The sequence below is a fragment of the Pomacea canaliculata genome, linkage group LG10 (genome assembly GCF_003073045.1).
Source record: "Pomacea canaliculata isolate SZHN2017 linkage group LG10, ASM307304v1, whole genome shotgun sequence".
Taxonomy (NCBI): domain Eukaryota; kingdom Metazoa; phylum Mollusca; class Gastropoda; order Architaenioglossa; family Ampullariidae; genus Pomacea; species Pomacea canaliculata.
In genome coordinates, this window is record NC_037599.1 from 4464490 (window position 1) to 4597746 (window position 133257).

The 133257-nt window shown below is 41.9% G+C and overlaps 4 protein-coding genes and 1 long non-coding RNA gene across 5 annotated transcripts; 1 reads left to right on the plus strand and 4 right to left on the minus strand.

Annotated features, from left to right (window-relative positions):
* Window positions 1–2937: 2937 nt before the first annotated feature.
* On the minus strand, window positions 2938–27996 carry LOC112574346 (somatostatin receptor type 2-like). Its single transcript, XM_025255362.1, has 7 exons — window positions 27149–27996; window positions 26349–26743; window positions 15995–16116; window positions 7497–7620; window positions 6866–7056; window positions 6327–6477; window positions 2938–5399 (listed from the first exon to the last, which is right to left on the minus strand). Exons 2-7 carry the CDS (start codon window positions 26673–26675, stop codon window positions 4914–4916), a joined length of 1401 nt encoding a protein of 466 aa, XP_025111147.1. The 5' UTR covers window positions 26676–26743; window positions 27149–27996; the 3' UTR covers window positions 2938–4913.
* Window positions 27997–33446: 5450 nt separating this feature from the next.
* On the minus strand, window positions 33447–40211 carry LOC112574281 (histamine H3 receptor-like). The gene is made up of 6 exons (XM_025255259.1): window positions 40109–40211; window positions 39006–39226; window positions 38053–38143; window positions 37137–37411; window positions 35065–35228; window positions 33447–34699 (listed from the first exon to the last, which is right to left on the minus strand). The coding sequence occupies exons 3-6, from the start codon at window positions 38093–38095 to the stop codon at window positions 33733–33735; spliced, it is 1449 nt and encodes a 482-aa protein (XP_025111044.1). The 5' UTR covers window positions 38096–38143; window positions 39006–39226; window positions 40109–40211; the 3' UTR covers window positions 33447–33732.
* A 1180-nt stretch (window positions 40212–41391) lies between these two features.
* On the minus strand, window positions 41392–54614 carry LOC112574282 (histamine H3 receptor-like). Its single transcript, XM_025255260.1, is given in 8 exon segments — window positions 41392–44995; window positions 44998–45235; window positions 45600–45763; window positions 46370–46647; window positions 48188–48325; window positions 50392–50649; window positions 51528–51568; window positions 52023–54614. Coding segments are annotated over 5 exon segments (1446 nt in total). The 5' UTR covers window positions 48273–48325; window positions 50392–50649; window positions 51528–51568; window positions 52023–54614; the 3' UTR covers window positions 41392–44314.
* A 648-nt stretch (window positions 54615–55262) lies between these two features.
* On the minus strand, window positions 55263–58095 carry LOC112573643 (histamine H3 receptor-like). The gene is made up of 3 exons (XM_025254204.1): window positions 57859–58095; window positions 56923–57119; window positions 55263–56682 (listed from the first exon to the last, which is right to left on the minus strand). The coding sequence occupies exons 1-3, from the start codon at window positions 58093–58095 to the stop codon at window positions 56094–56096; spliced, it is 1023 nt and encodes a 340-aa protein (XP_025109989.1). The 3' UTR covers window positions 55263–56093.
* A 32580-nt stretch (window positions 58096–90675) lies between these two features.
* Window positions 90676–130734, plus strand: LOC112574388. Its single transcript, XR_003101433.1, has 2 exons — window positions 90676–91710; window positions 130212–130734. It is a non-coding gene; the product is annotated as an uncharacterized LOC112574388 (long non-coding RNA).
* Window positions 130735–133257: the final 2523 nt, after the last annotated feature.

Consider the following 133257-nt stretch of genomic DNA (forward strand, 5'->3'; position numbering starts at 1 on the left):
AAAAGAAAGAAAACAGTAACAAAAATAACATTATAGAAAAGATAATTAATAATGTTAAATAAAAATAAAGGAATTGGGGGGAAAAAGAAAATAGAGCACTTTAATGTCACCTGTAGATGGATATTAAAAGGAAAACAAATCAGAAACCCGGATGTTCATCGAGGCTCTGTTTTTCAAGAGCATGCTATCAACATTTTGCTTAATCCAACCACTTTAAAGTTTGAAATATTATTTTAAAACAAGTTTTAAATTAATGTGTTCCTTCTTTTACACAAAATGTGAAGTGCTGACAGTGAAAACAAAGTTAGTCAAACTGGCAATGAAAAGAATATAAAGTACAATTGTTGCTTAAAAGATATACATTACTCCATAGGAAAAAAAAGAAGTATTTTTTTTACAGAAGAAACAAGTTTATTTTAACAAAACTCACTGCACAAGCGAATATAACATTTTTAAAAGAATCATGCAAATAATTTGTAGATATCTAAAACTCGAAAATTCATTAAAATACAGTTTGAAATTGTATGTATTCATACATATATGTATCTTGAGAAAACAAAAGTAGGCAGCTATGATAAAAACGACACAGACTGTATTATACTCATGCAAAAGTATATCGTAATGGCTGTACAACTGTCATGCATTGGTGCTTAAGTAAACAATTTATTCGGTACACTAACATCATTTAGAAACCTTTCCGCAATAAATCACAGAGCATGAGACTGCAACATCTTGTCCAAGGAGACTTCCAAGCAGTTTATTTGCCAAACATGTTGTCTGTAGAACACCTGCTTGACTTCAGTATCCCATCATCCAGAAAATGATTTACACTCGAGGTATATGTGATTTCTGCTCATTAAATGCAGCTATAAATATCATGTCAATAATATGTAGACGTTTTAATTAAATGTTGGAAACCTGAAAACAAATAAACAAGCTAAAACCAAACAAATCAACTTCTCAGAAAAATCTGAGACAAAACAAATAAAATCATGATGTTTATGCATTTTTACATTTTACGAAATTATCAGTGTCATTCATAGATAGGAATATTCGTGAATATATTACGAATAGATGTGGTTCAAATTGTTTTCATTTTTTTTATCGTACAATCGGCTTCAAGGATATTGAGAAGAAAAAGGACGTGCAGTCAATGTCAGGAGAGAAAATAATATCTTACATTTCAAGCCATCCATTGTTTTCATTTGAAGAGATTTATAAGGAATTGTTGTCAGAGCGAAAAGAAAAAAAGGTGACTGACAGATTTAAATCAGACGAACCTAACTATATAAGGTTTATTTCATCTTTTGCTCACTTTTCATCACTCCGTGCAACTTTACTGGTTATATAGCCTGTGTTACAAAAAGATTTATTTTATTTTTTAAATATTTTTATGTACATAATTATGCATTTTATATATATATATACAATTTTATAGGGTAATCATTCAAGTTTGTTCTAGAGTGACTAAACTTGACTATACCAGGAAAGATGCCAGTCGACGTCGCCATCTTTGTCAGAACTGTCCCTCAAACAGGAAATACCTGCCTGTCATGGCAATAAAGATACTTTGGACACACACACAGATGTCAGATAATCTGTCTAAGGAAATGTTTTCCTCTAAACATTTAAAGTTATCACTTTCCGGGTGTTAAATAACCGTCTTTATGACAACCGTTGAGAGGCACACCGTGCTAGTTCTCTAATGATCACGTGATTCCTGTGACACAGATATACAGCGTTTACAAAATCTATGTCGACACCAGACACAACTTTGCTGTAAACAGTCCTGATGACGTCAGAAGAACCTACAGGGTATCGGTTTGATATAAAGGTTTTATTTGGGTTTTTTTTAAAAGATAAATGGAAACCTCGTGGTGCCGCGCTACACTGACGAAAGAGACTTTTAATCAGTAACGGTCACCGAAAGAAGAGTAGATTAAGTTCTCAGGTTTTCTTCTCTAATTGGAATAAAGCTCTTATCAGAGGCCATGATGGCTGGAGCAATTAAAAAGGTGGCAAACTTGCTAGTACCAGCAACGCGTGTTTTTTAAAATAACATTTAGTTTATTTATTTTGCAGCTGAAAGAACGCGAAGCGGAAGGTAAATAGTGGACACACTATGACCCGGGGTCAGAGGCCATTTGTCATGTTTCACGTAGGAAGATTCGCACCTGGCGCCGACGACACGTGGCGGTGACGGCTTGGAGTTAGTCCTCCCAGGTCTGACAAGCACCTCTCACCATCCTATCCACAACACCTGCACGCACGTGCTGGCACGCGCACATCGTGTACGCCGGGAGCCAGGACGTTGAGAGAAATGGCGGCTGACGGAACTGAACTGGCGTGCGGCCTTGACCTCGTGTCGGGCCTTCCTGTCACGTGGATGTTTCTTCGGCGATGAAGAATGGTAATGACAAAACGTGGCTGACCGTTAAACAAGGTGCAGTTGAGGATTGATTAAGTTTATGCTTCTAGAGCAGACCTGGGCAAACGCCCGCCTCCTGTCTCTGACCGGCCCGCCCGCGCTCGCCGCCAGTATATACACTATATATACAGTATTGGGTAAAACCTGAGTTAACTATAATAAGGGGCCGGATGAGAAACTGGAATGGTTCTAGAGGGCCGGATGAGAAACTGGGATGGTTCTAGAGGCGGACTAATATAGTTAACTCAGTTTTACCCAATATGTATATATAGTATATTTACTGGTGGGCAGCGTCGGGCCGGTCAGAGACAGGAGGCGGCCGGATCCGGCCCGCGGGCCGGCGTTTGCCCAGGTCTGCTCTAGAACCATCCCAGTTTCTCATGCGGCCCCTTGGGAAAATTAATTGCCCACCCCTGCTCTAGAGCGAGACAATCTGTAGTTTGTTTCCAAACGACATGCATTATAGCGGTTTGCATTATTGTCTAATAGTTTCACTAATCTGATCACTATGCCACTATCGCCATCCTGCCTTAAGAAACAACTGTCAAGCTCACCAGGTTCTCAGACAAACTACTTCCTAGATTATAAAAAAAAGAAGAAAAAAACAACTTCCTCAAATGATACATTAACGCAGTTTAGTGTTCACAACAAACTTTAAACATACATACAGAATAATCAAATAATGGAAGCGGTGTATCTACCGAGGAGATCTTTGTATGTTGTATCTGAACATAGAAAGGCAAGAGATAGGCATTCATAATCAAATCGCAATAACAAACTATAACAAAACGCATCAAACGTATTGAAGAAACCAGAAATATTCCTTACATACTTATTATACAGAGATTATAACAGGTGACACACATTATGTTTAAAAGCCTCTTCTGTACAAAACACAGGCTATAGGAGAAGGATTGGTCCAAGTTAATGGTATGTTCAGAAACTGTAAATATACACTTGGCTCCCGATTTGCACGACATGTCTATCAGTTCTACAAAACATAAACAAGTGTATGGTTTGTGTATGTATGTGTCATGTATAATTCATACTATAATTCATCTCTTTGACATTTTTCGATTATTTTTGTTTGGACGATGAAATAAACAAAGGCGTTCTCAATCCTATGCTAGGAATCTTTCCTTTTGAACTGCTTCTGTGGAGGAAGGCAACCTCATAGGACATATTAAGTAAGCTAGTTGGCACAAATGTAGATAAATTCATTTAAATTTTGTCATTCAAGGACTATGTGGATAGGAGTACATGCATAGTGGCTTTAAGAGTCGAACCAGGCAGCGGTCTTTGTACTGTCCCATCGCAAACAAATTGCAAATGGATTGTCTCACAAGTAATGGCGGATTTATATTTCATACAACCCGTATTCAATTAGACAGACTCCTCATAAGAATTTAATAACCTGGTCCAGCACCACACGGAGACAGACACATAAATGCACATGTAGGTGTATGTAATATGACCATGATATTAGAACACTATGTGATAAGATAACAAAATACTAACTAAACTTACCCAAAGTAAGACAAGGGTTAACTTGTTGTGTATAAAACAATCACGGTGTAACAATATCATCCTGTTATATCACAGATATGTACAACCACATTTATTGGTGGATATTCTTGTTCCTGCAGCTCGTTTCTACCTCCACAGTCAGAGAGTTTTAACATCAATCACCCTGCTCTTTGATCGTTTTTAATTAAAGTGAGATAATCCCCGTAATGAGTTGTGAATGCTCGTTATGACGATAATTCTGTCTTAGAGGCAGATAGCGACGGCCATGTGTTGATTAGACAGACGCGTGGCGCCACCTAACGAGTGAGCTCAGTTCAACGGCTCTCGCTACATTACCTGAGCGATTTTGATGGTGCAACATTCAAGACCCGGATGACAGGTATTCAACATAGTCTCGAGAATAATTTACTTACTTTTTTAAAAAATTGTTATTAAACTTTGTGTCTACTTTATCCAACTGCGATGTTATTTTTTCAGTAATTTTGTCGACTATTAAGTAGTACTCATAAGTGGTTTGTTATGAAAATTAGTTTTTATGTTATTTGTTTCATCTACGGACGTGAAAAGATGTGTTTATGATGGACAGATATTCAGAAAGCTGAGGCTTTTACCTGTCTGTGGAAACATGCATTTTTTAAACTACATTTCCAGTTGATGAAAGAGCTTCTTATTGAAGCTCTACATGATATAACAGATAACTGCTGTTTCGTCTCGGATCTGCTCTCCTCCTGAAGAAACAGGCAATAAAACACACTCCATCGTAGTTGCCAGTCACAGGTCAAAAGATGAATGGCAGTCTATCACCTTTTAATCACAGTTTTCCCCTCGTTCTTTCTCCCCTCGCCCATCATAAAACTGTCCAGAACTCACACGTTTTACTTTTATGTAGGAAAAAAAAAACCCCATGAGAATCTTTCCCTGCATCAAACATAAGACAGTGCCAGTCCTTGTCACGTGTTCATGATTCAGAACACACAGCCTGAGTTGTTGACTGCAGCCTCACAAGTATCTTAGACTGAAATTTGCGCAGCTCCAGCTGCTCGGAGTCGTATCCCATCGCGGGGCAGGACACTTCATTGCCGCTGCTGCCTCCATCTTTCTCCACCAGCGTCATCAGCGCGCGACCGTTGGTGTGGACCGCGGAGGTGCGCGTGCTGGCGGCGGAGATGCTGAACCGGTACGCCCGCACGAACGCCCTTCCTTTCACGCATGCGCAGATGGCCATCTTGAAGCTCTGGCGGAAGTTGCGAGAGAGGAAGGCGTAGACGATAGGGTTGACGCAGGAATTGAAGTACGACATGATGTGGAAGGCCTGGCGCATGGGCTTGAGGAAGTCGTAGTGGAGGTAGTGGAGGTACCCGAGGGCTGTCAGGATGTTGTTGACGAGGATCGGAGCCCAGCATATCACGAACAACAACACCACCAACACCAGCATCAGCACCACCTGTTAACACGACTCGCCGTCAGAAGAATTCAGTTTGAAGATCGACTAATAAATAAATAGTTCAACAGATTTTAGTCACAGAGACAGCAAACATTGCTTCAACTTTTTCTCTGGGTTGCACGCACGCATACATTACAAAATTCTATTATTCCCCAGGTACTTAGCTCTTGATTACATAAACAATAAACAACTGTGTGTTAGACGAGTTAGCTACATGTGATCTCGACTAATAAAATACTACTCAAAATGAAAGATATCTAAGCCTCTTCTACATTGATTTGTCGAATTACTTTCAAGAGAAATTCGAGGACAGATAACGCGCAGCGGGACCGCAAGTGCAGCCCGTGTTATCTAATCGGTTTAATTCGCGTCTGTCAACGACATTTTTTCATCAGGATGACGAAAGATAATCTTGATCGAGCAGCAGCTTCACGGGAGGAGCTGGAGGAGAGGTCACACGGCTTCGCGCTGCAAAGGTTTACAGCAGCGTGTCCTGGGGTCACGTGCACGACACCTCGCTAAACGCTAACCGGATGGTTAAGCCCCCAGCAGACAGCTCCAGTCCTGACATTTTTATGATCAGTTTATCAGGCTGCTCCATTTTAGCTGCAGCCTAGCGAAGTGCTGCGCTTCTGACAGTCATGTCTTCAATCAGCTAGCGTCCTGAGGCAGACGGTTTCGTCAAGTGCATACCGGTATGTTCCTGAACAAGCTGCCGACATCTCCTGACAACCCCTGATGCATTACCCTATAGGTGGAGGAGGTAAAATAGTTCATTCTCTCATTGTTAGAGCTTTCATTTAACCCGCTCCCAGGGGGGAGACAATCGAGAAAGACACTAAGCTCCAGCGGAGGTAAGAATCAGCGTGTCGGCCGTTCTTCGAGCTAGTTGTCTCCCCCTAGAGAGTCATTACAGACCCAATGTACCTGTTTTCTCGTCTCCTTTTCTTCAGTAACAGCTTGCCCCTTTGATCCCCGGAGGCTCTTCTGTTTCCCGTTGCCTAAATATATCTGTTCACTCTCCTCTACCTTCGGTGCCACCTTTTGCTTCGACTCAGAAGTAGTGGTCGTGAGAATCCTGCAAAGAAACCGAAATAAGAAAATATATACATGTTGTTGTTGTTTTTGAAAGAAATGCATAGCTCAAAGCACCCTTACTACAATAAACGTTAGTTTTAAAACAAGAAAACTAAACAATAGTGTTTAAAGAAACGTGCATCACCACTTGGTACCCTTCATGCAACAAAAAGCAGTTTAAGTATAAGGACGAAAGGGTACACTATTGAAAGTTTTAGCCATTCAGAATGTTTCTAGAAAAGGTAAGCCTTTTGTTCCCTTTGTCTTATCCCCCCTTATCCCACGGGGTTAACTCTCGGTTAGTAACAAAGGTTAGAAAGAATTTACTGCGTGACAGCCAGAGGAGGCAAGGAAGCAATCCATGTATTATCTCAAGGATATGAACTCACCCTCCAGTGCGCATGTCGCTCACTCTCCACACCTTGAGGGCAATGACACTGTAGGCGAAGACCATGATGACAACAGGAGCAAAGAACATGAGGACAAACATGTACAGCTCATACACGACGATGTAGACTGGATGCTCGTAGTTCTTGATACAATAGTGATACTCGTCGTTCCTTCCCACTGGCATGTAGTGCTGTCGAGTGTAATTAGCATGAAGTAATTAAGATAGAATTAACTGAATTAAGTAAGGTATTCAGATTTGATTTTGCATGAAATCATACATTGTACACGAGTAAGGTCTGGATATCAAAATAAACATCGAGCTTGCCATTACCGTATTTTTATGCGATGTTGCTGTTTGCATTAATCCTACAATTGTAGTGTTTATTTGTTTCTTTTATCACTGAATTGTTCAGTCATATACCACACATGTAAGAACTATTTACATCCATCAGAAACAATACAAAATAATAAAAATGGTTATAAAAAATTAAATGGAATACATTGTTGTACAAAGGCCTAATCAGGATACAACTTTTGTTTAAATGACCAAGTTAAGTTCGTTACAAAATACTATTTCTCTAATCTAAGTGAATAAGACTAGTTACTGGTGACGACATGTTTTATTATTACCATGATGAATATAGTTGGGAGAGCCAGGAGTCCTGAGACGACCCACACGAGGACGACGACAAGGCGAGCGTGTGACATGGTGCACAAATACTTGGCCCGCAGCGGGAACAGCACAGCCACCAGCCTGCAACACCATGTCAACATGTCATGTTTAACTCATCCATTAGTCGAGAAGACTGACCTCTTGGCGCTTTGAAAGCTGAAATTAATGAGTTTTAATTAAAGTTCCAAAACGACCAAAACATGAAGGAGACTGTATGACAATTAGAGAACTCAATCAAATAGAACGAACACATTATCTGTGATATTCATCACAACGAGAATGACATAAGGTATTTCAATTATTTACTTTATTCTGATTCTTATTATTAATATTTTATGGGAAACGTGTCAACAATATAGCTTACATGTCGACAACAGTCTTTGACCACTGTAAACGGAATACAATGGTCAGAATTATACGGGGATTTGCAAGGTTCACTGCTTTACAGATCTTGGTGAGGTTGATAAGTTCCGGAAGTAACGAAAACAGCTTTAATCTATTAATGAAATATTTTATATTATCGATAATCAGACATATTTTGTTGGGTCAATATATTTTTGTCTGTCTAGCTTACACTTCTTCTCCGCTCCCTGTTAACATCAAGAACAAAAATCGCTTTGAAAACTTTCGGAGGCGCATTACCCGTTGTTCCCAAAATATCGCAGCTCACCTGATGTTATAATAAACATGTTGTTAATCATGGCTCGTTAACAGCGAAAAAAGTGTTTACATGCTCGCGCCTGCACAGAGAAGGTCTGTAGCTAGTGGGATGGAGAGGGGGAGTACAGCATCGCAAAAAATTACAAAAATATGAGGTTTACCTAACTGTCATCGTCTGTGAACCGCACATAGCTAAACATAGCCTCAGACAGAGCCCTGTAGTGTTCCTCTGTCATCTCCCCTCATTAATTTTCATATTTAGCATTATTTGAAGCAACTTCTCTACCCTTCTCTTTCCTGTCTGTCTACATCTTTCTTTCGCTTCCTTTGCTATTCCTCCGTCTATCTCTCAAGTATAAAGACTCAAAGCACACACACACACACACATGAACGCACACGCAAGCATATTAGGGAAGCATAAATTTAAAAAACTCATAGTTGTGCTTGTGTGTTTGCAATAGATTAAAGATATCGCTGTTTCAGAAATGCCGCCGCAGGAAGCAAAAGTTAAGAAAACAACTAGCAACTTCCTCTGAAATGATTTTCTGACTTTCTGTGACCCGTGGAAGACGAGAAGAAGAGGAGAGATACAGAGCCATGTCTACTAAAGGTGGGCGAAACAGTACACCAGGCGCAGAACAACGATCTCACCAGACATCGCAGATGCAGCTGCTGCTGCTGTTAACTTGTAATACTCTTTTCATCGAGAGAGTAAACCAGGGGAGATGAGCACGACGACAACCGGTGTCAAGATTATCTTTTCTTGAACCTGCCTTGTTATTTAGAGACAAGGCGCCATTGTCCCTGGGCGTGCATCCTGCGCTGTGAGTAAGCTGCCTTGAATTTTTTTATTATTATCTGAATCCGTTCGCACCAAACTGAGACATTTTATTGAATTATCCTCAAGTAACTATCCTATTCATTTGCATCTGCACCCGTTCTCATTTGCATAATTTCTTCAAAGCTTTTCATTAGCTCAGCGATTATTTACATTGGTCTCTACCGGAAGTGAACATTCGCACGGATTTCTGTAGTGATGAAAGGTGGATAACTACTGTCTGTTGGTTTTTCTGGCCATAAGATCTCTCTCTTTTTTGGCTGCAGTATTTTTGTTTGTTAATTATTATTTTTTGTAGATTTGTGCTTGTTTTCATAGAAAGGCACCAAAGAAGATTTTTTTTTTTATATAATTACGCATCCGTATCTTAGTTCTAATGAGACATTACCACAATGTCATCCTTGTCATCAAAGTGGAATGGGACTGCTTTTCCTATATCAAACATAAAAGAGATGGAGAGATGGGGAATACGACGGGAAATGACAGAAAGTGGGGTGGGGAAGTAGAGCGGGTGGGGGACACAGAATCACAGAAAGTAGTAAAAGAAATCTCAAAAATGAATTAACAACTTCTGTAACTCTCTTTTTTTAAGGGTAGAAAAACCCTGCTCTGTCTCCTGTTTTTATCTGCCTAAGACAGCGCGCTGGTATCTGAAGGAGCCCTTGTTCCCTGTAAAAAGCTCATTCTCAACACCCAGCGTCAAAGGAAACCTTCATTCGACTCTGCGGCGAGACGCAGCCAATCCCCGCTCTCCTTTTGAAGTCACGTGAGGTGGAAGGGAGAGTGGGGAGTGCGGCAGTGAATGAAGTGTGCATGATGAATGAGGGCGCCGTACTACCGTTTTCTTCCTGATAACACTTTTTTTTTTCACAAACAGCCATCCCATCCCTCTCCCTTCTCTCACTCGCAGGTCAGTGTACTTCACCCTGCCCACGCATCCCCATCCTCACCTCGCGCACTGTTATCGATGTCACGGTAAAACCTGCCAACAAACTAAAAAAAAAAAAAACAAAAAAACTGATTTTTTAACCTACCCATAATTTCTCTCAGTAAAAGAAGAAGAGAGCGGTTGTGGTGGTGTTGACATGAAAATGTGCTTCTGGACACGGACAAAGTAGGAGTCAGCTGTCAAGAAATTCACATTTCTGGTTTTATTGGAAGGAATTAATTCAACGATAACGAAGTCCGTTAGAACTGTTAAAAAGTTGTCATTTGAAGCACATTCTGTTGAGCGGGGAAAACCCAGCAGGAACACATGCAATGGGGCGAGGGGCCTGATAGGAATCATCTCTCTCGAAGAGTGCCAGCTGCACAGAATTTTTTGAAGGCAAGTCAAAGGGGTTCACTGTTGCAAGCTGGGGTGGGGGCTGCGTTGGCGGGTAGGAGTGAAGTGGATTGATTTTTTTTTTCCTCCATGACTGCTTTGAATGAGTGCAACTTGTCGCTCTATCTTGTGAGACATATTTAATAATTTTAAAGTCATTAATCAGAGCCATCTATCTATTATTCTTTATTCCTTTTGTTTGCTACCTTCTTAATTTCAATCTGATTTTTTAAATTCGTTCTTATTTCTCTGTATCCTTTCTGAGTTCTTTATTCCTTTTTTATATTTCTTTCTTAAGTGTTTTTTGTGTTTTTACTGTTTCCAAACGTTTTCCTTCAGTCAATGACGCAGGTTCGTCAAAAGCTCAAGTGCGATTTGAAGTGTTATTTTGTGTTGAGTTCGAACAGAGTGAGTGTTGACGACGATGTGGATGACAATCATTTGATTTTTGTTTTGAGCTTTCAATTAGATAGATATGAAATCAGCAATTAAATAACAGTCTAACACACACACGCGCGCGCGCTCTTATTTTGCACCTGATTACCCAGAACTCTCATCCCTGCGATTTCTGTAAACATCATCACACTCAGTCGTACCCCAGCCAGCACACTCAGAGAGAAGCCCAGTCACACAGGAACCGGGGTAGGAAGAAGCAAAGGCTGAAAAGTGCATTTTTTTCTCCGAGAAGTTTAAGAACATGATGAGAAAACGACCCTCCTTATGTATCACAAATAAGATTCACACACACACACTCTCTCTCTTCACACTTACACACACCCTCCATCTCTCTCTTTTCACACTTACACACACCTCTCTCCTCTGTATAAGATTCTTCTAATGGTTACCACTAGCAACAGCGAGCTATGACGAGAGAGTGGAAATAGCTTCGTACATCTCACAGGGTTAAAAGTTCAACAGCCCGATGCCAGAGCAAAGAAACCGTTACCTGTTACTGCAGCCTTTACATTATTTTTTAATGGGACGGGCTCTCAAAGCTATTTTTGTCGCAGTCCCAGTCAAGAATGGAGGAAGGAAGGAAGAAAATCAATAAAAACAAAATGTAAGCAAAGCAGGAGAGCGCAGGTCAGGGGAGAGCAAAATGTCTGCGAGATGTCTTCACTGAATTAGTCATCAGGGAGACGACTCTTCCATTTCTCTCGTACCCACGAGGGAGAGTGCAAGTAAGACTGGTCCAGACAGACAACCACACTGTAGGAAAGTTACTCTCGACAGCATGAAAATTGCCCTCGTCATCTCCTCTGAGGATTTTTTTTTAAAGTTCTGGTGGTCCTCTTGTGAAATGAGATGTCTGCGTTGAGTGTGTGTGTGTGTTAGTGCATGAGAATCTGTATATGTGTGTTTGTTACTGTGTGTGTGTGCTTTTTTGTTAATGTATGTTTATGTAAGTGTGTTTGCTAGTGAGTGTGTGTTTCGCGCACGCCTTCATAAATTGGCTTCAGAGCAGGGGGCGACAATGCATCCAATTTAATCTTTTTCGCATTCTGCCGTTGATTGCTGAATTATTTCCTGTAGCAATGTGAGTTGTTTACCAAAAGCAGCTAAAAGGGTGGACAACACTGGCGAGTTCAACAGTGAGGACATAAATAATTTTGAGATTTCAACACATTTTGTATTAACACATTTACAAGCAGTGTCAAGCAGAGACACATTCAATGTTCAAAACACTTTCGAAACTTGGACTCGATTACCTGGCTTTTGCTTCCATGTTTCTAGAAAGATAGCGCCGACACCACCAGAACATTAACATAATACTGCATTAGGACTCAAGAACGCACACACCTCGAATAAACGTGTCAATTAATTATTTTAAAATAATTAAATTTCAATTTTAAAATTTTAAAAATAATCTTCACGGTGGGTAAAAGGTATTTCTTATTCTGCTACAATGATATGAATGTCATTTTCATTTTTAATGATTACTGTAAGATTTGAAAAAAATATCCAACCTTAAGTTTTGCTTGATGTGTGAAACATGATGAAAAATCACATAATTTATTACTTACTCAGATTAGTAATTGTTATCTGGGAAAATAAGTCTGTACTTAGTCTAACACAGCTGAACTCCTTTTTTGGTACAGCTATTTCCTTTAGTAATAAAAAAATAAAGCTTCTCATCGCATCTGCACAGTCATGAACAGGTCATGTTTATTTTATCATTGTCTGTTACTTAATCTCAACATTGTAGCTCACGTGCTTTTTGTGTTATTATTGCTCTACAAATATCCAAACTGTTTCCATGCTGCAACCGCCGCCATTACCTGTTACGCAGTTACAGATAAACGATTTCAACATTATTTATTGCCCGCATCTAGACATACTGGAATTACAATAGCAAATACATCTGTCAGTAAATGGATGTCAGTAACTGGCAAATGTTTATAATAGAGGCTATATCTATATATACGTATGTGTGAGTGTGTGCGCGTGCTTGAGAACGCGCTCGCTAACCGAGGTTTTGCGAGTGTTAAACACGATTACGTTGCCATAGCAAAAATCTCGATGCCGCTTTCAATTAATTTGTGATGCTGCAGATAAAGTTAGCATTTCCTTCATTCTTAACACAGTCCTTAACAAGCCATCTACTTTTCTCGACCCTTTCAAGAAATATCTCGAAATAATTGCTTCATGCAGGCAGATATAATGAGGTTTATGTTGGAGACTGCAGGCCTCCACGATAAGCATCGAGAGAAGCTCTGCTGCGCGCTCCTTCCAAAATTATTTTTTCCTGCGAACAAAAATTGGCACACTAAGCTTCCGCTCATGTGATGTCATACTATGTAAAATGAAGAAATAATGTTTTTAAACGAATCTAATCACAACGGAAGCTGCAGACTGTTGTGGTCTGTTCGATGTTGTGGCAGAAAAGGTTAGGTTGTGGAGTCGACTGAATGTTATTTAACTAGACGAGAGAGAGAGAGAGTTTTGAAAAGGAATGAATGTATGTTGACGCCTCACAAGTTGGTTTCTTCACCAGAACTAATCAAGATGACATGAGAGTCGAGAGGGTTTGTACCCGACCAGGTAATCAAGTGTGTAGGTCACAATAATTTTACAAACACACAGAGAAGATAGAAAGTAGCATGCTACAAAGTAAGATGATTTAACAAAGACAGGAGCAATGTGAAGGAAAAAAAAAAGAAGAGAGAAAAAAATCAGGATTGAAGAAACCGAAATAAAGAAAAGCTTCTATAGCCACGTTGACCCTGTTCCCTATAGTATAAGGTGTTCATCTTTTAGGGAATCCACCCATGTCCTAAAAATCGCAGCACACAGCTGTCTCTACTAGAAAAACTTTCTCATTAAACATTTTCTTTATTTATTTCTATTTATTTAATTTGCTCAGCAAAATGCGTTGATTTCAAAGCTGCAGCATGGTAAATAAACATTTAAAAAGCAGGTAGGTCCAGAAATTCAAAGAAAAACTGTATCCCGCTGAGCCTGCACTTCAACTCACATTACAATCTCTCTGTCGCACAGTTGTCCGTTAGGAGTCATTTTTTAAACATAAACTCTCCACCTTATGTTTTATTTGGATATCAGCGCGATGACAACATTCAAACAAAATGCACTTAAGGCGGCACCTCGTGTCTAGAAGTTTCCTCGGACACAATGTGTTGGGTGAGGAGCATCGTCATCCTTATCTGCCTTTAAGATGAGAAAAGATCTCTTTGTGCTCGGCTGGCCTGTCTGGCAAACCCACGTTTGAAAAACATGAGAAAGGACGATAACCTAGCGAAAGCCGCTCCTGCCAATGAGAAGACAACTAGTAAAAAATTCGTAGTTAAAGAAACGGAAATATCTTTTTTCTCTTATTCTCCCAATTCGACCATCCCAGAGTGTTGACACATAGAGAGAACCCACACAAACACACAATTTGCTTGCTCCATCTAAGTTTTGCCTTATCAGATGTTTAGTACTTGCCCTTAGCCACAGACTAGAGCAGGGTGGGAAAACCCGAATGGCTGTATTTCTCCACGTGTATGATACCCAAGCCCTTTTCTCTGCACAGTAAATATTTCTGTGCCGATTCCCCAGACATGGCTAAAGCATCCATGTCGATTATAACTTGCTTCAGTTGCTTATCTGATGATGTCGGCGGTGGCCGAGAGGAAGAGCTCGGCAGAGCTTGAAGACACAGACCGACCAGTCAGGACTCTCAATACTACCTTGTGAGTTCAGAGGAAGCGTCTGTTACTCCCAGCCTTCAAAGGTCGAGAACTATTTAGAAATAACTCTTGACAGGCACTGGAGAAAACTTATCTCCGCGAACCACGGCTGCGTCCTCGCCATCAGATAAATCAACACAGCAACACTCTGTCCAAGGGACGCTAGTTGGGTGCATAAAAGGGAGATCAAAACCTTCAGTATACCGAACCACCCAAAAACTACGGGTGGAAAATCCCACTAAAGAAAATATTCTCAGTCCAGAGACCGACGTTAGCGCAGACCTCGAAGACCTGGGCGACAGCGAGCTTCTGTCAAGAAAACAAGTAAATAGACAACAAGTGTGTGGTGTCTGCGAGCAACAGTTTATTGTCGAATTATCGCATGTCTCCAGCGGGTGTAAGCAGAGACAAGGGTTAAGTACTTCCGGTCACAGTGCCAGAAACACACCATGGTATGAGATGTTGTATTATATAATATTTAAAGTCCTAAAGGGGTGAAATTTTTCTGATAATTAAGATGCGGGAGGTATTTCCCAAAATCTGGGTGAATATCCTATTTCCGTTCTCTAAATGCAAACACACAAGAATCTCCATTCACAGAAGGGGTGAACAATCAAGACATCAGGGTTTGTGTGAAGGTGACAGCCGATGGGAGAGATGGGGCCATATGTTAATTAGGTGTGTATCTGTAGACAAACATGATAATTTGTTTCTCTTTCATGGTTGTAGACAGGTAAATTTATAACAGGAAGGTGCTATTTGCTCATATTAGGGGCAATAGTATTTTTTTCACCTTGCTTGACACAGTCATGACACTTTGCACCCAAGTAGGTCTTTAACTGAACACGTATCGTGAAATATGTGGTTAGGGCTGGCAACATTTCACGTGGGGCGTAGAGAACCGCCAATTTGACCTCTTTGTATATATTTTTTAATATTTTTCTAAGTGTACCCGACTTAAAGTAAAGCAGTGAGTCGTAGGAGTTGTGCCAAATCTGGCTCCCAAAGACTAGGGGACACTTTTTAAGTGGAGGAGCAATCATCCCAGTAACTTTTTATTCATTAAATGTGCAACTTAATTTAACAGCTAAGAAGAACTTGGAGCCTAACTTAACTGTCTGAAACCAACTGTTTGTGAAGAAGTGCTGACTAACAATCGGTTCATGCCTCCCCTGGTCAAATAAGAATCACTAAGTATCACCAGAAACATAAAAGGGTCCAGCACCACTGAGAGAAGGGACATTACTCTCCACCAAATGGAGGGATATAAAGAGGGAAGAACTGGTTAATGAAAAAAGAGTAACTGATCACCCAGCAGTGCAGTCTCTAAACGTTGCAGTGAAGCCAGGAATTTTCCGGAAAACACACACACACACAAACAAACAAACAAACAAACAAACAAACAAACAAACAAACAAACAAACAAACAAACAAACTGTCGCGTACCTCTCTAGTGAAATGACAGTGAGGGTGAGAACCGAGCAGATCATGGAGTAGTTCTGGACATAGTTGACAAGCCTGCACATCGCCTCACCAAAGTCCCAGGTGAAGGAGAAGAAGGCCACACCCTGCAACACACAAACGACATCAGTTGTGAGCATAAAGTACGAGGCTTGTCATTCACTCATTCATTTGTTCTTTCCAAGGCCCAATTTTTCAACCAAGAAATTATTAATCAATTCCCCAAGAATGCTCTCGGCCCACTATACAGAGCTGTAATATAATTTTCTGTTTATTCGCGACAGCAAACTCTTGAATCCATTCGTAAATCAAAGCAAACATCTCGAAAGGAGCAAGGACAATAACATCTCTAAGTTTGTCAACACCCAGATATTTGGGTTTGGAACAAAGAACTGGATGGGGAGCGGACGGCAAACATGTCAATGGTATGGAGAGGTCGTCACGATGAACGATAATGAGGCAGATTATACCCGGGAAGATCACCGACAAGTTCAAAGAGTGTCTACAACGGCCAAGCATCGATTAATCAATGTCGCCCTCGAAGAACACTAGTGTCCATGTCACAGGTCGACGTTTGTAGCTTGTGGGCAATGGTTCGTGTCCAGCCTTAGCTCGCAGTTTTCCACACATGGCATTAATGACAGGACTCAGACTTAGAGAAACACGGGAAAGACGCTGATACGGTTGACTGATTCCAGTCGATACTCTTTGATGTGCTGCCGGCATCATCTAACGGCTTACATCATCTTTCCTTAGCCTGCTACAGAACTAAAAGCACTAATTGCCATAAACATGAACTGCGACTATCTACACCGACACAACAATAACCTCAACCTTAGCAAAATAATTGTGAAAGGACCAAACTTTAGGAAGAAAGTAAAGTATGCAAAATTAAAAAAGTTAATAGTCTATTTTGACCCCGTGAGAAATAATCATACTTTTGAAGTTTAGATGGTCTGTGGTGAAATTACCCAGCAGACGGACTGAATAAGACTAATTTTTGACAGTTACATATGGCTTCAAATAATCAGTTCAAAGAACAAACACTTGGCCATACTTTCATTACCATAGCCTCATTCCTCCCCCTTTTTTTAGACCATCTAGTGAAAGAATAATGTCTTTCTGTGAAGATTTCATTTCAGTTTGTACTTTGAACCCATATTTTTGGCCTCGACTTCGGGTAATTATTTTTTTGTGGAAGGGAAATTAGGAAAGCCTACAAACCGACATATTGAATTTTTTCTGGCAATTAAATTATTTTCCTCCTTATTCAAACTACTCATTATTAAACCAGTTAATAGAGATGATGTGGATATTCAGGACCTTAAATAAAATCCTGTAGCCCAAGAACGACTCTAGAGCGAGACAACAATATTATCTTATTAAGCAAACAATATCATTAAATATAAATAGCACTCGAAGTGGTGCGATGATTACACCTTTAATATTAATACGTGTTTGACGACAACTCTACAGACCAAGAACCTGAGTTTTCCTATCTGAGATGGTGTCTGACCCACCATCTGCTGTCGAGCTCAGATTGTAAGCGACTCGTGCTGTCGTCAATGTCAATGTCTCAGTTTTTTCTAGCACCTCCATGGTAAGCTTGCACAAACTCCATGAGTGGATACATTTTCACAGGTCATCCTGCTCCTGTCCAAACCAATTTGTGTTGCTAGTTTTATGTTTCCACCGAGACCGGGCTACTTGTAAATAAATCACTAGGAAAACTTAATTAGAGAAGAGAAAAATGAGAAGATAATCCAAGGGTGTGTGTCCACTCAGCTACATTGGAGGTAAGATCATGTGTAAAACGCTTGACACCAATTTTTCTTGAGGTCGTAGAAAGATAATCATGTTTTCCTTCTGTTTGTAGACTGGAACAAAGTCAACAAAGCCAAGAAGTACCACTTGCAGTAGATATTCCCTTTTAGCAGTTTCCGCTTTTCTTGTTACTTTGTAGTCCATGTCCTAAGTTCCTCCAACATTTGTTCCAGTTGATCAGAAGACTTTTCTTTACGAAAAAAAGAACTGTTTCATCATCAAAAACGATTCAAAATACAGTTATGTTGATGTCAATAGTTGTTATTTTCATCTGCTTGGTTGTCTTTATCTGCATATTTATGACACTTTCCATCCTGTTTCTTCCTTGATTCCTCCTTGCATCTTTGATGTTTGTCTTACTTGTCTGCTCGGTTTTTTTCTTCTGTCCTTCATATGCTGTCGATGTCACCTAAGCATTAAGCACTGAGGGCATGGTCCTTCGTGAGCGTGAATATAAATCACACGTGTATTATTATTATTATTATTATTATTATTATTATTATTATTATTGACTACTCAACTTTATTTGTAACAAAACTTGCAGCGTTACAGACCCATTTGCCTTTGACTTATTTATTATCGACTTCTTATTTACTCCTCTCCCCTCCTTCCTCGCCCACCCACACACACACACCCACACTGACCTGTCCGGTCAACAGCAGCCACGTTCACAGTCTCATCAGAAAATACAGTCTCATCAGCAAAGTCATCAAATACAATCTAAACAGCACAGTCGCCAGTTGATGTGTGATCAACAAAGTCATCTAGCACAGTCTGATGAGCAAAGTATCAAACACAATGTGATCGGTTAGGTCATCGGTAAAGTCATCAAACACACAGCAATCGTTACGGTCAGCAATATGGCCAATACTTCATGAGTTTCCAGTTCCATCTGTATGCAAATTACACCACCACCACACCACCACCACCTCCACCACACCACCACCACACCACACCACCACCACCGAGGCCAAGTCTGTATGGCGAGAGTTGCACCGATCGTTTAGGTGTCGTCCTGTCAGCTGCAATGGAAGCTCCTCCATCGAGAAACTTCTATCGAGACAGCTCCCGCAGATGCCGGTTATTGAAAGCAAGGGGCTTATTATGAGTCATTGAGTCCTCTCAAACATAAAACATGTTATTTCTGCGGGAACGAGCACGATAAACATGTTTCCTCTTCATGCATGCGCGCGTCTTCCGGAAGTGTACGGATGTGTGTGAACGGGCAGAGCCAAAAATAACCTGGACCTTATCTTGTAGACCAACTGACACGTATACAAAACCCGTGCGTGCAGATTAGGGGGCACTTAGGTACGGCAGCCAACAGCCACTCAAAAAAACCCCCAACTGATTGGACAATTTAGAAGATGCAGTAAATTGTTATAAATATTTTTTAAATATTGAAATATTCCAAATATTTTATTTCCTGTTTTTCGTAGATTTTTTTGTCATTTCCCTATTTGTCTTCTCTGAGCGATTACATTTCTGTTGAATATTTTTAGTCGAAAACTCACATTTAGGTGAGCAAGAAACTGAACTGTCAACAGTTAACCACATCTTAGCCACGATTCTGACAGCCCAACAGAAGCCTGCAGTGTATGTAAATAATAATAATGTTGTGAAAGAGGTTGATTAAGCGAATAACAATCGTCAATATCCGAGCCACAAGTGACATTTTTCATTTCACGAATAACACTGAAGGTTACATCCATCAATAATGTGAATATCTGGGACTTCTTACTGAATGCAAACACATGGTGTCAGGTCACGTGACAGCTGACATCACTGTAGCTAGCTTCCCTCTACACGACTATCAACTAAAGTAGACAGTCTGGCTTTGGTAATTCATTAATTTAGTTAAGGGAAAGATAATAACGCATATATTTCTAAAGTAAGAAAGTACATTCTACTAACCGTCCACCACCCGAATAGGTTTCCACAGAATAATTATATATCTGACCAGACTTCAATGTAATCTCCGTTACACCAGCCACACAGGGCAGTAGGAGGATTTGGTAATCAAGAACCATTCACAACATATGGATTTCTTTCACTTTTTAAAAATAGTTTTCTCAGAATTTCTTTCCGGGATTCGATCCAGCTTTCACTAATATTATTTCGAAGTTTATGCTGTAAAAATTCGTCTCCATCTCTATATTTATAGTCGCAGAGTGTGAAGTGGGCCTTAAGCTGGTGATAATGGAGTCGCACTCATTCTCCATTCTTATTTATTGATTCCTGAAAGAGAAGACGACTTGATTGTGTAATTCAGATGCAAGGAAAGAAGTCTTTTTGACTCACATCAGTGCCAAACATAGTGTGGAAATGAAACTACCATGAATGGAATGTATAGAAAGAATTCACTTAGAAATCTGACTAATGAATCAGTTCATAGAACATGTTCAACTCATCACACACAGTTCAACAACAGAACGGTAGCCAGAGAACACAAATCATCAAATAAAAACATAAAAGTGAAGTGAGCGAGTGAGTGAATAGAGTGGAGGAAACTGAATGAAATAAGTAAAAGTTTGGGTAGTTGAGGTGAAGAGTGACAAAGTTGCAGGCACTCTGTAGAAAATTCTCGCAATTAAGAATTAAAAAGATAGCATATATTTTTTAAAATGTGATATATAAAGACACTTTTACAAAAAATGGCCACTTCACCTACATTACTTTGGGGTGTTTCTGTGGGGTCGTGTGACTAACTGGGAGGACATGGCGGTCGCAGGAGGTAACCAGACAAGAGACAAAGTCTTCTCATGAATGTTTAATCTCTGAACAGCATGAGGTTTATCTATCGAGAGCCTCATTAAATGAACAAGAGGCTAACACCGAGCGAGACTAGCCTCTGGCAAAATGGATTAAAAAAGGGAAAAAACCTACACACACAGAAAGAGAGAATTTTAGAGACAGAGATGTGGACAGACTCCTGGTGTCCATCCACAGCCACCAACGAAACCCGAAACTTTTGCAGACGTGGCCCACCCGTGTATGATGATGCCAGCATAAAAGGTTTGGCACAAGCTGGCCTCTGAAGCATTACTGCAGCCTTGTGTTCACAGGCTGTCCAGCCCCGAGAGACAGCTTCCGACAGGCGAGTGCTAACTTGAATTATTTCTTAGCGACATTCAGGACGAGAGTGTAACATCTGCCTGGGGAGTCGCTCTGTCCTGTATTGAGCTCCTAGCTTGTGTCTGTACATTGGCTTTGCTATAGTCTTCAATGAAGTTTCACTACTTTCCATCCATTCACCGACAGAAAAAAGTTTAAACACTTTAAAAAGATAGAAAGAATAAAAAAAAAAGAAAAAAAGAAAAATGGAAAAAAAATACCGGAAAAAGGAATAAAAGAAAATGAAAGAAAAAATAGAATGAAAGGAAGTAATAAAGAATAAAGTAAAGTAAAGTAAAAATAAGGTAAAATAAAAGAAGAATAAAAGATGAAAGAGGGCAATCGTGTTTTACGCCGAGATGGCAACTAAGTGTATATCAGGGCAAAGCAGTCCAGCCCTTTAAACACTTGCCACTTGCAGAGAAAGAACAGCCTGGCTGAGACGAGAACCGAACCCAAGGCAATCAATTCTCAATTGGTGGCAGACAAGCATATTTCCCTTCTGGTTATCTGCTGTGAGAATAACTGAGCACAGTAATACAGAGAAAGAGAGCCAGGAATTGACAGACACGGACAGGAAGCAAAAAGAAACAAAGGGAGAAAATACAGGAAAGCAGGCGTGATAACTCCAAACTCACGTAACACCCTGAGGTCATTGTCCTGACAAAATAAAAAAGAATTGTATTCTCTCTCTTTTTCCCTTTCTTGCTCTTTTTCGCTCTTTTTCTCTTTTTGAAAAATATCGGCAATACTGATGAGATTATAGTCTATCAGCCAGAACATCTTTCTTGTCAAGTTAATTTGAAAGAAAAAAATTAAAAAAAAAACCAACAAAAAATATGGGTTCATTATACAATTTGTGTGTATATATGTAGAGAGAGACGAAACGAACACAAAAATGAATAGAAAAAGGTCGAAGCTTAATTCTCTTTCTCTCTCTCTCTTGCTCTCACCATTCTGTGTGTGTGTGAGAACACGTTTTTATGTGTAGGTGTGCTGTACATCTGCACTTGTTATCTCCCTTCCGCTCTGAATTCTCTTTAAAGGAAAAAGACAGCATCATGCGAATAAAAAAGAAAGCTGACTCGGCATTCACCACCTACATGGGATACATAGAGCAGACAGGTCGGCCTCAGACTGTTTTCATCACAGTGCCAGTCCCCGAGTAAACTTACACATACATTCCGGCATGCCGTGCCTCTCACTTGTGTGGCGGCGGAGAAACTACCCAGACCAAATACCAGGGGTAGCACCCGGATCTCTATAGCACTTGGTGCGAACCGTAAAGGTGGGCCAGCGCCACACGGTGGTGTCACGTGACCACGAGGTGAGAGTGGCCGTTAGACAGGCGGGGGGCAGCTCACACGCTGGAATGTCACGTGACCATGAGGTGAGAGTGGTCCGTTAGACAGGCGGGGGAGGGGGAGCTCACATGCTGGAATGTCACGTGACCACGAGGTTAGAGTGGTCGTTAGACAGGCGGGGGGCAGCTCACACGCTGGAATGTCACGGCCATTAGACTTAATGAGAGTTAAATGGCGGACCACACGGCGACAAGATGGCTGCCTGGGGTCCGACTCCTCACTGGTACAGGCTATGGCTTCCCGCGTCTAGAGGGTGATTGAAACCCTTTCACAACAAAGTTCGAAATCGAACAGAAAGGTATAAAGCCTCCTTCTTAATTCTTTCTTCTAATCTCTCTCTCTCTACCTGCCTTCCCTTGACATTTAGGTCTCTTGGATCTCTAATCTCTCACTCTTTCTCTCGTACATGTATCGCTCGCTCGAAAATACCACCAGTGATACACTGTATTTTTCAGTGCTGAAAAGTAAAAAACAAACTAAAATCCCCGGTGTGATCACACACACACACACATACACAAACAAACACAACACACACAAACACACACACACCCAGACACAGAGACAGAACCACAACAGGTAGGAGTGGGATAATGACTCAGCCGCAAAGCATGCTGGATGCAAGTCAAGCTTACATTTGACACGTGTGCGCACTTGCAGCAAATCAAGGCCCCAACATTACAGTATCAGAGCAGAAACGACCAAAGACCTTTTTCTTCTTAGTCACGTGATCAGTGAGGCTGCTGGGCTTTGTACTAACCAAACACAATTCGTGCAAAGGATTTCTTCCGATTCCAGCACTCTCAATGTTTGCCATTTTGGTATTTTTTTAAATAAGAGGGATAGTCTTACTTTCATCCCACATTCTTTTGACACCAGCACGTGTGGAAGGAAAGATGTCTTTAAGAAAAGAGAAAAGAAAACAAAATTTGAAAGACTGGGGAATGTTAAGTGCGACATCTGTCATAAATTTCCTCGGCAATCTTTGTTTATAAAATGTAACAGAAGTCAAATAATCGCAGATAATATCAAGTGAAGGAAAAACAGTAAAATACACAAACAAACGATATTTAACAGGCAGACAAGGGGTAATACAGTAAAGAATGAAGATGCAGCTGATGGACTACGGTGGTGGTTGTTGTACACAGATTTTACGATGTAAGTGAATATCACAACCGTCTTCATCACAGCGCTGCTGCTGCAGCTGGCTTGACCGGCATTTGGACTGAAGAAGTTTTTGAAAATAAAATCTTCTGCACAGTTTTGAGAATTGCTTCAGCCAAGAAGGAGTTTTAATCACATGAGAGAGAGAGAGAGAAGTAGTGTTTAGCCGAGTTGGACCCACACAACCTGTTTGGACAAAGTGCAAGATGAGTACAGGTGGCTGCTGAGTTTGATCGTTTGATATATATATATTTCTAACAAACAACAGCAAACAGAACAAAAAAGATCTGTGAATAAGTTCTCGGATTAACAATTTGAATTCAATTTTAACTTTTTTTTGTGGCGCAAACCTTTTAGTGGGGAAAAAGTGCAGTGATCTCTAGTGTCAGGTAGCGAACCCTACAGGAAACAATTACAAACATTCGACCACACAGCCATTAGTTCGCCAGGTTACGAGGTCGGACTCCGAGATTCCTGCTACAAAAGACGAGGTCAGAAGTCAATGTGGGTATTAGTGTCCAGGAGAGTGAGATTTATGTGAATACAAGTAAACCTGAGCAGGAGTGCGACTGTGAAGGAAAGTACACGAGATATTTTGTTCTGTGTGTCTGATCGTGCAATGGCAGCGAGACCAAAAAAACAAGACATCTCACTATACACCTACGTTTTGGCCAACCCTGTATATGGGGAATGAATGAGAGAAGAGATGGAGAGAGAGAACGTGATATATATCTACAGAAACTCGAGATTAGTCAGACAAAAACAAACACAAAAACCAAACAACAACAAAAAAGAGATGAGACAGAAAGATTTGGCAAGAAGGCGCAGCAAGAAACGGTCTGTTGTCAAAAGACAAGCGAGAGATTACAGCAAAAGACAGCGCAGCACGCAACATGCTGCACGTGGGAGTCGGCCAGCATCGCGCGGCGTCCGGCGGGAGTAAGTAGAGTCATTGCACGAGCCACGCTGTACACAAGAGGCCATTCCAGGAGTCGCGTGCCTCTCCCTCTGCACGCGATACCCAAGATTGTTTTTTGGGGATGTTTGTTGTTCTAGATTTCTTTCCAGACAAAGCTATTCTAGTGGAAGACATCTTAAAGCGCCTATCCAACATTAACCATTCAGAATTTTTTCCCGAGGTTAGTCAATTAGAAAAAAAATATTTTATCACAAATGCAACTGTGTGTAATATTAACTTCAATATTAGGAAGTCTGTATACAGAGAACTAGTCTTTTTATAAATTCGTAATTAATTATCGTCTTTCCTAGCATTGAACCATACGTGGGCAGCTGTTTCTCGAGTTATTTTTTGTTTTAGTAGCCGTTACTTTTGGCGCGAATAAGATGTAGTTGTCTAAAAACTTGGTAACTGTAGTCTATGCGGTGAAAACTATTTCTCCACTTTCAATTATTTCTTTAAAGTTTTATTCTCTTTACTTATAATTCCATCCGGGTGCTCACGAGACAGGTCATAGGTTACAGAGGCAAGTGAGATCAACCCAGCAGCACCCTGCGATAGAGAGGGTTGGTAACTCCCGTATGACTTCCTACCCTCCTTTTCCTCCTAAACATCGACATGATGATAGTAGTGAGTGAGTAGTGATTGCGTCATCATCGACAGTAGTGAGTGAGTAGTGAATGCGTCATCATTGCTACGTCAATCAACGTTTGTTTCCTTCGGGGGCAAAGGGCAGGTCTTGCCAAAACATCTCTCCCCTGGTAGCCAACAATATCTCTCTGTGTGCGAGACTTCAGCGGGTTTACCCAGCCACCCCGGGTTCACAGGTCACAGTTGTCTGCTGTTACGAGCAAAATGCCGCTCACACAGCAGGAGCCGTGTTTACGAAGAACCATTCATCAATGGAAGTCCACCTACACACCGGTTATGATTCATTGGCTGATGGGAGTTTGAAAGTGTCGTGGGATAAGTCAAAAGCAAAGCAGGAATGAAAGACAAGAAGACAGGATGGAAGGATGAAAGAAGGAAGAACAATTGAAAAAGGAGGACGATATAGAAAATGAAATCAACGGCGTGTTATGCTTGGAGCTATCTTTTGTAAACAAACACATTTTAAATTGTTAATATGCAACAGGTAATGTTTATGTGACTATTTCTCCCTTGACATCATACATAATGATCATGTTTCTATTTTTACGGACACGTAAGCTCAAGATTCAATAATGTTCCTGTGTTTCATCTTCTTGTTCAAGGCGCTATAACTGGCAGACTGTTGAAAATGGACTCAAATCCATGAATCCCAATTTCCTGTCACGGAACAAGGAGGAAGTGTAATCTTTCTACCCGGAACCCTCCCCACAAAAAGAAAGTGCATCTACTTTGACAGCTTTTTCTCGAACATCTTTTGAATGGCGCACCAACAAAAAGGGGAGGTCACTCTGTGTCATTTGGCAACCGTTGAGCACATAGAGCTCGTGTGGGTTTTCAAAATCAGTTGTAAAAGTGGGCAAAACATGCATGCAATGCTAAGACGGTCTATCACGTGACAATAAAAATATAGTCATTTGGAAAAGTTCCCGCCTGACTTTTCTCGCCCCTGGTGACCCTGTCCCGGACTCATGGTCGACATCCTTCATTATCTTTGTTAACGTGACTCCTGGAACTTCTGTATGTCGGATTAGCGCAGAGAGAACTTCAACAAGTGATAATGATCGCAGATAAAATATACCGGTTGATCTTTTGAACAGTAGTGAACATAGCCCAAACTTCTTTCTCTCATATTCCTCCCCTCTCCCCCACACACATCTCTTTCATCTAAACAGCTAACGAAATAGTTTAGTCATAGAACTATCCCCTTCCTCGCTTATTTAATTACATAATACATAATAATAATACATAATCATAACACAGGTCGTACCTTGACAGGCACACAGAAGAGTACCAGCAAAAGATCCGCCGTAGCCAGGGACAGCAAGAACACGTTGGTGACGGTTCGCATCCGCCCGTAGTACGAGATGGAGAAGATGACCAGTCCGTTGCCCACCAGCCCCAGAAGCAGGGTGACGGAGTAAATAAACGAGACTGGGATGACCTCTTCTAGCGGCATCGACGGCATGGTGTCGTTGTATATGTAGTCGCAGTATTCGTACTCACTTCCGTTCGAGAGGTTGCAGGGTGGCGTCACAATCGCAATGCTGGCGTCCGTGACGTCATAGAGCGTGGGGTCTGACACAGCGGGGGTCATGATGACGGCGTAGAGAATGAAAGCGAGGAAAGAAGTGGCGATTGATGAAACTTGATGATTGTGTCGAGCTGTAAATGAGAAGAAGAGTCGTCAGCAGCGTGCCGCTCGTGCACGTGAACTGAACACATGCACAGAGTGACACCGAGTGAAAGATAGAAATTATTTAGGACACACACACGCACCAACACACACACATTGAAGAGAAAAGATAGACTAAAATCGTCTTTTTTAGAATCTCAAATCAGGATTATTCATTCATGAACCACTGACTCGTTTCGCAAGATTGTATCTCACGAACGAACTGACGAACATGACAAACTTTCAACCTTACACCCAGGATAGCTAAACCCAAGTTTAACTGTACATCATCTATTAACATACACCGCAGCTGAAAGGAACAACATCACCAAACTTATCATCTTATCATCAGAAGATACTTGAAGACCAGTATCATGGCCAGGGTGATGACTTACAAGCTGTTGTCGCAGAGGTGTAAGCAGCCGCTGAATCGAAGTACAAAAAAGACAAACAAACGAACGAACGGCGACTGAATGAAGTCCCTCGCCGCTAGGTGGCGACCCAGCCAATCCTCCAATGAAAATTGCCGCAGTGTTGCCGCAGGAGTCGATAAGCGTTTTCTCGCGAGGTGCCTGTAAATGACATCTCAAGCAAAGGGCACCCGGCATCTTTATAGCACGACACCCGGGCTGATTGAAAGCTCACGCGCACGCACGGCGCCCTCTCGCTGCCTCCGTCTTGCCTTCCACGGAGACGCGGTCCCTCCAATCGTGTTTGGGATGGTTGAGATTGGGAGGTGGGTGGGTGGGTGGGTGTGGGGTAGTCTTGGGTGGGTGGGGTGGAGGATGCGAAGTCGGCGCGCGAGTTTGTTGCACCCAGTAGCAGGCACGAGTCTGTAGGATGGATAACACGTGGGTTGCATCCACATACGACAGATTGCCACTTGTTCGCCGGCGCATGCACGTTTGGGGGTGGTGGGGAGGAGCAGGAAGGAATGGTGGTGGTGGTGGTGGCGGTGACTGTGTCTGGCTGCTGTAGCCACTGTAAGATATCTAGAGGAGCAGATCTCTGATGTGAAACCGTTTTGTTTCGCCCATGTTCTAGTAGCTGCTTCGACTGTAAAAATAATCCCCTCCCCACTAAACTTTTTTTGTCAAAGTGTGCTCACACCGCCAGATTTCTTAACACATTTTTTTCAGTTTCGTAGATTGGTGTACAGATAATTTTTCAGACAACAGACCCATTCCACACAATCAGATTTCTGAGATCACCCTTGAAGGAATGTGCCGTTACCCGACTGCTCTTCCACTCCCACACACAAACACACAAACACACTCCCTAAACATTATTTGGAAGCATAGCTAGGTGTTTGATTGTTTAAGCTTTATTACATTTATTTTTATCAAACGTATATCATATGTCTTTTGCTAAGAAGATAAAGCACGAAATTTACTACCTACTCGTCATGTGACCCAAGGAATATTTTCAATCTTAGACTGACTGCAGAAAATGGCGTCTGTATGGGGATTTTATTTTTTACTGAAAGAAAACTGAACGGAACTTCACTTATACCAGTGGCTTGCTGCAAGTTGTGATTTCTCATATCCTACTGATGGCTAACTAGTCCCTCGGTCATGCTTTGCAAAAGTTTCAGTTTTCCCTTGCAGAAATAGGCATCAACAGTCCATGGCTATACCCTGGTAACAGGCTATACCTGACTTAACTAGTAGTCATAGCTAACACAAGGCTGACAACACATTAATAATACCTGGACAGTATATGGCTCTACCCTAACAACATACACGGTCCTACCCTGGTGGCATACATCATTCATAGAACATGGAGATGTACCATCAGCAGTTGAATATGTCACCGCCAGGCAGCACCAAGATTCTCTCTGGAGAAGTGGTTTTAACAGAAATGTCATTTGTGTGTTTGAAATGCACTTTGCTCAGTTGATGAAGGTCAGTGGTAATGCATTAAAGGGGGAAAGGGTGAGGGTGCCCAGGGATTTTGCTTTACAAGTCACAGATTATTGAAAAAATATAGATGAATATTGCGAGAACGATTTAAAATGAAACCTAATAAAAATGCTTTGCAGCCTAATGTTTAGTGCTATTGATTGCGGAGAAAGGTCGCCGGTTCAAGACCTGCATGGGTCTGTAGCTGGAACTTTCTGTCCACAGAACACCTTTCTTGAGGAAGCTGATTTTTGTGATGTATCGGTGGAGGTAATGACAACGAGAGATATTGAGCTGTGTTTTGCCTTAGACACGCTGGACCACTTATGTTCACTGCCTCTACACACTCGTGGTTATGAAATTCTGTATCTTATAAAAATCTTATTACCCTTGTTGGTCAAATAGTGTAGCCCACAAAACAAACATTTTAACATTATTTTCAAAAGTAAGTTCCACTATTAATTGCTAAATCATCTTATTTGTTTCTTTTGTGGGTCAATGAACTTTTCTTAACAATATTAAAATATCAATGCATAATTTACATAAAGAAATGTATAAAGATGACTATATGACAGAACTCAAGGTAATAAACTTCAAATAAAATTCCAATGATCAGAATTAAAGACCACCATGTATAAGAATGAAAAAGGAGTCCATTATTTATTTTAAGCTTCAAAAACAACAATGAAAGGGAAACAGAGAGAAAGGAAAGTGACTGAAGAACGCCAGAAAAAGAATATTGATGAATATTCATCAGCGAATATTTGATCCCTCCTGAAGTGATTAGCACCCTCCCCAGGATAAGATTTGATGACCGGCCGGCTGTGTGGCAGTGATATAACTTAGCTGCTGTCGGCGTAAAACACCGATTCCTCCCTCACCAATCTCACCCTCACTCACTCCCCTTCTTCCGAATGAGATGTCCATTTGTCTTTGCCGCACGTTCTCCGCACGACCCCGTCATGCACCGCGCTAGTCGTTAGGCACCATTCCGTGTGCCCCAGTAGCCAGGCCTTGGGAGCTGGTTTTATGTGAGGTCTTGAAAATAAATCGCCTGTCCCCAGGGCAATTCGACTGCTTAGTGCAGTCTGAACGGTCGACTTGCCACTGGAACCCGACGACTAAAAGACTCATTTCTGATACCTCGCTATCATACAAGCCAACAGGTAGTTTAAAATATGTTTTGAAGAAGAAAATATTTGGGCTTAATGTCAAATCCTACTTCAGACCTCACATGATACGACCCCATGGGTCAGATATATAGCATGTCACTGAGTGTTAATTGGATGACAAACACCTGGCAGTTAGCGCCTAGTGACCTCTTGTGCACCTGGCCGCTGATTCACTGACAATGCTTCCATGGCAGTAACTGCCTTCAGATGTCTGCGTGTGGAAGGTCTTATCACTCTTTGCTCTCTTGTCGAAGGACGTCCAGCCTGAATTTTGCTGAGAGAAGATTTAATAGCAAACAGCGAGGAAACACCCTGACATTATTCCAGTTTATTTAACATTGTTTTCCCGTAGACTTATGTCAGGAATTTTATCCAGAACCTTTTACATCCATGTTCTCGTGCTCAGAGGGACGGATGGATGGTCGGAGAAGAACGGAGATTTGGAAGGAGGAATGGATCGGCAGTCAGAAGCGTGAGGATGGGAAGGAGGGGGCAGAGATGGATAAACAGGAAATAGGCACAGGAAATAAGAAAGAAACAATAGAAAGAAGTGAAGAAGGTAAAAACTGAAAGGGGGAAAAAGGAAAAGAGAGTAGATGCGAGAAGAGACCTCATAAGAGACCAAGTCACAACAAAAAATAAATGGTTCCAACTAACACCAGGTCAGTCATATAAGCCCACTACTGTTGCACGTGCAGCGGAAGTTACACGAGCGCCTGTTCTTGGTGCTCATTCACATGCGAAGCACGTGGGTCTTCGGCATCCTCAGTCTCACCAAGGAGGTGTATAGGTGGACTGCTGTCCGTCTGCCGAGACCAACTCTTAGCCTCTTGCGAAGCTCTCTGCTGTTAGTCTCGGCGAGCCTAAACAAAGAACGTGACTAAACCGGAAGCTGTGTAGTCTCATGCCTCGTTTTAGTAGTTAATCTGAAATGTGAATAAGCCGGAAGCTTTGTACACAGCTACCTCGTTTTAGTAGAAAAAGTGGAAAATTCGTCTGCCAGCAGTCCAGAAATACAAGTTCGTGATCTCACTACCGTGTCCGTCTGACGGTCATCCCAGCTTTACCGCTAGAGGTAGGTAGATGGGGTGTTGGTGATGTCGTGGTGATTGGGGTGGTGGTGGTGGTGGGTGGTGTTGGCGCGATGACGGTGGTAAGAGAGAGCAACCTAAGTGCATGTTCCTGCCGCAGACACCAGAAACACGTGGACCCCTGCAGGCCTTTCAGGTACAACAGGATGGGCGTGTGCCAAGGGCGACTATCTCACGCCAAACGTGTTACCCTTTTCACACTCTTTTATCTTCAGTGCCTTCCCTTTCTTTTATGCTCCGCTTTAAAGGGACTAAATCCTTTAGCACCCGAGCTTGGACCACAGACAATTATCTCCATGGATACGAGCGAAGTAAGAGTTCGAGAACCTCCGGGAGTGAAAAACAAAATGGAGTTGGGATATAAAAGAGATCCGTGCTCCTTCCTCTTCGCTATTTTTAGAATTATCTATGTCTGTACGCAATAAATATTTTAACAGCCAGTAACGTCTGGGAAAAGCTGTCTTCCTCAACCATTGAGAACTTTGACATTACCAAAAGCTCAAGAATATAATTATTAATATTAATTAATATTATATTGATAGTAATATAGTACTATAAATAAGAAATATACAGATCCTATGGACTACCTATGTCCTAAACAGTTGAAAGTACTAGAAGAAATCATCAAAGTGGTGATTACAATGACAGCTGTGCAGCCAGAAGGATGAGATTCTGAAGCAGAATAAGCAAATACTTTCAATTGTTGGCGGATGTTAAAGTATTATGCAAATATCTTGTTAGTCATTTTGGACCATGCCAATTACTGAATAAATACTTTAAATTTTCTCGTGCTCTTCAGAGAATGATTTAATTATTATCAGTCCCCCACCCAGCTATTTCCCATTTAAAATGAAAATAATACTTCACGAAGAAAGATAGAGTACCTAGTAGAAAGAACACGATTCTGTCATTTAGCTCCTGAGAATAACATTTATTTATATATTAGCTTGTATTTTAATTGATAACTTTAGATGTTCCCCTTTTCATGGAGTCAAGCTTACGCAATTCTTTTCATAACAATTGATATGCGCGAGGTCAGAGAAACAGCGAAACGTTTAACCTCCTGTAACTGTTTTGTCTATTCCATAAATGGTGAGATTGGCGATTTAGTTTAAATTTTTTGTGATGAATCATTCATCGAGCCTCCTTCTTTCTCTCCCTCTCATTCTCTCAATTTTTGATTTCTGCCTTGCTTTACCTTCTCTTTTTTTCTCCCCTTCTCTTCTTTCTCAAATTATAAACTAATTAGGGCTTATGGACTGGACTAAATCTTTTGGTAACACCCAGACCGTTCAACCCCACAATTTGTCACTCGGCGACTTCCTGGTTGTTAAGATAGCTCTATCTTGATAAAGCGCCATACGGGTACCGAGATAAGAACTGGCATGGACAAGGGATACCCGACTCTAATTAGCGTCTCTACCTCGGTAACAGATTCATCCAACACGCGTTAGTATCAATCGCCTGGAAATCGGCTTTCGACGCAGTTGAGTTGCCTCCGGAAACTTCTTGGTTTATGGCTCCAGTGGGTTTTTTTTTTGTTTTTTTTAATACCCAAAGCTCTTCTGCTGGCCAACCTCTCTGTCTAGAATCTGCGATACGATTTCTATCTTGCAGTCGGAGCAGGGTGAGTACTGTGTTCGCACAAATATAGTCTTACAAGTCAATCGATGTCTGCAGACTGTCACAGTATTCCGGGTATCACACATGTCAACACGGGGTGTGTAGTGCGCAGATCACAATGGTTTCTGTTATATGGCGAGCTGGTCACAGCGCACCATTCCAGGTATTATGCATGAGGTAGAGCAAAATGTTTTAAGGATGGAATGTTAGATGGCAGAATTACCATATAACCCCCCCGCACACACACACACACACAATAAAGAAAGAAAGAAACAAAATAAAAGAGAAAGATATAAAGAATACCGGGAAGAAGAAACCTAGCCCTAGCCAAGGAAGAGAAAAATAAAATAATGAGAGGATTAGAAAGATTTTATAGTACTGCAGTTGCTAATGACAGTGATTTCGATGACGGTGACGATGAAGATGACAACAACTGAAAGACAATGTTTTGAATGACAGTCAAGTACTGAGCCGCTAAGCCACATACCACATTTAAGGTGGTTTTCTTTTAGGCGTTAAATAATCTTTAAGAATCCATGAAACCAGTCCATGGGAGGTAATTCATATGAACCAACGTGCGAGATAAAGAGTTATTTCTCTTAGAAAGATCTTGCTGACAATGTCTCAGCCTCGTGCACATTGCGGTCTCTGTGTGTGTGTGATTCTTGAATAAAGTGTATTGGAAGTAGCAAATGTCAGAAAGACAGAGATTGGATTATCGGCAATAACAAGCAAGATTTTGTAAAGTGTAATGGTGCTTATTCTGATTACACATTCAGTGTAATTGGTTCTTGTAGTCAACTGAAACTTGGGCAGTAGACAACGTGTGTTGATCAATCAATGATCAGCTTTCGCTCGGCCAATGAATAACGTGTGTTGATCAATCGGTGACAGAAAAACACCACAGACAAACAGAATGTGATTTATTAAATACACAGACTGTAATATTTTCAAGTCGAAATCCCTTTACACCATAGGAGCACAGAAAATACTTACAATGCCCAGTAGCAGGATAGTGCATTAAAGTCGATTCCCAATGTTTTATATGTCTAAAGTCCAATGTTAGGAACATCTTTTCTCTCCAAGTCAGTGCCGTACTGAGTACTGCTTTAAATGTCTAACCTCTTAAAACACAAAAATGTATTTTTCGTCCCACTATACTAGTACAAAGGTTTTCTTAATTTAGTAATAATTATTTGGCCCATTCTGGAAATATTTTACTTTCTAAGATGACTTTTTGTGAGAATCTCTCATTTTCTACTGGTCTAAGACCGACAACTCCCACATATCCCGCTATGACGCAGGCCGCCGCCTCCCTAAAGCGCCTGTGCAGGATCGGGTACAGCACGGGATTGATGGTGGAGTTGAACCACAGAAGCCAGATGGTGAACTCATAGAGATCCTTATTTACACAGTAGTGGCAGCCTGACGACATGAGATCGACAATTTCGTAGGGTATCCAACATACGGCGAAGACCATCACCAACACGAAAAAAGACCACGCCACCTTGATGTCCTTTCGTGCGCGGTGCCTGAACGAGGTCAAGTCGACCGAGGACCTTGTGGACAATCTTGGGACTCGCTGTGGCTTCCCTGAGTTCAGCTTGATCGTCGTCTCTGCAGCATCGCAGTATTTGTCCACGGAAGGCTTAGTGTGACCGTCGACCTGTAACCTACGGTCGATGACATTGCTTCTCGTTGAAGCGTCTTTGGAAATGTTCGAGAGTGCTTCTGACCAATGAAACAGCTGGATGGTTGTCTTCGTGGTTACCATTGCCCCCTGGAATGCATGCTGCTCGGAACGGTCCTGATCTCGCACCGCCACCAAGGATGTGGTAGTGGTGAACGGAGCAAAGTGGTTAGACACCTTGCGCATACGTGTTCGGATACTCAGAATGATCATCACGCTTGTGATGGCCACGAGGGTATAAGGGAGAGCGAACTCCACGATGAATGTAAAAAGAAGAAATGGAAAGTCATTGGTAAACGGCACGTGACAGGTTCCTGGCCGAATCTTGGGGCCGAACGACAGCTCCCACAAGAGGATAGACGGAACGTAAAGAAGAAGAACCACTCCCCAAGGAATTGCAAGCATTATGACCTGCAAGCTCGTGCTCTGGATTCGCCGATACAGAAGAGGATGAACGACTAAGAGATATCTGCCGAAAGGATTGAAAACGGAAACGAGCATTTCACAGGAGTCTCATTGAATGCATGAGTACGCAGTTGTACAGGCACACACTCATTTGTATATGCACATGTCTATGTATATGTATGTATAAAACGCTTTCTTGCAAACGTTCAACGTACTTTACTTCTGCCATAAAAGTCTTTTCCATAACATGACAGTAAAAACTCAGGATCGATGTTAACACTACCGCTAGTAATCTGACTTACAGTCTGGTTTAAACTCATCATACATTAAGTACTACTGCTGATTAAGAATGCTTGAATTTTTTTTTTTTTAAGCGTCAAAAGGTTTGAGATCTTTATGAGCTGCTCATTGTCGTGAAGAGATAGATACCTGTCGATGCTGATAACACAGATGCACAAAGATGATGCAGAAGTTGCGACGAAGTCCCAAATAAGCCAAACCAAACAGAAGGCATGGCCGCCCTGCCAGGTGCCAGTCAGCAGGTGGGGGATGTGCGGAGGGATTGACATCACGCCAATAGCCAGGTCGGCAATCTACACAGGAAGCAGACGTTTGATTCTCATCTCGTTTTCGTCAGGAGTAAGGACTCAGAAGATACAGTTTCTTTTCCAGAATCTGAGAAGAGGTGAGCTACAGAAATCCATCGTATCGGTTTTTGAGATAAGTTCGGTCTTTCTGTCGGTCGGTCGGTCGGTCGGTCTGTCTGTCTGTCTGTCTTCGAGGTATTTACTTTCGGCAGAGGCTGAAAACTGCACTACAAGATCGATCACTGATCGTGTTTACTTCTTAGAAGCCTCTTCCTCTTCTTCGTTATCTGTCTCGTCCTCTTTGCCTTCTTTTCCTTAAAAATGTTATACGATGTTTTTATACCATGTGAACTCACAGATACTGGAAGTAATTATGATATCTGATCACAAAAGTACATGAACAAATATCAAATATTTTTGTAAAATCTTCGCATTCTTCTTTCTTTTACATTGAAGTTTGAAACTTTTATTTACAAATTACTGGATATCGTTAGAATCATATAAAACTCAGTTATTCAGACACAAATGTTCCAAGAATTTGTTTTCGTGGATGACATCTAGGACAGGATTACCGAATATAATAAGAGAAGTATAAATAGAAACAACTCCGCCTGGAACACCAACCCCTCCGGGTAACCTGCCTGTCCCAAGACCGGGTGAACGAGGAGGTTGGCGTGGGGCTAGCAACCAAACCCTGTTTAACAACCCCTGCTACAGAAAGTGCAAATCCAACACGAAAACAACGAGAGCCAGAAAGGGAAGATCCCTCTTCGGAAGGGCCTATGACGTGTGCTGGCGAAAGCCCTCGCGGTCAGCTCGCCGACCCATCTTCTCACAGCCAAGACAAAAACCAGGACAGGGACCTGGAACATCAGAACCCTATACGGGAAAGGAAAATCAGCTCAGGTAGCACAGGCAATGAAAAACTATGACATCAAGCTCCTCGGCCTGTGCAGGACAAGGGGGAATGGCAACGGTCAGACCAGACTTTAGGGGAAACTTTCATCTACTCTGGACATGAAGACCCTGACCATGACCACACACAAGGAGTAGTAGTACTGATGACACCAGAGGCTGCAAGAGCACTAATAGCATGGGAACCAGTTTCCCACGACTCATGTCAGCCAGCTTCAACTCAAAGGAAGAAAGATCACCATCATCCAGTGCTATGCACCTAACCCAACGCAGCTAAAGAAAAGGAAAAAGTAGAATTTTACAACTCCCTACTACAAGCACTGGTTGATCGTACTCCAAAACGAGACCTGAAGATCATAACTGGCGACATGAATGACAAAGTTGGAAATGGCAACACAGACACAGAATACATAATGTGAAGCACAGTGTGGGGAATTGCAATAGTGAGCTGCTCACAGACCTGCTTCTTCAATGACTTTGTCGTGGGAGGCACAGTCTTTCAACACTCATCAGACAGACCGCACCACAAATTCAACGTGCAGTTTGTTCGAGACCGCAGACAGCAAGAAGAGTTTAACTGCAAAGTTAAAAGGAGGTCTGCGGCACTGGAGGGACTCATGGAAGAAACAATGGCCAACCACTGAATAGGATTACAGGAGACGTGGATGCTGACTGCTCACGTGTTCTAGAAAAGAAAGAGAAACAGCACAAGGAAAGGCTGACTTTAGAGACCTGGAAACATATAGAGAAATAAAATAGAAAGAGCTGAAGCAGTAGATCAACCAGTTTCAAGACCAACAGGTAAAAGAAGAGCTCAGAGCAAAGTCATGGGAGATAAACTGAGAAGAGAAGAAGAGTGCAAGAGACGACAAGAGCCTGTTTGCACACAGAATGGCAGAAGAGGCAGAAGAAGCAGCTAAACAAAATAACACAAAGAGTCTATACGAAATTACAGGAATTCTGAAGCATTTGTTACTTAAAAAAGATAAATTCATTCACCGCTAGATTGATGATGAAGAAGTCGCCGAATTTTCTAAGCGACTTGCTGAGGCCAAAGACGACGAGTGTAAAGCTGTTACCAATGATGGTGAGCAAAGCCATCAAGGACGACCACAACCCCACGACGACGGCGGCGGTCGGCGAGGAAAGAGCCGCACGTCTGTCAGCAGGTGTCCCTGTAGACGAGTTATCGCTCGACGAAACCTCATCACCAGGGTACTGCGTATGTCTGTCGTAATAGTCTGGTGTGAATGCAGGCGGGGTGCTTGCTATTGCTGAAAAATTTGTATTAAAACACCAGATAAGTTTTCAATTAAAATATAAAAAAATACACTTTTCTCTTGTAAATTCTCAGCAAATTAGCGACACCTATGTACATTGTGGACAAAGACCTGATACAGATGAATAATATTTATTCGTATTTGTGTTAAGACGGATATTGCTATGCAATATTATAAACTGCCTTCCTACAATGTTTAGAGATTTCCATTATTATTAAACCATTTTACAAGGTTACAAGACTGCTGTTAGATATGTTAGTAGACTGATGACTGTCACCGTTGCTGAAATTATTTAAAATAATTTTAGTTGACTGCTAGGTTACTAAACTGTGACATTAGATAATTTTAAAATAAGAAATTTGACATGTCACGTGTTTGTAATATAGGTAGTGTTAGTATACTGCTTCCTGGCAATGCTGTTAGACTTACATTATGTCATTTGTAGCAGACTTCTGTTTGACAATGAACCTAACTGCCATTGCATGTAGTGAGGAATGGCGTGTTGTGCAATGGAAACACATTTCTTTCTGTTCTTCACCTTGGTGGTTTGGTAACGCGTGAGTTATGGTAAAAGGCAAATTATTTATAACTAATCACATGAACACACACAGAGGCATTTACTCCACTCCACTCACCGAAGAGCTGTAACAGTAAGCATGTGGTACCAGGAATGGACATGTGGAGACATCTGTGTGTATTGCCTTTCTGGGAGGTAGAGGTGATACCCTGGGAAATATCATGTTGGCATTGATAAAAGATGTCTCTCTTTGTCTCTCCGACATGGCAATATTTATAGAAAAGAGATTAGACAAGTCGAGTTAGAAACATCGTTCGTGTTCTCTTCTTCCAGCAACTCAGAAGACTGACTAACCTTTTGTAGACCCCAGGGTTAGTATCATCAGGCTTATTTCTAGAATTACCTTTAACAGGATATCGTAAAAATACATGGTAAACTAAAATATATGAAACCAGATCGGCTATTAGATCAACATACGTAAAGTGTGTATCTACAGCTATCCTTATCTGTGTATCTGCAACTATCCTTATGTCTAAATTGATTAATCAGATCCGTTAGTTTGCTATGTTGCATTACTAGTGCCGTTATATCTAACGTGTGCACTTATTCATTGATGATATACCTTTCTTGGTGGGGGTGGACAGAGGGCTGAGGAAACCTCTGGTTTGTATATGTAGATGAAAATGAACGAGTACAGGGGTGGGCAATGTAATTTATTATTTTGATCATTATTGTAACTTAAACGGCTGTAAAAAGATCATATATATATATCATTTATTGTGTGTGATTTATTTCATATAAAATTAATTTTAGCTTATTGATATTCTTGCAATTTCAATAGTTTGCTTGCATTTACACTTTTATTTTATAACTGCACTTAGATGTTCAAACAGCGGTCACAATTGACAGCAGATAATATATTTTCTTATTCAAATGTAATACGAAATCATAAATTTTATAGAGTGAAATCTTATTTGATGCGAAATTATAATACCTAAACATTTTAGTTATATGAAATCTTCATTCTCTTTCATTTATAATTGTTAGCTGCATGGGAAATTTAGTGTTTACCTTTCTGTTCACTTGACTGTAAGCTGCTCTCACGGTTGTCACATTTAGTTCTTTGTTTTCAGAACGAACATCAATGGTGTCCTCACACTGTCAGTTGTTTGAACTTTGTGCTGGATAAGGACACGACTGATAATGTTGTTGTGTTTGTGACTGCGTCACTGCGTTACTAGGAGACCAGATAGTGTCGATGATACACAGCTGCTGCTTGATCCTTGTTTCACCTGTTTACCAACAATCGTAGTAGACAGCTCGTGCTTTTCTAGCGACTAAGTTCGCACATCTTTAATGAAAGTTAATCCACTGGCGTGTGTACCAGTGTCTTTAGGAAATAAGTACAAACACCATCTGATTATATAAGCGAACACTCATTGTGTCCCTGTCTTTTTTTTTAACCTATTGCTTTGCTGTAGTCTTTGAAGTCAGACTACGTTATATTTAGATATACCGCCCTTTCGTCAGTTCCTGCTTTTTTGACAAATCCAGGTGTGATTAAGTGAAAAAAAACACATTAATATTTCTTGCTCATTGTCATAAAATACCATAGGAATATATTTTAGGGATACTTTGTGCTCTATTTCCAGCGATTTTTGCTGTACACCTTTAAAACACTGTACTCTCGCACACACACACACACAGCGCATAAACATTAGACAGTAAATTTAAAGGCCTAGGAGCACTCACCTTCTGTATGCACATTTCCGAAAAGCTACAAAAAATCATAAAGGCAGTACCATAACGGGGATGTCTTTACAGTGCTTGGCGACTGGAACTCAGAGGTTAACGCGCACCAGCAGTGGGCAAGAACGTGGGCAAATTCAGTCGAGAGGAAGGAAATAGCCTAATTCTCAATGGATTTGCACGATGCCAGACGTACACCCTATCCAATACCCTCTGTCCCCTTAAAGAATTAAAGGCGAAAAATTGCTAACAAGATAGTTTGGTTTATAACCAGAATAGATTACAACCTGCTGCGAAGAAGCTTCAAACAAGGCATCACCAAAGCTACAAACAAAGCATGCACAGTAGCGAACACGGGTATCAACCACCTCCTTAACGAAAGCAAGGTTGAACTACCGATTGAGTGAACTACTTCTACAACTCACCACTGAAGACAGATACCATTACTATTCAAGGCAACAAGAATACAACTAGCAACCCTGTAGATCTTCCAGCCAGGTTTACCACCAAGTATAGTCCTATGTCCTGCCTAGTCGCAATCCTGATATACGGCTGTCGGAGGGGAATCCTACTGTATCGTGTGTGTGTTGGATAGATGATAATACTCCGTGAAAGCAGTCCATGGGAGGTAAGTCATAGCACTCCAAGTGTCGAGATAAAGAGTTATTTCTCTTACAACAATCTTTCTATCATTCTTTAGTACCCGCCACTATTTGCTGACATTGAGCCCCTCTTTTACATGAATGTTCATGACTATCAAGTCTTCGTTCGCTAAAATGTTTGTAATTATGATTATTTTGTATACTGTTATATAAATTTTATACTTAGTGGTTATCAGAGTCTCAAGTAATATGAAGTATAAATAGTAACAAGAACGCTCACTGTCTCTAGCTTCCACGGTGGATAAAATGTTTTCATGATATAACATATGACTTTTTCGATTCTGAAAAGATGTACCACATTATCGAGATTGTCGAAAGTGGCAAGAAACCAGCAGTGACTGTGCCTGATGAGTGGCTGGCGTTAGGCAGCGCAAATAATTATTTTGTCCCGGATCTGGTGGGAATTCAACTTGGATGAAAATCGTAGGAAGCCTGGCTCTAATTGGAATATTTATTCATACGAAAGGATTATCAAAAGCACAGGGTAGATATTGTTAGGTCTATGTATGTTCTAATATGATTTCTATCTCTTCATAAGTTTATAATTTCATCTCATGCATTAGGCCATACCAGGGATGCCCAACCTACGGCCCGCGGGCCATATCCGGCCCGCGACACGGTGCCATCCGGCCCGCGAAACTTCTGCCCACAGTGCAGGAAATCGGCATGTTAGTAATAATAATGAAAAAAAGAAAAACTAAAAAAAACGAAAAAAATGAAAGAAGAAGTATTTATCCCTACGTAGGGGCGTCTCAATCTTTTTTTCGATGGACGAACATTTCGATTGAGTGCTCAGACTTGGTGTCTCTACGATGCAGCCGGACATTCAGAAGTTGGCTTCGGGTAAACAACTTCAAATATCCAACTAATTACTGCATAATTAATGGTAAGAACAACTTGTTTCTAATAAAAATGGTATCTGCTCTATTTTTTTCTCTTTTTGTATTTTTGCGGTGAAGCGGCCCCTGACACGCATGTCGGAAATGTGTATTGCCCGCAGGCCGAAAAAGGTTGGGCATCACTGGGCCATACAAACTACCTAAATTTCGGCCTTTGTCATTGTGATTCTGTCACCGACTTTAAGACATGTTTTTTTCCAAAACAGTGCCCACTCCTATAAGACGTATCCAAACCAAGGGTGTGCATAAAGCATTTCTGTGTCTGTATCTCCATGTGTTTGTTAATTAGTGTGAATGTGTTGGTATGAGACTATGGTTTTTATGAATCAGTTTAATGAGGATTGGCCTGTTTGTTGTTCTATAAAGCACTCTGAGCAAATTATTGAAAAAGCACTGTATAAATGTCCATTATCATTATTATTATTACATATTGAATACAGTAAATTAACTTAGTTTATGCTCAATACAATGCAATGACAGACTTTGTTTTATGTTATTTTGGCAGCATCATACCAGAGAAGTGTCTTCCCCCTCCAAAAGGCAGAAGATACACCACATTGAATTTGAGAAGCAGCTGCCTATCAGATGCTTCTGACAGTCCCTTTAGAAAATGAAAACAAGTCCCAAGAAAATGAAAACCAGTCCCAAGAAGGATATGGTTATCAGTGCTTCTGTTCTTTTGCCATTTGCTTCACCTTTTTCGAATAAACAACTCAAAAGAAATTATGATCAGGATATGTTTTTGTGATTTAATGCCAATTTGATTGTTTACGAGCCCTGGCTATGAGTAAAACATCACATCACCGGTTCAGACCTGACCCTAACCCAAACCCTTCTGAAGCCAACAACCTAACAATTGTAAAGTAAGCTTTTAGCTTATTATTTCAGAGGTCTAGGTGGGCTAGAGTGCTGTCAAGATTCGAGTGTCTGATAATTCTGATCATATCTGGTGTAGTACTCCTAAATGTCCTCTTCAATTTGTTGTTAAGCTGAGAAAGGAGCTAAGGAAAAGTATGTGAGAGTTGTACATGTGAACTGAACAATACAAAATAAAATTGCTGTATTTTATATCACCCATCAATCTACAGATAAAACGCTTATAATAATAAGAGGTTACAAAATATGAGAACTTGTTAATTCCTTTTTCTGTAAACACTAGACAAATCAATTGACAGCTGTGTTTGTTTTCCAGTTTTAACAGATTCGAGAAAATGAAAATGGCTGTGTTCCCCACAAGGCTTACCTGCAGCTCCCCCTACACCACTGAGACCCATGGGATCCCACAAACAGGATCCTTTGACAGGCATGTTTTGTGTGATTTCCCATTCAGGGAACTAGGATCATCTGTTGCTACCACTGTAACGTTCTACTTGTGCTTCTAGTTAATAAATATTGAAGGGAATTAGAAGTACCACTTTAAAGCTTGGTTTATGCGCCTTGTATCTAACGTTATCTTAAATATATCAACAGTTAGTTTTTGTGTTGTTATTTGCTTTAAAGGTGCCACAATCAGACTTCATTGACATTTGTTACTACACCACTTGCTTTTACTGACTGCAAGATTTTACATAAACTTCTAGATAATATATTCAGAGACTTTTCAGTGCCATTTTTTTTTTGCTTTATGCATAAGTCCCTTTGTACCTAAACTTAATAAATGAGCATTAGGAGATTTTTGTTTGCTTTTCAGGGTCCACCATTGGACATACATCTACTCAGCCACCAGTGTCAGGGGTATCTTCAGGCTCTTCTATTGACTGTAAGATTCCATATAAACTGTTTGTATACCGAGAGAATTAAAAGTATCATTTTTTTTGTTCAGCTTGTTTGTATAAAGAGATTTATTTATATTAATTATATTTAATTACTTTGTATCTACACTTATCTTAAACATATATCAGTATTATGATAATCTTTATTGTTTTTTTAGGGCTTTCCATTGCACTAATCATGCAAATGCTGGCTACATTTTTTTTTAAAAAGATCTTCAAGAAAATAGAGGAAACTTTAGCTGCAGCTGAGATTCTGCAGCTAGATGTATTGACAGGTTTACATTTAATATGTTTGTGCACTTGTGTATATATGAAAGGCTGAGCCGACCTTTAGTGTTTCATTCGAAAATAAAATGGTTCATATTTATTAATGTATTGTTCTGGTTAAAACATCCGAATGCAATAATAGTGTGGTTGCTGGTGTGAAAAAAAATGTTCTGATATGTTTTATGTACATGAAGAGTAACTGACAAGTCAACAGTTAGTGTTATTCTAGTTCCAACCTGTCAACTAAAGTACAGCTATTGGCAGAGGATATTACATGCTTGATAGGCTACAGGAAGTAAGTAGTTGGGAAGAGGGTTGATAGGCATCTAATACCAAGAAAATCATAATTGGGCCAACATTGGTCCAAGCCAGGGGTACCCTTGGAATCTGACAATACCAGGATTGTCACTTTTCACTCCCAATCTTGGGCCAGTATTGTAACAAAGGACATACCAATATTAGAGCCAATGAAGCTCCCATTAAACGTCGACACTAAACCAATCTTGGTGTGTTTGCTGGGACTATGTTCAAATCCAGTGTCAAAACATTTCTTTTAGAAATTGTCCCTTAAAAATAGTTCAAGTCGCTTTGTCACAAGTCAGTCTGCCCCGTCATCAGTTTTTATTTTGCTGTCATTAGGAAATAAAAACTTCTGCAATGTGTGCTTCAATTCTTTCATCACACTGTGGAGGTGCTTAGTGTCTAACATTAATTGAACACACAGACCTTAAATATCAAGTCGAAACCCTTCACATCACAGAAGCACAGACAATGCTTAAATGCTCGTAGTAGTATAGAGCATGAAAGTCGATTACCAGTGAATTATATTTTCAGCAGTCTAAAGTCGAACGTTAGGAACATCTTTCCCCTCAAGGTCAGTCCCGTCCTGAGTACTACTTCACATCTCTTATTTCTTAACACACAAATATATCGTCCCATCCTTACATAAGTCTTTTTAATTCTCTAATATAGATATATTCCTTTGAATCTAGAAGTATCTTACGGGGTCTCCCAAAACATGTTCTACGTGTCTAAGAATGACAACTCTCACACTCCCAGCATCCCGCTATGACGATGGCCGCCGCCTCCCTGAAGCGCGTGTGCAGGATCAGGTACAGCACGGGGTTGATGGTAGAGTTGAACCACAGAAGCCAGGATGAAAACGCGTAGAGATCCTTGTTCACACAGTCGTGGCAGCCGACCATCACGAGTGCGATAATTTCGTAGGGTATCCAACATATGGTGAAGACCAACACCAGCACGAACAACGACAGCGCCACCCTGATGTCCTTGCGCGCGCGGCACCTTGGCAAGAGCATGGGCAGGCCTGAGGACTTTACAGACCTCCTGTCGGCCGAGCTCGCCATCGAGCCAGGCTGTGCTCTGCTTGAGTTCAGCTTGGTCGTCGCATCTTCAGCATCGCCAGTGTCGTCCACGAAAGACTGTGTGTGACCTTTAACCTCTGACGTAAGGTCTACGACGTCGTTTGTCGTTATATCCTCTTGGGAACCGCTTGAGATCTTGCTTCCCCGCGCTGACAGCTGTCTGGGGGACTGAATGGTGAGTATTTTCACTCTGCGTGCACGCTTCTCCGAGAGGCCTTGATCTCGCATCTCACCGGAGTATCTGAAGTTTCGGGATGAAATGAAGAGGTCAGACACTTTGCGCAAATGTCTTCGGAGACTCCAAAAAATCAACACGCTTGTGATGGTCATGAGGGTATAAGGGAGAGCGAACTCCACGATGAATGTAAAAAGAAGAAATGGAAAGTTATCAGAAAACGGTGCGTGACAGGTTCCTGGCCGAATCTTGGGCCCGAACGACAGCTCCCACAAAGGATAGACGGAACGTAAAGAAGAAGAACCACTCCCCAAGGAATTGCAAGCATTATGACCTGCAAGCTCTTGCTCTGGATTCGCCGGTACAGAAGAGGATGAACGACTAAGAGATATCTGCCAATAGGATTGGAAACGGAAATGAGCATTTTACAGAAGTCTCATTTAATGCATGAGTACGCAGTTGTACAGGCATGCACTCTCTTGTTTATGTACATGCCTATGTATATGTATAAAACACTTTCTTGCAAACGTCCACCACACAGATTCCCTGTGTCATAAAAGTTTTTTTGCAAAACATGACAGTAAATACTCAGGATCGATGTTAACACTACCGCTAGTAATCTGAATCACAGTCTGGTGTAGTGAAACTCATCATACATTAAGTACTACTGCTGATTAAAAATTCGTTAAGTTTTTTTCTAGCGTCAAAACGTTTGAGATTTACATGAGTTGCTAATTGTCATGAAGAGATAGATACCTGTCGATGCTGATAACACAGATGCACAAAGATGATGCAGCAGTTGTGACGTAGTCCCAAATGAGCCAAAACTTACAGAAGGCATGGCCGCCCTGCCAGGTGCCAGTCAGCAGGTAGTGGATGCCCGGAGGCATTGCCAATACGCCAATAGCCAGGTCGGCAATCTACAAAGGAAGCAGAAGTTTAATTTTCTTCTCGTTTTCGTCAGTAGTAAGGACTCAGAAGATACAATGCAGCATGAGAAAAAGTGATTTACAGATAGCCACCGTCTCGTTTTTTGTTACGTTGAGTCTGTCTGTCTGTCTTTCTGTTTGTCTGTCCTTTGAGATTTTTCTGTTTATAGCAGATGACAAATGCAGTGCAAGATCGATCACTGATCGTGTTTACTTCTTAGAAGCCTCTGTCTCTTGTTCAGTGATCTGTCTCGTCTTTTTTGCCTCCTCTTCCTTCTCGACTTTTACACAATGTGTTTATACCAAGTGCACTCACAGATACTGAAAGTAGTACTTATTATGTATGATCACACCTGTACGTAAACAACTATCAAATATATTTATAATTGATTGCATATCTGTTTTACAAGGAAGTTTAAAAACGTTTATTTACAATTTGGTGAATTGCGTTAGAGAAAATTCGAGATTTCCAGGGTAGTATTAATAAGAATAAATATTAAATAATACAAGAATGAAAACAATTTATTTCTCAACTTTTTTATTTAAGGAAGCTTTTTTTAATTTTTTTTTTAATTTTAATTTTTTTAATTCAATCACCGCTAGATTGATGACGAAGAAGTGGCCGAATTTTCTAAGTGACCTGCTGAGGGCAAAGACGACGAGTGTGAAACCGTTACCAACGATGGTGAGCAAAGCCATCAAGGACGTCAACAACCCCACGACGACGGTGGCGGTCGGCGAGAAAGGAGCCGCATTGCTGTCAACAGGTGTCCCTGTAGACGAGTTATCGTTTGACGAAACCATATCACCTGACATAAAGCCAGCAGACTGCGCATGTGTGTTGTAATAGTCTGGTGAAAATGCTGGCGTGGAGCCTGAAAAATTTGCATTGAAATAGCAGATACATTTTAAAATAAAAATACGAAAAATTTACAGTTTTCTCTGGTAGATTTTCAGCAACGAAAGTCAGAGACATTTTGTGGACAAAGAACTGATATAGACCAATAATATTTATTTTTTGTGTGTCCAAGACTGATATTGTTTGGCAATATTTAAACTGCTCTCCTACAGTGTTTAGAGATTGCTGTTATTATACAACAGTTTCCAATTTTACCAGACTGCTATTAAATATTTTAGGTGACCTATTCCTGACAATGTTACTAAAATGTCTTTATTAATTTTAGTTTGAATGCTAGGTTACCAAACTGTGACATTAGATAATGTTATTATACTGCTTCCTGATAATGCTATCAGACTAGCATTTGGTCAGAGGACTGTTTTAACAATTAAACTTCATTGCCATTGCATGTAGTTATGAATTGTGTGTATTGTGCCGTGGAGACACATTTATTTCGTTTATTCATCGTGGTGATTGGGTAATGTGTGAGTTATGGCAAAATGTGTATCACTTTTATATAATCACACGAACACACACAGAGGCACTTACTGTACTCCACTCACTAAAGAGCTGTAGTAGTAAGAATGTGGAACTAGGGATGGACATATGCAGACATCTGTGTGTATTGCCTGCCTGGGAGGTAATGTACCCTGTGAAGTGTTATCTCATTGTTTCTTATCCTCTATTTGTCTATCCGACATGACAATATGGAAAAAAGATTAAATATTTACAGACTTCAGGAGAACATGTGCTTATCATTATGCCTTCTTGAGAAACTAAACAATGAATCTTGAGTTAAAGTAGAAATCCATGATGAATATGCAAAACTTTCTGGTTTGTTCTGGTCTCAGATGTATTTCTAAATTGTTGATGCCATATTTTATCATTGCATATAAATGTATATCTCGAACAAAAAAAAGTAATAAAATAAAAGAGAAGACGTGCTAACATTGCAAGAGGGGAACTGGAATACTTTTGTTAAAAGCAAACTGAGCAGATGTCAGTGTTAATAACAATAAGGCACACATCAGCTAATGATACTTCATTACCTTTGTATCAGGAAGCTTGTTTATCTTTTTTAGCTTCCATGTTATTGTCTCCCAGGTTCTAACTTCCGGTTGACGTCATTCTCTTTAATGACGTCAGATTCTATGACCTCAGCTTAACTCTGACCTACTACTGCTGCAGGACACATATAAGTACACCATGAATCTTTTTAATTTTCTTGAAAGTTTGCTATTTTTAAACATGATATCGTAAAAATACATGTACATCTAAAAGTACAGCCAGCCACACACACACGGGGTGCATGCTGCTCGGAGCGGTCCTGATCTCGCACCACCGCCGTGGATCCACGAATGGAGGATGGAGTCAAGTGGTTAGGCACCTTGTACATGCGTGTTCAAATACTCAGAAATATCATCACGCTTGTGATGACCACGACAGTAAAAGGGAGGACGAACTCCAAGACGAATGCAAAAAATATAAATGAAGGTTTATCGAAAAATGGCACATACCTGGTGCGATTGTGGGGCCAAAAGTGAGCTCCCACAAGAGGATGGGCAGACCGTAGAGAACCTCTCCCCAAGGAATCATAAGCATGATGACCAGCAAGCGCGTGCTCTGGATTCGCCAGTACAGAAGAGGATGAAGGGCTAAAAAATATCCGCCGATAGGATTGGAAACGGAAATGATCATTTCACAGGAAGTCTTATTTAATGCTTGCGCACACGCAGTCACATGTATTTAGACACACTGATTTTCTTTCTGTTAAACGTACTACCCACAGATTACCTGTGTCATAAATTATTTTCCATAATATTTCCGTAATACTCAGGATCGATGCTAGAACTCACACTAGGAATTCGACCACTACAGTCTAGTATAGTCAAAACTTTTCCTGCATTAAGTACTACCGCTGGTTTAAAATTTTTAAAGCTTTTTACTAACGATAGAAAGGTTGAGGTTTTCTACGAGCTGCTCATTCTCAAGGAGAGATACCTGTCGATGATGATAAAGATGATGCACAAAGATGATGCAGGAGTTGTGACTTAGTCCCACAAAGGCCAGAACTTACAGAAGGCAAAGCTGCCCTGCCAGATGCAGATTTTTTTATTACTTTTGGCAGCAGCTGACATCTGAAGTGCAAGATCGATCACTGATCATCATTACTTCTTAGAAGTCTCTGTCTCTTCGTAGGTGTTTCTATCTCGAACTCTTTGCCCTCTCTTTCTTATCGAGTTTATGCGATGTTTTTAGACCAGATGCACTCATAGATGCTGGTAGTTCTTATTACATGTGTTCACAACAGTACATGAACAACTATCAAATATCTTTATAAATCATGGAACATAGGGACACAGCTACACAACGCATTCGGACCCGGTTCTGGGCGTCCCTTTCCAGCTGGGACCATGTGATCCCAGTTGTCTCCGCCTCGTCGTGGACCGATCTCCTCCATGTCTCTCTGGGTCTTTCAGCCCTGCGCCTCCCCTGTGGGTTCTAGTCCAGAGCTTGTCTTGTTAAATTGTCTGCAGGCTTCCGCAGGGTGTGACCGATCCAGCCCCACTTCCACTTCTTGATGTCTTGGCTAGCAGGTTTTTGGTTGGTTCTCTCTCACAGGTCAGTATTGTAGATCTTTTCGGGCCATCTAATGCTGAGGATGTGGCGTAGACATCTGTTGACGAATGTCTGAATCTTATTGGTGATGGTGCTTGTCACATGCCAAGTCTCAGATGCATATGAAAGGAGTGTTTGTGTTGAAGATGCGTGTCTTGGTGTGTAGAGATAAAGCCTTGGAGTTCCAGATGGGCCGCAGGATGTGCAATGCAAGCCTTGCTTTATTTATTCGGCTTCTTATATCTTTTTCTGCACCTCCATCTTTGCTGACTATGCTGCCAAGGTAGGTGAAACGGTCAGACTCTGTAATACATTTACTATGTTAGTTGTAGTGGGGCTTCCTGCTTATTGTTGACCCGCATTACCTCTGTCTTCTTAATGTTGATGGTCAGGCGAGTCATCGCTCGCTGCTTCTTCTGAGAGCCGAGTGAGCTTTGTCTGTGCATGCTGCCGCTTGTGGGAAAACAAGCTGATGTCATTCTCAAAGTCGAGATCCTCAAGGCGCATGGTTAAGGTCCACAGACATTAGAAACGTTTATTTACAATTTAGTGGATTGCGTTAGAGACATTTTACATTCAGTTATTCCGGCATGAATGTCACAAGAATCTGTTTTCGTGGATAACATCTAGGACGGGATTACCAAACATAGAAAAAGTGAAGTATAAAAAGAAACAGAAGACAGAGAAGAAAAATGTTAATCTAAACAAAAAAGAAAAAACAAACACAAAGAGAATGCTAAATATCAATAGACAGAAAGCTCACATACAAAAAAGCTTAAATAAAAACAGAAAATGTGCATTGAGAAACCTAAATCAAGAATAATCAAGCTCACAATACTGTTAACAAACAGTGAAGGTAAATATAAACAGAAACACACAACAATAACTTACAAACTGGAAAACGGATACACGTGAGTGTAAGATGTAATATGAAAAAAAAAGCTGAAGAAAAAATGTCGACTTTCGCGTAAAGAATAAAATTGAAAATTTTCAAAGTAGTATTGTAAAGAAATGTTAAATAATGCGTAAATTAAAATAATATATTTCTACTTTTTAAATTTTGAATATTATTTTTTTTAATTTAAAAGATAAAGTAAATCACCGCTTGATTGATGATGAAGAAGTCGCTGAATTTTCTGAGCGACCTGCTGATGCAAAGACGATGAGTGTGAAGCTGTCACCAACGATGGTGAGCAAAGCCACCAAGGTAGCAAAAACCACACGACGACGGTGGCGGTGGACGAGAAAGAAGCATCACTGCAGGTGTCTCTGTAGACGAGTTATCGCTCGACGAAACCATATCACCTGCCATGGAGCCAAATAGTCTGGTGAAAATGCAAGGCGGGGGTGCCTGCATCTGCTGAAAAGTTTTCATTAAAACATTACATAAATTTTTAATTAAAACATGAAAAGGTACAGTTTTTCTCTTGTAGATTCTCAGCAAAGAAAGTGACACCTATGTACATTGTGGACAAAGAACTGATATAAAGACTGCTATTGTTTGGCAATATTATAGAGTTTTCTTCTACAATGTTTAGAAATTGCTTTTTGACTTTATTGTACAACAATGTTACAAGACTGATATTTATTATTTTAGTAGATTAATGCTTGACACCGTTACTAAATTGTCTTTATATAATTTTAGTAAACTGCTTTGTTGCTAAACTGTGACATTTGATAATTTTAGAAAAAAATTACAATGTCACTTGCTTGTAATTTAGATAATGTTGGTATACTGCATCCTGACAATGGTGTTAGATTTACATTATGTTATTTATAGCAGACTTTTGTTAGGCAATAAAACTTAACTGCCATTGCATGCAGTGAGGGTTGCGTGTTTTGTGGAGTGGAGACACAAGTTTCTTCTCTTATTCATTAGGATGATTTGGTAATGTGTGAGTTATGGTAAAAGGTGCATCTTTTATATATAATCACACAAACACACACAGAGGCATTTACTCCACTCCACTCACTGAAAAGCTGTAGCAGTAAGAATGTGGTACTAGGGATTGCCATGTGCAAACATCTGTGTGTATTGCCTTTCTGGGAGGTAGAGTAATGTACCCTGTGAGGAATCATATGTTGGCAATAATGAAAGATCTCTCTAACATAACAATGCGTGCACTGTGCATCTACAGTTATCCTTATGTCTAAATTAAGTAATTAAACTTGTTAGTTTACTATGCTGTTAGATTACTACTGCCATTCTATCTAATGTGTGCACTTTTTCTCTTTTACCTCTTTTGGAGAAGGGGTTGTGATGAAGCCTGAAGTTGTATCTGTGGAGGAAAATATAAGTGTACAGAGGTGGATAATCTAATTTATGATTATAATTTATAACTCTAACAGCTTTAAAAAATCACTCTGATCATAGTTGAAATATATATATATATTCTGTGTAGTTAATTTCAATTTAAAAATTGGAGCTTATAAATTATTATTATTAATTTTTACAAATTTAATACTGTGATTGCATGTACAACTTCATTTAGTGTTTCATTATACAGATGAATGAAGTTAGCATTGAAAAAATTCTCTTACTGAACTAAGCTGTTCAAACAACAGTCAGAACTGACAGCAGGTAATAATATTTTCTCATTAAAATGTAATTCAAAAGTATACGTTTTATACATTAAAATCTTATTTACTATGAAATTATAATATTTTAGCTATACAAAAATCTATTTATCTTTCATTGATAATTGTTAGCTGCATGGAACATTTACTGTTTACCTTACTGTTAACTTGACTGTAAGCTCCTATCACGGTTGTGACATTTAAGTTCCTTTTAAACTGTTTTCAGCACGCACACCAATGGTGTCCTCACACTGTCAGTTGTTTGAACTTTGTGCTGGATAAGGATACACTGATAATGTTGTTGTGTTTGTGACTGCGTCATGGCGTTACTAGGAGACCAGATAGTATCGATGATACACAGCTGCTGCTTGATCCTTGTTTCACCTGTTTACCAACAGTCATAGTTGGTTTAGACAGCTCGTGCTGTTGTAGGGATGAAGTTCGCACGGCATCTTCAATGAAAGTTAATCCACTGGCGACAAGGCAACAAGAATACGACCAGCAGCGCTGTAGATCTCCCAGCCTTACGGGGTAGAAGTCGAGACGGTCGTGTGCAGTGTAAATGGAAGGAAATCGCCTTCAGTCGATTAAGATGCTCAAGAGTGGGGAGGAATAAACTGTACTGGCCATTACCGCTCTTTGTCGAAAGGTTGGGAGAGCAAAGAGCAAGAACCAGCTGCAAACTCAGCTCTCAAGCAGACGACACCTGACGTAGCATGGCATGACGTCAGGCGTTGCTACGGTCATCGAAAAATAGACCTCGACCTTTACCTAGTGAACCGGATAAAAATAGCCTGGAAAATGACGTCAAGCGTCGTCTGCTGTAAGCGCTTGAGAGATACACAGGCACAGAAACATGTCTGACACGCCACACAGACAACAGTAGGTGTTCGTCAGGGGTGGCCGGCATGTCGCATGCATTATTCGACATCTTCCTGTAGAACATTATGCAAGAGACTCTTCTTAATCACAACTCCTACATTTCCGTCAGTGGCAGCCCCTCTGCAACTACTGACATCGCAAACGACATTAAAATGGTGGAAAGCAAGAGTGAGTTGCAGGACCTCACCACTGACAAGAGCAAAGTCATGGTCAGCACTAATGGTCATGAAAAGCTATTGAGTTGTACGTGAACAGTTTCAAGTACCTGGGTGTTATACTCTTCAAATATGGCAGCTGCACGGGAGATAACCATGCACATCAGGATCACAACAACAGCATCAATGACCAAGCTGGAGAGCATCTGTCATTAGGTCCACCACGAAATATAGTCCGTACAAGTCTTTTGTAGTCCCCCATCCTGATATACGGTGTTGAGACGGTTGTGTGAGTGTGTGGAGACAGACATGTTAAGACTTCGTGACAGCAGTCCATGGGAGGTAAGTCACAAGACTCGACGTAACCAGAAGGAGTTATTTCTCTTCCAGCGATCTTCATGACAATTTCTCGTAGCTTTACCAGAAAGTTTGCAGATGTATGTGTGTTGGAGAAATTGTGTATGCTTCATAGCCTGTCTCTTTTCAAATGTGAGAAAGACGTTGGAATCAAGGAGTTAATTATCTTACAAATAAGTTTTCTGTCAATCAAGTTGACCATCCAATATTTGTCTTTCTCTTTGTCTGTGTGTCGGTGTTTGTGTTCTGATTAGTTTGTTAGCTATAAGTATAATTCACTTTCCATATCATGTCTTGTTTTGAATTTTAAGGCGATTTAACGAGATTGTTCTGTCACTTTCGTGAGCTCTCCCTTTTTCGTGAGTACATTTCTTGTATGTATATAGTACGTATGTGTGTATACAAATAAAAGACACTCATCTTATATCACAAAAATTTCAACTCCATTGTTATCTGCTGTATTGGGAGCATTAATCGATGGAATTAATCTTAGAAACTGGCATGGAATATATGTCAATATATATAATTGTTGGAGAGATTGTCTATGGAAGGTAGCGAATGTCAGAGAGACAGAGTGGAGATAGGATTATCAGTAATAATAAGCACTCATTTAGTGCACTAGAAAGTTTATTTTCTAATACAGGTACCATATTCATATATACCTTTATCGAGATCTAAATAAAGCTGTTCTCACGGGCATCTACTTCACATGTACTTTAGAGTGGTTAACAACGCCAAATGTGAACAAACCCTGTTCTTACAGAACATGTAAAAGCCTGTGAAGGCATAAATATCGAGATCACATTCAACGGCTGGAAGTGAAGAGTTCTATTCCATCTTCGTTAACTGAAGAAAGCAGTAAGTGAAAAGACATTGATACTGTTTTATCAACATCGACTTATCAGAACTTGTAAGGACTTTTAAAAAATGCTTTATTTAACCCAATGATTTCAGACTCTATTATTAGTGTTTGCACAATACCAATAAGTAACTTGCCAGCATCTCGAAACCAGGTCCAGTCACAAGAAGGTAAAATACTATAAAAAAAATCCTATTTCAATTTGATATTAAGCTTTGACTTTGCTAAATATTATAAGCAACTCATTTAACATTATTTACTGAGGAATGTGCTGTGATTTTATGGGTTCGGAATTGTAAACAAATAAAGAAAAACTATTATAAAATACCCCAACTGGAAGCTACAAGAGTTATAATCACTTTTTGTTGAACGATACAAACATAACCCAGTAGAGTTGTGAACAATTATCTATTGTTATTACTGCTATCTCTCCCACAACCATCCCAGTTTATTATTGCTATCACACGTTACAAGTGTGTCAGTTGATTGGGCTCATGAGTTTAAAGGAAGTGAAATAAATGTCCGAGTGGCAAGATTTTTTTTAAAAGTGTAATGGTGCTAACTCTGAGTAGAAAGAGTTCACTCCGAATTGTACGCAGTTAACATAGTTCAGAATTAAGAAACTCTCAAGAAGATTCAATATATTCACTCACATTGCACATGTTGTCAAGTCTTAAAAAAAACTGTCATTTTAAAGAGGTCGTTGGTATGGCAAGGGATGTATTGCTATGTTTAAATGCGACCTCAAAACACATTTCTTTGACAATGTCTTGCATGCTCAAGTCAGGCGCACTGTCTGTAGCTGTTCTTGCAGTGAGTCTGCCCCGACATCAGTCTTTATCTTCTTGTCAGAAATAAAAGCTGCTGCAGTGTGTACGTCAGTTCTTCCAAGGCAGATGTGCAGAAGAATATCGGTTCTACTCATTACAGGGGTTGCTATGAAATTTTGTCCATGCTTTTTTTTATCAACTTGAAACTGGGGCAGTAGGCACCGTCTGTTGACCAGTCCATGAGTCAGCTTTCACGGCCAATAAACAAGGTTTGTTGATCAATCGATGAGAGAACAACAGCACAGACAAACTGAATGTGGTTTTGAGTGAGCTAATATACCTGCAACCACGTGGTACAGCCAGCCACCCAGCCAGCCAGCCACAGCCACACACACACAAATGCACTCACTTCCAGACACACTCCATCCCATTTACGTTCGCGAGAAAATAAAGTGCGTGAGCTGACATCAGCATCAACAGTGTGTCAAGGTTCATACAGTCCTACAACATGTAACCTGGGGTTCATCATACTGTGGAGGCGTGTAGTGTCTAGCATTAATTAATCACACAGACCGTAAATATCAACTCTAAACACTTTACACCACAGGAGCACAGACAATGCTTAAGTGCCTCGTACTAGTGTAGAACATAAAGTCGCCATGTTTTTAGCAGTCTGAAGTCTAATGTTTTAGCAACATCTTTCCTCTACAAGTCAGTGCCGTCCTGAGTACTACTTCACATCTTCTTTCTCAACACACAAATATATCGTCCCACTTTACAAGGCTTATTAATTCGCTAAAAAATATTATTTCTTCGACTCTAGAAATATCTTCAACTTAAGCTTAATTATGTACTTATATTTGTAGAAAACATGTTCTACGTGTCTAAGACCGACAACTCCCACACTTGCGGCACCCCGCTATGACGCTGGCCGCCGCCTCCCTGAAGCGCCTGTGCAGGATCGGGTACAGCACGGGGTTGAGGGTGGAGTTGATCCACAGAAGCCAGAAGGAAAACTCGAAGAGGTCCTCGTCCACACAGTCGTCGCAGTGTGCCGACACGAGAGCGAGGATTTCGTAGGGCATCCAACAAACGGCGAAGACCATCACCAGCACGAACAACGACCTCGCCACCCTCACGTCCTTCCGCGCGCGGCGCCTGGTCGACGTCGAGGACTTGACAGCCGTGGACGTAGTGGTCTCTCTCAGTCCTCGCTGTGGCTTCTTGAGCTCTGCTTGGTCGTCGCCTCCCCAACGTCACCTGTGTCGTCCATGGAGGTGTTTGTATGATCTTCGACCTCTAACCCAAGGTTGACAACGTTGTTTGTCGTTGAACCCTCTTGGGAGACTTTATCTGTGCTTGCTTTCCACGGTGACAGGTGGCTGGCAGTCTGAGTAGTAAACACTGCCACTCGCGTTGCTTTCTGCTCGGAGCGGTCCTGATCTCGAACCTCCGCCGTGGATTTGTGGGTTGGCGATGGGGTAAAATGGTCAGACACCTTGGTGCGCATGCGTGTTCGGATTCTAAGAAAGAGCATTACGTTGGTCATGGCTACGACAGTGAAAGGGATGATGAACTCCACAAAAGACGTGAAAAGCAGAAATGGAAGGTAATCGGAAAACGGCACGTGACAGACACCTGGTGCGATCTTGGGGCCAAAGGTCAGCTCCCATAAGAGGATGGACGGACCGAAGATAAGAAACACCCCTCCCCAGGGAATCGCAAGCATGATGACCAGCAAGCGCGTGCTCTGGATCCGTCGATACAGAAGAGGATGGACGACTAAGAGGTATCTGCCGAAAGAATTGGGAACAAAAATCAGTATTTCACTGGAGTCTCATTAATGCATGAGCATGCAAGCATACACGAATACACCTATACGCACGCTCACGCACACACAGTCATATATATCTAAATATCACTTTCTTTGAAATGTTCAACACTACTGATGCTCAAGAATTCTTTAAGGTTTTTTTTTTCTTAGCTTGAGAAAGATTTTTTTTCACCAGTTGCTCATTGTCATGTAGAGATACCTGTCGATGCTGATAACACAGATGCAGAAAGTCGAGGCAGCAGGTGTGACGTAGTCCCAAAGGAGCCAGAACTTACAGTAGGAGAAGCCGGCCTGCCAGGTGCCAGTCAGCAGGTAGGGATGTAAGGAGGGATTGACATCACGCCGATAGCCAGGTCGGCAATCTACACAGGGAGCAGACGTTCGATTCTCTTCTCGCTTTTCCCCCGGAGTAAAAATTCAGAAGCTATCATTTGTTTTCACGCAGCTACAGACATACCTCGTGTCGGATTTTGTTAAGTGGAATATGTCTGTCTGTCTGTCCGTCCGTCCGTCTGTCCGTCTGTCTGTCTTTGTAATATTTACTTTCAGCAGCAGCTGACAACTACAGTGCAAGATCGATCTCTGTCTGTCGTGACCTCTTCGTCTTCCTTGTCGATTATATTTTTTGCAAGATGCACTCACAGATGCTGTAAGTAGTGCTTGTACATCTGATCAGTCACTCAGCCATTCATGTCAAGATTTTTCTCATGGATGACGTCAAGGAAGGCATTACCAATATAGAAAACGTTGAATATAAATAGAAACAGAAGACACATACAGAAAGCATAGATGCAGAGAAGGTTATATATAAAAGAAACAAAGTTCACATAGAAGATAAATTGAAATACAAAGCTTGCAGAAAGAAGACTAAAATGAAGCTAAGTATAAAAAATAGCTCACATAAATATGGTTAACAAGGAGGGAAGGTAAATATAACTAGAAACATACACAGATTATGGCAACCAAGTGAGTGAAACATTACAAAGTGAAAAAAGAAACTGAAGAAATCAGTTTGCACTTCTCATAAAAAATGAATTTATCTCCTGAAAATTTAGAGTAATGTTGTCAAGAAACTTTAAACAAATTAAAACATTATTTCTCTAATTTCTTTTTTTCAAGACTTCATTTTGTTTACAAGGATAAAGTCAATCACCGCTAGATTGATGATGAAGAAGTCGCCGAATTTTCTGAGCGACTTGCGGAGGGCGAAGACGATGAGCGTGAAGCTGTTACCGACGGTGATGAGCAAGGACAGCACGGACGCCATCAACCCAACGACGACGGTGGCGGAATACGACAAAGGAGCCTCATTGCTGTCAACAGGTGTCTCTGTAGACGAGTTATCGCTCGACGAAGCCATATCACCTGACATGGAGCCAACGGACTGCGCATGCGTGTCGTAATAGTCTGGTGAAGATGCAGGCGATATGCTGTAAGTTTGCAATAAAACATCTCATAAATTTAAAACTAAAAATACTAATAAAGATACACTTTTTTTCACGTATATTCTCAGCATGACTTCTATTAGATATTTTAGTAAACTAGATACTTGACATTATAACAAGACTCGTTCAATAAATTTAATTGGCTGAAACATTATTACACTGCCATTTGATATATTTAGGACTGATATTTGACTGTACTAACTTTAACTTTAGTAGAGGCAGTTTTACTATAATATACTTGCCATTGGACATTTGAGTAGACTGATGTTTGACACAGATACTAAACTGTCTTTAAATTACTTCAGTAGACTGCTATGTTACTAAACTGTCAGAAATATAATATAGTATACTGCCTCCTGACAATACTATTAGACTGACATTATGCCATGTATAGCAGATTGTTAAGGAATTCAGCCATACAGCTTTGAACGATATACAAACTTTATGACCTGGCTTAAGCTTCGAATGAAGAAGTAAACAAGATTTATATCGACTTCAGTTAACCGACTGGGAATAAAGTCTCGAGGTCTGTCGTAGTCACCTGGTCCATAACCCCGTTGCTCTCCAACTCCCCCTGTTGTAGACCCCAGGTTAGCATCATCATGCTCTGAGTCACTGACATCTAGACTGGAAAAAAGGTCAAATACCTGACCCACAAACACTGCATGATACGAATATATATATACACAGCAGCAAACACCCTGGAGAGTTTATGTAATATGTAATACAGCAGGAAACAGAATAGAGACTCATTATAATATTGACAAAGTGCAGTAATGGTGTTTTACATCCATATTTGGAATCTGTCAATGTGATCCGTCTGATATTAAAGTGTCAATCGATATCAGTAGCAAGAGTTCAAAGACATGCCATTAGGTTACAGATGTGCCTTACTCCACGAACTCGTGTTAACATCCGTGCTTACTCTGAGAGGATATTCAAGACGGGGGTAACCTCACTCATATGTTCATGATTTTTCATAATACGATGATGTAAATATTTATGTGTCTTTTTCCACCAAAATAACATTACTAGCAATTTGGATGGAAACGTATGTTATGAGCCATTGTTCCGCTACTAAACGCAACTGTTACATTTCACAGAGAGTTGCTGGTAATTATCTTTCTATGTGGTCAAATTCGAATAGCTTCAAGAACTCTATACATCTATATATATATAGAGAGAGATCCAGTCAACTATACAGGAATCTTATTTCATTTTTTAAAGTAAGACTTGAGGAGCAACAGAGAGCGAAAACGAATATATTTTGTCGTCAAGAAACGCATTTATTATTTCCTAGTCCCAGGACGAACATCTTCTACTGCTGAGAAGAAAATCTCTCATTTCAGGAGGTGATACTGGCGAGAAAATCTTCTGTACAAAACCATCCTCTTTCGCCGAAACCAACATCTATTGTGACTGCCAAAGTCAATGACCAGGACAAACAGTTGTCTTGCCGAGACAGTTTACTGTCCTGCCTAACTGTACACCGACTTCCGAACGCACACACACACAGCACGCACGCACGCAAGCACCCACGCAATACGATTTTAAAATATACTAGTAGGAAAATCACAAAAAACTGTCTAACCAAAACAAAAACTATAGTCTCGGACGAGTCCTGCCAGGAGGTGCGCCGCTGTCGTCTAGAGGACAGAAACTCTTGCTCAACTCTGACACGCTGATGGAGCATGTGAGCGGTCGTCTTAATGGCCGACTTAATAACCGCTCTCAAGAGGCTCCTTGACCTCCTACTTCTGTCAGCCAGCAAGAGAGAAAAGAAAAAGATGTTCAACATGAACGTGCCATATGAATGGACAAGCGCGAGAAAGGAGACAGCCAACAAAAAGCATCAGAGGAGGCTGGGAAGGAAGGATGAGGGGGAGATGAGGAAGAAATGGAGGAGTCAGCGATCTACAAAAAGTCACGAATGTCTTCAAAACTGGGAAGGTGCACGAAGAAACGACATCGAAGGTGATGACGACGATGATGTTTCTTTGTAAGGGTACGGGTAGAATCCGCCCTTCACAGTATGAGGAATGATTTTAGGTAAGCTGTGTACTTGTCTATGAGGGTTATGTTTTGCTTTGGTTTTTTTCTTTTTGTGTTTTTTTTTTGTTTTTTGTTTTTGCTTTGTTTTGTTGTTGTTGTTGTTGTTTATTTTTGTTTTGCTTTTTTGTTTGTTGTTGTTTTTGCAGAGGGCAGTCTCGAGTAAAGCTGCGGTTATAAAACTTTTTTATATCGCTCGAAAGCGTTCATGTCCTCAAAAAAGGAGATATTACAGTTGTTTACAAAACAAAATCTCCAAACAGGCATTTATTACAGATAATTCAGATAATATTATGAGTCAGCGCGTGGTCATGCGTTCATCACGTGTCAACAACTGTTTATCAGTTTGCTAAAAAAAGGAGAGAAAATGAGAAGCTCGTTAGTCTTCTTGCTGTTTGTGAGATGTTGGCGATACGACAACACCAGAGGCTGAGCTGAAATAGGAAGTCGTCAGGATGTTATTCACGATGTCGCATCTCGGATCACTTGCCCCCAGTCGATAGATGTCAGCGAGAGATGTTTGACGAGACAAAAAAGAGATGAGAGATTGTGCAGAGAAAGGAAAGGAAGAGAGAGAGAGAAGGCAGATAGAACGAGTGTGTGCTGAGAGACGGAGTCAGAATAAAGTTTTTCATCGTAAATATCGTCGGAAGGATAATGTTCATGTATTCGCCAACAATCCACAAAGAACAGCAACCGTGAAAATGATGTTAAGGGGAAACAAGTCGAACATTGACGACGGGCTTACGAGAATAGATGTTCGATGACAGCATCTGGAAATAAATACCACATCATTTCCTTGAGAATTGGTGTACATGTGAGGCTTCTGTGTGTGTGTGAGAAATGTATTAATTCCTGAACTCAATATACTTTCCACGAAAATGTCTATGGATCTCTATGCCCTTTTCTCGGTGTAGATGACCCCCAGGTAAAAACCTCTGACTTTGTTCGAATCATTAAGAATTTAACGGGAATTCCTTGAGACAGAGAGAGAGGAAGAGAGAGAGAGAGAGGGGTAAGAGCTGGGGAACAAGAAAAAAACTGGAGAAAAACCGCTGACATTTTCTCCTCTCCGTGCATCCGCCTCCAACTTTCTACATGAAAACCTTTATTCTTCACAAACATTAACCGCTTTTATTGTCTCCTGTTTCTCGGCACTTTGAGACAACAACGAGACCAGTGCACTCAAAGAAGCCGGTCACAAGGATCGATGTCGCTTATTTGAACACGACAACCTCTTTGATTGATCCTTTGTCTACACTGATGCAATCTTATACAACAGGAGTACGATGGACTGTCATTAAAACTTCGTCTAATAGTCAGGAATGTATTACACTTCACAGTCATAGCCGGCAATATCTTACATTTCACTATCATCAGAAGGTAAGTCTTTCTCTCCATCAGCAAGACACAGACAAGATCCAGTAAGATTCACCTTCCTTTAAAAAGACTGTCATTGCGAAATGTCATTGTGATTGTTTACCGGGACCCAATATTGCAATCAGTCGGAGTGGAAGATAGTTTTGTTTAATGAAATCAGTTAATTCAGTCTGATCGAAAGCTAAGTTCGCTGCGCAAAAGGTGTTTACATTGGCGAGCCGAGACTTATTGACTAGCCACACGCAGGGAGGGTCGTTTCCCCCTCTGACACCTTTTGTTTCTCTTTTTTTTTTTCCAGCCCACGGCTTCACTCAAGCGCATCATTGACTCCAGCCTTAGGTTTCAATCCAGTTTAGTAACACCTTGCGGGGAGAGTCAGGTTCCTGAGCTGCTCTCACAAACATGTCACCCTCCTTCTCTCCCTCAGGTAACATGGACACGGACAACATTCCCCCACCGACTTACCTACCCCCCTGCTTTCACCCAAAGTCTTCTTGTAATACTATCTTGATGTCCTGTCATTCAATCATGTCTCAACACGTGCATCTCCCATCGGCGATATCCTCCGGTAAGATTGTATACAAAAGAAATGTAATGAAGATGTGTTTGATTATACAGCAGGAACCTACAAAGTCGACGAGCAAACAGACGGACAGGTCACAGATGGTCGGCTACATTCATCGCCGTCTTTAAATCTTCATTTGCAAGATGAGGCGACGGGGGGACAGCAACTGCCTGCAAATGGCAGGTAGAGGCTCCAGTCTTGATGAAGCCATCAGCAAATCTGTTTTCATCGATTGTCCGAAGATGCAAATGGATCGTATTTTCATCGTCCGCGCGTCCTCGCTGAGGCGCCATTGAAATGAAGCGAATATATTTAACAGTCGAGATGTAGATAGAGGCAGCAGCTTAGCCCTATCATCTGCCTGAAGCTTTTGTGACAACATGGTACACACCACCTTCATTTTGCCAGGAGTAGATAGAACAAATAAGTTGTTGACACCTCAGTTAATTCATATCCTCACAAAAACATTCTGATAAAATTACAACCATTGGTTTTTAGCTATTGTAAATACACTTTCAAAAATTAAAATAATAATCGAAATTATTTTTCTTCTATGTTTTTCAGGAGGGGCGCATGGGGAATGGGTCCTTGTAAGTGTTCTTGCTATAAACGTTCATAGTCTCGTGAGACTTCACGTTGCTGTCTCCAGTCCTGTAGACAAACACCTGAGGCTGTAAACATCAACAAATTACCAAAAAACATTCACAAACATATTGCGCAACCACAAACATATTTTTGTTGTTGGATGTGGTCACCAGTTGATGAGTCAACAGAAGGACTTTCACATGTAAAGTGCTTGTACATGAATTCTCGTATACATGACAGGACATAGTTTATTGGTTTACCGCATGCAATTACTGATTGCCACGAAAATGATTGAAGGACTGATTGTGAAGACCAGTCTGGCATTCCAAGCGTCTTTTCTGTGTGATTGCATAAAGATTAGGCATTGCTTTGTTGGTCTAATGGACTTGCAAAATGACCAAAGGGATTGATCTTCATCAGGTAATGGCCACGGCAGGTAGAGCAGGACAACAGCCTTGCTTACCGTGGTAAGTACCACTGCACCACACGCTACCTGCTCTGGAGAGGGTGACCATGATAATATTGAATTAGGTTTGTCTTTTCCTCATGACCACTGAACCTGCTAACATCCACATGGTGCTGTACTGTACAGTACAATCCCTGCCCTTTCAGAAAGTCATCAAAGAACTAGGAAAATGTAGTCTAGAAAAAAGGTGTGGACATTGCACTCAAACGTGCCAGCGACTAAAGCTGTATCACGGTGAGAGAGATAATGTTTCATGCTTGGAAGCCTTCGAAAAGTCCATGACTGAAAGCTGTGGATCAGATTAAAAGTCTTTACATCTCATAATAAAGCCGAAGGAAATGTGTTGGTATAATAGACCGCAACCCATCAGGAACACAGGATCCCATCCTCGTCCTGCACGGCAGATGCCGGAGGCCTAAAGAAGACCATCGGGAAAAGAGAAAAAGGGTATGAATCAAAAACTAGGACAAAAGAAAGACCAGAATAGACAGAAAAAAGATAAAACAGCTCTGGAGAGTGGGAGAATTTGTTGGAAATGATTGTAGATGAAAAAACCGATGAGAGAAAAATGAAAGTAAGAAAGGTGTAGGCTAGTTCAGTCACCCAACCATAGAGATACTAGATGTTCACGAGAATCCTGGCCCACGGGGGCTGCACATATAACAAAGTCACACAAAATATAACATGTATACATGAACAAAAAAAAAGGGATGTTGTAAGCAAATGACACTCCACACACACACACACATGTACATGTGCACAGGTTCATTTACTTATGAATACACACTTGCTGCGCACACTCTCATCTCAACAAACGCGCCCACACACACACTTTCACATAGTCTCAAAGAATTCAATGAAATATTTACCTGACTAATATATTGTTGGCCATGAACTGAGCGACAAGCTGACTTCGGTAGAATAATGTGACGTGCCTGTGGAGTAACGTTCAGCAGCTGGGAGACGTACATGCACGTCACCGCACAAAATGGCGCCAACGAGGTCTTCATTGATGTCCTGAATTGTCAGGTAAGGTTTCCTCTTACCAATAACAGTTTTTTTTTCGTTTTGCCAAGTTTAGATCAGCAAATAGCAAGTCAAAATGTTCACAATACATCTTGACAGATGGCAGGATTGATTGGACAGATTATGTAGGGCTACAGAACCACAATACTCCTCTGCATCAGCGATGTTCTCTTGTTACTGGGGCCATACATCGAGAGAGAGAGAGAAAAGAGCGAACAAGAGAGAGAATGTGTGAGGTGTGAGAGAGAGAGAGAGAGTGTGTGAGAGAGAGAGATCAGATAATAGGCGATCGTGCTGACACCTTCAGCTTTTTTTCGTCTTTATCTTCTGTCAATGGAGGACAAGCATTCAAGAAGTTATGTTTCCCAGCATGCCTTGCTGCCTTTCTCAACTGCAACCGTTTCATACTTAAAGGGCAAACGTAAAGGATTCGATGGGCGTTCCATAAAGCTGAAATCTTTACTGCAGGCGACGAAAACAAATGGAAATGCTTTCTCTATAACTCCACCCTAATCAAGGACACATAATCACAATGCTTTGTAGGCAATCTTGGAAAATATAGACTATAAGTCTCTGGTAGGCCGGTCTCCAGCCACATCTCCACCAGACCTCACGAAGACTACGACTTGGAAAAAATCTCTCCTCAAGGCAGCAAGATTACAAACCAGCAACCCAGTAGATCATACGGGTAGATGAGATAGGTGTATGCAGTGTGAAGGGAGGGAGATCACCTAGAGTCGACTGAGCTGCTCAAGAATGGCGGGAAGAAACAGTAGAGACTCTATGTGTCGAAGGGTTTGGGAGGACAAACAGCTTGACTAATTAATGAACAGTAGCTCGTCATTCCCCTTCCTAAAGAAAGGAGACAGTAAACAGTTCTAAAGCTACAGAACCAGTAGCCTCATCAGCCATCCACACAAGGCCATCCAAACAGGCTGTCTGACAGAGCGAGTGCTGCAGAGGTAGAGAAAGAAAACTTGGATGACAAGATTGAAGGAGTGGATTTGCTTCTCCATGCAAGACCGCCCCAAGTCAGCGGAGGGAATATTGATGGGATAATTATTTCCCCAAATATGAGCGATTGAAGCCCCTCTCTTATCAACTCTACAAACATCAACACACACACAAAACTACATCTAACCTCTGACCTCGCAAATTTCCTAATTACCTTATGGTCCAACCTCTCTCATTGGCTGCACCGCTAAGACTGTATACATAAATATAACCATTGCACATTTCTTTTGGTCATTTTTGTGCACGGAGAACAGATGAGTAGCATTCCCTCAGAATGCTTTGTACAACGGTTTAATTAAAAGAAACTGCAGCATACGAAGCATCGAAGACAAAGTTTTTGATATATCCCGACATAACCACCATCTTGAAAGTCACTCAGACTCTACAAAGCAGTTTATTTATTGATTTACCGTTGCCTATGGTTTGTTTGTCAATTTACCAGTAATTTGCAATCAGCTGACGACAGACAATTACCCACGGGTGGAGGGAGGAGCGGAAATGAAATGGAGACGAGAGAGGCGAGGTGGGTGGTGGGTCCCCTACAGACGATCATCGGCGTACAATGGGGGCGCCACTGGATCATGAAGCAAGTCACAATCAGTAAATGGTGAGCAGCCGAGCGTGGTGCCTGCCATACCTTTCGTCTGATCCATAGTGTGTGTGTGTACGTGTGTGTGTGTGTACGTGTGTGTGTGTGTGTGTGTGGTGTGTGTGTGTACGGGTGTGTGTGTGTGTGTGTGTGTGTGCGCGCACGCGTGTGTTGTTCTTTGAGTAGACAGGAATTTAGAAGGAACAACAACAAAAAAAAAAAAACTCAAAAGAAAACAACGTAATCCGACCCTCTCTTTCTATTTTTTCTATTTCTTTCCTTATTTGTTTATCACTTCTACTCACAAAACATGTCATCACTGTAACGGTATCAACACAATACTGACACTATATACTCCTCAAAGAAAAGACTGAAAGTCCCGGATGAGGACTGTTTTCCTTCTGACTGAACCACTGAAAGTGAAGTAGAATCATTTATGCAGCTGTGATCGTTTCCCTGTCACTCCCAGTTGTCAGCTTCCCATAGAAACCCTCCCATTACCAGGACAGTAAACACAAACAATGAAATCAGGGTGGGAGAGTAAGCTAGTTGTTTATTAAATCATTATTGTAATTCATACATGCAATCAATCATTCCTTTAATTTTACTTCGACATTTGTGATGGAATGTACCTGACTGCTTGATAAACATTACCGCAAACATTCCGACTTCTTTGTTTTCAATAAATATTTTATAGAAGGTTGGGCTATTAACTCGTGTACACATGATCATCATCATCATCATCATTATCATTATTGTTGTTGTTGTTGTTGTTGTTGTTGTTGTTGTTATTATTATTATTATTATTATAATTAAAGTAGTAGTAGTAGTACCACCACTACGACAACACTTACATTTTCTCAGTGGAAACACCAGCCTCACCCACTTCACATCGTTTAAATCCCAACAGACAGAATACATAAATCATGCAGCAAGATGTACTCAGCTGGTCAGATGACTTACACTGCATGACAACATTTTACCATTAACATTAACTGATACTTGCTAAATGACACGTACACACACGCACACGCACTGCCACAAGCAACTGTGACTATCCATATAAACACGAGACACAAACCAACAAATATTTAGCACTTGAGTGTTTTCAAGCATTCTGTATCAGACTCCACATATAACATCTAACCCATACTTTGCTCCTGTCGTCATATAACCGTTAGCTGACTGATCGTTAAGATTGTCTTCTGAATTTTATCCAATAAACACTAAAGTCGATCCGCTGACAACAGGTTCTAATGTGCTTTTAAAAGATGACAACATGGACAATGTAATGTTAGACAGAAAACTCCTTTTATAACCTGCAAGATAATACTTTAAATTGTTATCCATGTAAATTTTTCAATTTTTTTTTTCTTTCTTTCAATCAAACCTCTTGACTGCCTCATCACTAACCCACGCACAACAGTGTAACGTCTGGAGGTATAAAACTTGTCAACTGTTTGAGTTCCTCTGAGACCGAGGCTGATAGACGAGCAACTAATTAAGTAAGTAATATTATGTTACGGAGGATTCCTTACAGAAGTGCGGACTTACCGTCAGAGAGCAGGTGACTCGGCACGCGGCCAGGTGCAAAGTGTGACGCAGAAGCGACTGACGGAATGAAAGAAGCGCGACGAAGCCACGAGCCAGCGACCGGCAGTGAGCCAGGTGAGAGGGGAGGAGGTCAAGCGGTTCGGGTGGATGTGATGCACCCGGCGGCTTGCTGCAAATGTCGCAGGGAGAGGGATGCGCGCAAAGGTCGCTTGTCGTCTTCGCGCGAGGATTTACGAAGTCTGTCTTCTCAGCGTGACGTTCTCTGACGTCTGTCGTCTCCGCGTGACGTTTAATGGGGACTAACCTTTGATCTCGGCGTGACGTTCTATTACGTCTGTCGCTTCAGTGTGACGTTATATAGTCTGTCTTCCTAGCGTGACGCTCTATGAAGTCCGTCTCTCTATCGTTTCCTAGCTATGTTTTATGAAGTGTGACGCCTGTCGCCTCAGAGTGATAAGTAACGACGCTTTTAACTCAGCGTGACGTTTTATAGTGTTGGTCACCTGTCATCTTCACGTGACGTTTTATAGTGTTTGTCACCTGTCATCTTTGCGTGATGTTTTTTTTTTCAGTCAACTCCATACCCCCAGTACACACACCGCCCACATGTTGTCACTTCATCTACCTGACAATATTCAGGTCTTGAGGCAGCCCGGTGAACTCCAGTGACCTCTTGTTTACTCTAACGGACTTTACATTCACTAGCTGTCAGCTCGCACGCACACACACACACACAGGTTGATGATCCTTGTCCCGACAGACGTTCAAAGACTCACTCTGTTTAATTAGAAAGATGGCCGTTAGAGCTCAGGCCTTTGTGTCTGCTGCAGCCTGTGGCCAGACTGGAGTCGGACGAGGACGTGGAGGATGACAAGGAAAAGCAAGCGGATTTGTTTAATCTGCAAGGTAATCACGGCTACACGGGTAGTCGGGTGCTAAGCGCTCAGCAGACGGACAAATCTTGAACATTTCTCGACATGAATGTGTCCTCTATATATATATAAACACGTCCTTACTAAAGCGAGGAAAGCTTGCACTCAAGATGCCAGTTCAACTGCCGTCAACCACCAGAACGAATGAAAAAATAACAGGTAGAGGATGAGCAAAAAGAAAGGGGAGGAAAAAGCCGAACCAGAGACAAACTAAGAAGTAAAGGTGGAGGAATGGAATGTGTACACGTATGCACATACCTGTCTGTGAACCGTTCTAACAGTTAGGGTCACGCCCTCATCCAGTCTGGTTACAGTACTGTTCACAGGGGGACTGTCAGTGGATGTCTGCAACTGTTCTAGTTGTCTTCACCCTCTGCGTGTGTGTGTGTACGTACGTACGAATGTGTGCGCATGTGCGTGTGTGTGTGAGAGAGTGTGTGTAAAGTGCTTCGAGCCTGGTTAAGATTACTTACATGCTCATTCAATCACTTTCTCAGTTAGTTGCTCACTCTCACTCACTCACTGCCAGTCGGTACACGGACGTTTCGCCGCCGGACGTTTGGGCGCGGGGCACTTCATTTCGGCATTTCACGCGGGACCTTTAGCCGAAGTCAAGTGTGTGACGCCCCTTAGCTCACACATTTCTCTCGCCATTGTATCAATGTATCAGTGAACTCTCTCTTTCACTATCCTTCCTCATGTGAACCGTTAGCTCACACATTTCTCTCGCCATTGTATCAATGTATCAGTGAACTCTCTCTCACTATCCCTCCTCATGTGAACCGTTAGCTCACACATTTCTCTCGCCATTGTATCAATGTTTTTTCTCAAAGCTGTTGCGCATAATCTGTGACAATCAAAGTGAACTGTCTGTGTGTAAAATTTGTTTGAAATAAAGAATTATTGTGTAATCTAGTACTTACTTTCATTCTTTGAGAAGTAAGTAAGCTCTCTCTCTCTCTCTGACATAATGCGGCGAAACGTCCGGCTCCGAAACGTCCGTCGGTGAAACGTCCGCACACGGTTGGGTCATCTACCCGTATGAGGACATCACCTGCCTGTTATTGCTCGATCTGCTGCAGGTTAAGAATAAAAATTAAATAAAACTCGCCTTGTGTCAAGACTTTTCTTCTCCGACATGGACGACTGACGCACGCGCAAACATCTGAACGCGGTTACCAGCCTAACAAACCTTCATCTACATCAATTCTTTAAAACAAACAAACAAACGATAATCAGCAACGTTCGCACTAAAAACCAATACTGGCTTTACCACCTGCGATGTAACAGATTCGACAAAAGCAATCAACACTTAATTTTTATTTGAAGGACCGCATTGCCGTCGAACACCATAAAAATGTGAAATTAAAATTTGTTGAGCACATGCGTCGCAGACATCAGAGCAAGAAAAGGTCAAGTCGTGACAAATCCTCGTCTTAAGAGACAAACCAGTCGAAGATTAAACTTCCTTTTGTTGCAGTCCTCGAGAGGGGCAACAGCCAAATGGCCCTAAAAGCATTTAATTAAAAGTAAACATACAGATTTGTGTTGGCATAATGAAACGACGAGCAAACGAATGTCGAGAGTGACGAGAGGAAAAAAAAATTTGAAGGATGTAATATTAAGAAATGAGATTATTTGGACAAGGGTTGAATTAATGATTTTCAAGGTAAGGTAGGGAAGTGGTCATTCTCAGTGATCCGGAAATCACTAAGATTTTTTTTCAAATCCTAAAATAACAGTAACAGTAACAACAATAACTGGTTGTTGTGGGGAAGGGAGTGTCCTCATTGACACTCATTGACCTTAGATGATGCTGCACCCTTGCAGACACACTAGTCGATGGCGAGAAAATATCTAAAGTCATTGCAGCAGTGAATGAATACCATATGATAAAAATACGCCGCACTTTGTACTGACGAACTACCTGCTTTATCACCTGTCGGGTTATGACCTTCTAGGCAGACTTCTCTCTCTCTCTGTGCATGCCACACCTGTATTTACCTGTAATAAATGTTCCCCTTTAGCAGCCTCCGTTGATGCTCTCTTTACGAGCTGTAATGACTTTTTTTGTGATGACATTTCGCGACTAGTCTCTGCACGTGCCCAAGCTGCGTGAATGCAGTCCTGCGATGGGGGTTCTATTCCAAGAGAGATAAGTCTTGTCTGACTGGAACCCATCCTGCAAGGCAAAGTTGCGTCCCTTGATCTCTGTAAAAAAATTATTTCACCGACGTTTGCGTGTCTCTTCTTCCTTTTTTTCTGCTTTCTCTCTTTGTATATGAAGTGCCATCTAAAACTGGTCTTGTTAAAAGCAAAACTTTTCTTTATTGCAAAAAGCAAGTACAGAAAAAATGGGGTCATATGCGTGCCTGTGTCTGTGTTTGTGCGCTGGAGTGCAAAATGTGGTACGTGGTAAAAAGATGTGTGTGTGTGTGTGAGTGAAAAATTTAAAGACAATATAGAGGTAAGAAAGGCGGGGAGTGTGCAATTGGATGCATTTTTGCAGTCAACCTACTTCACCTACACTACTCATCAGCACTAGAGTTCTGCGAGTTTACCATTCTCAAATGTTTTATTTTATCTTTCGCATATCAAGTTTTTCTCTATTCCACTCACGACTAGGAAGTTGGATTTGAAAATTTTTTCCCCTTAAATCTACGCACACCTGGAAATTATATCAAAAATATATAAAAAGTTATGAAAAAGCGCGGAGCTTTGACATGGGGACGAAGGTTGTGGTGTCTGAAACAGCGTTGTGGTGGCGGTTGCAGAGTTAAAAACTGGATGAACAATAAGCTTGCAATGGTTCAGAGGTGAAGAAAGACAATAAAAACGATAAACATCGACATAATCAGCGCTTCAGCAGCAGCGAGCCCGGGTTTTCTGAGGTGACTGTTGCTCTGGATGTTGTGTCATCAGCAAGAAAACCTTGACAACGGACGACGATGACAGGTTGACCTATGAGCCAGTGAACGGCTGTGAACGCTAGAAGAACATCGCAGTCAGTCAGCTGCTGCAACGGCAAAAAAAAAAAAAAAAAAAAAAAAGCCACTTGCGAGTGCTTGGAGAGGTGAGGTAGGTGGTGTGATGGCCGCCAGTGCCACAGGTGCTCCTGTGGTGTTCTTCGCTTGCAGAGCTGCCTGAGGAGGAAATTAAACTCAGTCCTCATCACCTGGTGAACAGGCGGATATTTGCTTTCTGGCTGCACCGATGTAATAATAAAAAAAAAACTTTCAAATGTCAAAAGGAGATTAATCGCTGAAACAAAGTTTACAAAGGCTGTTTTCACACGGACAGGTCTACACAGTCCATCTTCATCGTATGTATAGATATATATATATATATTTTCCTAATAATAAGCAGAAGAACAAAAGTACATTTAGACAGTACCTTTCTCCAGCAACACCAGCACTCAAAGTACTTTAAAGTAATAAGAGTGCACTTGCACAGAGTGGTTCGCTTTCAAAAACATCAAAAACAACAACAACACAAACTTAGTTCAATGCGCAGGAAGAGCAAATAAGAGTACAACGAAACAACAAAACATGATGATGAAGCGGTGATGAGACAACAGCAAACAGTGTGGTGAGAGTCAGTTTCTCTTAGCAACATCTTATTAAGACTCGAAAATCATCCACCAAAACGAGGTTGTAGTGTTGGCCGTTATTGGGAAGGTCTTAATCAAAGGTTTTACAATATAACTGTAGCTGTAAAATTAGATATTCTTTGAAATAAAGGAACACGAGAATGCAACATTTAAACAAAAGCCTGCGTGTTTGGTTGTCTGCGCATAGCCTCGTGCCAGGATACTTATGACTGTCAGTGTGTCTGTCTGTGTGTGTGTGGCCACTTCTCTGTTCTCTAAGCCTCTCCTCCTACCCACTCCACCCCCACCTTCACCTGTCAACCTGCCTTGCCCCTCCCTTCATTCTAACCCCACTATCCTCTTCCATCTCTCTCTCTTCTATTTCAGGTGAATTCATATTTTATTGTTCATCTTGCTCAGTCGCCAGCGATCGGAACTTGCATCGACAGCTTTATCTGAACTAAATTGCAGTGTTAATTTTTTCTCTCTCCTCTTTCGTGTTACACCGGACACCACCCACTGCACATTCCCTAATAACAAACAGTATCCTTCTGGCGGAAATCGAGAAGCAAACAAGCGATAGCTTAAAAACTCTCCGTGATTCGGCGGAAATTGCCGACCGTCAGCGGAAACTGTGTCTAAACCGAATAATATATTTTCGCCTTTTTTATGCACTGCCGGAGAAAGGCACAGGAAGGGAGGCATGCGGAAGAATGGAGCGGCAATGGAAGCTCTCTTCCTGTATTAATCTCTGGATAGTTGCAGCACATCGCCGAGAGAAGGAAATCTAGGTGAAGGGCAAACGATTCGGAAATTCAGTCCCCATAGAACCTCTTGGAGGTGCCTTGGATCGTTTATACTGAAATAGAGAGAAGGATTAAATGAGCTTGTCAAAACAAAAAACAAAAAAAAAAAAAACTCTTAAAATTCTGTTTTCCTCTTTTAACTCTTCTCTCTCTCTCACCACAAAACACACACAAAACACTCATTCACTCTCGTCTCTTCTCTCTTATCAACCACTTGTGCACCCAGATCGATTTTCTTATCTTTTTCCTCCTATAGTCGTCGTCGTCGTCGTCGTCGTTGTCGTTATAAGCAAGCAAACGAAGAATTAATGTATAGTTAGTCTAATATTTGTCAAAAGAAAGAAAGAGAAAAGTTGACTACTAGGCTAGACTGCCCTGTGTGAGGGTCAGCCGACACAGCGCCACAAGAGGCGGAGGTCATCGACCTTTCCACACCCGCCATCACCCGGGGTACTGTACGTGTGGCGGTAAGCTGAGATGCCAGTAAATTCCCATTATTCAGCAGAGATGCTCCAGAAACCAGATTGTGGGCACCAGGACTAAAAGCTGCTTTGTCTGACACCTCTCGCGGATGTGTTTGTCACATTTTTGGATCATCGCAGATTAAGTTGACGCCGACCTCGCTGTGGACTTGGCAAGTCTGGGCATGCGTGCTGGTGTCTTCCGGCAGTGAGTGGTCTGACCCACATAATGAATAGCAGGCTGGCTGAGCTTCCAGCACCGATTGAACATTTCTAGTGGACTGCCGACTTCTGTCACATGATCCAGTAAGTCCCCAAAGAGTCGCGAGAGACCAACCACGTCGGCTTTGGTATCAACCTGTCCTGTGATTGGTCAGCGTCCTTGATTCGTCCAAGTCTGGCAGCAAATACACACAATTTCTTTCAACTTTTTCGACACACACTTGTTGAAAATGAAATAGTGGGATTTCTAGTCTAGGAATCGTGAATCATAAAAGCGAAAAAGTCAGACTTGCTTGGTATTAATCCATTCAGCAGAATATGTTTTGCAGTCAGACACTGCTTTCTTCTGCCATTTCCTTCATCCTTTTAACTTTTGTGACCTATTCTTAGTTTATTTATTCTTTCTTTCTTCATTTGCGTTTATCATCCATTCATCGATCATTTCTAGGTTCTTTCTCGTGTTAGATTCGCTCCTCTTTCTCCTCCTTACTGTTCAGAGAACAAAGGCAGCGCCGTGGTGGGACACGCACCTGTCAGTTCCGGTCTTCCTGCCATCTTGCAGCTTACTTTCTCGACTATCTGTGAAAGCTCTGGCGAGAGATTCACACCAACACTTCCTACAAATGAAAGCATCTCGCGCCACACTGCATACGAGACGTATTGGCCTGCAAGATGGCCCCTTGCATAATAATCGCTTCAATGCTACCTAAGGGGGAGATAAATCGCCACATCCGGTATTCATGACTAAATGCAGTTTTCAAGAAGTGCAGCGTCTGAAGGCAGCTTGACCAGGGACACCTCCTGTGGAGAGCAAGCAGACACTCTGTCCGGGTCCTGTCATTCCATCAGAAAGGATTTCTCTGGCTCTAATCTGGCGCCACACGACTCGACCCTCGATTCTGGCTCAGGGGAGTCTCCCAGCCTCCATTTCGGACTGGAGAATGAGCCAAGCTGCGCGCGCACCTCGGCGTGTTTGCAGGGTACACAATGGCGGACTGCAGCGGCCGCATAATTACACTGTCGTCGCACATTTGCATGTTGTGTTTGTTTGGCACTAGTCCGCTAGCCTAAACAGTTCTTTCTCCACAAATCTTACAGAAGCGAAACTCTTCCCTACTCCCTACTCCCTACTCCTCTTTTTATCTCTTCTTTAACGATGTCTGGTCTATGGCGGCGCGGTCAGTGACCGAGTGTCCACCCGGTAATTGGCAAGCAAACATGCGACTTCACGATTCCCGTGTTTCACGACAGTGATTACACTTGTGAAGTCGTGCATAGTGTACTGTTACTGCAAAAGTTGTAAACGGGATTGATGGGTAGGTGGTAGAGGAGGTTGTGGTGGGGGTGGTTTTGTGACAGCCTGCCTGTAGTCCAGACCACACACACACAGACAAGCACACACACACACAGACTAACACACCAGCGCGTGCACACACACACGCAGGATTTCACAACTCCACAAACCTCTCTCCCCCAGTATCGGGAGGCGGCGATGGTAATGGCTACAGCCCCTCATTGGAGACAAGGTTCACTTCCTGTGGGACCCCGTCACCAGGGTGGTGCCAGCAGACAGGCAGGCAGTGGCTTCATGGATGTCCCGATGTGCCGTGCAAATACCAGTTGTTCAGACGACTACAGTAGGGAGGGGATGGTGTGGGAGGACAGGGGAGAGGAGGGAGAGGAGGGAGAGGAGAGAAGGGAGGTCGAGTCCCACAGCTGCCTAAACGAGGCTGAAGTGACGTAGGTAGTACACCTGACATTTCCATGAGGTTGAAGCTACCGCGGTTGTCTGTACTGGTTATAATAATTAGTCCGTAATAATTTCTTTTAATTTCAAGGGGAATGGAATGCTCAGCGTCGAAGGAAGAGAGTGAGAAAAGAATGTCGATTGTAAAAATAAACATTACTGTTGTTTTAACAGTCATGGCCGGACTGTAAAGATAATAATGACTAACGTCTTTATAACAATGGGCATGTTTACAAACTTTTCTGACATAATGGCAATGGCTAGATTGTACATGGAAGAATTACGAATAGTGTCTATTATTTCTCACTGGTTGGTTATTAAGACTCACTGTTATTAAGACTCACTGCCTATTAAGACTCACTGGTTGGTTTATGGCAGTTAATTAAAAAAAACAAAAAAACAACACCACCAGCAACAACAGAAAATAAAAAGGTAAAAAGAAACAAACTGATTCTTTTCACCATCCACTTATTCTTTTCTTCTTCCAGCCTCTCGTGTATACCTGCTTATGTAGTCAAGTAAATTAAAGTATATGAACACATGTAAACAAAGGATAAACATGCTTTTGTTCTCTCTCTCTCACTGTCCTTCACATACATTCTGTGATCTTTACTATTTCGTTACTACCAAGGTGTACTGTACATAATAACTCACTTAAATTCCATCCATCTCAGTGGGTATGCTCTTCCTCTTATTATCCTTCTGAGTATCGGCTACATTATGCAAGTGTTTCTTCTTCTTTCATTCACAGCGAAGTGATTGAGTTTTTGACATTTGTCTTGCTCGAAGCTTGGCATGCCTCCTTTCTCCAGAATGTGAGATTGACAACAAAATTTTCAGATTTTCTTTTTAACTGCATTTCTTCTGTCTTGCGTGCGTGTGTGTGTGTGTGTTTTAGAAACCACGAATAAAATACCTCGGAGGTAGCTCAGTATCTCCAGTCAATAGGAGCGGCTCCACCAAAGAACTTTAAGAATGGGAAATTCATTTTCACGACACATTGATCTGACCTCAGCTTTCGACCCGGACCTTCCGAGAAGAAAAAAAACAAAAGAAAGAGGGTGAGTAGCTTTTAATACGCCAAGGGCCAGACTTACCCCTGGACACCACGACCGGAAACAGCTGGCTGCCCACCCTCACACTACGCATGCGTGTCAGTGGGTGATTCTCATTGGCTGCTTACTGTCAGTCCTCGTGATGGCTGCTCACTCTGCCTCGGAATATTCCCACTCACCTGCTCAGTCCTGTTAGTCGGTGAATGAAGTACAAAGACAGGTGAGATGATTCATAAAGAATGTATTAAGGATCGAGCTGATGTCTGAGGATGTTAATATAAAAATAACAGCTGACAGTGTGAATACATACACTCTTAAAATGGCAGAAAATGTTTGTTATAGTATCTATGGGATGCTAGATTCGTAACTAAAATAAACTGTTGTTTAATTAAAATCAAAAACCTGGATGGAGTGAATGTTTATAATGGGCTCCTAGTGGCAGGTAATCACAGAGAGCAGATGTGAGCTTGTTTGTTGATTTGTCTGCATGTGATTGATTTGATTGCATGTATTCTTGTGTCCCTCTATGTGTTTGTGCACGTGTAGATATGTGTGTGGGTGTGTGAGTGTGAGTGTGTGTGTGTGCTGACTGCACTGTTAAACCTTTGAAACCAAACAAGATCCACCTTTTGGCACTCGCTTGTTCCATAAACATCTATTTATCTCCTCCCTTTGCTGATATCATTTCTCTCGTCATCCTCACATCTTTTCCTGCATCATCATCGTTTTCACTTTCTCTCTCACCCACGCTGCTTCATCTTAATAACTGTTTACCACGTGTCAGCAACATCATCACTTGCCCTATATCAACAAAAACAATTTCAACTGCTCTATAGTTTCCTCTTTGTACAGACAGGTGGTGTTGAACTCTCCCAGTGGACTCACACCTGTGGTCCTCTGTGTTATTATCAGATGAAGACAAACACTTTCTCCGACAAACGACGCTCAGTCTCAAGGTAGTAATCGGTGCATGATGGTAACATGATAAAATTCATTATTTTTTGGGGGTAAAATGTGGGGAAATCCATATAAACATCACACGCCAGATGAAAAAAGTTACAACTGACATCAGTTGCCATCAGTCGAACAATTAACAACATTTAACACAAGAGAACGGCGCCATTAAAATGTCGGAACAAGAAATGATTGCCTCTGTGTGTTTATCCACCACCACCAGCATCCCAGAGATAGAGAGAGAGAACCATTCTTTTATTTCCTTTTTTTGTATCTAAGTCATTAACAAAGCTGTGTGTGTAGGAGAGAGATTTGTCATTCGTTCCTTTCAACTTGTTCTCTCTTTTTTTTTTTTGTCTGTCTCTCATTCATCCAAAACAAACTGCGCAATTTAACACAAGTCAATGTTTTCGCAACAATCAACACTACAGTGAAGTGAAGCTTGTCTTGTTTGCATTTATGTTAGCTTGTTTGTTTATCTGCCTGGCGACTTTCAGTCTGTGAGTGTGTGAGTGAGTGAGATAGAGAGAGAGACAGATTAATGAATAAGTAAACAGGTTAACCAGTAAACTATGCTTTTTTCGATTACTTATTTAATTACACTCTTTATTTTTTTTAAACTTTCTTGTCTTCTTCATATCTTCCATATATAGACACACAGATGTTACATGAGACAGGGCCTCACAAGAAACACGTTTGTTTTGAAGAACTTGTCTCGCCAGAGCTCAGTTTTTATATCAAGTTATTATACAGCTTCTCGTCTTTCAGTTCTTTCCAAGTTTTCTGTCGAGTTATGTCTGCGACAATTCATTTTCAGACAGTCGAGAACTTTCTGACCTTTAGTCTACTGGTTGCTGACTATGAATCACACCCTGCTACAGGTGTCGCTGGGAAGGAGGCAGGAGGACGGAGGTGTCAGTACCTGACCATCTCACTCCACGTGCGAGACACTGTAGACATGGGGGCAGGATGGAGGGCACTGAGATTACGATTACAAAGTCTGTATCACGTGACTTGATAAATGTGACCAGACACTGGATAGACTGACACCACACTCTTACCCTCCATTGGTATTACATATGACACTCGAGTACAGTGTCTCACCTGCTCACCTAACTTTAATCAACATAAAGCAGAACTCAAACGATGAAAGTTGCAGATGACACGGCGTCTGCTCCTTGGCATCAGCGCACCGAAGGTGTCGCATCCATAGCAACGGGGTTACGGGGTATTTTTTTTAAAATAAAACAGTTAGTTCAGTTATATTTAGCTCGTGCATCTGAACACTTCCGTAATGGAAGCTGGGTGGCAACCTGGGTCTGACAAAAACCACGATGACGAGACAAAAGAGACGAAATGACTGCGGTGGTATCTGCTACCTCTCTCGTTCTCTGGCTCTCGACATCTCTGTCACCCACCCACGCCTTTCTTTGTCTCTCTCTCTCCCCTCTCTACCTGTATGACAGACTCCGTGTATTTTAATACGGGTGGGTGGAAAAGGGGGATTACTCCTGGGCAGCGCCGCACCATTAGCACCATCGACTGCACCAGCGCACAACGCTGTGGAAACGAGGCTCCGCACCCTCCACACCCTCCACCTCTTCCCCCGCCATTTCCGCTCAGCTTCACGTCATCGACAGGGTGGCGGGTGCTGCACGACATCACCAGGTCGCTGCAGCAGCTGCGACATTCCGATGAGCATCTACCTACAATTTTTATTCACTTGCTGATATTTTTTTCCATGTTTAGCAGCACGGGTGGATGGGGTTGACGGGGTGGGTGTGCAGGTGGCGCTGCTCAGCCTCACACAGCCTGCTACTCCACGCATGGCGGTGAGCAAAACTCCATCTCGGGTGGGAGGGGACATAACCTCTGCGCGGTGACACGGAAGCAGTCACGAGTTATTACTCCGTGTGATAGAAACGATCTGTGTGTGTGTGTGTAGGTGTGTAATACATTTTAAAGTATTGAAAATAGTTCTCACATCACAGGGACTTAGTTGTCCTTCTCTGCTCTCCCCTTTACTTTCTTCTTCATGTTTGTCGTCGTCCTCGTTTGTTTTTCCTCTGATTAGTGTCATTCTAACCCTCATCACACACCTGACTTACCTGGACCACCAACCACTCCCATCGTTCCAGCGGTTAAATGGGATTTTAAAAACATTTGGAAGGTTTTGAGGTAAAGAAGATATGAACTGCCCTCGTAGCAACATGACCCTAGGGTGAAAACCTCTGCAACATCTCGTTCTCCAACAACCGAAAGGTCACGTGACTATACATCAATTTTTTTTTATATTCTTTTTGGTCAGGTGTACAATGATGTGGTACAGGTAAGACTTGGAGTGAGGTGAGGATGTTTGATCATGTCTCTGACATTGTTTACAGATGTCTGTTTACACCTGTTGGCACTGTTCACACCTGTCCGTACTGTTCATTCACCGGCATCAGGTAAACGTTCTCAGGTCACCCGTGTAAAAGGGAGGATACCTAATTAAGCCACCCGCTTCATTGACTCTGCGATACGCATTTCAGCGTGGTTGCCTAGCAACAGCTAACCCTTTCAGCGTCAGACAGGGTTTTTGGCTCAAACATGTTGATGTTGGCTGTCTGCTGGCTCCATGGCGGCGACTGGTTAAATAATACATTTCTTCTATGTCATGATGACAGCTTGTTTCACATCCAACCTGCTTCACAAAAGTAACCCCGCACTCTATACTCTCACCTACGGGAAGATGAGATAGGAGTGTCCTGTATTCCCAGGAGAAACCTGAGAGAAAACAGAAAAAGATGTTTAAAGGTGTATCAGAGTATATTTTTCACATCACTGAGTCAACACAAAATAGTATTCACCCAAAACTAAATAAACAGTCCCACTCTGTTCGCACACCCATACCAACATCACCTCCAACAGAAACAGGTCATAACCCTGAAATGTGCGCGCGCAAGTTGTCGAGGGTTCACTTAATGGAAGAACCGGAAGTATTGTATTCAATGTTAAAAATAACTGTCCTGGGAAATCAACCTACTTTGACTTTGCGAACTAATGTTTGGTGGTCTTGGAAGGACCAGAATGCCATGCTCTCGGATTTCTTAAACTATTTCTTGTCCGAGGTCAGCAAAGTAACTTTCTAAAAATAAAAAAATAAAAAATTGCGCTGTGGTGCGCCTTTAAACCTCGCTTTAACCAGGTTACAGCTGAGCGCTGTTGAGTCAACACGAGGCTCACCGACGGCCACCGCGCCCACCAGACACAGCATGCATAAACACCAAAGATCGCGCAGATCGAACAGACAGCATGTTTCCTGCCATTAAAAAAAAAAGAAAGAAAGCCATTGTCTTGCTTGCTGCAAGAAAATCGAGCCAAGGGAAGGCGACAGTAGGCAAAGCCAGGAACAGAAACCCAACTTTTCTCTTGTTTGTTTTTCTTTTTTTTTTTTTTCCTTTTTTGAAAAAAGTTAGCTTGGCGATCACGCGGCTAATGGGAAGCTAGCGTGATCATACATTCTGGTTTCTCTCTGTCACGAGGGCAGCTAAAAAATATTGTGAACGGTGAACCCAGCTGTCTGCTAGGTTATTGCGCATGCGCGTGCGAGACTGTGTGTCTGGTCTCACTGTCGGGGCTCAACTCACTTTGAAAAACCAACAAACCAGCAAAACTTCAGGAATTTTTATTTATCTATTATTAAAAAATATCCTGTAATATAATAATCACATTTTTTCTTTTTCATTATTATTAATATTTCTTCCCATATCTAAATTTTTCATCACATTGTTTGGTTTATATTTTTCGATGGATATGGAAATTCTGTTACATGCTAGGCTAAGCTAATCTTGTGAAAAAAAATACCTGTAGTCTCGACTGGATGGTTTTAACGAAGTCAAGGCCTACAGGTAACAATGGAAACTCACAGGTACCCGACTGACAGGGTTAATGACACGCACAACAAACAAACAAACCTTTCAGTGGAGGGAAAACTGACCCGAGTGACAGGGTGAGAGGGGCTCAGAACAAGGTTCTAGAAGAAATAGGAGATGTTTATTGGTGTGGGCGTAATCAATATTGCTTTTATTTTTTATTTTAAAATGGTTGCTCACACATCGGAATAATGGAGGTCAGAGGTCATCGATTGTGCAAGACTAGCAAAATTTTGTGTTGAAAACCCTAACCTCTCACAAAACTGGTTTTATTCACGCAAGAAAAAAATAGAATTGTAAGAGCAAGGGTGGTGTGAAACTGGAGCAGAATGCTCTGTAAACATCGTGTGTGTCGGCAGTCGATAGTCTCTGTCTCCACACCACTGCCAGCTCGTTATTGCGGTGTAACTGCAATTCGATTGTCACCTCAGACGACAGTCAGTGTCGATGTGGATGTTTCTGTCAACAAATGTACATCCACTCCGACTGCTGATGCTGGTAATAGGAGAAGTCTCTCTGTAACACAGGCGCCCACCCATACCCTCACCCTACTCTCGATGGTAGGGAGGACAGGGAGGATCTCCCCCCTACAATCAGGTCAGTCGGTCGGAGTTCACAGCAACTACCCAAGTCGCCAGCATCACTAGGTGTGGTTAGATGTATCAATATTTGTGTTGTATGCATGGTGCGACAGTAAATATTTAGAAATCAATGTTAAATTTCTAGTTAAAAAAAAAAAACTTAAACATAACCCTAGACTAACTTTTTTCATATTTTATTAGAAGGTGGGGTTGACATTAACATTTTTAGGAATTGGATTGGTTCTTCAAACTAGGGCCGTGTCTGGGATGCATTCACTTTTGGTTTTTCTATAGGCCTTACCCTAATCCTTGGCAAACCCTCCAGCGATGTACTCAGGACATGAACGGTCATCTTCTACTGGGCATTTACAAACTGAAAATATGTCAATCTGCATTAATTTTCTTAAACTGTTATTGCTAACACATACAACTACATCACTCGTGTAAAATTAATTGTAAAACCAATCTGAAATGTGGAGTCAGGCCGATGTCTATAGAGGTTGATTGGATGACAAACAGATACCGATACAGTGGAACCTCGGTTAGCGAACGCCTCGGATAGCGAATTTTTCGGTTAACGAACAAAAATTTCGCTAAAAATTTGTCTCGGATAGCGAACAAAATTTCGGATAACGAACAAAAATTTCGCTAAAAATTTGTCTCCGATAGCGAACAAAATTTCGGATAACGAACAGCCACGTGAACCACACGTGACCGACCAGCATGTAATCATTCGCGCTCGAGACAGTTACGATCAGTCGTTCCTTACCTGTGCGCATCCTTCTTATTTAGTGATTATTGTGCTTTATTTTAATAAGATAATCCTCAATAATGGCTCCAAAGATTAAGAGCAATTAATAGTAGTGAGGTAATGACAAGGAAGCGGCCAACAAATGAATTGAAAAAGGAAATGATTTCAAAGTATGAAGGTGGCATGCGTCTGTCGGATATGTGATGTCGTCTTACAGAAGAGTTTTACAAAAAAGGCAGAAGAAGCAGACACTGGACAAGTTTTTTTCTTCAACCTCAAAGCTACAGAAAAGGGAAGTCACCCCGATTTTATAATGTCACGTGTGCTCTTGGAGGGGGGATTCAAAGCAGTAATTCCACCCCTTCCTACCCACACCTGTTTCCAACCACGCCGTCAAAACGGCAAGTTTTCTGTTTAAATGCTTTCGTTAATGTTTTTATGTTTATTTAACTCCATTTATATTGCATTATAACTGTTCTCATTAAAACAAATACCTATATATATATACAGCCTGTAACTTTCAAATAGCGAGTCAACAGGCTGGAACCAATTAAATCTATTTCCTTTATTTCTTATGGAAAAAATTGTTTCGGATAACGAACATTTCGGTTAACGAACAGCTTTCCAGAACGGATTAAGTTCGTTAACCGAGGTTCCACTGTACTTCCAAATTTTCTTTAATGTCTGAAAAGTACAAAAAATGAGGTTGGTAAGACAATGAGATAATTGTAGATACTCTGGTGTCTGTTTTTGTAACACGACTGTCATGGTGGTACATGAGAATATCTACACTGAAACGATTCAAGATCTTGGGGATCGTGTGGAAGATGTTTTTACTTTAAACATGCACAAAATGTCAGGAAAATGTTGAATGATGATTATGGTATATTTACCCTACAGGACCATATTACAATATTCCTATATTCCCATGCTATGCGCCCAAAGGGATGAAGGGGGCATAAGTACATTTGACTCGCTTACGTGCCTTTGAAGTAAGAAAGTACAGAGGACCAATCTTCAACTCAAGGAATTGTACAATGGAACATTTTATTTCATGTTGACACGAAACACTCAGCAAACCTTTTGTCTCAGTTTTTAGCTGTGAGTGCACCAATGAAATGTCGGCTAGTTAGCTGCCTAGAGTTATCGGACTTGGGACTGAATGGAGTTAATACGAGGCTGCCTTAGCTGAGCACAGACATGGGGATCGTCAGGGTTAGAAACTTTCTCCTCTCCTGGTGAAGTCATACAGAGCAAGACATCGATCGTTCTCTATTATTGTGCACCTCGTCGTCTTCATCGATTTGCGTAGTTAAGACGAAGCCGCCATTTGTACCGTTGGCACCACAGATGTCAATATGAAGCACAACCGTTACACATCTATTGACACAGCAACATTGAACTTCGTGCACCTGCTGCAGTTGTTACCTGGAGGTTGTCACAGCTTTGTCGGATGTTGCTGCGATACTGTGCGCTGTGTGTCCTAAATATTTCGGTGCTGATGTCATGATTTTGAATTACCTTTAAAAGTTATTTGTCTTTTCTTAGTTTGTCTAGTTAACAACAGACTCTCAGTCTTTATTTTTGCCTATACCTCTCTCTCACACACACAATACAACATAAACACAAAACAGAAAACAGAAAACAAAATACAGCACAACATACAACACAACAAACACAACACACACCACAAAACATAAAATAACACACAAGCATCACAAAACACCACAGAATACAGAATACAATACAAAACAGAAAGCAAAATACAACACAATATACAACACAACAAAAACAACATATACCATAAAACAAAACAACACAAACGACACCCAACACTAAACACAACGCAGAGCATGCACACTGTAAAGCACAAAACAAAATAAAACACAAAACAGAAAAGAAAATGCAACACAACATACAACACAACACAACACAACACAGACCACAACACACAACAGAAAACAAAAAACAAAATACAACACATCACACAACACAAAATAAATTATAAAACATCACACACGACACAAAACACAAAACAGAACACAAAGCAAAACATAAAACAGCACACAGCACAACACACAACACAAAACACAATACAACACACAACACCAAACAAAACATAAAGCACAACACAACACAACACAAAACACACACACACAACAGTATCAATAAAATCCTGCATATTTCTCAGACAAAAGTGGGCCAACATTGCAACTAATGTTTCGTTGGATTCTTTATTTCCCAGAGACGATGATGTAAGGAAAGCTGCAGCAAGGACGAGGTCCCTAGGGACATCAGGGGACCACTGGGCTCGTGTCCAGCGCAGATGTTGTCGCGGAAATGCATTGCTAGTGTGCACCGAGCATAGTTCACAGTTCCATTAAATAGAAAATTAACTCTCTGCGGATTAACTTTCATCAATAATACATCACAAACCTGCTGGGTGGGGGGGGAGGGCGGATAACAGACGGGTGGGGGGGGCTCTCTCTAACAACGGAAAACCGTTGAGGAAACGACCTTGATCTCCTTTTTACATTTAACAAGAAAGCGGGTGGAGGAACGGGAACTGTTTCAATTCTATTATTTGTTTCATCTTTTCCTGGAATTGTTTTATTTGTAAGGAAATGTCTGTTCATTAATTCTTAAACTGAATCACCCGGACAATAATCTACAATCGGAATTAGTCGGAAGGGGAGGCTACTTGGCAAACTAGGTCATGCATGTACAGATACCAAACAAGGTCAAGGTTTGCGGGTTGGTCGAGAAACTTCTTGTGTCAGCAGCTGAATGGAGTTTGGAAACGTCTGGACGTACGACCACAACACAGCAGGGGTCAGAGGGCGTCGAGTGCCAGTCCCTCACGACAGCAGCAGCGAGAACAACCACCATCTCAAATGTTGAAGCAGCAGCCAGTGCACACAGCTGTGGATGAGAAGGAATCCAAGAGCTTATTCCTTCTCTTGTCCCCAGCTTTCTGGGGAAATGTATCTCTTATCATCCATGAAAAGAAAGTATACAGAAAAATACAGCATCAGCAGCAATAATTTATTTATAATTCACTGTCACGTGAAGATCCACAAAAAGTTCATGTCATTTCGAAATGTAGAAGCCGAGTAGCTTCCAGAATGGTTATGAGAACATTCCAGTTATATTGTTTTCCGCTCGTGCTTCATCTATTTCATCCCGTTTACTGATTTTATTTGTAAAAGATTTATGATTGGCTTGTCTTTCTTTTACTATTCTTTGTGCTGCACCCACCTTGCTCCTTCGTTTCATCCTCAGGTTACTCTGAAACTTCCATTAAGATTGGTCTTAGCCATTGCCTACCCGCCATCAGTGACACAGGTGCCAAGTAACACGAATCATCATCTTGGATGGACAGAAAAATGCTGATTGCAGGAAAGGAAGTGTAAAGAAGATTCTCAATTTATCGACTCCTTGTGCACCGTTGAGCCACTCATACAGATGAACAGTTTACTGTACTTGGAACAGTCTAAGGTTGACAAAAACTGACGACAGACAGGTGACCACACACACTCTGTGAAGACATGTTCTAGTAAGACAGCTACTTGCAAAGGACTGACAACCTGATGTTTGGTTGCTGATGCGAAGGACAACATCTTTAGCTCTTACACCGGCTGAGCAGGTTGATGTTTCTCTAAACAGACTGCTTGAACTATTGAGAATTAATTTTAAAAAATGTTGTGTCTAATGTCAGGTTAGCATGACTCGAAAACGGATAATAACAAGGAGTACATAAAACTTCATTGTATTTTGACTCCAGTGAAGACATCAGAGAAGTTTCATCGAAAGATTTGTGAACTGCAGAGAAGATTTGCATGGAAGTCGGCAGACGAGTTGTTGAAATGTGGACACAATGCGAGGAACTGTTCCACACTGTGGAACTGTGTCTAGCGAGTAGTATTCTTACCCTTCCCCCTCCACTGGTCTGGACACACACACAAACAAACTTGACTCTAAAAATGCTGGAAAAGCGATGATTGTAGAATGGTTTCTACTGGCAACATCTACAAAATAAGCCGACAGAGGGTTAACGAGTGGACACACAAGAAAGGGAGATAAAGCCCAGACACTTGACACTCCTCACATTGGCCACAGGATACTTTAAATGCATGTCAATAAATTCCCCGTCATTTTGACACAAGGTGTGAGAGAAAGAAAAAATACTTTACATTTCTTTTCTTCAACCAGGAATTTTTTCTATCCTTAACTATAAATTTGTTTTAGTTGTTTCTTTTTTTGTGGGGGAAAGGCAAGACATATTGCCTACTTCTTGCCGCTCTAGGGCTAAAAAGGTGTTATTGGCAGCGGAGAAGTCTGGGGCAAAGGGAGGTGAGGGCTCGGGGGGAGGCGGGTTGAGTGCTCTGAGGCCAACCTGTGTCTTCCACGCTGGCGCAGTGACACCGCTCGCCATGCTGCCAACCATCGCCATCCAAGCCTTCCAACCATCGCCATCCAAGCCTTCCAGCCATCGCCATCCTACCAACCATCGGCATTATAGCCTTCCAACCATCGCCATCCAAACCTTCCAACCATCGCCATCCAAACCTTCCAACCATCGCCATTCAAGCCTTCCGACCATCGCCATCCAAGTTCATGGTGAAAAAACTCCAACTGTCTGTCTGTTCTCCCTCCTAATTTCATCTCATCGCTTCCAAACATTTATATTTTTTTTATTTTCATCTTTTATTTCTTTGTCCTTCTTGTCGTTACTCTGTGAACTGACAGTTTGCCATCTCCTGCAATAAGTTCACCGATGACATACCACAACTTTCTGACTTCTCCCCTTACACACACAATCTCCGAGCTTCTCCCCTGGCATTCTCAGTTACCTGTTCATTTGGACAAAGGTAAGATATCGAGTATACCCTTTCCTAAATCATCTCTGTCTTTATATTTATATGTAACTTATCTTTCCACAAAAGGCTAAGACTTTAATATGAGGCCGCCATAAATAAAACTTACTGTCAAGCAAGTCCGGGTGAGCAGGTGCTGGGTGGCCTGCCACTCACAAAAATCCATGAAGTATTTCGTATCGCCAGCTGCCCATTCTTACCAATACATCAGTAACCCGAACCGTCTTCTTGCTGGAGTTTTTCACGAGATTTCAAGGAATTAAAAACATTTGCAGATTAATGTCTGTGTGGATGTGTTAAATATGCTTCGCCATCTTGTTATCAGATGTTTGGTTTGCTCGTTTGTTTTGTGGGTTGGTTGTAGGGTGGAGAAGTAGACACGAGGTTTGAATTGTCTGGTGGTTGGGTAGGATGAGTGGTTGTGAGATTGAACTGGAATCGTGCTGGTGTTGGTAGGGTTTGACAGAAAGAAGACAAGAGAACAAGTACGTGTGTGTGTGTGTGTGTGTTAGGGGGAGGTAAGCAGAAACCAGTAACCCAAAGGAAATTTTCAAAGCTCGTCAAACGAGAGCATCACCACGATTCAAATGCCGACAGAATGTTAACTCTCAGAGTCTACAGAAACAGCTTCCCTTTCTCTTCTGTCGTTCCGTGGCTCGTTCTTTCTTCCTCTTTCTCTTTTTTTCTCCTTTATTTTTCTATTACTTTTTTTACCTCCAACTCTCTGTCTGTCGGAACTGTGTGACTACACACACGCGCATGTCCGATCTCTGCTTTTGCTGTTAAGTAAACGCTGCTCAGCCTTCACCTTGGACAATTTGCACACGTCCCCACCCACAGTTCTGGACTCACTGGATTGAGTTATCATAAGTAATCCGTCTTTGCTCTCTTGGTTGTGAATGTGGAGGTGCTGGACCATTTTTGCCTTTCTTTTGAAGAATGTTTAAAGAAGCCACGTGCGTTTATTATGACTGCCACCTGGTGCTGGCTGGGGGAGGCTGACCTCACAAAGTTGCAGGCTGACCTTACAGTGGGCTGACAGTGTACCCTGAATGTGCAGGGTCTGTGGATAGTTATTATGTATGTATGCAGATAGTATGTGTCTGCTACAGCTTATACCACAGGGATGTATCACTGGTGAGGTACCCTATGTGTCTGTATCGTCCTGTGCACCCCGAATCTGAAATAACGGGTGCAACAGGTGACCGCCATCTTTAACAAGTTTGGCGGCAAGCCAACCTGAATTCTGCCAATTTGAAAATCTACAGACTAACCTACTCTTTTAAAATATGGTGACCACCCTTGTAAGGAAACCATGAACCAATCTGGACACACCCGTTTGTTGGTTCGAACTATATGTCTCGTGTCGCCCGCAATCGGGTGGCTGTTGGGAATGATAGTTCTGGTGCTCAGTCTCAGTATCGTGATTGCTCAGGTGTCCCTATGGGTTCAAGTCTGTTCACAATGTACCTGCGGCCTTTAAATTCTGTCATCGGTCTTCTGGTCATTGTATCTCCTGTGTTGATGACTCAGTTGCCCTGAGTGACTTTGCTGGCTTGTTGAGGACACTGGATGCTGTATTGATCGACAGGCTGAGAGGATGCTGGTTGATAAGTTAAAAATGATGATGATACATCGGAAGTTATGATTGGTACAAAGCACAGACTACAACAGGTGAGAGTGGCTTTTGCTGCTCACCTTTTTGTATCATGATTGTCTACTTTTATTTCGTACAAACCTCGTTGTTATGATGAGATGACAACCTACACCTGTTGTCATCGTCTTGTTCACTTGTTGTCATCGATAACGACATGACATCGTCTTGTCCACGTATTGTCATCGTCTTCTCAACATACTGTTATCGTCTTGTCACCTATTGTCATCATCTTGCCTACATACTGTCATCGTCTTGTCCACCTATTGTCATCGTCTTGTTAACGACCTGACATCGTGTAGTAAAAGTCACAGACACCAACACTTGCGGTGTAATGATTTTTCAGACGACAGCAGCTCGGAGAAGAATTCTGCAAGTCACCCTGCAAGTGTCGCACTCAAGAAGCTATTTTCATCTGCACCAAGACCAGGAGGCGGGGTCTCCATTGTTGCCGGGTATCAACTCCTCCTCCTCTCTTACCTGGATTGGATGCTGCTTTGTGTCGGATGAATGTTGCATCCTGCTACTCCGGCTTGTGAAGAGTAGGACACACCGACAAACGCGGATATTTTTCCCAGGGACGCTACTCTTGCCTGCAAAATTATCTCCCCACTTAATTCACGACGATGTGAGAATTCATTATCTTTTCTTAGCTTCGTCAAGTGAGTAGTTTTAATTTTTCTGTCAAAATATAATTTATAAATATTAGAGTCAGGGGTAGATGTATAAAGACCTTTTGCTTGTGTGTGTGTGTGTGCGCGCGCGTGCGTGACAGAGAGAGGATTGAATGCTTTTCATCATTTTCCGATGTGCTTATGTGGTTGTACTCCTGTTTGTCGTTCTGTAGTGGTAGGTGGATGGGGTGGGGGTAGAGGTGGTAGTAGCTGAGGCAGTTTACGTAGAGATGCTCTCAAGACATGGCGCTCGACACACGCTCACTCGATAGGGCGTGTCACCTGCACGGTGTACCTGAGCCCACGTGCCAGCCCCTCGCCAGGTGAGTGAGAGGTGGCGGCATCGCCGCGAGAGAGCAGGAGCACGAGGGCTAGAGAGAGAGAAGAGAGAAGAGAGAAAGAGAGAAGCGCGCTGGCAGCTGCTTCGACTGTCGCAGACAATGGAGTGGCACCACACTGTCTGTCCGCCTGTAACCGCGCCACATGCACACACACACACACACGCGCGCGCTCACACACACACACACACACACGCTCACACACACACACACACACACACAGCGGCAGCTGGAGGAAGCATGCCAGTCGTCAGCTGGCCTCGCCTCTCCGAGCACCACTCGAGGTCTGCTTGTCGTCCTCGCTGCCGCCACCTCCTGCACACGCCCACCAAGGCAGCGGAGGGCCCGTGGTGCACGTGCAGTCCCTGTGTGACGGCCGTGCTCTCTGCCATGCGCTGTCCACTCTCCTGTGTTGATTGCCGTGCTCTCTTGCCACGCGCCATCCTCTCCGTGTCTTTCATCCTCCGTGGCTGCCGCCGCTGTCGCGCGGCACGCCGCGACGCGCTGCTGCACAGACCGCCGCGTGCCGCTTGTCGGGAGACGAGGGGCTGTATCTCGTCCTCAAGTCACAGCAGCCACCCGCTTCCAGGAGCTCTCCACGTCATCGCTTCTCTTCTGTCGGGTGACGCCTCGTTCCATCTGCTTTCTCCTTTGCCTCTTCTCCGCTGTCGGTGCCCACGTCCACCCGCTTCTCACCCGTCGCCACCCGCCGCCGCCACGCCACCTTTTTCAGTCTGGTAGCTCGTAAGGTCAGTGTTGTGACATGAAAACAACCATAGCCACCCCGCAACCACCCCTTCCCTATTCATCCACAGTGGAAGGAGGATGATGGGGTGGAGTGTCGGGGTTGGGAGAGACACCCAGAGAGATCTCCAACACCCAGCAACCGGACAGGCTGAGGGTCAACTTGTTGAGGCCAGTCCGGGTGGATTACTGTGACCAATAGCCCTGCTTGTGTCTACCCGGAGTCTGATGTATTTCTGATATATTGTCGACTATTTCTTATGGCGCCCGGCGGCTGATGTGTCAATCTCTTTGAGGAAATAATTGAAACATTTTCCAGTCACGAAGGGGAGAAGGGGGGAGGAGAGACAACGGGCTTTCATCGATCGCTGATGCTCCTGCAAGCGTGTGGTCGGGTGCATGAGCGAGTCAGTGTGCGCGTGCACGCACTTGGCTGTGTACGTGTGTCAGAGTGTGTGTTCGCGTGCGTTTCTCTCAACGACGCCCGTACATGGAAAGACAAACTGGATTTTTCAACCAAATTTGTCTATTTAAAAAATGTTTCCCTTTAGGAACTGAACCCGACAGCGCTGACTTTTCTCGTATTCAAGACTCCACAGACGTTGTCATCAAATGTCGTGACAGTTGGCGACGACGACCTTTTCCTTGAAATATTCGTTTGTGCCCTTCGACCCCACCTTTTCTCCTCGATAAGCTCGAGAGAAACACTTTCATGATTTGTGTGCGTGCGTGCGCGTGCGTGCTGGACACCAAACTTGCTGAATGAAGTTGATGCGAGGCAAGACAGGGACGAATCATGTACAATGCTCGGCAATAGCTGTGACATCTTTTCGTGACTCCATCGATGTCCACGCTGCCTCAGTGGGAGGTAGGGAAGGGGCGTGCCAGCCTCCACCGCCACCTCGCTCCTGTGTGTGCCCAGCATCAGTTCAGGTGTCGATGTACGCCGGTCAACAACGGCTTCAGACATCTGCCCACGCGCCAACAGCCCCTTCTTGGGGTCAAGTGAAGACAGGTGAGAAGGATTTCTAGCAGTTTAGACAGTGAACACAAGTTGAGTTGAACTCAATTTCGCTTTGGTTCTTTCTTTCTCTCACTTTTCTTTCTCTTTCTTGTCTTTTTTCCTTTTCTGTTTTAGACATCAAAAATGCTCTTGATTTGCCGGAAATAGCCTAATTCTCATTCAACCCTTATCAGAAGCTGTTTTCGAAAATTTTTTCATCTTTCTGAAATATATTTCCAAAAAACCTTAAATAATTCTTATCACCAAACAATTATTTCGCACTGTTATTACATTAGAAATATTGATCGTTGTTCTTGTTTTTTCCTTCCTTGTTGTTGTGTCACATTATCATTAACTTTATTTTTGTGCAAATGTATCCTGTCAGTGGATTTTTTTTTTTTTTTTTTTTGGATTGCCTGATGTACAGAGTCCATGCCAATAATCTTGCCGGCGGAGAGGCAATGCGGCAGGAATAATAAACTCGAGCAGTCTTTCTTGAAAAGTTCAGCAGGAGGGTTTCCATAGACAACGGCCTCCCTGCTGGAGGCTGGCGCCCCGGCCAACGTATCGTTTGTTTGAAAACGTCGATTGCTCGGCAACTCATTACCGTTGTCATGCTCCACTGGGCTCGGGTTCGTGACGAGGGTTCGTCGTTTGACATTCGCAGCCTCGCTGCAGCCTACAACCCCGCTGACATCTCTGCGACGTCACTTCCTCCTCCTCGCGGGCATGCGCAGAGTGAACACTTGTAGTCTGTTTTGACACTGTGGCCTTCCGGAAGAGGTTTTTGTTTAACAATTGACAGTTTCGGGTGAGCAGACGGACTCGCAAGTCGGCGGCTGATTAGTGGGGAGGAGGAGGTGGGGAGGAGAGATTATCGGAAAAAGATTTGGCAGAAGATGCTAGGGAACTGAATATCCGTCTATGGTCAGAATGTCAACTGTAACATCTCAGACAAATGCCTCAAACATGTCCTGTCCTCTTTCGTGGGTTTCCTTTCCATTTGCTTCAACAGTTTATTTAAAAAGATTTATGAAACTGTTCCAGTAGTCCTCCTACCCAGCTTAAAGATCGGTTGGCACCACAAGAAAAATATGATGGCTTGGGGTTAAGTAGAAGGAGAAAAGAAGCTTTGGCAGTGACATCGGTGATTTTGTTTATTTTGTACGGGACAAGGCTGATGAGAATCTGTTGCCATGTCCTGTCTGATATCGCAGACATCATCATGTCCTCTGAACGCTGACCTTGTCGGCCGCGCTATTTTCAGATCCCACCTGACAGCAGCGCCCCTGCAGGCTGAATTTTGAAACAATCACGAATAAGGTCGCACTTCCTGTCACCTAACTTGATGGGAGCCACAATGGCTTCCTGCGAAGTGTGGATCGATTGCACAGGAGCGGAACCTCTGTCCTCCGCCTTCAAACCTGTGTCGTGAGCAACATTCACCGAGGACAATACTTGGACTAGTGGAGGGTGAGGAGCGAAGCCTTCTGAAAAATATATGTTACATTTATGCTACTGTGTGTGTTTGTGTGTGTGTGTGAGAGAGATGTGCGTGCGTATTCGTATGTGTTTTGGGAGTTGGTAGACAGGACGATCAACTCATATATTATTTATTAGCAGGACAAACCCAAAATTACTCCAACTGGATTGTCCAGTTATGATTTAATCCGTGCTTGGGCGGTCTGGCTTTTGTGGAGTTGAGAGAAAGTTTTTATGCCATCAAACACAAACAGTGAAATGAAAACAAAACAGACAAAACTGGTTTGAAACGAAGTGTTCAGACATCGTTTATCTGACTGTAATCAAGTTACTCTGAGACAACTAAAATCTTCAACTTGTCGACAAAGTGAGACACTGCTAATCTCAAACAACAAACTAATTTTAATGCTGTAAACAACTTTTAGGCAAAACTAGTTTTAACCTGCTACAGGAAAAAAAAAAAGTGATTGAAGTATACTATAGAAAATATTCCCTGGACCTTCTGCAATATTCATTCACTACTCTGTTGGCAGAAGCTTACGTAGAAGACCAGTCTAGGCATTACAAAAGCAAAATCAATGTTATAGTTTATTATTCTGCCAACAAATACAGAAATATTATCCACAAACAGTAAACATTGCAGGAGGGCGAAATGGTGGATGCGCTGTCTTGTAACAAAATCATTTTACTGGCATCGACTGGGTGGTTTACACCCGGTTTAATACACCCATCAAGGCCTGTGCAAGCACTGGAACGGTGTGTATCAGAGAAAATGTTTCGCATTAAGTTTGGGTAGAAAATGTAGTACAGTCCTCTAATCGTTTGGTTGTCAGGGACGGGGGTGTTAGAGACTACACCTTTGTCGGGTCAGAAAATTCTAAAGGCGGTACCCATTTCCCATTTCCACTCCCTCGCCCTTACCTTCCACAAACCCTGGTAGTCAGGTACATTTCCAGGGTCGATAAAAGTTCGCTGTCCGACACGGGTATCGAACCTGCGGCCCTTGGATATCACGCTATAGTGGTAAACTGAGATTAAAAGGAGTTTTAGGTTCGGATGTCTATGAGGTGATGTAATGGAGGAGTTGGTTTTAAAGAGGCCATGGCACCCATTAAAAGCATTAAATTTCGTATGAACAGTTAATTTCCACAGCTGTTTTGAGTTCAATGATCGCTCTACCCGGGGTTGTTCTCACTGCAGCTTGTCCTGGGTAGACAGGGATTTACCATGGTCGAGTCGCTTTACAGGCATTGGGCGAGATAAATTATAAACATTATAAACACAAAAGTCCAGCATTTACATGTGACCAGGTTGTGTGAAGTGACCTTTTCGTTGGCAGGCAGGCACCGAGGTATGGCTAGAGGTGGCTTGTAGCTAGATGGACTCGTATTTAAATTCCAATTGTTTCCCTTTCCCTCAGTGATTTTTTTCCCTTTTTTTACCTTTGTCCTACAAGTCTGTAGTCTGTCAGATGGTCAGCTTCATATCTGACTATAAAGAGTCATCTTTGCGAAGGTTTATCTATGGCAGCCCACACATGATATGTTCTGGGATCTGTACTTTCAGGCGTCATCATCAGCGACAGGACACAACAGTAGTCGCTGCTTTGTAAAAGAAATTATCTGAGGTTTGGTTACAGTACAAAGTCTTGTCCAGGACAGCATCTGTAGGTGCTGACATAAAGGCTGAAGACCTACAAGTAGTCAGTCCTCTCCACTAGCGACTGTACTTGTTATGTCACCTTTACTGATGTAGTAGTGGTCAGAATTACGGAGTAAATGCCTTGAATGAAGGGTACACACCAATAACTAAACACTGTGATCCTTATTCTTCGCTGTCCATACAGTTATTCACGCGTCTGTTCATCTCCTGATGTCCACGAAGCTTGTATCCTATCTGGCTGATGTCATTTGAATCAACCAGCGTGTATGAAAACTGTAGCTTTAACTCGGAAAACTTTCAAATCCTTTGACCTGCTCATTTTCACCCTACTATTAAACACCGTCTATTTTGTTGTTCTTTCAAAATTTAAAAAAAAATAGTTTCTGCTTTTAATAACAGCTACTTTACAGTTTAAAATGATATCAGACTGCGACAGGACAAGGTTGTTACTACTCTGCAATATTTTTGTTTGTTTGTTTGTTTGTTTGTTTGTTTGTTTGTTAAGAAGATACTGCCAATATCTGCTGTTACTGTGCCATCTGTAGACGATGGTAGTATCTACACGTGACATAGATCAATGGAGGCAAGCACACACGCATGCGCGGACGTGCACACGAGGGTGGCGCTGCTGCAGGGCTGATGGCTGCGCAAGTGCCGACTGTGCAGTCGATCTCTGCCGGCGGTCCGCTTCCTGTGTAAATGCACAAAGAAAAATGTCGACATTGTTAGTGCTGCGAGCAAATCAATAAGTGTTTGACAGACGCCAGCCCCAGTTTAGTTTCTGGTTTTTTTCAAGCAACTCTTTCTTGTGTTAAGACGACCCAGCAACAAAATTGCAATCACCAGCCACAAAACAAGGGGAGATCATCAATACGTCGTGTTCTCTCCCCTGCCTGGATCAGGTCTGTGTGTGTTTGTCTCTGTGTGTGTGTGTTTGTCTCTCTCTCTGTGTGTGTTCGACTTCAGCTTCTCCCTCCCCTGACTGCAAGATTCGCTTTTTGTGTTTTTGTTGGAGATTTTGCCACATTCCCCTTTCCCTCGCCCTCTCCACCCAGGCAGTTTGGCGGGGAGTCTACCCCTCGTATCCACCTTTCCCCAAGCCGAGGCGCTCGCAGACACGACATAATCACGTGATTATCGCCCAACTGTTACTGTGCCAGAGTTTCTTTGGTCTTCTTCCGATTCCCGTGTTCGCTTTACAACTTCTTCATTGTTCTGGAACAGTCGTGAGCTAGTGGAAGGTGTGAAGGCGCTGAATTTAGTTTTAAACATTTTTGTTTGTTTGTTTTTAATTTATTTTGTTTTTGTTTCTTTTCGTTTTACTCCATTCTTTCTTTATTGTTGTTTTTTTTCGTTCTTATTATTCTTGAACATTTGACTGGTCTTGTGTTGACGTGGTCTGCCCACAAAAATTTAAATGTCAATCGCTTGATAAAGACAGACATTTTTTTCTGTCTTTAACTTAAAAAATTTGTTGTTAAGAATTGTTGAAACTACATTTGTCGCCCTCGAACTCCCGAACTTCATCAGTTTCTCATCACAAGCAAATGTAGTTGAATGACAGGGTGGTATGGGAGTGAGAAGCTTTCCTCACTTCTCTCGAGGCCAGCGTTTGCGAGGGTGGAGCCTGTCTCCTCATCTTCACCTTCCCCAACCTTTAACAGACGGGTATCTAACCTACTCCACACTTTGGTCAACTGGGGGAAATATCCAACATTCCCAGGGTAGCCACGTTTCCATCGTTGCTGTGACTGCTAGACTATCTTACGTACATTCCTATCTATGTTTCGAGCAGAACTTTACAGTTCACTAGTGCTTAATACAGGAATTGTGCTCCTTGCTGCAAACTTGGCCGATCTGTGGCCACTTTAAGGAACTTGTTCCTGTTGAACTGTCCGAAACAGGTGTACACCACACCGCGCGGGGTGAGATCTGCCGCTTGCCGCTAGGCATAGCCGCGGGAGGACACAGCGACCCATGTACAGCACGACCACAACCTTTGACCCCTTCTCCCGCTCCCCCGACGGTCTATGAATTTATCTGACACACCGCCATCTCCACACACGTGCGTCAGACTCTCGTCATGGTAATGAAAACACGACTGTCGGAAATTGTCCGCCACCCTCCTCGCACATCCTCATCATTAATTTCTTTTTTTTTTTGGTCGTCCTCGTCGTCCTCGTTGCACAGACTAGACGGTAAATTCAGAAGCATCATCAGCAGTGTGAGGTGTTGATATTATTACTTTATTCAATAACGTATATAAAAAACTGAAGTTATTATTATTTTTTTCTAATCCAATGATAATATTCGGAGGCTCTGTTGTCACCACAATAATTCATTTGTCGGCAGATTGTTGCATCTGCTTATTCTGCTTCGTCTCCTCCATCCTTTCACTAGCTAATGAATTCGTCATAATTACATATCTTCACCAATAAGGATCATACACTCAGTCCCCTGTCAACTCTCCTGTCTGCAATTAAAAAATATGTTCTGTATCACAAACTAAGGTTACTTTCGCGAGAAGACTTGCTCTGTGTAAACAAAAACATCCCAAGCAAGCCAGGGTCGAAGGAAACAGATGTCATCCCGACAGAAGAAAGTTCCAGTCGGTTACGGGTATTCTTGGGTAAATAATACATTGAGTAGTTGTTATTGCTTGAGAATACACGTAACTACCTGGACGTATGCGGCGCCTCCTTCCTCTCGATTGTCGTTCCTGATTTCTTGATACACTCCAGGTGAAACATGAATTGTTTGCTGAGGACCATCGTGTACACTTGGTCATCGGACAGACACTGACGTCATTTCCGGAGGAGTTTTCATCGTCGTTCACCTTCTTGCTTTCTCCCATCATCCTCAGTTCGCACGCGCTGTTTCTAAATTTCTGTACTTCATAATTTGCATATGTGTGTGTGCTTTCTCTGTTTGTAAGAAAAGTTACTTTGGCACTTCCAATGCACTTGTAAATTTTAGTTAAGTTGTCATCGTCGGCTATTTCTTTTTCTGTATCATTGTAGTTTTGAACCAGTGATTGATTTTCTCCTTCTCTCCTTCTCCAGTATCGGTTATGGGCACGAGCAAACTGAAATAAAGCAATTGTCATTGTAATCACATCTGTGTACCTCACCCGTTGTCAACTCTGACCCTTATCGACAGTCATCGTACACGATGGTACGACACACATCATCCTAGTCGTTGGCACTTTCATCATCGTCACAATTTTCGCTTCTGTTATCCCACATCGTCAACCTTTCGTCGGAATAATAACATTAATAGTCTTTAGTCCATCATGAAAATATTGGTTGGTGTGAATTGTCTACAATCATCATCTTGGTCAACAAATTGTGCTTGGCATCACTGTAGGTGTGTAGTGTCTTCATTATAGTCATCATCATATCTACCTTGTGTGTCTGTCTGATGTTGGATTGATGACACGGATTGATGACACCTTTACCTGTCATACCAAAGTCAACTTTTTAATTTGGTTGGTCGTGGTTGCTTGGGATTCTCTCAAACAGAATCTTGAAACCAGTATCATCGTCACTATGATTGTGGTATCATCCTCATTATCAATAATAACAAGTCGCTAGTTCAAGTACAAGCCCTTCCATAATTGTCATGACATGATCCTCTTTGAAAAGCTGTGAGAAGTGTGAAGTCTAACATTGAAAAAAAATATTCACTCGTAAAATCTGAAACTTAGCGAGTAACGAATAAGAAATGATGAGGATGAGGATGATGATGAGGGATGATGTCTACCATCAGACACAGAAACAGTGCGCATTGCCATGGTCTCATTATCCCCACAGCTAGACAATTAATAACTGTAGTGCGATACATATTTCCATTTATCCGGGCATTTAGACCTGGCACCCGACATGTTATTTTTGGCAGTTCGCATGATCAGGTGAGTCAGCAGATAGGCCTGAAGGGGTTAATGTAGTGGTGTGAGCTGTGTATCCAATCTGCTCACGTCTGGTGCTCAGTGCCAATGAAGCTTTGCATCGTCATGCCAACTGTCTGTCCCCATCCTCCTCTTCCTCCTCCCGCCCGCTCCCTCCTTCCCCAACCCCGAGCTGACGAACCCTCTCCCTCCGAGCTCTGCCCGCCACTGTTGTTTTTTTTGGTCAGGATTTTGTTGAGAAGCCACACGATACGTTGGCCGAACGAAAGATGGCTGGATTACATCCGGGACACTGTCCGCAGGAAGACGAAGAGAAGCGAGGATGTCTTGTTAAAAATACAAGCAAGTGAAAGAGTAAGACAGACAGACAGACAGACAGACAGACAGACAGACAGACAGACAGACAGACAGACAGACAATAGGTATGATAGATAACACGTGACCAGCTTCGACTATCAGCCGAGGCACTGCAGAGAGCCACAGACTGTGATACTGATGCTGATGGAGGATGAAGGATGGATAGAAGGATGGAGGATGGATAGGAAGATGGATGGATGGAGAAACGAAAAATTATAATTTAATGCAAAGGAATTTACGACTTCGCTCACCTCGGTATCTGTCTCCTCTCATACTTACACACGGACGCGAAAAGAACACACACACACATGTAACGACAAATATTCCTGTACAAGCTCTGTCTGTGTAGAATTCATGTCCATCCTTATTCATCTGTCTTTTTACAGCTTCCAACACTGCCCTTGTCGATGTTCGTTCGCGAACCTGTTCCAGCTCCAATTAGCATACTGTAATAACGCCTCGTGCTTGCTCCTCCCCCTCTCTCTTTCTCTCACCCCCCACCTCCAACTCATTTTTTCTTTCTTTATCTCTCTTTCTCTCATTCACTCGTGCCTTTTTTTAAACATGAGCTCTGAACGTCACTGTTTCTCTGCGCCATACTTCAGAGCCCCGGATGTAATCCAGCCATCTTTCTTTAGGCGAAGGCTACGTGTGGCTTCTTTGGAAAATCTTCTCCAAAAACATTTGCTCGGGTTTTCTAGAGGGAGAAAACTCCCCCGAGATTTCCTAGTGGCATCGATCTTTTGTTAGGTGGAAACTACGAGAAAAAACACACTTAAAGGTCCCGTGACATCATCTTAAAAGCACGTGGAATAATCCTTTGTGTTAAAAACTTGAGTTTATTCTGGATTTGTATTTGTGTCTTTTTTGTAATCCTAATAGGCTGCATCCAGTATGACTTTAAAACTCATGCGGTAAAATTATGTTTTTGTTGTTGGCTTTTCTTTCTGTTTTGTTTTGTTTTTGTTTTTGTTTTTTTTCCTATAAGCCCGAATACTCGAATGATAAATTTTTTTTAATCCGACTTTTCAATGGCGGCTAGACAAAGAAAGAAGGCAGAAAACAAATACACACACAATAATTCAAGATACTGACCAGTGACTCTCTCAGACAGTTGCAATGTGGATAAAAGATAAACTACAATTGGACTGCACTCGGGATTTGAAATGGAAAGGTTGCCCGTGCAACGGGAAGAAGCGAGAGTGAGGCAATCTTCCTGGAACCGGTCAGAAAATAAATCAACATAGCGATAGAGAATAAAGGAATGAGTCGGGTATTTAAAAAAAAATTACATCGATAATGTGATAAATACCTTTTCGTTTACATTGTTAATGCTATAACTAATAAATTATTTTAATTAGGTGAATTTGTGAACTTTGCGACCTCACTGATTTGAATGTTTTCTGCGCATGATGATATTTGTCGGTGTATATCTCGAGAACGGAGTGATGACATTCACATCGAATTTGGGAAATAACATTTTCTAAATCCACTCATTTGAAAACCTCCTGCACTCCACTAGACATTAACAACGCTGTACACGCTCCTTGCTCTATTGGATGCACGGAAGCGGAAGAGGTTTACGGAAACCTGACAGAGGGGCAAGAAAATAAAGACAGCTATTAAAAAAACATGTACAAAAGTTAAGTCCATAATAGGATTTTTTAAAGGGTCGAATGCTCTGTCTACCTCTTCAGCTAGTGAAAAAGTCTGTACTGGTAGAACTGTCTTTCTTCCGTTCAGAAAACAGATACGAAACACCTTTGTAAGAAGTTTTTTTTTTTTTTTGGTGTCCAGCAGAAGACTAGTGTACCTGGCATTCTTGGAGACCAAGATGTCAGTGGAATCGTGGTACAATGGCGACCATTGAAACTTCAACAGAAAAAAAAAATAAAATCCACAGACTAAAGGAAACAAGAAGTTGCCTCGGTGTAAAAAATGGCGGCTGAGGAACATCATGATTTTATCCTCGATGGTGTGTTGATGTGTTGGTGGCACTTCGTTCATTTCAATCCTGGCTGAGTCAAACACAATAAATAACTATCAACCATGAAGATTACAAAGGTTGTTAGTTTTAACATAATTATCACAAGTTAATGTGGGGTGCAGGGTAGTTCCATGGTAAATGGATTGTTTGTCAACACCACAGCGGGGACCGTGCGGTCAAGGGTTCAATCTTGTCTCGGAGGACACCTTGTGATTACTCGATGGACACGTGATCACAGGGCTTCTGTCCATTGGCCAATCCAGCCTGCTCGCTCTGCTCTCCCCTTCTCTCCATGCTGCTCACATTACCACCAAGGAGAAGCACTTTCCGATTCATTAAGCCATCCAACCGATCATCAGATGGTTAGGCGATCTTTAACAGCAGGACGGCTGGAAAGACTTTCCATTGTAAGAATGCGCAAATGCCGACAAAAACCTGAAAATATTTAGAAAAAAAAGCGTTGAAAAAATCCATTTGCAGCCTCTCTCTGATTTTTTTTTTTTTTTAATATATTGATGTCAACATTTCTGTAAAAAAGTCTTTTTTCTGTCTCTATTTCTTACCTTTGACTTAATATCCGGGGTATATTTTATACTAAGTTTACTAAAACTGGTTAGCAGAGCAAATTTTGTCCTTCGTACTGAGATATTCTGTCACATGACAGGACGAGTAAACATTATGAATTCGTTTTGGCAACGGTTTCATATCACATCAGAAAAAAAAACTGACATCATTTCCATCCTCCCATCACATGTCCCTCATTTTTGTTTTTGTTTCTTGTTGGGTTATTTTTTTATATTTTTTTTTTTTCCATAAAATCCTTTCCTTGAAGTATTGGGTTCTTTATTTCCGCGAGATGCCAGGGTAGGCACAGAAAAGGACAGAGCTCACATGCCCAATGGTGAGTTTTACGACTTTCTTTCCTATTTGTTTTTTTCTGTACATCAAAGTGCCTTCAGGGCCAGCCATGCTTTTCCTGAAATATTTCTCCTCGATGTGCGTCCTAATGTAGTACAACCATCATTCCAAGGAATACGGAAGAGAAAATGTTACATTAATGGGTGGAGGGATCAAAATCTGGAAGAACGAATCGCTGAGTGGGTGGGTGTCTGGGTGATTACAGATGGATTGGTGTGTGGATAAAATATGTCTCATTAGGACTGGAACATGTTGGTAAATGTAAGCATCTTTACAGTGAACGAGAAAGTCGAGGGTAAATAAAGTCAGTCAGCAATATATCCCCACCCCATCTACCCCGACCTTTCCATAAAAGAGAGAAATAACATCCCTTCTTCAAAAAATGTCCAGCAATTTCGCATAATAATAGACTCCATGTTCGCTTTAGCTGCAATCGTCCGACAAAGACCATAAGTAGAACTGCTTTCTACTCACCCATCCACCCATCTCCCGGTGCAAACCGTTAAATTTTTTCACACACACACCCGGCGTATCCAGGGTACTTTCCCTCACCTAAATACCCACCATGCATCTCTCCCAGTCCCCATTCCTCGGTAGCCTTCCTCCTCCCTCCTTCCTTCCGTGTTCCTCCCTGCGTGCCCCGGCTGTTATCTGTCCTGCGCGCGCCGCTGGAGGTATCAGCGTCACGTGGACAGCACCACAGCTTATCTCCAGCATCTGCGTGTGAACAGAGATTGGGATCAGGGTTAAACAGAGGCTGGTATTCTCGCCACGGACCTGCCTGTGTTCGATCTGTACAACACTGGGAGGATCACACGTGTGGACAGCTTGAGGCCGATCACAAGTTTATCCCAAACAAGAATTCAATACCTATTTATTTATGTGTGCATGCGCGTGCTGCGTGTGTGAGTGTGTGTTCGCATATGTGTGTATGTGTGTTTATAAATACCGTCAGTCGATATATATATATATCACAAATCCTCCTTATTATCATTATTATCACTAAATACATATTTTCCACAAAACAAACTGACTACAAGCTTAGTGATGTCTTCCAGTTTGTTTATTTTCTTATTTTTTATTGATTTCTGTTATTTTTATCTCTTTTTGTTATGCTTGCCCATTAACATTGCCTCTCTGTTCGCCTAAAGAAGACAGACTCATTTCTTCGCCCTTTACCTTCACATTCTGTCTAATTAAGTAACTGTCGTTTTTTAACATTTGCCCTCCACTCCTTCCTCTCTCCGTGTTTTACACTCGCAACATTTTACGACCTCGCCACTCTTGTCGGGTGTTTTAACTCTCCCAGAGTTCCGTGCGAGGAAAGACGATCAGGCCGCGTGTGGCGGAGGGTTTATTGTCTACCTACTGTCACCATCGATCTACCCTCCACCCCGGGCACTGATCGACACCCGACGACTAACAGTCGCCAAGCTGTGGAGAAGGAATTCCTGTTGTGTAGCGACACGTGCTTATCGCTCTCTCAATCTGGAGGCCAGAAAAAACTTCCACAACCCGCAAGGATTTGCCATTCTTTTATTTCCTGCGTCAGTCTACGTGTTCACCCCCTCTTTATCCCTTTTATCTTTTATCTTTCCATTCTATTCCTTCTATTCTATAATTTCCCGTTTCTTCTTTTACTCATTCCTTGTTTCTACCTTTCTTATTTTATTTCAACTTTTTTGTTTATTCATTCATTATTTTTTTCTAGCCCTGCCGCAATGCGAGGTTCAAAACGAGTTAATTTATTCATTAATTCAATCTTCCGCCCAGTCGTTACTTCATCAAGTTTTCGTTTTGTTTTGTTCTGATTTTTTGTTGTTTTCGCTCGCCGCACGCGTCGTCACGACCACCATCCCGTGGCGAGTCAACAAGCTCGGTGCTGTGGACAAATCCTCCTGTCCACTGGTGAGCAGCAAAAACTTTCACACAGCATCTTCCTTCTTTGCATCCTAGTCAGGGGGCATTGCTGCTGTCTCCTGTGTTTTTCCTGCTCAACGGATTCTTCGATTCAAACCCGTGTGACTTACATAAAGGGAGATAACTTGCATATCAGGATAATACTAATTGTGAATAGGAAAGGGCAGGCTACAAACAATCAGCTGTAAACTGTACTAAAATTTATTTTTAATGTTACAAAAATTGACATTTATAGAAACAACTTGAAATGATACGAAATAGCAAAATGAATTTTATTACACACCAGGGTCTGGCAGGCTGTGTACACTATATACAGACTGTACACACCATGGTCCGGAAGGCTGTGTACCCGAGAGTCCGGCAGGCTGTGTACCCGAGGGTCCTGTATACAGACTGTACACACCATGGTCCGGCAGGCTGTGTACCCGAGGGTCCTACCCGTCATGCACAACATGGTCACGCAGGTTGCCTCCCCAATCATGATGTAGCCTTGCCATCCTCGCCTTACTGTTGACACTGATCGAACCTATCTCAGCATCGTAGCCACGGCAAACACGGTGACCACGTAATTATCCGCCATCAGTCGTCCCTCCTTTCAACTTTCTCTCTGTCCGTAACTTGATACAGTTCCTCCGTCTCGCGCTCCCTGGAACCAGGGGCCGGCCTGCCAGCAACACGTTCAGCAACTGCACAACGCAAACACTCGGCATCCACGGCCTTTCTTTGTCAATGTTGTTAACCTCTTACGCCAGCTTTTTCCTTTTTTTTATTTGTTTTTCTTTCTTGTCTTTTTTGTGTGCGCACGGGCTGACATCGTCTACACGACAGAGAGGAAAAATCTCTTTCTCTGCCAGTGATGGAGGATGAAGATTCTTTTTTTTTTTCAAAAATCGTATTTGCTCTCAATGCTGCTCCGACTGCTGGTCTATTTTTGTGGATTATTTTTTTTAAAAAAAAAGATCTTTATGTCATAGTTTGTTTTGTTTTTGGTGTGGCTGGGTTTTCGCTGGTTTGTTATAGATTTTTCTAATCTTTTCTCCTACACACTGACCTTTGTCTCTGAACCTTTGTGATCATCTGTTATCGACACATTTCTCACGTGACTGCATTTTATGCTGGTTTCCTAGTCCACTAACAGGTTTGTCCAGCCATAGACTGGATATGTTCTGCCATGCGTCTGCCCATCATGTCAGCTAACAACCGGGGTCCGTGTGGGGTGGGGTGTGGGTAGGAAGAGAAAAATGTACCCGGTACAGGTCCCCAGCGTCAACACAACCAATCAAGTTCACAAAAATGCAAAGAAGAAATTTATAAAAAAAATCTGGAAAGGTTAATTATTGAATGAATAATACAGTTTATTTGTAAAGAATTTTTTCAGAATTTCTAAACCGCTATACTATTCATAAAGTAAGCATTTGTCTACAGCCAATGATGTCGCGTTGTCTTGGTGACTAGTTCAGTAGCATGACATCCAGTGTCTAGTTCAGTAGTCTGACATCCCGTAACTAGTTTAGTAGTCTGGTATGCGATGACTACTGTAGGACTACTAAACAGATGAAAATCTGATTTGCCTGACACTCATTGACCATTGCGCCATTGTGTCCGACATGCTATGACTGTGTCTTTAATGTCCTCCACAAATGGCGCCACCTACCGTGATGCACATCACACTAGGTTAAAGCCCTAAAACATAGCAAACTAACGCAAATGGCATTGCCTGTAGGTAAATGTCCAAGCCCTCGCCAAAACAAAACACTCGTTTTACAAACTGAAAGGATTGGAGTGGGGGAGAACTCACAAAGCAATCACTTTACCATTGACAGTAGGGGTAGAGAACCCACAAGGCAATCGAGCAAATGGTGGGACCAGCATGTGGCCTTGGAACTCGCCGATAACAGAAACATTTTTGTGTAATTCTCACCCGTATGAGACCAGCGCCAAGAACAATGCGCATTAGACACGTGGCGCAATTTTCAAATTTAATCGATGTCGCAATTTGTCGCATTTCATCACGTGCAAGGTTACCCAGGACAATGACCATCGAGCGACACTAATGTCAGGTGGGTTTCTTGTAATGGCTTTCCACTCAGTTTTTAAAGTAAGAGAAGGGTAGACAGCGGTACCCGGATGATGTCAGGGCGCTCGCGGACAGGATCAGAGAGTAGCAGAGGAGACTTTAGAGCATTTACAGTAAAGACAACATAAACTTTATGATGCTGCTGGCCACTGCATCTATCTGTCTCGCTTTTTAATTGCATCATGTAAATTACTTCTTTTGTCATAGTATTTTTTAAAATAATTTGTGTATTTCTTTTTTACTTTCCTTAGTTTGGTTTGGTCTCCCACGAAACCCACCCACCCACAAAAGTAAAAGAAAATGTACATCGTCACGGCTTTTGCAAATTCTCTGAAACTCTCTTGTCGACATTGTGTCAAAGGCTAAAGGTCACGAAAAGTGAAAGGTCATCACAACCATTATGTTCGCAGCTTCATAACTCAGACTGTTACTGGCTCTGCTTGTCTCTGTCTCTCTCTCTCATCCCGGGTATCACGTGAGTTATGTCGTTGTCATAGTAGCTGGCTCGTTGGGTAGGTCCACGTTCATCTTCCCGAGAATTCACGGCGGCGCAGCCAAAGACCCGGAGGGTGGGAGGGAATCGATGGGCGCATGCGCAGTGACACAAGACACGTGTCATGATCTTCCTGTCTGCTCTGATCACACGGCAGCCAGCAGACCGGCGCCGGCAGCGGGACTCGCCAACATCCGGGCCACGGTCGTTAAAGGGCAACACGAGCGCTCAGCGAAAATTGCTGCAAACAGAGCATAAAGTATCACAAAAACATATCCCGATAGTAATTTATGACCAAGGCACGAAAAAGATTATATTAATAGTTTTCTCTTAATCACCCATGAATTTGTTGAGAAAACAGAAAGTAACAAGCGGGTAGTATTCTAAAAATAGCATCACGAGCTGAATTCAAAGAGAGAGATGGAATCTTTGATTAAAAAAAAAAAACAGAGCAGGACATAATGTCCTGTTGTTGAATAGTCACATGTGAGGATGCCAATGTTTGAAGACTTATATCTTTAAAATTAAGAATAATCTTTTACTCATATTTTAGGAATTAGGATTTTAAAATGAACCCGATCACAAATAAATAATGTTACACTCGTGTTGTCCTTTAAAGGAGTACCTGACCACCGTCTACCCACCCACCCTGTCACGTGTTGTCACACGTTAGACGGTCCGTGTCGTGTGTCAGAGACTGTCCACATGTCTGGGTATCGTGTCGTCTGCGTGACACCATGACACCGGCGAGGTACCTGACTCTTTCTTTCTCTCTGTTTATCTCTTTCATTTGATTCCGATGTTGTCTTTGAGCGCTTCGCATTATCAGTTTCTCTGATCGGTGTCTCATTTCATGAAGAAAAAAACCGCCATCTAGAAAAATCTTCTCAAACGGCTCAATTTCAGCCATAAAATTCGAAGAGTCTGAAGAAAACCTTCTGACACCTGTATTCGGTTACTGCATTGACGTCAGGGGGAAGTAGGTCTAACTGTTGCTTGATGAATTATTTCTTTGAATGTAAGACGAAACTCTGATTTTATTTGAGATAGAAGGTAGAGGCGAGGATGTGGAGGGTCGGTTGGATAGGTAGGAGTTGCTTTTAGAGTATGGGATGTCACGGGCCTTGACATCATTTTCTGGAACCAGTAGTCCTACCTGTACTGTGTGGTCGTCAGGATTGGTCAGATGAAGTACGTGATACTTGTTTAGAGGTTTATTGGGAAGTTTGTATCATGAACGTGGAAGAGGAGGGGAAAAGAGACCCTGTTCTTTTAAGCGAATTAGGCAGAGGAGATGGAGAATGTAAGTCAAAGGTCAGGCGAGGCTCAAGCAAACAGACTGCAGGGGCATAGAGCACGTGAAGGGTACGCCAGCGAGCGTCAGAGCACGAAGCCAGATGGTCATCCCTTTAGTCAAACACAGACACCATCATTGCAGCTTCTGGACCTGTTGGTGGACACATCCCGGTTAATGAGAGGGTGGACCAACACACACCATCTTGTAGCTTCTGGACCTGTTGGTGGACACATCCTTGCTAATGAGAGGGTGGACCAACACACCTACCCTCTCTTACAGACTCTCATGTCCACAAACAACTGGTCGACGGTCAGATTGTTCTTTCTTTCTTTTATTTGGCTATAAACCCTGTGTAGCCGTGAAAAAAACATCGATACATACAAAGCAAAAATATGTACCATGATAACACTCATGCATATATATATATCCATCACATTCTGAAACTGCAATCGTAACAATCTGTCAAAATAACACTGCATTCACATCACATTAAAACCACTAATGAGTGTCTGGTCACTGAAAGAGTGAGACGATAATGTGAATAAAGTTTCTTAAATTAATACGTTTCCTGCCTGCTTACACATTCATTAGCTGATTAAACTCAAATGTATTAGGTTGCGTGCAACATATTCGATACCAAAAGCACAGTAACCTACATTTTTCAAAGATTGACATAAGAAAAACGCTGAGTTCATCTCTCACCATGCATGTATGTGTGTTAGTTTTTACATTCAGCAGCATTTTCATAAATCGTAGTTGCATCCTGTCACAAAAATCAGGAGATTCAAAGTCCAGATTTCACGCCCATACAGCGAAAATTGGTTTGATATATATATATGTTTTTAAAAGGTCCGTTTGAACATCAAATTAGTCCATTCTGCCGTTATACATCACTGTTTGAATGTGGGTTAGAGGAGTTTCATTTCTTTTCATAATTCGTCTTTTCCTAACTCACTTTCTTGTTATATAGTTGATCAGCACACAGGTCGTGAGATCTGAATGATCAGGGATACAATTTTTTTTAGTTGTTTCGATGGTTGTCCGCTTTTTTTCTAAAGACACAAAGTAGGAAATAGCAAAGAATAAGTCGGCTGGAATCTCACAAACCGAAACACGTGGTAACCGAAGCTGGGTCCTCAGATTCACAAGTGACAGGAGGTCCTCCATCCTCCATAGAAAGTTACAGGAGCCAGAACCAATGACAGCTAACTGGAGCAAAGAGAGGACACACCTCATTTCAGAAATGGTCTTATGTCAGACCTACAGACAATCTTGGCAAAAAAAAAATAAATAAATAAATAAATAAAAAAATAAAAGAGTAAAATGTGGGAAATGGAAGGACATCTCTTCGAAACTAACCTGCGTGAAGATGGACTCAGCTACGGCGAGAGAATGTAAAAAAAATCTTTGTCTCTGGGACACTTTATTGCTGCTTCTTGTAATGACCCACGAAGGGATACTAAGTAAATGGCGCATGCAGTAATGAGAACAATTAGAAAGGACGGTTAAAACTAACACATACTTTAAACAACAAGGACAGATCAGAAATGACCATGTTCATGGGACACGCTTCAAAATTGAGGACTTTTCAGCAGCTGACATATACTCCAAATAATCATCCACGATCATCAGCGACCCTATGTGATACATGATCCAAATAAACAAACCCAAAAAGATGGACCTGAAGACCAGGCGCTTACTCCATAATGATGAGACAAGACCGGAAACGACCCTGAATACGATATATGCTCCAAATAATCAGATGATCAGAATAAATCCTGAATAAATGGCAAGTACTCCCTGGAAAGGGGAATAAAACGGCCATAAACATGGGGCACATGCTGCAAATGATTAGAAGAGATCAGAAGGGAAATAACTAAGCAGCTGACACGTACTCCAAATGATCAGACAAGATCAGAAGGGCGAGCGCAACGACATCCATCGACCACGACCGCGCCGGAGGCCACCACGCCTCGCTGGCCGCCAGCCTCAGCCTCCCGACCGAAGGGCAGAGGGTCTGATGAGGATGGGGGAAGGGAACATAACACATAAACAATCAATCCGTTAACGAGAGCGCACTTAGGCAAATTGGGATCGTCCATTCACCGCTGACATCACATCCACAGGACCAGAGACACAACAGAACCGCTCAGCTCTCCACCTCGTTGTCAAGTTTCCCAGTTTCTAGTTACACTTGTGTGTGCGATTAGTTCCCTTTTTTAAGGTTTTTATTTAACATTTTCTTTTTTGACTTCTTCTTCGGGTTCTTCTAAGGTTTCCCTGCACTGGAGGCCTAAGGATCCAATTTCTCCGACAAGTGTCTTTTGTGTGTTCCCCTTCAAGTATCCCCATTATGTGCTCTTGCTTGCTGACAGCTTTTCATTGCTGGAGACGCGTGCTCTGAAGCGGAGAGCTCCTATTCTGCTGATATCATTTTAGAGGTCAGCTTGGAATCCGACAGGTCTGTTTGCCGACTGTCACGTGATCAATCGATGGAGACTACGAATAAATTAAGTTCAATTAGCACCTCGTACTTGAGGTCGAACGAACATACGGTCCGCCATGGGGCGAGAGAAAGAGTTTGTCTCAACATGAGTTTCCATAAAGTAGTTGAGTTTATCAGAGCGAGGGTTTATTTACCCCCTGGTGTTGTTGTGAAAGCTGTGACGAGTCTGTTGTAGAGGGAGGAAGTGAGAGTGGAATGGAGGGGTTGGATAACAAACAGTAATTTCCAATGTTGTGTCTCTCTTTATCCATGTAATCGAGACAGAGGCAAGCTAATTTTAGATTCTTGCTTTTTGATGTGAAGTGGATTTTATTTACCCAGCCTGGTTATACCCTGTGGGCGCAGACGAGCTGTTGTGTACACAATACAAGCTGGCGTCATCGTATCGATAAAGTAGATGAAAGTAGCTCGACTCCAACTGCGAGGTCAAAAACGAGCACATAGCCTTGACCTCGGGTTAGGTACCCATACCCGCCACCTGGGTCAACTGGGGAATTTTCCTGCGGCACTCGGGTATCGAACCAGCACGCTTCTCAGTTCCAAGTCAGTTCTGTAACGATTCGGCTATCCTCTTCCTCCTTCAATTACTATTAGTCAAAAGATGAATAAATAAATAAATAAATGATGAAAATAAGAAGCAGTGAAAGAATGTGTAAAGGATCTCTGCTTCTCAAGAAGAACACTGGATGGTTGAACTTCTCCTAAAGTCGGTCTCACGTCAAACATCAATGAAGTTCACGAGGGTGAAAATACATTTGCTCGCAGGACCATAAAAGCCACAAGACACATAAAATACAAAACCACCTCAGGAAAAAAAGATTGCATCCATTATCATTTGTCCCGCAATTATTCTCATGGATCAAATGGCCACAGCGTAGGATCAATCGATGTGTGGAGGAAATCATTTAATTAACTGTTTTTCACCGAGGTCATAAGGTCAACAACAAACCAGAACAAAACCAAATTCCTCACAAAACCTAAACACCTATCTATCACCGTTACTATTAAAACTTTAGTTGTAAAAGATGAAAATAATATTATCAGTTATTTTCTACATGATTAGGAAGTAACAGACAGGAATTTTTGTTTTGGTGGAAATGATGACCTCGTTGACTGTGAACTGAGTGAAAGATGCTCGTGCAACTCTTCTCCCTGTTGTCTAACCCACCCCACCCTCCACTCAACCATTTTTCGACCAGTAGTAACAGTATCAAACCATTTCTTGCCAACAAAGACCGGTCTTCAACTCCTGGTGAACATTGAAGACATCCCTGTAGAAAATGTTTAACCTGTGTACAATTGTCCAATAAATGTTTACCCAAACTATTAACGGGTGGAAATAAGAGGCAGCTAAACTCAATATGGGTGGATACAGTTTTACCACACACTTGAGTGTACACAGAGCTTTTCTGCTTCAGTGCTGGACCAGCTTCTGCAATGTGTTTATGAAGCGGTAAATGTAGGTTTACCGGCGTCTGGCCAAATAAACCTTCGTGTTTATGGTAAAACACTCCGTGAACTCCGGGATCTCTTTGGTGTCCCCGGTTCTTACCAGAATTATCGTCCATAACCGCCTCTACCCACCACCACACTGAGTAAAACGATCCGCAGCGCCATCAGACCTTTGACATTTTTTTCTTTCATTTGTTCTGTCTATCCTTTTGCTTTTTCTTAGCAGCTTTTCCGCTCAATTTTCAGTCGTTGGCTTACATTGTTACCTGTCTGGATACCTGGTTTTCTGTGTGTGTTTCTTTCTCATTCTCACTTACCCACACACACTACACATTCATATACTCGCACGTGCCCACTTCGCAGCCAGACAAAGCTCACGTCTTCACGTAAGGCCACGTAGTAGCTCCCTCATAAACTCCTCCAGCTCACCCTTTGGGGTTTAGTCCTCCATCGAGTCTCCTGACCTAAAGCTACCCTCACTAACAAGAGTGATCACCCAATTAATTACACGACAAGAGGAGTACTTCTTTCATCCTCATGTTCCACAGTGGTGGTCCCTTGTCCTCATCGGACCCACAAGACCGGCAAGGGGCTGCAGAGGAAAGCTAGTTATAATTTCAAAGGGAGTATTACCCCTAAGCCCCACCCGAGTCCCACAAAATCTTGTAGAAGTCAGGACGATGTTACAGCGGGTACCTGTACTGTGGCCAGCTTAAAATATTAAGTCTCAGCCAGAGACGACAACCGAGGGCTGCCCAGCGATATGTCATGGCGGAAACAAGACCATTAAAGTCCGAAATGAGAAAAAGGAGGGAGTTGGGGCGGGGAAAGTCAAGGGGAAAATATGCAGAAGGGGAGGAAAGTTCGGAAGATTTTCTGGAACCGTTTTGCACGCGATCGCGCCATTTTGTGTTGGGGAGAATGTGAACATCTTGTTTGACGGGTACAGATGAGCGGGGCGAGCATCAGAAGTAAGACCTGGGGCTAGAAGGAGCAGGGTAGGGGAGGGTAGGGCAGGGTAGGGCAGGGGGATGGCAGTTACAATAGCGTGACGTGCGATGTGCGCGCCTGCTTGAGGAGTGCTTTGCTGAATCGTAATCTCGTTTCTGACCCTTGACCTTTGTGCCACTGCCCTGCTGCGACCCTTGACGCCTTGGACTTACCTGCCGTGAACAGTGAGAGCTGAGCGCTGTCCTAGGTGATATATGTTTAATATACATTTTCGGGTTTTTATTAATTTTATTTTTTTTTTATTTATTTTTTGGTGTGGTGGGAGTCTGTGGGTTTTTTTCCTACAGAAACGTCTGTGGTCTGTGCAGCAGGCGACCGAAAGAAAACTCGACTCCAGTATGTTCTAGAAGCAGATGGAAGGCGAGGCGGTCGCGGCCCCGATGTCTGTCCAAGCCCATTGAGTTAATTGGTTGCCGGCGTTGGTTCAGTCACTTCCGGAAGATAAAGTCACTTTGTTCCTCCCAAACAGACTCGTGTTACCTCAGCTCAAAATGAGTCACTGTCCATGGCAACCCAGTGACAAGATTAACAAGATGGCATCTCTGAGTTCTTTGCCACTGGCTGTGGAGCAAAGTACAAGATGCCGATTACTGTACACGTGTCTTCTGGGAAACGCGAGTAATCTACTCTAGAGAAAACTGACATCGATAAAAGAGATTTGTGCTGATGATAGAGCGTGGTACAACTATGCAAGAACTGGTACACCGATACAGGACCGGGTACACCGATACAAGACCTGGTACACTGGTAAAACATTGGATACATCTAAAGTGTGTGTGTAAGAATTGACTTAGAATGATTGCCTAGAATGACTGCCTACAAGTATGGACAATGGAGAACATGAGCGCCGCCGACAACAGGTTACAAACGACTTTAACCTCGCCGTTCTGTGTCACGTGATCAAAAGGCTTCATGCCTTCTAGCGATGATTTTAGTGGATTTCACAAATTTCTTTTTTTTTTTTTTTTTTTTTTTTTTTTTTTTTTTTTTAACATTTATTTTACATTAACACATTACATTTACATGACAAAATCATCAAAATCATATTCCATAATCATAGTGCCAGGCATTTTTGTCCCCAACATTTTGTGCAGAACTCTGATTTAAAGTAATTTCAATATACTATCTAGTATCTAACAACTAGCCATTCGCTCCATTGCACTATACCATATATAACAATATAAAAAGACATATAGGTAGTGTATGTCAACATGTATGAAAGTCTAGTCACTGCTTAAGTTTTGGTCAACAAGTTTCATATAAGGTAGCAAAAGTTGTACAACTTTTTCTTCTTTCATTTCCAGGCGAGCATTAAAATTTCAATTTTATATCTATATTGCAGTATCTGAATGAATGGTTGCAACTGAGGTGTGGTTTTTTTGAATCTGCAAGAGTATATGTATAATTTAGCAAGTAGTAAGATTAAATCCAGTACATCGTCTGTCTTAAAGTTATTACTGCATCCAAATAAAACCAGGTGTTCACATAATATCATCCTTGTCATAATCCCACATTTATTTGACACATAATTTTGAAAGTTTTGCCAGAAATCTTGAACACATTTACAATTCCAAAAAATATGTTGAATGTTTTCTTTTTCACTTCTACAGTGGTTACAAAGATCATCAATTTCTAGACCCATATTTCACAAATTTCTTTGTTGAGCCCAAGAGGTTTCACTTCTTTTGCTGGTCATCTTGCACATCATGTGAATCAATTGTTGAAACTGATCAATCACTGACTTTGCGTATTCTTTACTATTAATGTATGTTCTGTAGAAATGCCTTCTTTTTTTTTTTTTTCTTTCTTTTTTCAGCGAAAGTACTGTAGAGTGTTTGGTAGACAGCTAATGCACTTTGCTAACACATTTCTTTGATCTTCACTGTATGTAGCTGGGGTTCTTTGGGAAAAAATCTCTTTGCCTATAGCTATTTCCATTTTTGTATCATTCTGTCTCTTGACGAGCTCCGGTTATGTGCACTTCTTTCTGATTCAACACTCTTTATTTCTCTGTCTGTCTGTCTCTCTCTCGCAGCTTTTCCATCCTCCATTTTCTCTGTTCCTGTTTGATCCTCTCAAGCACTTGCAGTGTCGAGGGACTGTTCAGATATGCCTCTTGATCAACTGATAACATGTTTATACTGCTTTATGCTCTCTCTCATTCTTTCATTCAAATGGGGTTATGACACAACGCATTTTAATTCACACAATTTACACTGGAAAGCACTTTGGCTTTAACATAATCCATCTGATCACCCTGGAAACACGATAGGAGGAGGGCTGCATCATGTTGTGTAGAAGGCATCAAGTCTGCATTTGCCAAACATATTTTGCATGTTTCCTTCTTCTGGAAAACCGGATGCACAACCCCCGGACTACTGAACCGTTGAATAACACAGGTTCAGAGAGTGACCTTATGAAATCAAGTTCAAGTTTTAAAAAATACACATAATACAAAATTATTTATTTTTAGTTGTCTCTGTTTGTGTGTGTCCAGTGTACAAACAACGTGTGAACGTCGGTGTTTTTTCCTAATCATCAGGATATTGTCTTCTATCTCCCCACCACCACCACCACCACCACCACCACCACCGTTTTCCTCTATATTTTTAAAAATCTTTCTTCTCTATCTCCGACTTGACTGAAGATTATTCTTCACTAGCGGATCATGTACAATGTACGACCGACTTATTGCCACTGACATCAACACGAACACATCAACTATTCACTTCGGTAATCCAGCCTGTGCTGGACCAAGCCTGTTACCTAATCTTTAAGTAGACAAAGCTTTGTAGATACTTTCTAACCATTACAGGGTTTCAGATGACCAAGGTTTTACACTTTTCCGTCCTAAGCCCTGTATTTTTAATGCCCTCGCCACCGCCTCACTTTCTGCATCCAAGAAGTTCTCTGGAATTGATCCATGGATTCACTAAAACACAGAGCTACATGCTGTCAAGACACCAGTTCCTTTCTTCACCAACTACATCACGAGGCAGGCAAGTTTGCAGTCGATCATCTTACACAAGCAGATAGGTCTTCCACCAGTCATCTGTATCTAATTCAATTTATTAACCTCCAGGATGAAGGCGGAAAAAAGAAGGAGAAAAGACTGGAATTACGTTGTCGGAGGAAGTCGTGCTATCTTTTGTCATCTCCCTGTAATCGATCCATCTGCCAAGTGCTCGTCCTACTAAATCATTCCAGATCAGCACCACAACCCCTCTTGTGCGGCAACGAGGCTACTTTCCGCCTCTCGTCTTTTTTTCAGTTTATGTTCAGCTAATGGCATGCTTTTACTCGTCCTCTTACAGTTGCATTCTTTGCCAAACGGCTTTGTTTGCATTTTACAGTTTTGGTTTGAAAGTTCAGTGTTCAGCCATTTTTTTTTTCTTATTAATAATCTTCATCAGAATGACCGCAGTTTGAGACCTTGGTGAGATGGACTTGCTAGAAGTGGAATCATGCAAAAGTATGAAAATGTAAAATGTGTTTTTTTGAAAGATTGTAAAGGTGTTGTATACTGTTACTCGGCGGCTTAAACTAATCCGCACTCCCACGCAAGCTCATACCCAACACGATGGTCAGTCCTCCACCCAGCAACAATTCCATTCGATCTTCTGTAAACAAAAACACATACGTGTTGACATTACAAATAAAAGTATTTAACGAAAGACAGAAAAAAACTTTATATCAACACACAATCGCAATGCATCACACAGACATGATACCATATTTATTGGACAGACACGAATATATCTACAGAAAAAAAATCGGACATTCCCCACTGGGCCACGGCTCCGCGCTCTCCAAACTTTGAAGGGACCCTCCCCTGCTCTTAGTCCTGATCAGTTAGCTAACCACTCCCAGCTGGACCCATCCATTGACACAGTCCCTAGAAGGACACTCTAACAACATTTTAAGATGGTTGGGGTAGAATACATCCACCCCTCTAAACGCTGGATTGTAACACTAAAGGTTGTGACACCAGTCCAAAGGGACTTCTGCTGCATTCCCCAACCTTCTCTTTCATGATGGAGTCGATCCATGAGGGATGTTGCCTCATCTGAGCAAAGAGATTGTTGCTCTTTGATATTGGTGTGGCTGAAATTGTGATTGTCCACATGGCTTTAGTGTTGAGTTAGTTTTAGTTCTAGTTGTACCTGTGTACACCTGTATATTTTTCTCTGACTGCGAGTGTCGCAGTTTCTTTCCAAAAGAGTTTGGCGCCAATGTTGAAGCTTAGTGTTCTTCAGTTGGAAAAACGGTTAGAAACAGGGACAGTATATGACTGTGAACAAGAGAGGGGAAATGTTTTTGTCATATTCACACATCTATCATTGGTATATATATAATTATTTTTGACAGAAAGATGAAAGTCTTTTTCTTGACTTGACTGATCATCTCTTACTTTCAGTAGCAAACCCTTGGACTCACAGACTGTCAAAACAAGTATTCAAAGGTAGATAACGTATTTCTCTTTCTTTCCTATTATTTTTGTCCCTCTATCCAACAGTATTTCACATTCCCATTCAATCTCCCAAGTCAACTATGGCCGTCAGCGCACGTGTACTAGTAAGTCTGCCGAGCACAGATCGAAGTTAATGTTTGTCATAAAACCAAAATTTCACCAGAAACAATTTCTTCTGCAATAAAAATGCTTGTACACACATCGATCAGGGTTGGGAATGTCCGTCACTACGCATGCGCAAACAAAAGCTGACATGCCTTTCACCTTTGGCGCGCGATGGGATTTATTGAATCACGTGACCTGAGTCAGGCTCTGTAGAAATATAAGATGGTGAAAGGATCGTCTGTGACCCGAGGGTGCCCGCAGGCGGAGTGATAAAGCTCTTGTTGAGGACGGGGAGGTCGAGGTTCAGATCTCTCTTTCTTCCTGCTCCTCCGCCCGACCGTGGGAGGCGCCGTCGAGTGAGTTCTTCGGTTTCCTCCTTTTTGTCCTCCTTCCTTCTCTCACTGCAAGCGAAATAAAAAAATGGTGGTGGAGATACTTTTCTAGACAGATAAAACCAACGACCAAGCCTCAACTGAGGACCAGAACGATGTAGGCGGGTGGGCGGGTGGCTGTACGAAGGTAACAGCGGAGACATGCGCAGAAGAGCAGGCTGGAGGAGGCACGGAGGGAGTTGGATTGATTCACAGGCTGGGGAAGAGTAGATTGTCGATAATTAGACAACCTTTGCTTGCTGCGTGACAATGATGTATGTCTTCTTGCGCTGCCGCGTCTGTCACGTGACCGGGCCAGCAGCTTTCTACCTTCTCCTGGCCGTACTCTACTCCGTCTCTCCTTTGACCGGCACGGCAGCGGCAGGCATCCTGACAGCCGCCCAGCCAGCAGATGAGCCGCCGTGCTGCAGCTAATTGGGGACTACCGAGCCGTCTGTTTTAAGCTCCTGCGGCGGTTGATCTTGGCAATTTTTTCTCTTCTTTGTATTGATTCTAGCTTGATTAACGACCTGTTAACAAAAAGGCAACAAGAAGCTTTATCAGTTTCATTCAGAAAGATGCGAGTGATTTTTTAGGCGAGAATGATGAATTCAATGAGAAATGCTCTCCGCCAGCTTCTGCTGGTGAAGCGCTTATTACACGGCGCCACCTGTCGGCTTCCCGAGGGGCAGGTAAGCATGGTCAGGTGTTCACATTTATACTTTGGACAGGTAGGTCTGTCCAGTTGTTCACATTTATATTTCGATAGGTAGGTTTGGTCCTGGCTTAACTATTTTGGGTAGGAAACTTTTTTTCCGATGATTACAGACATACCCGACATGTAGCTTTTCGCTTGGGGCCGCATTCACGAAGCGAGGGTTAAGTTGTTAAAGGGGGCAAAGGGCAAAATAGGGAAATCATTGGAAAATTGTCTCTGGTGTCACAATGCACTGTATGAACCCCGCGGATACTGTTTCATGCTACCCCAGGGCATCTGTGCCACTGTTATAACTACAGTCTCAGGGGCAATGGGAGGCTGGAGTCCGCTTTATAACCACGGAGATAAGACGATTGCTCTTGGTTCACCCCGGACGACGATTTAACAACTCTTCATGAATATGCGGCTCCAGGTATTTACATATCTCTTTCTGGTAGGTAACTATGGTCAGATGGTCACGTGACTATTTTGGAAAGGTAAGCTTTGGCAGGTGGTCACATACATATATTTGGCAGTGTCGGGAAAAGTGGGAAGCAATGAAATGGCACAAAGAATGTCACTGGCCATACCCTCCCAAAGAAGGAGAACAACGAGCAGTTTCAGAACTATCGAAAGAAAAGAATTAATTTCCCGACCGAGAAACATCTCCAGCACAGAAGGATCTCTATCATAACTTCGTCGACTTCAAGAAGTCACTTGATAGAATCTCAACAAGGGGTTATAGTAGGTGTCATGTAAAGTCAACATCAAGAAAGTAGTTTTCCGAACTATTCAAGCTCTGTTCGCCAGTTCTAGGCTGCCCTCTGACATCTATCTGGACAACACATACGAGATTCATTCCACGACCATCATACCTCCAAGGGGAGGTCAGCCAGTAACCTACGCGTTGCAGATGACTTCTACTATCTGATAGCAAGCAGCAACAGCGAGTCACGGGCCATCACTAGTAAACTCACCACCAGTGCCAGCGGTTACGGGATGGAAAACAGATGGACAAGAGGAACGATGAACACCATTGGATAAGAAAAAGCGAGATCCACATGAATGGCGTACAAGCTAAAGAAGTGCAAAGTTTCAAACACCTGGTAGCGATAGCAACTGAACCGCAAACATTCATCTCAGTCTGCAGCGACAGCACCGATCGTCAAACTGGAACAATTCAGGAACAGCAAAAGTATAAGCTATTGCCATCCTCTTTCAATATTTATAAACTCCCAGTTATGTGTGATTTATTATTCTCTCGATGTGCTTGTTATTTAAGTACCCGGGCTGAAAACAATTCTCGTGTAATGAACACGCTCACGCTTTCAGTGGCACACCGACTGTTAAATAAATAAATTTAGATATTTCAAAAATAAATAAATAACCAGTCTTGGTAAACAATTATACAAACATACACACTCGCTCTTTCTCCCACCCACATCTACCCATATCTAACCAGTACGCATGCGCACTCACACCACCCATCCAAACACACACTTGCACATATGGAAGCAAAGAGAGAAAAAAGAGCGAGGTATCCGTTGGCGGAATGTTCGGTGGCGGAGGAAGCAAAGCAAGGGATTCACTGACACAGGCGGCAGAAGGTAAGCGCTGGCGGAAACCACCAGTAATTGAATGTCGCCGGATGATGGGCGCCTCGCACGCACCCCGCGGAATGAAACATTAATGCAGCCCCGTGCCTAAGACGAGGTCTGAGCCTGAGGACGGCTCGCTGGGAGGACGCTTCAAAGGCCTTTACAGTCACCTCGCCACTGACGAGGGTGTTGTAATGGTCTAGCGAGGCCGACTTCAGTTCAGCAGGATTCGAGCCGTTGAATTTAATTGTGGAAATATGTCGGGTGGGACCTAGCGAGGACCGTTTTTATGTCGGTGATAGACAGGAAGGGTTAAGGCGGAAGGAGTCGTGGACAAAGTCTTGGCTGGGGAAAGGGAGATAGAGGAAGAAACGGTGAAAACGGAAGATAAAAGGGGAAAAGAGAGAAGGTGAAGACTAAATAGTAGGAGAAGCAGCAAGAAAAAACGGAGGAAGGTATTAAAGCCTTGGTAGGGTGCAAATTATTCATTTACTAATTAGGTAAGGCTAAGTGCATTTACTATTCCCACCCACCCCCAGTCTGGCTGAATACACCTCTACCTTACCCTGAAATACAAAAGAGAGTCTGAGAGATGTGGCAGGAAAGCTAGTCTCATGATGTTTTGAGGGAATGTTCCCCCAGTATACTATGTTTACGAGTATATTTCTGGTGCACAGAGGTTGTTATTGGGTTTGCAATGACTGTAGTGTGTTGTCATCTTGTAATACTACAGTGCCACCTGTCTTGTAGTATTGTAGTTCAACCTTGTCTTACAATACTGGAGTAGGACCTTGTAGCTCTGTGGTACAACTTTGCTCACAGTTGGCCTCAGCCTTAGTGTCAATTTTTTTATTTGTGTTTTGGAATTTCAGACTTCCTGTTTTTTTTTCCATAGAATTCTGATGGCATCAGCGACAGTGCTTTTCTGTGTTTTCCACTCCACATGAAAGTGTCAGGGGGGTTTGCATGGGGGAGTATTTGTTGGTTTGGTTGGGTTTTTTTTGTTGTTTTTTTTAGCCTATTAGATTTTCTGTTAGTTTTTTCCAGATTTTACAAAACACGCTCAGTGCATGACTTGCTGTAAGTATTAGCTGGCTGTGTACAGGATTAATCGGGTGTGGTCTTTTTTTCATCATTCGTTTATTCATTCGTTCATTTTCAGGACACTCGTGAGGGTGGTCCACCAAGCCATATAAAAGATATACATTTCCTCTTCTTTTAAATATTAGCGAGTCTGTACACTCTGTCCACTTCACCCACACGCCAACACACACACACAAACACACACACACAGAGAGAGAATACGAGTTATTTCGTTGCATTTTTTTTTTATTTATTTTTTTTTATTTATTTTTTTTTTTTTTGAAGACTCGCATGTAAATTGAAGCAATGTCAACAGGTCACATGTTTCACATAAAATACCTCAAACTAATTTAAATATCCCTGTTTTCTATAAAATTTCCGTGAAACAACTTTCGAACACATGTCAGAAGGACTTAGGTAATAGATCGAAAATTGAATTTTATATTTCTTAAAATTATTCTTAAGTCAGCACATTTGAATTTGCGAATCTCTCCTGCTTCTATTAAATGTGTCCTTAAAATATTTTCACAGCATTAGTAAGTCAACAAGTTGTTGTCTGTATCTAATTGCAAATATTTTGGTTTCAGTGACTAAGATTGATGATAATGATGATGATGATGATGATGTATTTCAAGAACAGAAGAATTATATTCACTCACATTATCGGGTATAACATCTTGTACACTATAAAAACAAACTGCGCCCCCTTGATCTTAAAGTTAAACCAATAAACTTCTGTAATACCTTCAGCCTCTCACAAACGCAATCAATGAGAAAAAATACGTGTAACCCATTGAAAAAAACCGTTTTCATTAATTTAAAAGATGAACAAAATGGAAAAAAAAGAGTTTTCAGGGTATATGTGCAGCTTGTTTTTTAATCTCCTCGTCTCTGAACCGTTTTGCTTGATTGATTGTCTCGTGTAATTATTACAAACAGGCTGCTCTCCCTTTTACTCACGATATCTGCGCATGCGCCAACAAAACTGTGAGCATCAGGCAGCATTCACAATACGCAACATAACATTCCATCATGCACCCCTGTCTCCTTGGCCCCCTGCGCATGCGCCTTTGGTACAGACAAACCAGTGATTTGTGGGAAATAAAAGGATGAGACACACCAGCGGACCCTGACTCATGAAGGGACTCAGTCCTTGCGCGTGTTTTGCACGCGTGTTCGTCGTCAGACAGACAAACTGCACGCTGGCAATATTTTGCGATGATGCTGACAGTATTTCTCTCCTTTCTCCACATTTTTACATGTTATTCCATAGAAACCAGCTGAAAACTTCACTGTTTCTCTTCCTCCATCTTGGGTTCGTGGTATGCAACGAGGCCACTGTGTTTCGCAAAATTATTTTCTTATTATTTTTTTCTTTCAAACTGCATTGTATTTACTGCCAAGCGGAGAAACGTGATATATCGTTTGTCGTTGTTTGTTGCTTATTATTTTTATAAATTCAGACAAACAACGTGAAGCTAACACAACACAGGAAGTGCATATTAATGTCTCTGTTGGTGGCAATCGAGAATTTACGTCCTTGTTATTGTCATCTTCTTTTTCTCCATCATCTGCCTGCATCTCTGATGTGTGTTGTGACCAAACAAACAACAGCTCAGCTTTAAACAAACATACCTGAAGACTCGGGGAACATTCTATGAAACATTTGTGGTATGCGTGCGTGCTTATGTATGTGTCTGTGTGTTTGTCTGTTTGTTTGTTTTACTGTCCTTATATTTATTTCTGTAAGCCTTATCGCGAACTCCATTTTTTGGCTCCAGTAAATTTACTGCGTTTAGAGAAAATTGTATCATTCTCTTTTCTTGAACTCTTCTGGGAATTTTGCAAGATCGGAAGAAAGTTTTGTGTCGTTAAATTTTCCTTAATCCTAAGCTTCTGGATTTTACGGAAAAATAAAACTCTTTATGACTTGAGATCGAGCTTTTAAACTTTAAAAAAGCCATGAATACGAAAAAGGAAATCATTAAGCCTACAATACGACTGCAATTCTCAAGATGATCCCGACTTTACCGCAATTGCTGATTTTTTCATTTTCTGTAGAAATATTGCAAGTAGTTAGTGTGAGCTTCTTTCAACAATAATCGGGAAGATTCTGTGACATCCATTCCTGTAATTTTATTGTCTCAGCAGGATAGTTAGGTTTTAAGAATCTCATTTTGATGCTATTACAGAAATAGTTTATTTTCCAGCTTAGCCGGGATTGATACACAAGAATAATAGTTGCAACATGACATACTCTTTTTTTTCAGATTATAAATTATTGTGATTCCGGAATATTTTACTTCCACTGATTCCGATGATCTCTCTTCGTCCTCTCTGTTCACTATTTCTTTTTTATTGCAGTATTTTATCTTCGAAACTTATTTTTTTCCAAGTAAACCAACTATTTTTTGCCGGCGTCTGTTCCAGTCTCACATTTGCAACACCTTGTCTCCCATATTGCCAGCTCCTGAAAAAAGGCCCCAGGCGCCATAGGCTGATGATTTACGTTCCCTTTATCTGACTCCCAGGCTGATTTACCTCCCCATTGTGCTGTCACAACGTGATGGTCCAGCGCAGGAAACGGAACAAGGGCATGAATGAGGATGGCCAGTGGTACCCAGAACTTGCTGTGCCATCAGTCAAAAGCCTTCATTTACAAGTGTGCGCCCCATTTTTATTTTATCTCTTCACACGAATAGAACAAAGACTGATATTTATGTCTCCAGTTCGTGCTGGACAGTTGCACGGACTGAAAGGAAGCTAGCTTTGAATGCAGCTGTGGACTATGAGCAGACTACATCAGGTACTAAAAGGTGCAGGGTTACCTGTGGTGTTGCTGCTTCACATCAAAAGGTAACGAGACACCCAACCACCGCCTTTCCAAAGAGGTAGGTCGGTAGGTATGGAGCCTCGGGCCTCTGAAACAACAGTTTCATAGGTAACAAGGACTCAGGACAAGTACATAGGCTTCAGAAAATGAAGCATTCCCACTATATCTCAGCTTGCAAATAACAGCCCGTACTTCATCGTTGACGAAACAGACGACAAATAAGAAACAGATGGACAACATCGAGAACAGAGAAGACAAGCTTTTGCCGCTGAGGAGACAAAGCAGAGAGATACTAATTTTCGGAGACGAAAACAGCATCTTAAGTGTTGTCTTGTAAACAGATCATCTTCCGCCATGTCTTTACTTGAATCTTGTTATCATCTCTACACCAGGCAGATGCTCCTGTCTGCCTCTCCTATTCTCCCTGTGTTCAACGGTCCGACATCTGAAGATGATCCCTGTCTCTGTATCTACATCACAGTAATGGCGGTGGTCGATAATCAGGAACTCAGCCACCTTTCTTCCCTCCTCTGGCTTGGCAAGCCCATATGTCTAGACCGCCTGAACAATTTATACTAAAGGCCTTTCAGACAGACAGCCCCATGTTCCTCGCGCACATCGTCGAAAAATATTTGCCGGAATGGCTAATCAGGTCAAGACACTTGATCATGAACTATTCTCTAGTCCTTTGTATTGAGCTCTGACAGCAAGAACAAGAGAGAAAGTCGTGTGGCGGCAGCTTAAAGTGAATGTGGAGGGGTATGGGAGGATGAGGGCAATGGCCACCCGGCACTGAAACATTTATAATCCTCTTGCCAGGCTCTACCGGTGTTTTAAAGGCGCGCGCAGCTATTGGCCTCGCGGAACACAATGGCCGAGACCAGCAATGGCGCTAATTTCTGCCGGCGTTGAAATCTCATTTAGTTTTTACCCGAGACCCTCGGCGACAAACAATGCAATTCATGGATTATTCACGGCAAGGCGTAAAGATGTACCTTCATAAAAGGTTGTCGCCAAGCGATCCCTTTAGGGGTGGGCGAGTCGACCTGATGGAACCCAAAGTTTCTGTCTTGCTGTGAACATCTCACTAATACCTGAAGTGTACAGCTGTCCCGTCTCCTTGTGAACATTTCCTCACTAATACCTGAAGTGAACAGCTGTCCTGTCTTGCTGTGAACATTTCATCACGAATACCTGAAGTGTACAGAGGTGAACGCTGTGTCCCTTCCATGTTGACCTCTTCCACCGATGGCAAAGAAGTCCGTGAGTCTGGCTTCGAGTGTTTGGTGGACATGGCATGGCCTCGGCCAACTGTTGACATCATCAGACTTCTGCAGCAAGTTCTAGATGTGTGAATGTGTCTTGATTAATGAATGTGTCTGTTTGCACTGTGTCTAGCTAGGACGACTAGGGTCCAGTGGGTTGTCAAGCTGGATTGTGCGCCCTGGTAGTGAAGACATTCGGGGTTCATGCTTTTTGTTGCTAGGAGACGACAAAAGACCGGTAAATTTCTGTGGTGAAGATATACTATCAACTATAAATCTAATGCTGTGGCTTTTAACTATAAACACTGTTTGATAATCTGTTATCAGTAATGAGAGCAGATTCTGATTCTTTGTATGTGTAGATCGACATGTGAAGTTATTTTATAGTAAACATGTAAAGCGATTCCAGTCTCCAGTTTTGAATAGAATTTTAAAGCCTTTCACCCTTAGGTAAACAAGTGATGAGGCCTTTCTTCTATAGAAGTAAGTTGCCCATCTCTGAAAACCTCATTAAAAGGTTTTGTGATAAAGAATCTTCGTCTCTTCCTGAAAGACTTAAAAATATTCATCAGGTTCCGGAGTTTTGACTTTTTCATATTTTTGAGAGCATTTCCTTCTTTTCTAATCTTTTTTCCCCTTAAAGCCATATCTTGTAGGATATTTACAACTGGACTGATGTTTACTTGTGTATGTCCTTTACCTATTTGTTTTATGTGTTCACGACAACCAGTCTGCACTCTGGCAGATTTCATGATGTTACATGGTTTGGGTTTAGTATTGGAGTTGGCTGGGGACATGATGTGATTGGTCTATGGAATGAATGCCTGTAGTCTGTGTGTGGAAGACAAGTAATGAAACAAAATGATGATTCGCCCACTGACCGTGTACCCCCGTGCATGCTGCCAGTAAGCTCCGGTAACTAAACAGCAAAACGAAACATCAGACGATGTCTTCTTATCTTCAGCAACATCGTGTTGCGTGCCGTCTGATTCTCATTTGCCAGAATCAGGATCAGCTTTCTAAAAAAAATCTGCAAAACCATAAATTTTTTGGCGACATCCAATGTTGCTGATGTTGCTGATGATAATGATGAGGAGAAGGGTGGAAGGAAAAGACTTTAAAAGTTTCCAGTTATGGATCACCAACTTTCTAAACGTTTTGAAAGTATCTTGTTCATTTGAACGGTCAAGATACTAGCAAACAATTTCGAGTAGATATAACTTTCAGATGTAACCAGTGCAGCCATTACCAAGAACTAATTTGTTGAAGATGGCATCGCCGCATCCACCGCCGTAACTAAGGAGAAGGGGACGGCGGCAGATGTGGACAAGATGGTGGACAAGACCGGCCAACAAGCCCCAGAGGATAGTTTACTTGTGGGCAATGGCTGTCCGACAAACTGCCTTGACTCATATCCAGAATTACTGTCCTGATGACTAGAGTGTCTCCTACCGACCACACCGACTCGCCCACCGACTCGCCCACATTATTTCTTTTTCTTTCTTTGTCTTTACATTTGTACGTATGTCTACATTTATGTACGTATATTTTTATGCCTTACCTATTATGTGCGTATATACGTCTATAGAGAGAGGGGGGAAAGAAGAATAAGAAGCGGGGGAGATTGGGAGGAAAGCGAGAGCTGCCATTACTACCGAAAGAGAATTCTCATCAATACCATCTTCAAATAGAGACGCAGTGAAAGGCAGAAGCAAACAAGGATGTATTCTCTCTACACCAACAAGCACGCCTACAATCCAGGTTCTAGTGTGCTGCTCACTTCCGGTTTGTGCGCAAACAAGCATCTTTCTTCTATTTTTCAAGACTGCTTTCATGTATCTCCTCACAGCGCTGGTCTGTCCAAGTCTTCATAGTTTTTGGTATTTGAAGGAAGGTTTTTAAGGACTATTTCTGCAATGTTCCTATGAGCCGGAACCTCTACTCTCATTGAAAATGTTACACAAAGTGAGGAGAAAGTCAATGTTTACAATGTTTCTTTCCCTTTTTTTCACATATGAATTGCAGAGAATGTTTATTGTGACTTTCATTACTCCCTTAGTCTTCCAATAGAATAGAAAATAATGCTATAGTGGTCTTTTTATTCTCATAAATGAAGAAAAATCATCGCTTAAAAATGTGAAGATAAGAGACGAGACTATATATATATAGATAGATAAAATCGTTTTGACATAATGTCGACCATTCTTATGTGATATCCAGTCTCATTTGCCTTTATTACATACGGATATATGTTGAAAGAACCCTATTAGTATCTTTAATGGAAAGAAAATGTTCGCTCCTTCTCGTTACTTTTTTCTTTTTGGATCATATTTCTTTGTGGATAATAAAGTTCAGTTGTTCGTCTACCACTTCGTTTATCAGTCTGTTAGCACATCTGTCCATCTATCTATGTCCTTTAATTAAATTTTAAAATCTTTTCACGATTCACGATTACGCTCGAGCTAAGATGACTTCCTCAATAAATATCCTAGATATAATTTTATTAAAATGACAACAACAAAAATGCGACTATGGACTACAGCTTGAAGCAGCGCGTAGCAGGAGGAGGGAGGATGGAAATCTCACAGATGAAGATTCAGACAAGCAGACAGAAGGACGGAGAGGAAGGGAGGGAGAGGTAGGTGACAAGGTGTAGACTAAAATTAAGACCGTACTACCACACTACCCGAGGTAGTGGTCCTTGTCGAAGAAGTCATGGTAATGTGCATTCTGAACATTTTCTGCGTGCGTACTTGTGCGCGCGATTGCGCATGCGCGTTGGCGAGAAAGAGAGAGAGAGAAAGGCGATGGGAGAAGGGGATTCCCCTGGGAACTGTGGCCCAAAACTTGCCTTCAATTATTCAAACCTCACATCGATCTGGTCCTCAGCTTCTGCCGCTATGCCCTGACTCGCCGCTAGAGGGCTCTGGCCTTGCATATCTCGTGGAATCTCGCGAGGACAACACTCAGTCTGGCCAGGGATGTGGTTTTTGCCCCCACCCCACCACTCCTCACAGAGTTATTTTGCACTGGCAGCATCGCCCTCGACAGCTTTATGTTCCTCTAGCGGCCCTTCGTATTTTTACTCTGTGCAACATCGCCGCAAATCGCTCGCACTTACTTCATGTTTCTTGGGCTCCTCTTGCGAGCAAGGCGAGTTTAGTGGCCAATATTTTGAAGTTAGGGCTAGATCGAATGATAGGGCCATGGGTTAATGTATGGAGGATTGCATTTATTTCCTTGGGACGAGAAGAATGTCTGTTCCACACATAACGGCGAGTTTTTGTAGTTGGTTTTTTTTTTTTTTTTTTTTGGATTTGTTTATGGCGAGGGGAGAAGGGAGGAATATGACTGCAGCAGGCTTTGTATGATGATCGTGATCTTGTGACTACAAATAATACAGAGCTAGAACACACGATAACACTTCGTAGACAGATATATATATATATATAAACGTGTGTACACATATTCATACACATATGAACAATTACAAACATACCAACACACACTCGGTGCATAATACGTTTTTTTTCTCAAACTGTCCTTATTCAATTTCTTTCTCGTTCTGTCTCTCTCTCACACACACACATACAAACACACAAATATACTAATTTTCTACGATCTTACTTTTTGAATCACTCCACCACTGTACTGCCTCTTTAACTTAAAGGCGTGTGTGCGTGTGCACATGCTTTGTTCCTCTACATGTCTGTGTGTTCTCATGTGTGTGTTCCTCGCTCTGTTTTGCGCTTCTACTGAGTACAACCTCCTGTCGTGACGTGCACGTGGCCAGTGTACAAACACGTCACGTGATTCGCGATCATCGCGGACGTAGTGTAACGTCCCGCAGCCCGTAAAGACGTGAAACGTCACGGCTGTAACAATCTACTGATCACACTACCCATGCATGTCACAGGTGCACTCACTGACCCGACCCCAACCTGATTCTGTGACCTCACAGTGAGAACAACACTCCTTTAATCATTAAAGGTCTACTACGCGCAGTGTTTAAAGCTCTACTGGAGTCCATTATTGTCTAAGCCACTGGGTAAAGCAGGGCACAAGATAAATATTATTTCCTAAATTCTGGATGAAAACCCTCTCGTCCGTTCTCGTGATTCCATCATACACAGGTCAGGGTCAACGACACAGACTTCAGGATACGTGTACTCTGTGAATGTTGTAGCCAATGGTACAGCTGATACCATCTGTAAATTAGAGCTGACACCATCTGTAAATGAGACTTACCTGTTATTAACCATGACATGGTGACCGTGATGTTGCAGGTTATCACTAAGCTGAACTCACTCATTACAAAAACAAATTGCTGCCCACTGGAACTTTAAGCTACTGCACCTTCCCAAGCTGCTCTTGTAGTCATGAATATAACATGGACAGCAAGACTAGCAGACTGCTAATGAAGGTGTGCTAAATGTTTATGGCAAGTGTTCAGTTGCCGGTAGTAAACGGTTTGCTTTCAACAGCTTTGGGGGGTCCACTAATGGTTTTCTCTGTTAATTAATTATTTATTTTATCATTTGCTTATTGATTTATTTTCATTTATTTGTTTGGTTATTAATTTTGTGTTTGTTATGTATTTTTTTATTTATGATTTGTTTATAAAAAGCTATTATCTTTGTTTAGTAATTGATTGAATGTTGATTATTTGTCATTTGTTGTACATTGAGTGTTCAAATCAAGGTTTGTATCATGGTGGAGAGTAAGGATACGAACCTGAGTGTAATTTAGTTCAGGTGGTCATTGTGTGGTGGGGGGCTGAGGGTTGTGTGTGGTCAGACTTTGTAAAAATCCTTTCTGATGGAGGAATGAAGTTTTCTTGTCTCGCCTGCACTGATACTCAGTGGACTTGCAGCACTTTTTGTGTTTAAAGTTCTTTTTTGTTTCTTTCTTTCTTGTAGACCCTCTTAGCTGTTGTCGCCTTCTGCACAAACTGTATTTTTAAAGGTTATTTCTGAATATTTACTTGCATCTCACTTCTATGATATCACCTTTCCTTGCAGGTGATAAAGAACAAAGAGGAGGAGGAGGAGGTATCAAGGAGGAGAGTGGCAGTTCTTATGCGTCAGGGGAAATAAGAGAGGCGACATCTACAAAACTCTAAGCTTATGAATGAATCACAGCGGGGAGCAAACTCTTGAAATGAAGCTCAAGGGAGGAAACTTTATCTCAAGACATTTTTAAAAGGACTTGAATGAGCCTCGTAGAGGATGAAAAGATGCAAATGGACAGCAGAAGTAGCTCAAGCTTTACCAAAAAAGCTTTAGTTTAGCTTTAGTTTAGCAGAGTTAGCTTTAGTTTAGCAGATTTAGCTTTAGCTTAGCAAGTTTAGCTTTAGTGTAGTCAGCATTGTGCTAATGAAACTCACAAATATTCTACATAATTCATCTTTAATGTGTGACAGACAATGCCAAAGTAACGGATCCAGGTTTGTTTTTCGTTGATTATTTATTCATGTCAACATCTCATTCATGTTATTGTTTACTTTGAAAGGCGAGAAGCAAACATAAAAGCTGAAAATAGAAAGCATGCGTTTGACTTTTCTCTGCGTGATCCCATGTATTTATGACCTTTGCAACAAAATGTGCAACACTAGCAACACTAGCAACAAAATAACTGCACTTTGTCAGCTTCAAACTGAACCAAGAATGTTTCAAACACTTATCTAGAATTTCATATATATATATAGAGAGAGAGCATCAGAGAGAGAGAGAGAAAACAATAACCCCTCAACCGTCATCTCAGTATTGAGACAACAGTCTACTAGTTGAATCTGTGAAATACTTCTCATATGAATATGTAAGACTATTTCAGGTCATTTAACGGTCTTGAAATTTGGTGTATACAAAGTTTATTCTGAGTTGCTAATATTGATACAAGAAAGCAGACCTACAAACTACTACAAACTACTCTCTTGTATACATAAACTCGTCATACTATTGCTGATTTATTAAAATAATATAGGAGTATATTTATGTATTGCATAGTTTCTTATACTAAACTAACGGAAGACTTTCAATTTCAAAAAGCGCTGTAAGTGTGTCCCAACTTTGTTACTAAAGTATTTCAATTTCAAAGACAAAGTCCTCGCAAAGGAACAAATGATTCTGTTTGATCTTTCTACAACAAATGTAATTTAATTTTACAGGTTAGTAGAAAGCACTTTATTTATGTAATAAGTTTAGAAATTTATTTAATTACAAACTTACCACGTGGTGCTTCAAATAAACAAATTAGTTTAACTTCTCAATGACATTTACCCTTGTGAAACGTTTTCATTTATTTACTTAGGATTTTTTTTTTATTGTATGTGGATCTTGTTTGTTAATGCTGTTGATCGTAACCAAAGGTGTGAATGTTTGGCTTCTGTCTGTTGATGATCACATTGAGCTTTAAAAGATACAGAGAAAAGAGACTGTGTCTGTGTATGTGTATGTGTATGTGCATGTGTGTGTGTGTGTGTGTTTGTGTGTGTGTGTGTGTGTGTGTGTGTGTGTGTGTCACTCTCCCCTATTTTACTTCCCATATGTTATTCCCCTCCCCTATCCCCCACTCCGGTACTTCAAAGCGACACGGCTGCTCCCAGCCACGTCCTTAAGCAACTCTCAACGACACCCGGGCACGCCACCATCGACCAGCACGACTGCCACAGACGACGCCGCTTGGCACTCCACAAACACGCCGACACCCGCTTAACCGCGCGCGGTGCCGCTTGCCGCCTGGCGGTGTGGCCTTCCGCCATCGTCCTCCTGGTCACTACTCGCCACGCTCGTCCTCCACACATCACCAGATGGCAAGACTAGAACAGCCATACTTCAACATCCACAATCAACAGTGTAGCTTTACACCTTTATAAATTTAAGAAAATGTCGAAGACAACGTGTAGGTGGTCAAGCTAATGTCCAGAATGTTTCCACAAGAAAAATTATTTTTGTCTTAAAACATTTCTGTCGGGCTTTATCTTAGTAATGTGGTGTAAGACAGTTGGACAGATCTCATCGTCTTCAGTTTTAAAATTGTCAGTAATAATTTTTTGAAACCATTTTCCGTATTTGGAATCTCTTGGTTCTCAGAGAAACATAATGGTTTGGTCCATTTTGAATTATTCTGTCATCGGAAACCGTGGAGAAAATGATTTTTTTTTTCTCTATGTGTAGTTGGGGTGGGGAGAGAAACACAATAGATGAACAATTGCTCTGTGGAGATAAAACTGCATCCAGTCCAGAAATCATTCTTCAGAATTACACCCCCTTGGCTCGTACGTCTTTTCGTGATTGTCAGCCCCTGTTTGTGTCATTAATGGCGCTGTTCCATCCCGGACCAAATTGTTTGACTTCTCTTCAATTTGAATTTTTACTGGCGTTTCTGGGCAGGTCATCAAACATCAGACATCAGGTCATGCTCCATCATCAGAAAATACTGCGCGGGCTTCGATTTAAATTCAGTCAGAAACTTTTTTTTTTCCGAATCTCCCCCAGGTCAACGAGAAACAAATGTGGCAGATATGATTCGCCAATTTACGAACACACTCGCGTGCCTATGTGCACACATGCATGAATATAAATGTAGTCTGAGATGCCTTCTTATAAAACTGTTCTCAGACAGCTGAATGAGAAAATAAATTTCACCCTAAAGCAGTGGAAAGCAGCGTATTGTTGAGAAGGAAGAAATTAGTAAATTTCTCAGCCCCAAAGTTCACTGAAGTTCGCAACATGACCTCTGGTAAGAGTTTGCTGGTGACATTGACCCCAGACGGTATCTTCCTCCCATCTCCACCATTTGAAACTTGATTTATGAATTGAATGTTAAACCATACAAAGACGGTAATATAGGGTTGGTCTCTGTCTTTCGTCGTAGACACATTAAACCACTCACGTTCTTTGCTTTGAGGACCTTTTACATTTACCTGCACCTGACTGCACTCATCAATCTTTCATGTGCTATACGAGGAATTGTTATGTTTTATATCCAAGGTCCTATCAACTCTCTTTGGTTCAATGCAGATAGCTTCTGTCTGGAAACAGCACCTGAACTACCTCGACACGAAGT

Excerpts from the sequence above, each read along its gene's own strand:
- LOC112574346 (XM_025255362.1), bottom strand. The coding sequence starts at position 26,675 with ATGACCCCCGCTGTGTCAGACCCCACGCTCTATGACGTCACGGACGCC. Across the intron at positions 16,117-26,348 it reads TCTTCTGTGTGCCTGTCAAG|GGTGTGGCCTTCTTCTCCTT; the intron begins GTACGACCTGTG and ends TGTGTGTTGCAG. Across the intron at positions 5,400-6,326 it reads AAAAGGAGACGAGAAAACAG|GTGGTGCTGATGCTGGTGTT; the intron begins GTACATTGGGTC and ends TCGTGTTAACAG.
- LOC112574281 (XM_025255259.1), bottom strand. The coding sequence starts at position 38,095 with ATGTCCATTCCTGGTACCACATGCTTACTGTTACAGCTCTTCG. Across the intron at positions 35,229-37,136 it reads TCTTCATCATCAATCTAGCG|ATTGCCGACCTGGCTATTGG; the intron begins GTGAATGAATTT and ends CTTCCTGTGTAG. Across the intron at positions 34,700-35,064 it reads TGTGTTATCAGCATCGACAG|ATATCTCTTAGTCGTTCATC; the intron begins GTATCTATCTCT and ends TCCTTTCGGCAG.
- LOC112573643 (XM_025254204.1), bottom strand. The coding sequence starts at position 58,095 with ATGTCAGGTGATATGGCTTCGTCGAGCGATAACTCGTCTACAGAGACA. Across the intron at positions 57,120-57,858 it reads CGGTGATTGACTTTATCCTT|CGAGAAGAGAATCGAACGTC; the intron begins GTAAACAAAATG and ends CCGGGGGAAAAG. Across the intron at positions 56,683-56,922 it reads TGTGTTATCAGCATCGACAG|ATACCTCTTAGTCGTCCATC; the intron begins GTATCTCTACAT and ends TTCTTTCGGCAG.